The sequence below is a fragment of the Anguilla anguilla genome, chromosome 8 (assembly GCF_013347855.1).
Source record: "Anguilla anguilla isolate fAngAng1 chromosome 8, fAngAng1.pri, whole genome shotgun sequence".
NCBI lineage: Eukaryota > Metazoa > Chordata > Actinopteri > Anguilliformes > Anguillidae > Anguilla > Anguilla anguilla.
The window spans coordinates 51,374,846-51,489,845 of NC_049208.1; the positions used below are offsets into that span (position 1 = coordinate 51,374,846).

Genomic DNA, 115,000 nt, shown 5'->3' on the forward strand with positions numbered 1-115,000 from the left:
TGAGAAATGTAAGACTGAAAATTAAAAAGGAGAACACAAAGATCCAAGCAGCCTCTTCTGCTTCCTCTCGAGGAGTGCTCGACTAAGAAGAGGAACTGAAAAGCAGACATTTCTCCCCACCGTGGTGACAGAAGAGGGGGGGATGGATTTTTTTTTTTTTTTTTAAGGCTCAAGCTCAAATGTTCTGTTCTGCAGTGTTGCACAAAACCCATTTCAGGGCCACTGGTGAGGGTACGTCAGCTGGTGCAAACAAATTTGGGAGGAAGGTACTGTGTTATGATGTCATCTGCCAGACATGGAAAAAGATGAACTGGGTTAGTTCCACCCACTCAGAGTTTTAAGTGGACTGCAGTTTCCTGGAAAGAAACTAACGAAAGGAAAATAACTAAAAATAATTATTCTGGGCTGGTCTTTGAAAGCACCAAATGGAGCCTATGAATGAATCGAGCATAGCAATAGAACCCCTCTCCATATTTATGCTGTGTCAATAAATTATTTTGTCTTAACAATTAGGAGCCATGCTTGTCTGCTGCATAATTCAGTCCAGTAAGTCCATCCATCCATCCATCCATTATCTACACCCGCTTGACCTGGTCAGGGTCGTGGGGGGTGCTGGAGCCTATCCCAGCATGCAATGGGCGAGAGGCAGGAATACATCCTGGACAGACTGCCAATCTATTGCAGGGCACACACATCTTTCACTCACACGCATATACCCATGCGCAATTTAGAGTCTCCAATTAGCCTACGTGCTTGTCTTTGGACTGTGGGAAGAAACCGGAGTACCCAGAGGAAACCCGGGGAGACACGGGGAGAACATGCAAACTCCACAGGGAAATTTTTTAATTTAATGCAGAAAAGACAAGATGCCCAGCAGTTGGAACAATGCCGCTGTTGCACAAACTGCAGGTGACAGTAGACCCAGTCCCATTGTGTACAGCATGTAAGGGAGTTTCAAAGTTGCACTCATTGCATAGAGGTTTAGATAAAAAATAAAACACCAGTATGGCATTCCGATACTTTTCATAAGTATGCAGAAAGATAAGTAAATGGAAAGAAAATAAGATCAATAAAATGAGTAAGGGACGGCACGGTGGTGCAGTGGGTAGCACTGTCGCCTCACAGCAAGAAGGTCGTGGGTTTGAATCTCGGCTTGGGGCTTTTCTGTGTGGAGTTTGCATGTTCTCCCCGTGTCCACTTGGGTTTCCTTCGGGTACTCTGGTTTCCTCCATAGGCATGAATTTGTGCGAATGGTGTGTGTGCCCTGCAATAGATTGGCGGCCTGTCCTGGGTGTATTCTTGCCTCTCACCCAATGCACGCTGGGATAGGCTCCAGCGACCCTGCTCAGGATAAGCGGGTATAGATAACGGATGGATGGATGGAAGATTAATAAGAATGATAATAAATATGCAAGAGAACAGGCAGTGAGTTGCTGAAACAACCATGATAATAATCTCGTAATAACAATTAACTAAAATGTGACACGAAACACAAGGAAAAAAGGAAAACAGTCGGCCTCTAGTGGACAACAGAGGTATCTCGTGACAAAGGAGCGCCACAGTGCCCGGCGTCCTCCTGATTTCCTCTATTACTGCATATTTGATGCGCTGAATGATCAGATTTCAGATCTTAAGAAAATGTGCAATAATAGGCAAAGGGAGACTGAATAGACATAAAATACCTTTTTAAAATGGTTATTTCGTTTATTTTACGAAAATAAAGTTTTCGAACACGCATGTGTTGTGACTTTTGCTAAAAAATACCTCCATACTACAGTATCTATTTCAGGATTTTACACACGCAATTCAGTCTGCTACCAAATGATTAATGGAAAAGAAACAGCCACTTGGTCAAATGCATTTATAATAAGCACGCACCAGATTGATCAGTATAGGCTATTTCCATCCATCCATTCATCCACCCATCCAGTTTTGTGTTTGTTTTTAATGTATAAATATGTTATGGCCAAATTAATTGAACTTTTTATTTATTTCATGTAAGATGGCCTTATATTGTTCGAAATGCAATGGTCTGCGATAAATTTGCAATTCTGTAGAATAATAAGCATAACTTAATTCACAGGTCACAACATTGTCCTCATGTCATTTTGCAGACTTTCCAGCAGTAGGCTGGAAGTTTTGATGCAGCCTACTGTAATTTACAGTAGCCAAATTTAGTAAATTTTCAGCATAAACATAAGTCATGTACGTAATTGAAACGGATAATGGCGACTGACCTGTAACATTTCACAGTACTAGGCTAAATATTTCCCGAGTAAATGAGCAAAATCCAAAATCTGTTAGCCTACATTTATACTGAATCTCACCTATCTCCGCACTGCAAAAAGTATACCGTAAGGTTGTTTTTTATTTATTTAAAATATTTATTATAAATAAATTGCCCGTTGTGGTGTCCCTCTTGTCAGCATCTAGTTATTCGTTTATCAATTAGTGGAAATGAACAATTATTTAAATAAACAACTGTTTTGTTTTTTTTTAAAATAAATTGATGTGTAGAAATTTGTTTTTTTTCAAGGCATCTTTTGAGAGAGACCTACAAAGATGTGTGCAGACAAGAGACAGACGCCAGTAACAAGCGAAAGACAGGAACGATTTTATATTCAACGGTTTTTACTGGCAAATGGACGAAGAAAACCTCTATTAACGCAACGATTTCAATGATTTTAAAATTGTACTAAATCACTTATTGAGTCTTTCTGTTTAGTACTTTAAGGCAAGGGGCAAAACTAACACCACCTAACGGTACAAGTGACCATGAGGAGCTGTTGTTCCTTTGAACATCTGTTTGAAGTCAAAATGTGTTGTTAATTAAATGTTGTTAATTTGAAAATGCTGTCATTAGTGAGCAGGCGGCGTCTTAGCAATCACGTAAAAGACGAAATTTGGTACAGCCGACCGCGCCCTCCCCTACAATCGGACAGCAAAGAACCTTCTTTAATAGTAGAACATGGAGAGAGATTAGTCTCAATATTAATGGAAAAATGTATGTATCATAATCCATAACTAAGAGACAAGTCCCAAACGTGTTTTACTATCCACACAATCCACACAACTTCCACTTATTTGTATAGACGCATTCATATTTGTAAATGCATATATTTCCCCTTTCGCACAAATTCATCCTACTTCGTATATGAAAACCAAAAATATGTTTCCAATTTCCGCATGTATTTTTTGCAACAAAAAATTCTCAAATGTAAAATTGGCTTGTGAATTGCTGAATCAAGAGACGCGTGCATTCAGTGACGTAAGTTTCTGGTTCTTTTCTGTTTCTTTATTTATTTATTTCATTTTATTTTGAGACTTCTCCCACGCAATCTGATCCACACACAAATAGCTGTGAGATCATTTATTACGGTCAGAGGAGTCAAAAGTGGAATTTTTTGGACGACATGAGTCCCATGATAGCATAATGCAAATACAGCATTTTACAGGAGGAACATCATGCCAACAGCCAAACGTGGTGGTGGCAGCGTGATGGTGCGGGGAAGCTTTGCTGGAATGGCTGAAAAGAAACTAAATTAATGTTTGGAAGTGGCCTAGGCAAAATCCTAAGTTTAACCCAATAGGGGTGCTGCGGCAGGACTTGAAATGAGCAGTTCATGCTATAAAAAAAATAAAAATAAAAATAAAAAACTACCAATTTGTCTGAAGTAGCAGTTCTGCTGAGAAGAGTGAGCTAAAATTCCCCCACAGCAATGTGAATGACTGATATCAAATTATAGGAAGCGATTGGTTGCAGTTATTACTGCTAAAGGTAGTGCAACCAATTATTGAGTTTAAGGGACCAATTACTTTTTCATGTGTCTGATAACTTTTTGGTAAATAAATTAAATAATAATTTTACCAATGTTTTTTTATGTTTTCTTCCGGTTTCCCCTTTGTCTTGTATTACAATTGTTCAAAAGATCTGAAACCATGAAATACCACAAATATGCAATAACAGGGGAAATCAGGAAGGGGGCAAACTATTTTTTTTTTTATGGCACTAAGTGACAAAAGTCTTTTGTTGATTCTATGTTTGACATTTGCATTTACAGGCTGTTGCCTCTCTACATGAGGACTAAAGAAATGCCAATCCCAGTAAAGAAAACCATCACGAGGCTGAGAAATCTGGATAAATTGGCCAAAATATTTGGTCTGTCAAAATCAACTGTTTGGTATATTGTTAAGAGGCAAGAATATTGGTTACCTCAGTTATAGCAAACAACCTGGAAGACCTTGGAAGGCCACTGTAGTGGGTGGCCACAGCAGTCTTTCAGTTGTGAAGAAAAACCCTTTTTCAACCATCAAAATATCAAGAACACTCTGCATGATGTGGGCATAGATGTTTCAAAGACAGCCGTACAAAGAAGACTACTCCAGCATAACCTCAGAGGGCTCACCGCAAGATACAAACCACTAGTAAGCCTCACAAAAAATGATAACTTTATGTAAGATCGCAGTATATGTATTTGTTTGTCAACGGTACTGTTTAATTGTGGGTTTTTTTTTTACCCTTTTCTTTTCTCCCCTTGTTTTTTCTACCATGGCACCACCAAGGACATCAAATCAGTTCTGCAATTCCAACGAACCAGCGGTCATGGCGGGCACCCCTCCCTGGTGACACTGTGCCCACTAAAGCAATGATGTCAACCACGAGTCAGGGCTAGTGCCCGTGAGATCATCAAAACCACGAGTCAGTTCCTCAGCTGGATTCTCTGGTTCTCTGAGCTCCACTTTTCAAACTTCTATGGTCAGTATCGGTAGGGCAACCGCATAATGTGAGCGCACTGAATAAGCTCAACAGTTTCATTCCCTTTTATCTTGGCTCCATCCAGTGGTGACAGAATAATAACAATTTGTTTTCAGAATTATATTTACATTTACATGATGTTATATTTCAATATAGATCACATGGTTTTGTTTTCAGCAGTGGTTTGATGATTATACGGTTTTTTTCCCCCCTACTGGTCCAAGATTTCCCAGAATTCCTTTTGTGAAGCTGTGTCAGATGAACATAATGAGGCGCCTACGATAGGCTGCTTTTTGAAGCTGGACAATCCCACGCTCACGACTCACAACTCACCTTCCACAAGCCCCTCCTTGTCAGTACTCATTACATGTACTTCTGCTATCTTGCACCATTTTGTCAATGTGTTCTCTGTGTCTGTCTCATCACAGAGAGCCCACAGCTGTACAAAACCTGCTCTCCCTCCCCTCCCCCCACCTCCTCCACCGTGGAGGTCCTGCAGGTTTGAGTGCTCCTCACCTTGGAGCTCCCCTTGGAGCTTTCTCGCCGATGCGCTCCATTCACCCCACACGACAGACGCAATCAGAAAGCTGAGCAAGACGGTATTACATATTAGACACAGCCAGGTCCACCAAATGCAGCATAATGTGGAACGTGTGTGTTAACCCTGTAAGGGGAAAGGAGGACGGAAACATACAGAAGGGACAGTTCAATCAAAGAGCAAAATGAAGTCAGTCCAGGGTTTCTGGTAACGCTCTGAGAGTTTATTTTCCCGCGTCCGCCTTTGAGCCGCGAGCCATCGCGCTTCTGAGCGCGCGCATGCGGCTCGAACCCGGGCCCCGTTCTCCGCTCTTTATGGGAGAGCACAGGAGCGGCACGGAATCAGTCTGTACCCCCAATACTTCAATAAACACACTTCCAATGGCACTGTTTTCTCCAGTAAAAAAAAAATGCTGAAGTACCCCGATATATATATGTAACATGCAATAATAATAATAATAATAATAATAATAATAATAATAATAATATACAGATATGTGTACATGCAAATCAGCTGTTACTAGCAGAAAGTTAATATAGACAAACAGCGCTGGCTTATCCACTCAAGTTGCAGTAAGCAAGATCTATTTGATGAGGAACTTTATTGAAAAAGCTGGGGGGTCAGTGTGAAAAAAACAAAAAAAAAACAAAAAAACAATCCGCATACATCCGCTTTCCTTTCGCTGTGTGTGCAAATGCATTGACACTTGTGTGTGTGAAATCTGCCTCTTTCCTCCGGGTTTTTTTTTCTTTATTTCATTTTTATTGGAAGAGGTTTGAGAAAGGCAACCAGAATGAAGATCACATCTATCCTTTTTTCCCCCCTTTCTTTCTTTCTCCTTGCGCCATGGGGTTCTTCCCGAAGGACTAAATCGTCCCGCGTCTTTTTTCCTCTTCTTCGCTCTTCTTCGCTTAGCGAGGGCCCGCCACTCTTCTGCACTCGTGCATTCTGTAGGCGCACATGTAAAATATCCCTGCGAGACACAAAAAAAACACAAAAACACACACGCGCTCTTAGATTTCACACCGCAACACGGCATCGTGCAGTCACTCTGATAAAAATTAAAAGATTTATTGAGCATTATTTTGTTCAACGTTTAGTCTAATTCACAAGCCTTTTTCCCACGGCGTGCAGGGGTCTGGACGGTTCCGTGCTTGTTATCAAGCTTATTGAAGGTCCAGGTTAGGTTTATCAAGTTTACTGAAGTGTCCAGGTTAGATTTATCAAGCCTATTGAAGTGTCCATGTTGGGTTAAATAGAAAACTGATAGATCATATAAGCATTTGCAGTAATTGCACAATACAATAAATATAAAAAGCCCTTCTGCAATCTTCCCCGTGTACAGTAAGCATCCCAGGGTGCTTTTTTGAGGTGATTCAAACCAAAATCTGAATCAGAAGCAGAACACAGAAGAACTGGCACAAAAGAACAGCCAAGTCTTGATTTCTTCATTTGAAAGAACCGATTACAAGAGCCAGGCTGAACCTTTGACTTGGGCTTGGAACTGACTTGTAGAGATAATGTACAGGCATTTCCCCAAAAGTCTTTGAATCACCACAAGTCCTACAGTGGATAGACAAACAGACAGTGCGACTGGGAATGGACGGTTCAATCGAACAGGCGGTGTGTGTGCGCCCTTTGAAAACTCGCTGTGCACCTTGTCAAGGTCGTGACCTCTCACCTGCAAAGAAGGTCATGAGCAGGGCCACCCATCCCAGGATGTAGGACCAGGAGAAGCGCCAGTCGCCGAAACGCTTCCCCAGGAAATTGACCGTCACCCCAGTGTAGATGGCCATCGCCAGCAGAACGAAGAGAGCTGCAGCGGGAGGGGAGAGGAGAGGAGGAGCGAGAGGTGTGCTACACGTGTACCATGAGCCATACCTGTGTGTTACACGAGCCCTACCTGTGTGTTACACGAGCCATACCTGTGTGTTACATCAGCCATACCTGTGTGTTACACGAACCCTACCTGTGTGTTACATCAGCCATACCTGTGTGTTACACGAGCCATACCTGTGTGTTACATCAGCCGTACCTGTGTGTTACACGAGCCATACCTGTGTGTTACATCAGCCATACCTGTGTGTTACACGAACCCTACCTGTGTGTTACACGAGCCATACCTGTGTGTTACATCAGCCATACTTGTGTGTTACACAAGCCCTACCTGTGTGTTACACAAGCCCTACCTGTGTGTTACACGAGCCATACCTGTGTGTTACATCAGCCATACCTGTGTGTTACACGAGCCATACCTGTGTGTTACATCAGCCATACCTGTGTGTTACATCAGCCATACCTGTGTGTTACATCAGCCATACCTGTGTTACATGCAGGTAACATGACATCTGTGCATGAACATAGCTATGCATCCATAACGTGTGCATGTGGTACTTGACGGTACTAAGGTATCAGCAGTAGGTTAATGATACAGATCAGTAGCGCCCAAACAATTCCAAACAATTGCTGCACCTGCTGATCTCACTAATTAGTTGCCTGCTCTCTGGTCGAAGGTGTGTTAATTACAGAAATCAGCAGGTTGGAAGGAAAACCTGCATATTCTCTGTCCTTCACTGCACACGACTGGGCACCACTGGTATAGGTGCTGTATGCTTGTTGTACGATATGCGTGTACACCCATTGTATGTTGGAGACATGTCAGAATGAGCGTGTGTGTTGCATGTCGGGGGCGTGCGTGTCCGCTGTGTCTTACTGGAGATGAAAAACATGACCCCGGCAGCGAAGGAGCGGTTGAATCTCTCGAACGCAGAGAAGTGGGCGAAGGAGAGGATCCCGGCGATGATGCCGGCAAAGCAGGACATCGCTGAGAGGATCATGAACGCACGCGTCGCATTCCAATAGGCTGCGGAGAGAAACCGGGGAATGATGGGACCGCTTGTGGAAGGGAATCCATCACTCAAACAAAGCAGTCGGGAAAATTCAGTCTGTAAAAATGTCTGATTTTTTTTTTTTTTTTTTACCTTGACGTCCCATCTACGTTAGCGTGGCTGTGTTACTGTGATGTCACAGCACCGTGTAGTAAATGCTTCTGTGAGGTCACAGTAAGTGTCTGTGTTGTACACCGTTACTGTCGCCCCAGTGACGTCACTACGGTGTCACTGTGACGTCACAGTGGCATCCGCGATGTCGCGTGCAGGCCGCGCGTCACTCACCGATGCTGTCGGTCTGCATGTAGCACTTGCCGGACATGCAGTACCTCCACAGCCCCTGGTGGGCGAAGCTCCCGGAGAGGCGGTACTGCATCCAGTAGTCCGTGGCCGTGGAGACGACCAGCAGGATGTTCCCCACGATGGCGCAGAAGAGGCCCCCGCCCATGAAGCTGTACATCCTGAGCGACACCGCGGCGGCTGCACGACGCGGAACACTGCGGACACGCAGGCGACGCAGTCAGCAACCGGCAGACCTAACCCTAACCCTAACCCTAACCCTAACACTGCGGACACGCAGGCGACGCAGTCAGCAACCGGCAGACCTAACCCTAACCCTAACCCTAACCCTAACACTGCGGACACGCAGACGACGCAGTCAGCAACCGGCAGACCTTTTTTTTTTTTTGTGCCGTTGTGCCAGATTCTGCAGATTCACCGTTCTCCGCATTCAGCATCTCTACACGAGTTCACACGTCAGACTTTGTGAACAGCGGTAATGCACGTCCGATAAAGATCAGTGAATCGCTGTGCAACGCTGATCCCTAAAACAATCACGCAAGGTTGAGGTACTGTAGATGGCACATGTGATGAATGCAAAGCAGTCTAACGCAAATCACTGGGCATTAGCTCAGTGCCATCAGAACCACTATCTTCACATGCAATCGCCATCACTGGCATACTGTACAGTGTGCATCCATTTTCATAACATAGCATAGCATATGTGACAGTGTTACTGATTTCATAGACGTAGACAGCAACTCTCACTTTAAATAACCAAGGTTCAAGTTGTGCACCTGCTATCATAATGCAACATAGCATCAGCCTTTGGCTAGACTCTCATTCTCATACACAAATATACGAACACACAATACATCACTTCTGATCCCAAGATAGCGACCAAAGCTATGTGTAATTTTGCAACACAAATTATAATCTGTTTGTTGTACACTTGCAATGCTGCGATCAGTTATTCTGAAGTACTAAATAACTTCATCTGACACACATTTTTGCCACACATTGTTTCTTACCAGAAATAATGATATGCCATATTTAGGTCACATTTTTTTCAATTAATGAAAAAATACAATTTCTCTTATCCACAGGTCATACAATTGAGGTGATATCAGTGGACAATATTTGCGTGTGATTTATATTTATTTTTTTAAAAATATAGAAGAAATTTTTTCCACATATTTTTTTGTACAAAGATTCTTAAGAATTGTGACCAAAGTTACACTGTGTGGTAATCACCATTATAGCAGTCAATATTGTTTGTTTCCTTCCCTGATCCACAGTAAACATAAAACGATGACCACATTAAACCCTGAAGTACGATTTATGTGCTTGTCTTTATTATTACTATTGTGATATTTTTTGCACTTTCCATTTTTTTAAATTATTAACTATTTTCAGGCTTTAAGGCAGTCCTCAACACTGAATCTATTTTAATTTTATGCCAATTATAGCACAACTATAATTATATAATTAGAAGACTGATAGCCGTATTACAAGTCTGTCGTCTAATGGGAGACCAGAGATGACGGCGACTGTAGCTGACCCAAAGAGGCCTCTTACCTGAGTATTTGGGGGGGGAGAAAACACCCTCTTAAAGGTCTGCTTTTCGGGAGAGGAGGAGAGCAGGAGGACCCCTACGAGCCTGGACTGGGAGAGAGTCGGAGAGAACCCCCGGGCGCCGAATTCCAAAAAGTTATCCCCTCCGCTTTTCTGTCGATGGAGGCAAAAATGCACGAACACAATCGCCCCAGAACAAATGCACTTGACCGTAGCAGTGCGGTATGCACGTGACTGTGTTCCATTCAGCCTCACGGGGCGTGGGGGTGTGGGGGCGTGGGGGCGGGGGGGGGGGGGGAGGGCAGGTTAGGGTGGCGGTAGGCAGGGGGATAGGGCACGGGATAGGGGACTGACCACTGTTTTTTTGTTTTTTTTTTTGTTTGGCGTGTTCTGGAAGCAGGGATGTGCAGAGGTCTGCAGTACTGATGTGATGGTCAAAGCAACATGCTGAAGCCACACTTTCTTTCACGGGAGTCCAGCTGTCAGGAGCTCTACATACAGAGTCATGCACAGACATCACATTGCCCCCACCATCCCCCCCCAAACCCCCCCTGCCCCCCCACCAACCCAACCCCACCCATGACTCCTCTCTCTCTCCTCTGCTCTAGCACAAACGCACACACTCTGACACAAACGCACATTGTGTTTCTCTCACACATACACATGAGGCCAAAAACTCAAAAAGGTAATTAACCAATCTCAAGGCTCACTGGATCATCTCTCTGTAACACACATCCCACATTAATCTGTGTCAGACACACATATCATGTTATGTAAGAAACACAGGAACACTCACTGATGGCAGAACACAATCACACATAACAATAATAATAATAATACATTTTATTTTTTTCTATTCCTTTACCATTTGCATGGAAAATCATAATCCTGAAATCTGTATATATAACAGGTCAAAGTCTCCAATTCGGGGGCAAGTAGTATGAAACAAAAATAGTTAGAAGGTTTAAAAACTGTTAGTGCATTGACCTATGGAAATTTTCCTAAAACAGTTATAAGCAACAAAGAATGCCAGCCTACTGTACAATGCATTTTAATGAATTTTAGTTTAGAGTCAAATTGTTTGGTCATGTCAACTGACAGAATTCACTAACAACTTCACAGGTCCGCACAATAAAGGCCCAAATTTAGGAGATTTTGCGTTTTTTTCCTTCATCTTTTTCCTGCCTGATTACATCATTACAAATGCTCCAAGCTCACAAACAATGTCTCCCCATCGGACATTCAGCTACACTAGCCAATCAAAACCTCACATACACACATTGTGGCTACTTCGTTGGTAGCTCACTGGTAATGTCCTTGCTTTCGGACCGTTGCGGTAAAGGATCGAATCCCACATAAGGCTCAGCCAAAGCTTTAATTTCTTATGCTAACGAATAATGGTCGTTATTAATAATAATAACTTTTAAACTATTGCTTTGCAACTGTATAATTCTCCTGGACCAAATCTAGCCAGTCTTAATAACCAAATCTAGTCAAATATAGACTGTATTATGACATAGCCTACCATCTACACGCACGGTTAACTGGCTAGATTTGGTTGCAATGTGAAAGTTTTCTAGCCAGGCCATATAGAATAAAACTGGAGCTGAAATGTGCTTACTGGCCTGCCTTGTGTAAAAGCACAAGCAAATGACACCATTAAATAACATCTTCTTATTGCAAAGCCATTCACAGCCATTTAACTAATTAGGTGTTTATAACTTCATTCCCTTATGCAATACTGACATTCAAATTATATCAGGATGTTAAATGCATATGACATCAGATATACAGATTTTTTTTTTAACTTTAAAAAGCTGACCGCTGTGGCATTTCTATTGTTTCACTGCTTCTGCACATACATACATAGAATACTTTATTATACCCATGACTACATTCTTCTAGCAGCATACAGCATAATATTCAGATTTACAAACAGACATTTATACCAACAAACATTCAATCATTCACACGACAGAAGGGCGGGGGGTAAATAAATATATATAAGAATTTGCACTATTTAGGGTTATGAAATAAATATTGAATATTACAAACCTATCCAGAGATACATTTGCCCAATAATGTACTATAGGCTTGATGGTCAGATAAAGTTTCACCAAATAAGTACAATAGTATAATTTCTCCTACAATGTAAAATAATAAAATATTGTATTTCTGAACAGAATGTTATTGACAAAACTATTTTATTCATGCATTTTATTCAAGATGCGTTTTTCATACACCCAAAGCACTGGGTGCAGGAAATTGCTCAAACATTTTGTAGTCATTTAAAAAATAACAAATAAATGAATGGTGTAACACAGCTAAAATTATACAGGGAGATTATTCCCACTATAAACGATTGCCTTTTGACACTCTGATGTGACATAGCTACGCGACTTCAATGGCTGTTGTGTGAAAGAAGAATAAAACAAAGGCAACCAATGGGACTGTGAGAAAAAAATTTTAAATACCGAATAAACTGTATCAGGTAACTAATTTATTTCTGGTTGGTAGCCTATCTGATAAGGGGTAAGTGATTTGCTATTTCAAACACTGTATTGGGGTGTCTAGATTAACCTGGGTATAAATACGGCCCTGCAATAACCAGATTTAAAGCGCGATACGAGATATAGCTACATAACAACACCCGCCGCCCCACTGGATAACGTAAATAATCACGGCCTATCACTATCTGTGGCAACGGCAGCGGCCTCAAGAATGAAAGTATAATGGATATAAAACGAATATACCACAATGTTATCCGCCCAACCAACCCCCACCAAGTCTCAGCCACGTCATTGGTTTGACCGAAAACATGGGTCGGATTTTAACGTCAACAAACTGGAGCCAACTGTGACCTTTAATCCTGATTGCGCTGTCTTCGCCGCTATAATGATAAAACTGTAGTTAATCATTGGTGATAAATTGGAATTTTGCGCAAAGAAACTAGTAGAGTAGGTTTAATAACAACCATGGTGTGTCCATTTCTTTGTAAACCAAATTAATGGAATTACTTTGGTTTTTCAAAAGGGAAAAATATCATCTCTTTTTAAAGACGTACCGAGTGATGTTCTACGTAGTAATTAATCCAGCCTCGTTAGGTAGCCTACCCAAAGCAGCAAAGCTATCACTTACAAATGTATATTATCACAATCTCAAGCAATATGGCTGAAACATTTTCCTTTCACAAAAAAGCAAAATGCAAGTGAGAGTGCCTTCCAGATGACTACACCTTAGCTAATGAGAGAACAAAATACAAAAACAAGATTTGGAGAAACAACACGGGAGAACCCAGTTAGAATCCACTTCATATTTTATTACCAGCAACACCAGCCTCAAATTTACGGACTGAAACAGACAATTCAGCGCAATTGTACCATAGCAAGTAACGTTAATCTGGTTCGAGTAAAAACGGAAAGAATTATTAAAACTGCAATTAAAATGAAAGGAACCATTTAAAAACCCACAAATCTGAAAACATAGTCTTGGTCGCACCCCTGCTTAAACGATCGGGCTATCCACGTACGCATACGGCCTTTCCGCTTTAACGCAGGAAAAAACACAGCACAGCGACACGAAACTCGAACCCAGCAGCCGTCTCCATTTTAATTCCAAGCCCGTTTGTACCTCACGTGTTCTGGACTGTCTTTCTCACATGACCGGTGTGTTTGTCCCCGTGATCAACACTTCCATCTCCATCTGTCTGTGTCCCTGAATATCACGTTTTAATTTTTAACCCCCATGGATATGCTAGAACAGGGTTTGGACACCACTACGAGGTAAGAAGTCGTCTTTTCTAATCGCATGGCTTCCGCGGCCCACTGCCCTTTTCTAGCCTTGGTAGCTTACTAGCCCCGTTAAAATATAAATTAAGTTAGCTAGCTAGCTTGTCAGTTACCGAACTGATACAATGTTAACGTTATCAAGAAGTTTTTTAGCGGCTAGCAAGATAGCTGGGTAGCAAGATTCCTCTTGTAACCGTAGCATAAACTTTACGCATTTATCGACTGGCACTATTGCGGACATTGCATTGGCTAACTACCGTAAGGCTAGCAACATGTAAACATGATTAGACTAACATTAAATATGCTTGCAGTTTGATAGCTTACTGTAACGTTAGCGATGAAGTTCGCCACTTAGCTGCAAACTATCATATGCTGTAACCAACTTCTCTATTATGAATTAGACAGGTGACATAATTAGTTGGGGCTATGTGACTTGGCTAGTTAGTGCTAGTTGTGCCCGTAGCAATAGCTAGCTAATTCTCAGAATTTACAGGGATAGTGGAAGCTAGATTCTTTGTGAGTTATCTGGCTACATAGTTAATTAAGCACGCAGCAGTCAGCCAGTTAACAAGATTAATATTTTGTTGTACAATGTTCCGTTTTACTATACGATCACATATGGATAACGTTGTCATTTGGAGCTAGCTTATTAGCATATGTAGTAGATGGTTAGCTGTCAATTATTCAGTCGAGAACCGGTCAAACACACGCCTTTGTGTTCGCTCTGCGTGCCTGTAGAGCAGGGGGTGCACAGAATCCCTCCATGACTGGTGGGAGGTCTTTTTATATCGATATTCATATTTTAATAAAGTTGATATTGTTTTCTTTGTAGTTACTTTATGGTTCTCAGTTGGGTTCTCTCCGTGATCTTTGTTTGACAGTTTCTGCAACGATACAATCAGAATAGAAAGTTGTATTTTTAGAAAGAAAAAAACAATTGTATCTAGGCCTATCTTGTGATGTGTTAATGTCACTGACACTACATTTGTGTTTGTTTTATTTGTGTTTATTCATTTTTCTGTGAAGCTTCTGCCTTACGTGATAGATGTATTCAAGTAATAAGGGCAAGCACTTTTGAAGATATTATTTTTTCATCTGAAGTATCAAATGTTTATTTATTTATTTATTTACACACACACACACACACACACACACACACACATATGTGGAAAAATCAGGCTCCCAGGCTCTCGTTTTCGGGAGAGCCTTTTACAATCAAAATCAAATCGTTAAAAAGAGCCGATGGGTGTAAATTAAATTAAATGGAAGACTAATTATTATTTTTAACATTTAAAATTACAGACAAGAACATAAATGCCTTTCAGAAACAGTCGATAGGCAAGCTGCCAAGGAAATAAATCACTGTTCTCCAGTCAGTGTTGTGCATCTTGTTTTATGTCGACGTTTTAATTGTGTCTTCCCTCTTTGAAGGCGGGCAGTACACTACAGGGAGAGACTCTTAAATTTCTTCAGTGGAAGATAACTGCAGAAAGGGCCTGCTTTTCAGATTTCAAAACAAAGAATGATGCTTGACATTTTTAGGAAATAGAACGATTACGTTTTTGTCGTTATATTTTTATTTAGTGCTCACTCTAAATCTTCTGACTAGTAGGGCTGGAAAACAATGATAAAGACGTGCTTCGGGTTTAGGCGTAGGCCTACATAATTTGCAGCTAGCTGACGTCGCGTGCTCAGAACATATGTTGTCTTCCATCCCCTTATAATTGATGACGGAAACGTGCAATTGAATTAACATTTGCAAATGCGGCATTGACCGAACGATCTCTCCATTTCTCACAGTCACGAGAAACAGGAAACGGGGGAAGCTCTGCAGGAAGGTAGGTCTCGCAATGTCCCGGATATGCAATGTTCCAAATTAAGAGGGAAGGAATCGAATTTTGCACATATGTACATAAATGCAAATTAGAATAGAGAAAGCATTGATTGCAAGACCACTTTTTGTCACACCACAGTTACATTGTTTGATTTAGCTTTTACCTAAATACTCTCCAGGACCAGTGTTATATGAAAGTTATATAGCAGACCCCTGCTATATACCGTACCATAGCTCCGATTCGGCAGTGAGTTGTCATGCAGTGATGATTAGCCTTGTTGAGTACCCTCACCTGATTTTTTGTAAATTCTCAGAGGACGTTCACGGCAGGGAGAAGCACTCCACGATCGCCATAGCGAACATTCAGGAGACGGGCACCTTCACCGATCACAATGTCCAGTACCAGTTCCGCACAGAGAACAGTGGTGGACAGGTGAGCCCTGCCTGAGACGAGACGGCCCTGATTCGGTCACGCATTGAACGCATGGTGCTGACTGTGTAAACTGTGTACGGGCTATTGGTCGTACTTCCGACGCTGAATTCCTAATAGACCGTTTCTGAGCGGATGGAAATGGAAACTCAAACATTGTCTCTCCAGTGTGTCTGCATCGGCTGGGGCGGCAGTGTATTGTAATGGTCAGAGGCCTGTGGGGCAGTACTGTGGCTCAGAGGCCTGTGGGGCAGTACTGTGGCTCAGAGGCCTGTGGGGCGGTGCTCACTGTGGCTCAGAGGCCTGTGGGGCAGTGCACACTGTGGCTCAGAGGCCTGTGTGGCAGTACTGTGGCTCAGAGGCCTGTGGGGCAGTGCACACTGTGGCTCAGAGGCCTGTGTGGCAGTACTGTGGCTCAGAGGCCTGTGTGGCAGTACTGTGGCTCAGAGGCCTGTGGGGCAGTACTGTGGCTCAGAGGCCTGTGGGGCAGTACTGTGGCTCAGAGGCCTGTGGGGCGGTGCTCACTGTGGCTCAGAGGCCTGTGGGGCAGTGCACACTGTGGCTCAGAGGCCTGTGGGGCAGTACACACTGTGGCTCAGAGGCCTGTGGGGCAGTGCACACTGTGGCTCAGAGGCCTGTGGGGCGGTGCACACTGTGGCTCAGAGGCCTGTGGGGCAGTGCACACTGTGGCTCAGAGGCCTGTGGGGCGGTGCTCTCTGTGGCTCAGAGGCCTGTGGGGCAGTACTGTGGCTCAGAGGCCTGTGGGGCGGTGCACACTGTGGCTCAGAGGCCTGTGGGGCGGTGCATACTGTGGCTCAGAGGCCTGTGGGGCGGTGCACACTGTGGCTCAGAGGCCTGTGTGGCGGTGCTCACTGTGGCTCAGAGGCCTGTGGGGCGGTGCTCACTGTGGCTCAGAGGCCTGTGGGGCGGTACTGTGGCTCAGAGGCCTGTGGGGCAGTGCTCACTGTGGCTCAGAGGCCTGTGGGGCGGTACTGTGGCTCAGAGGCCTGTGGGGCAGTGCACACTGTGGCTCAGAGGCCTGTGGGGCGGTGCTCACTGTGGCTCAGAGGCCTGTGGGGCAGTGCACACTGTGGCCATGTTGTCACCCAGGGAAGGCTGCAGTTTGTCGGGCGTTCCCTGCCTCAGCAGTTCTTACCACAATCGCCGGTTCATCAGGAATGGTGGCAGTTTAGTGTACAGCTGGGCAACAGGGGAATAAAGAAAATGGGAATAAAAATTTGGGTTGGAATGAAGGTGAATCGCCCAGCACAGCCCTGAGGCATGTGTGCTAGCTGGTGCACAGACCTCCGAGGTCGTGGACATGCAGTCACGCCTTCATCCGGTGATTGATGAGGGGGTCAGAGGTCACTTATGTACAGACGCACCTTTATCATGTGATTAATGGGGGTCAGGGGTCAGGGGCAGGCCGGCTCACGTCCTCGTGAACAGAGGCCCTGTCTCCGCGGGCGGCCGCGCTCAGCGTGGCCCGGAGTAAACGACCGTCTGTCCTCCAGGTGACGTACCGCGTGGTCCAGCTGACGGACGACCAGATAGAGGCGGGAGGCGATGGGGGCGGGGCCGTCAGCGTGGTCTCTGCTGCCGCCTTCTCAGGGGCGCAAGCGGTCGCACAGGTACGCGTGTGTGTGAGTGTGTGTGTGTGCGTGTGTGTGAGTGTGTGTGTGTGTGCGTGTGTGTGTGTGCCTGTGTGTGTGTGCCTGTGAGTGTGTGTGTGTGCCTGTGTGTGTGTGCGTGTGCGTGTGTCTGTGTGTACGCGTGTGTGTATGTGTCTGTGTGTGAGTGTGTGAGTGTGTGTGTGTGTGTGTGTGTGTGCCTGTGTGTGTGTGCGTGTGAGTGTGTGCGTGTGTGTGTGCGTGCGTGTGTGTGTGTGTGTGCATGTACGTGTGTGTGTGCGTGCGCGTGCGCGTGCGTGTGCGTGTGCGCGTGTGTATGTGAGTGTGTGTGTGCCTGTGTGTGTGTGCGTGTGTGTGTGTGTGTGTCTCTGTGTGCGTGCGTGTGTGCGTGTGTGAGTGTGTGTGTGTGTGTGTGTGTGCGTGTGTGTGTGTGTCTGTGTGTACGCGTGTGTGTATGTGTCTGTGTGTGCGCGTGTGTGTGTTTGAGTGTGTGTGGGTACATGTGTGTGCATGTGTGTGTGTGTGTTTGTGTGCGTGTGTGTCTGCGTGTGTGTGTGCGTGTGTGTACAAGCTTTTATGTGTGAATACACATGTACAGTGCCATGAAAAAGTATTTGCCCCCTTCCTGATTTCCTCTATAATTTCATTTTCACAATGAATGGTTTCAGATCTTTATACACAATGTACTATTAGTCAAAGTGAAACTGAGTCTAAACAAAACACAATTTAAAAAATATTATTTCATTTATTTAGTGAAACATCAAAGATCCGTATCACCCATTTGAAACAAGATTTACCCCCCCTTGTTACTCAATCAACAAATTAAACAAATTCAAATGATAATTAGATTCAGCTGATTGAAGACGGCCAGGCTTGATTGCAGCCAGCCCTGTTGAATCTTAACCTCGCTCATACTGAATGAAAATTTGTGACTGTGAGTGTGCTGCTTTTCTGTGGCCCGTTGTCCGTAGGCCGTGATCCAGAACCCCTTCAGTAACGGCGGGAGCCCCGCCGGGGACTCTGTGTCGGGGGAGACGCGGTTCTACTTCCCCGCTACCGCCGTTAGCGATGGGACTGGCGCTGTGTCCGTACAGGCGACCGCTGATCCCAGCCTGACTCAGGCCGGAGGTGAGAGCACCCTGAGAACACACACACGCGCACGCACATGCACTCACACACTCACACACGCACGCACGCTCACACTCACACACTTATACACACACACACACACACACACACACTCACACACTTATACACACACACACACTCACACACTTATACACATACACTCACACACACAGTGCCACACACACACACACACACACACAGTGTATCACAGAGCGTGTTTCGATTAACACGTTCCTCAGGTTTGCAGAATAGCGAGCGAATGACGTCTCTGTCCCTCCCTCCCTGCCCTCAGGCCAGCTGTACGTGATGATGAACACCCCTGACGTGCTGCAGACCGTAGCGCCTCGGACCATCGCCCCCCGCACGCACCCGTACACCACGTGAGCGCCCCCTCTCCCCGCTGCCCGTCCCACCCCGCTCACCCTGACGGGACGTCCCGTACCGGGATAAGCGCGCGTGTGCATGTGTGCAACCCGCTCTCTTGTCTCCCTCTGCAGGAAGCTGGATGGGCCTCGGGTGCCAAGAGATGATAGGAGGAGGGCACAGCACAATGAAGGTGAACTACATTTCCCACGATCCCACGGATGGATCAGTGCCCTAGAACACTCTCGCGTATAGACACATTCAGGCTGTGACTAATTCAGAGATGAGGCCGATTCGCTAATGGATTGTGCTTCTTATGTGGCTCATAAGACCAGCACAGTCACCCAAAAAAGGCGCTTATAACTCGTTCAGATGCACAACGATTCTCTCCTGATGGTGGCACTGTGTGCTTTTTCTATTGGTATGTCCGCTGAGAAAGATGTTTCATTGGAAAAACCTACAATTTCTGCTTAAATTTGCTTCTCAGTTGAAAATCTTTAGGTTCGTTTGACTGAGGAAAAAATTTGCAGCGACTTCCTCCACCAGAGGGCATTGCTAAGCTGTACTTTCACATATGAACACAAAAATTCAGTTTGGGTGTAGCGCTTCCCGTAGACATTGTCAAATGTGTTGGCCTTTCTTATAGACAAAATTCCCCCCTTTGAACGAATTCCAGAATTTCACATTGTTGTAGGACAGAAAAGGTGAGGAGGGATTTATACCAGGTCAATGCTAAACGTTATGTGTCTCTACGTTATTATTTTCGTCCTCAGCGCATTAATAAATCTAAAGTACCTGGGTCAAACACTGGTGTACTCCTGAATTAAAACTTACACCTGGATATTCTCAAAAGCGAACGTTACTTGACTAAAAGTCACTTCTCATGAGTAAAATTCCTCAGTTTGTTATCGGAAATTTATAAGGATATTATGCCCTGGTAATTAAGGTGTTATATATACCTTATGGTAGCTTTTTTTAAACTAACAAGCATAATTAATATAAAAACCAAACATAGTATTACTAATGTGTGAATTATAATATATACAGCAAATTTTACAAAGCAAAATATTTCTAAATAACTTTTACTAAATGATTGCAGTATACATTATATCTGTGTACTTCCTGTACGTTATGCTGGTCCTCAACCCTGTTCCTGGAGCTCTACTGTCCTGTAGGTTTTCATTTCAACCCTGATTTGGCACACCTGACTCTACTAATTGGCAGCTCAAGGAGATCTCTAGCTGTTGAATGAGGTGTGCTTTTCTCGGGTTGGAGTGAAAACCTACAGGACAGTCGATCTCCTGGAACAGGGTTGGGAACCACCGCGCTGAACGGACACAGCGGGTGCGAGCGATAAATTTGGCTGTAAAGCTCTCGTGTATTATTGCAGTGGAGAGACGGAGGAGAGACAAGATCAACAACTGGATCGTCACCCTGTCCAAGATGATCCCCGACTGCACCATTGACAGCACCAAGACTGGCGCAGTAAGTTACCCGTGTGTGTGTGAGTGTGTTTGTCTGTGTCTGCATGCCTGTGTGTGTGTGTGTGTGTGGCATGTGCACATCTGTGTGTTCAGATGAACAGCTCAAACTGGGCTATAGAAGGGGACCTGCAGCCTTTGTGCTCTGTGGCCGGATGTGTGTGTGTGTGTGTGTGTGTGTGTGTTTGAGGCACTGTGTGTGTGCGTGTGGCACTGTGTGTGTGTGTGTGTGTGGCACTGTGTGTGGCACTGTGTGTGTGTATGTGGTATTGTGTGTGTGTGTGTGTGGTACTGTGTGTGTGGTATTGTGTGTGTGTGTGGTACTGTGTGTGTGTGTGTGTGTGTGTGTGTGTGTGTTTGCATATTTTTCACTCTCTCCCTATTCGCTCAGAGCAAAGGCGGGATTCTGTCCAAGGCCTGCGACTACATCCAGGAGCTCCGGCAGAACAACCAGCGGCTGCAGGACAGCTTCAAGGATGTGGAGAGAGTGCAGGTGGACAACGAGCTGCTTCGACAGCAGGTACGCGTACTGCTACGGGGAGCTAGCGCTGGCTGTGGGTAAAGTGCTCTCTGTGCTACAGGGAGGCTAACGCTAGCTGTGGGTAAAGGGCTCTCTGTGCTACAGGGAGGCTAACGCTAGCTGTGGGTAAAGGGCTCTCTGTGCTACAGGGAGGCTAACGCTAGCTGTGGGTAAAGGGCTCTCTGTGCTACAGGGAGGCTAACGCTAGCTGTGGGTAAAGGGCTCTCTGTGCTATAGGGAGGCTAACGCTAGCTGTGGGTAAAGGGCTCTCTGTGCTGCAGGGAGGCTAACGCTAGCTGTGGGTAAAGGGCTCTCTGTGCTACAAGGAGGCTAACGCTAGCTGTGAGTAAAGGGCTCTCTGTGCTATAGGGAGGCTAACACTAGCTGTGGGTAAAGGGCTCTCTGTGCTGCAGGGAGGCTAACGCTAGCTGTGGGTAAAGGGCTCTCTGTGCTACAAGGAGGCTAACGCTAGCTGTGGGTAAAGGGCTCTCTGTGCTATAGGGAGGCTAACGCTAGCTGTGGGTAAAGGGCTCTCTGTGCTGCAGGGAGGCTAACGCTAGCTGTGGGTAAAGGGCTCTCTTTGCTACAAGGAGGCTAACGCTAGCTGTGAGTAAAGGGCTCTCTGTGCTATAGGGAGGCTAACACTAGCTGTGGGTAAAGGGCTCTCTGTGCTGCAGGGAGGCTAACGCTAGCTGTGGGTAAAGGGCTCTCTGTGCTACAAGGAGGCTAACGCTAGCTGTGGGTAAAGGGCTCTACTCTCCCTGCTACAGATCGAGGAGCTGAAGGGTGAAAACGCCCTCCTGCGGGCTCAGCTGCAGCAGCACGGAATCGAAGTCGCGGGGGAGACGGTGTCCCAGTGAGACGGGAGGCGTGGTACGACGGGACGGGACAGGGGGAAGAGGAAGAGGACCACACCACCGAAGAAGAGTGGCCCTCTGTGATTCTTCTTCCCCTGCGCACGCTGGACTCCTGTTGTACCGGCGGACTGCACACTGTACTGCTTTCTCCTCCTTCCACTTCTACACAAACTCTCACAACGTTCTCACAACGTTCCTGCCCACAAGCAGCAGGATGGCTTCTTCCTCTCTTATGTGTGCCCATTATGAATCAAGGTCAATCTTCCATACGCATTATCACCATTTTGGTCTATTCTCAGCATATTTCCGGTTGTTTTTAGTTGTTAAATTTTTTTGTTTTAATTTTTAGAAACATTTTTTGTCCTTCATTGTAGCTTGTTGGCAGTTCTGATATGTCTGCGTTGTGCGATGCGAGTTGCGGAGGTGAGCTGAGGGAAACGCGAGGTTGCGGTTGGTTTTGCAGGGCTGTGCAGGATCAGACAGGATGGCCTGGCTTGGCTCGGCTCGGCCTGGCTTGGCTCGGCTCGGCCCGGCTCGGCCCGGCTCGGCTCGGCTCGGCCCGGCTCGGCTCGGCTCGGCTCGGCTCGGCTCTGTTTGGCCCCCCTCGTCACAGCACCCCGCTTTCTCACTCTGTTGGGTTGAGTTCTGTGACCGTTCTTCAGTTCATCAGTTGACAGTACAGCCCGCTGTATCAGATCACCGATTTTTGTAGACGATTGAATAATTGCCGTGCTTTTTAAAAAAAATTTTTTTTTTTTAATATGACCGCGTGCGTGTTATCCCCCTGACACCGTGCGGACGGTGTGCGGTGGCAGAGGTGAGGTGAGGATGTGAGAAGCTTCAGGATGACGGACAAAAGTTCTGCGACTTGTTCGTTCTTTTTTTTTTTTTTTTTTAAGGAGGCAGTGTGCGGGGATCGTTGCGACTGTAGCCTGTGGATGTGTGTATGGGAGTTTGCCAATGTCTGTGTCTAGTGAGTGAGTGTGTGTCTGTGTGTGTGTGTGTGTGTGTGCACAAGCACATATGCATGTGTGTCTGTTGCGTGAGTCTGAATCTATATTAGTTGATAGGAGTATATTTGAGAGTCATTGGTGCATGAATAATTTTTCAGTTAATAAATGTGCGTGTGTGTGTTCGCGTTCACATGTTCGCGCACGTGTGTCTGGTGTGGTTCTGTGGCGGGTATGTGTGTGTGTGTGTGTGTGTGTAGGTGTGTGTGTGTGTGTTAGCGTTCACGTGTCCGTGCACGCGCGTCTGGTGTGTTTCTGCCTCGGGGACGTGTGTGTGTATGTAGGTGTGTGTGTGTTCACGTGTCCGCGCACGCGTGTCTGGTGTGTTTCTGCCTCGGGGACGTGTGTGTGTATGTAGGTGTGTGTGTGTGTGTGTTCACGTGTCCGCGCACGCGTGTCTGGTGTGGTTCTGTGGTGGGCGTGTGTTTATCTGCTAGTTGATCATTATGCTAGTCCGTCGTTCCGCGCACCGCGCGTCGTGTTCGGAGAGGAGGAATCACAGCACTGAGCCTTTTTTCGGCCTAATTAAGATGCAAACGCTTTTGCCTGTACCTGCGAAAAAATGTACATAGAAGGGTATTTCATTTAGGGATTTGATGAACTGTTAAATGTACACATTATTTTGGTTTTAGCTTTTTTATTTTTTTATTTTTTCCCCCCCGTGAGTGACCTTCATGAGGTTATGAGGTTTCTGAATGATTCGTTGTTTGAGGCCAGAAGAGGCTCAACTGAGTGGCCAATAATTGACGTTCTTCTGCGTGCGTTTCCGATCTTTCACCTCCTGGCCCGAGAGACTTCACTGCGCTGTCTACAAACAGCCTGTCCTAAGTTCTGCAATATTGACTGCTTTATTGGGAAAGAAGTGATTTGTGTGACAGTTCCAGAAAAAAAAAGAAAGATTTGATAACCTAGCCGCTAAATTCTGGTCTTTTAATGTAAATCCATATTTTGGTGTACCACAGTCTGAATTTCTAGATTTAGAATTTTGGTAGATTTTCTAAATCTAATTAGCGTTAATTTGTTTTATTTACCAGTTAGTGTAGGCTGGAGGCCGAAACCATAAAAAAAGACAATTTTTTGTTTTAAAAAAAAAAAAAAACAAGAAAACAAAGATATTTATTTGTATCTTTTTTAATGTTGAATAAATACAGCCACCAGATAAGCAACAGCAATGGACCAATGGGAGGTCCCTTTCTGTGAACTAATCTCACCTGTAGCATGTTTATAGACTGGCAAAGATGGGACTTTTATAAATAACAAGGAAAAAAAAAATAAAGACTTGCTGAATGATTTGTCTGAATGTGGTCTGTCCTTTGTGTCTTGACCTGATTATTATTTGCCCTCCCCCTTTGTAAGAGCCGTAAGGGCTTCTGGCCACTTGCCTGTAGGGAGTTCCCTGTTTCACATCCACTTCCCTCTGTAGACATGCTCAGAGTAATGTCCCTCCCTCCCTCAGCATGTGTTTGTCTGCCTGTGAGTTTGGGGTGAGATCTAATCCCTCCTTCTACCTGTGAGTTTGGCATATCTGATTCCTCCTCCTCACTGTGAGTTTGGGGTGAGATCTGATCCCTCCTCCTCACTGTGAGTTTGGGGTGAGATCTGATGTCCCGTCTCCCTGTGAGTTTGGAGCAAGATCTGATCCCCCCTCACTGTAAGTTTGGGGTGAGATCGAATCCCTCCTCCTACCTGTGAGTTTGGCATGATATCTGATTCCTCCTCCTCACTGTGAGTTTGGAGTCAGATCTAATCCCTCCTACCTGTGAGTTTGGGGTGAGATCTAATCCCTCCTCCTACCTATGAGTTTGGCATGATATCTGATTCCTCCTCCTCACTGTGAGTTTGGAGTCAGATCTAATCCCTCCTACCTGTGAGTTTGGGGTGAGATCTAATCCCTCCTCCTACCTGTGAGTTTGCAGTAAGATCTAATTCTTCCTGTTTGGAGTAAGAGGTCTGGTGCATCAATGACCACTAGTGAGCTTTGGCCAACTTCTGTGCCAGTATTTTATTTAAAAAGCAATAAAGCCAATTTTCTACAGTTTCTGGATCAATGTATACAATCTATACACATTATACGTGCTATAATGGAAACATAACCATCATAAAAAGCTTCTTACCCATTTAGTCTCCTTCACTGAACTAGCAATTTCATTAAGACAATTGATTCACAACAGATCCTATTCCTGCAGTTTCATAATCCCCATTATTTTTTAGAGCTTATTTATTGTTATGCATGTCTGGTATATAAAAAGCTTATACCTGCTGGGCAGGTAGTGATTAATACGGTTTCCCCTTCCACCACAACACTGCCCTGTGATTGGCTGAGCTCGAACACCATGGTCATCCATCCTGTGCCAATTTCCTTGTGTACATATTGGGCAAGTAAATGACTGACAGCACCTCGTTTGCTTTTGACATCATGCGGTTGATTGGAACAGGCTGGAGGGTCACGATGCTAATGCTACGCTACAGAATGGCATGGAACTGTGTGTTGGGGCGGAGGTCGTCATCTTTGCCACTCAGGGATGCTTTTGGGAGCGATTCAACCTCCCTGGTGCTTCTGAGATTCATTACATCAACTTTAAGCATCAGCGGCATCGCTGAACATCACTAAGCGTCACTATGAATCACTGAAAGTCACCGAGCTTCACCAAACGTCACTATGAATCGCTGAACATCCCTATGAATCACCGAACGTCACTATGAATCACCGAACGTCACTATGAATCACCGAACGTCACTATGAATCGCTGAACGTCACTAACTGTTGGCGAGCGGAACCGAACGACGCTGATCATCGCTGAAATGCCGGACGTCGCCGGTGTCACTGCGGATCAGTGAACACCGCTGTTCTGCTGACCCGCCTGCTGCTCGGGGAACCCGGGTTTTCAGCACGGCTCACACCTCTCTGGAGCTGGAGAACGCAACGATTCGACTCGATGAACCGTTTCAGTAATCGAATTGTGGTTGAGCAACTGTATCCAATGAAACATTTTCAATACAATGTCAAAGTCTTGCTGGAAACGGTGTTTGAATTAACAACATTCCCTCTGTTGCAGTTGTTGGGAAATCATGAGGGCTGTCATTTGATTTTTAAAATTTTTGTTCTTTATGTTCATTTATGTTTTTTGATAGTTTATATTTATGTATAAAAGTTTCCTAAACATGGCATTTCCATATTTGGATTGAAGTAAAGTAAGTAAAGAGCATAAAATTATTTAATTTCATGTCATTATTAATAAAGCATTTGTAAAGATTATGTTAGCATAATATACTGTATGTTAAACATTGTGATTTGCACTGGACAAACAGGAAATATAGCTGGTCCGCAGCAATATGGTAATGCTTATAGAAAGCACACAATGCCCCCAAGGAGAAGATGTATCCAATAAATGTTTTTTGAAAAGCACAATTTGAAGCAAATAATCCCCCCCCAAAAAAAACCCATAAAAAATATATTAAATACACACACCTAAAGAGCTGTATCACAAATTCACCCACTGCTACCACATCTATAATCATCACAAAGTTGTATCTGCAGTGCTGCCAAAACATGGACCTGGTGCTAACAGAACTGTCCCATGGTTCCACTTTCTGACAACACAGCTGTGATGCGCTACGTGACATCAGACAGAAAGCACAGTGCGCACGTAGGGGGGTAGCGCTCACATTAGCATCTCCCACACATGGCTCATTCCCTCTCATTGGGGCTTGGGTCTTTGCATATGTCAGTACCGGAGGGCTCCAGCAGGGGGCAGCAGCAGGGAGGCCTGCCGCAGGGCGGGAGGCGGAGCCTCCCCAGCAGCCCGGTCAGGCAGCGGTTGAACAGGCTCCTAACGGCGGAGGAGGAGAAGTAGAAGATGAGGGGGTCCAGGCAGGCGTTGAAGGTGCTGAACTGCAGGGCGATGTGGCGCCAGGGCGGGCTGGCACCCGCCGCGAAGCCCGCCAGGTGCGAGGCGTTGTAGGGCCCGAAGCAGAGGGCGAAGACCAGCAGCGTGCCCAGCGCCAGGCCGATGGCCCGCAGGCGCCGCCGCCGGCCGATGCGGGGCCGCCGGGACAGGATGCGGATGAAGTTGACGTAGCAGAAGCAGGAGACCAGGAAGGGGACGCCGAACAGCAGGAGGCAGAGCTCCAGCCGGACGGGCAGGAGCACCCGCAGCTGCTCCGGCGAGAAGTCCCGGTAGCAGCCAGAGGGGGCGCTGTGGTCGCTGGCGTTGGCCGGCTTGTAGTACAGTATGATGTATACGAAGCTCAGGTTGAAGGAGGACAGGACCCAGAAGAAGACGCTCACCACCACGGCGCAGAGGGGCCGGCGGTTCAGCTTGTACTGGATGGGGAAGGCCACGCCCAGGTAGCGCTCCACGCTCACCGCCGTCAGGATGAAGGTGCTGTTGTAGATGGTGGAGTAGAAGACAAACACCGTCAGCGGGCACAGGAAGTGGGGCATGTTCCACATCATGTCGTCCGCCGCCTCCTTCATCTTGAAGGGGAGGAAGATGAGGAAGACGAGGTCGGAGATGGTGAGGTTGAGCAGCAGCACGTCGATGGGCGCGGGCTTCTGCCGGAGCTTCCGGCTGAAGGTGTAGAACGCCAGAGCGTTGGCCGGCAGGCCAATCAGGAAGGTGATGACGGAAACGGACAGGCCCAGCTGGGCGTGGCTTGACAGCATGGTGGCGGCTGTGGATCATGGGAACCCGAGTCTGAGAAAGGAGGTACAGAGCTCCGGAACCTCACAGCACAGAGCAGGTAAAATGACGATAAGCATGAGCGATACTATATAGCCTACCTGTGGCCCCCTGAAACCCAGCAGAAACAAAGTCTAAAAAATTTGAATATTTTTTGGCAAAATACATTAAAGGTCCAGGAAGTGAAATGGGAAAGGGTTGGGCAGCTCTGTCCCATATTATTGTTTAGGATACTCTTGCCCAGCCCCAATGTTTGTGCCGTAGGTCCGTACATGCAGCTCACTGCACTGGTTTAACGTGTGAGTCTCTCCTGCTTTATTTCGCAATGGTTCCCCCTGCATTAGCATTCAGCTGTTTACCAATCACTGTCTGGACCTGCCAATCACAGCTACTACCATTCCCCACACAAGTGTTGCACAGCTGGATCCAAAAGGTGCTGAAGTGTTGCGTTTTAATAGGATAAAACATTACCATTTCACACCATGTTTTGCCTGGTGTGATCATCCTCTCAGTGAATTTTGCTAAATTGTTAAATGTTAATTACCCCAAGAACTCTGAGTTTTAACGACAGAATCGTCATCAGTTATTCTTAAATGTTTTTATTCTGCAGTTATTCACATAAAATAATTCACATTGCTATTTACGTTGTTTGCAGTGGTCAGAAACATAACGTTCATCTTTCAGGAATGACTCACCTCAGCTCATTAGATGAATAAAGTTCCCCCTGACTGCTTTCCGCCTTTCTGACTGAATTCCAAACCGCACTATTCAACAGTAGCCACTCTCAACAGGCATCATCCAGTCACGTCACAAGGGAAAACACACAGCCAATCAAACCTCTGATTGCTCTGGTCATACCACCAATCACGCTGCTGACCACCACACTCAATATGCGGCCAATCACATTACAGACCCTGCTCGCTCGAGCTCTCAGCCAATTGCTAAGCTGAGCACTCTCATCGGGCAGCCAGTTATATCACAGCTTATACAACAATGCGGCGTAGATAAAGAAAATTAATAAGGCAGTTATCTGTCATCCCAGCTTTTCAAATAAAGGATTTCCTGTTAATCGTGTGCATTCAGGTGGATATATGAGGATATTGTGCCGGTCATGGATGGTTACATGCAGAGGACACACCACGTTGGCTGTTTCCGACCCATCTGTGGGCGGGGCACGAAGGAGATAATTAGGGAAATCCTCAACGACTGAAATTTCCTGTCTGCAGTTATCTAATGGTCACCTATAAAATGGTTGCGGGGGGGGGGGGGGGGGGTGGGCAGGATGATTTGTAGTGTTTATGAGCAAGTCCCATGACAAAGGGAGCTAGCTGCATTTCCGTTTAATTTACAGTTTAAATGAAATTAATTGCCAATAACAGCTGGTACTGGCCATTTGTTTCCCTTTTTTAAAACATATTTTTATTCATGCTTGTTTTTCTACAGTTAGTCTCAGTGAGATCATGATCTCTTGAGACCTACGAACAAATAAAACAAACATAAAAATTTTAAACAGGCAGTTACAATTCAGTCACATGTTAACATTCAGCAGTCAAACATCATACAAGAATATAACAACGGAAGCAAGTACACTCAGCATTAAGAAAATCCATGTATAATACTTTCAAATTTTTTAGGGGAACAAGAAATCATCACTTAAATTTTTTTTTTTGCAATTCATTCCACCTGTGAGGAGCACAGTACTGAAAACATGTTTTGCCTGGCTCGGTGTTTACATGGGGTGTGCATAAGGTTAAAAAGTCCTGACACCTGGTATCATAGTTACTGGACTGGAGACTGTGGGGAAGTGTCTTAAGTCAAGCCTTGTACTTAAACAAAATGCAGTGCAGTTCACTAAACGAGTACCACCCTGCTTTTTCATAAAAGACACAATGATGGGGAAGAAATGCATCACCTGTAATACACTGAATCAAAAGACTTTAAAGCGGAACAGGCAGCAGGTATATACAGAATGTCTCCATAATCAAATACTGACAAGAAAGTTCATTGTACAGTTGTTTTCCTATTCACAAAAGATAAACATGCTTTGTTTCTGTATAAGAATCCAATCTTAGCTTTTAGCTTCTGAGGCCAATGTTCCCTGCGAGTCTTAAAGGACAATCTACCATCCAGCCAAATTCCTAAATATTTGTAAGATTCTACAGTTTCAATTTAGGTACCCTGAATTGTATGAATGCAGATATTAGACGCATTCCCCAATTTATTTCTTGAAAATCAATACATTTTGTTTAATCAATGCAGACTGTAAGTTGGTAACGACCAGGTTAAGTGTGGAGCCAGTGGCACACAAGATTGTATCATTAGCATAAAAATGGACATTACAATGTGGTGTTGAGAATGCTATGCTATTTATAGAGAATGTGAATAAACGTGGACCAAGAATAGACCCTTGTGGAAAACGTTTACTAATTGCAAGAGATTCAAGCTTGATTTAATACGATCAGCAACAATAGTTTGACTTCTTCACAAGAGTTATGCATAAAACCAGTTGATGAAAAGGTTCATCCAATCCAATGGCGGATAACTTTTTCAATAATATATTATGGTCACTGGTGTCAAAAGCCTTTGATATGTCAATGATAAGTGCAGCACAGAGCTGTTTATTATCCAGAGGGTTGACAATATAATTTAAAACAAGATTTTCTGCCATTATCGTGCTATGACCTGGCCTAAAACCTGATTATTGTGGTTGTAAAATGCTTTCATCTCTAAAAAGGCCCAAAGCTGAGAGTTGGCTAAAGGTTCTAAGACTCTGGTCGAACGGGGACATTTTGAAATTTGACGATAACGGATTAGATCGCTGGTACCATCACCTTTATATAGAGGCTAGCCTGAGCTGCCTTCCATAAGTTTGAAATAAAATTCCAGTTAAAAATGAAAACAAATGGTACGGCAATTATATGGGCACTGAGACACAAAATCAAATATATTGTTATGAATTACAGTTCAGTGATCATTTCTAAAATTCAAACATTGAGAACTCCCGCCCACAGCTGCTCTGGAGAGAATACCCGGTAATAGCCAATAGGGGGCGCTGTGGATGCCGGTGTTGGCCGGGTTGTAGTAAGGCATGATGGGGAAGGCCACACCCAGGTAGCGCTTCACACTGACCACCGTGAAGACGGAAGTGCTGCTCTTCCAAAGTCATTTTGGTATCTTGCTATTTTCTGTCAGTACACAACAGTAGTACATTTTCTGAGTTCTTTCTTGCAGTAAACATTTTTGATCAGCCATTTCATGTTCTACAGAAAACGTCATGCGATCCATCCACACGTGTATTTCTAGTTTCCCTGTCTGTTGTTCAGCTCTTATCTAGCAGAGACGACATCATCGACGACATGGTGGACGACATCATCACAGAGGGCATCACAATGACATTCAGGCTTTAGATCCAGTACGACAAATTCACATCATATATGGGGACCAAAGATGAACGGCATTCAAGAGTCCTCCCTCCTCAGCCAGCTAAGAGAATATTTTTGGCAGAAATTGAAGTTCATCACAGGAAACACATATCTCCAGCTTCCTGTCCCAGATCAGATGTGTAGTTCTCATTCAGAAACAGTCAAAGTCAGTCTGCGTGCAGTAAGAGGTCAGTGTAAGCCGAGCGCATCCTGCGCGGTTCAGTGTCTGTTTGCGACAGTCTTCCCATGCCCCGCCCTCCCGCACAGCCTCCCAGCCAATCCCGGCAGGCGATTGGGGGGCGAGAGCAGCAGCATCACGGCGGGCTCCAGGAAGACGTTGCAGGCGCTGGTCAGCATGGCCTCCTTCCTCCAGCCGACTGTGCCGCCCGCCGCGAACCCAACCACGTGCGAAGCGTTGTAGGGCCCGTAGCAGACCACGAACACGGCCAGCGTGGCGCACGCCACCGCCGCCGCCCTCCGCTTGCGGCCCGCGGGCAGGCAGGAGCGGCGGACCAGCGCCACGCAGCGCAGCGTGCAGAAGGCGGTGGCCGCCAGCGGCAGCAGGAAGAGCAGCAGCGCCATCTCCAGGCGCAGCGGCAGCAGCACGCGGTGCTGCTCCGCGGTGAAGTCCTGGAAGCAGGTGGAGCCGTTGCCCAGCGGCGCCGGGTGGGTGAAGTAGGCCCCGCCCTCCGCCGCCAGGCCGGGCCCCAGGTGGAGCAGCACCAGGGCCCACAGGCCCGCGCTGACGCCGCAGGAGAGCCGCCCGCTGCGGTACAGCTTGTAGCTGATGGGGTAGGCGGCGCCCAGGTAGCGCCCCACCGCCGTCACCGCCAGGAACAGGCAGCTGCCGTAGAGCGAGGCCACCAGGAAGAAGCTGTAGGCCAGGCAGACGGGCAGGGGGAGGGCCCAGCCCCGTGCCGCCGTCTCCAGGGCCATGACGGGCAGCCAGGCCACCAGCGCCAGGTTGGCGACGCACAGGTTGAGGGCGTAGACCACGCAGGGCGTGGCCCCCCGCTTCCGGGCCTTGCGCAGGTACACGGCCAGCACCAGCAGGTTGGAGGGCAGGCCCAGCAGGAAGGTGAAGGAGTAGACGGCCAGGGAGATGATGTCCACCGCGGCCCTCCCCTGCTTGCTCTCCATGGCTCCGCCCCGCCGCGGGTGGGAGGGTCTCCTCAGGTCCGCCGGCGCTGCGGAGCGCCCGGCTCCGCCTCTAGCTCGGATACGGGTCCGGAGACGACGGCTTTGGCAAACATCGCACAAACGCGAGTAGAATATCGTCCAGGTTACCGCTGACGCTGACTCCTCCGGGAAAAGATCGCACGCCGCAAAGAACACTCAGTCTTACCTCCGGTGACTGTTTCCATCGACCATCTCTTCACCAGCCATTCATGTGACGGTCCATCACCCTCTCGCGGTGTGTGGATCTGGTCTGCGGCAGTTGCTTTGTTAATCCATCAGTCTCTCGTGGTGCGTGGATTTGGTCTGCGGCAGTTGGTTTGTTAGTCCATCGGTCTCTCGTGGTGCGTGAGGTTAGTCTGTAGCAGTCGGTATGTTAGTCCAGCGCTTGCTCTCACGGTCCGTGACTAGTCCATCTCTCTCATGGTGGATGTCGCGTTGGTCTTCCAGCAGTCAGGACAGCAGTCTCTCTCTGAGGTTGCGTGAGAGGGTGAGAGCTCCTTTACCCCTCACAACCAGCCAATGGGTTTCCAACGCCGTTCGATAAACGTGGCTTCAGAAGTCAAAAAGACCTCGCTTCCGCACTTGCTCTGAATTTCTCGCACGCTGTGTGGCACACGTTCCTTTAGCTGTCCTCAGCGTAAAAGGTCTCTCTCTGGCACACGCTCTGATAGAAGCTCCTTCAGCTGTGATCAATATAACGTCCTCTCTCTCTCTCTTCTCTCTCTGTCCCTCTCTCTCTCAGTCTCTCTCTCCTCTCTTCTCTCTCTCTCTCTCTCTCAGTCTCTCTCAGTCTCTCTCTTCTGTCTCCTCTCTCTCTCTGTCTCTCTCTCTCAGTCTGTCACTCTCTCTCTCTCTCAGTCTCTCTCTCTCACACACACACACACACATCAGGTGCTCCCTCAGTGCCCTGGAGATGGACTGAGAGCGAGGGGAGAGGGGTGCCGGTGGCCTGATGTTGAGGAATTGCTCAGGCAGAAGTAATCGAGCCGGGATGGCATTTAGGGCACACCTGGCAGTGAGGGATGAGGTGCAGGCGGTGCCTTAATGGCCGCCCGCGTGCGCGGCGCCTGGCAGCGGCATCTGCACCCGCTTAGTGAAATGATTCATGAGTAATTGTGCCTTTTCAGGAAACGATGCCCATTGAATCCTGGCCCGGCTTGTCTGGATGAAGGGGCCGGGTCAATAAAACCATAATGGCTCCTGGTGGAGGAGGCCTACTCAGAGGGAGATAAGGACAAACGAGACTTCCCCACCAACAAGCAGCGCCTTTAACTACTGTTGTTTTTTGCCTGTGCAATTTGTTTGCTTCAGAGTGCTGCCCCCATGCTTGGGTTTAGCCGTAAAAACAGAGGGTAGGGGAGTATGTTATTTATTCCAAACCTAAATCACTCTTCAGCAACCTGACATTGTCTTTTACCTAAATCTTAGTGCTGAGACCTCATTGTGGATAAACTGTTTTAGTCAATTATGTGGTCAACAGAAAAAGCACTTTAATTCAGTTTTCGATCAATGCTGTGTAACCTTGTGGACCTTAACAGCATGTGGATTGGCAGACATGATGATGGTGAGTAGAAGTGTAGCTATCCATGTGTTTTAAAGATCAGGGAATCTACCAGTCTGCTCAGCATTGATCAGCCTACTCAGCATTGATCCAAAAAAAAAAAAAACGCAGTTCCCCACTTAATGCAATAAATGTTTGTCAAACAACGTGATCTGATTATTTTAGTCTTATCTGTCATGCTGAAAGATTCAGAAAAAGAACACTGAATTTGGGAAAAGAGGAGAGCTGAGGCACAGGTATTTGTTTTATCCCATTCCTTTTTATCCCCCTAAGATCTCAACAAATAATGCTTTGAAATTGTAACATCACTGTCAATGCAAGCTCATGGACTGACGGCTGGACATTCTCCTTAAAAATCTTCTGGTACAGAGCAGAATTAATGCTTTCTTCAATAATGGCAAGTCATCCAGACCTCAAGGCAGCAAAGCTTCCCCACACCATCCTGCTACCACCGCCATGGTTCATTGGTATGATGTTCTTACCGTGAAATAGTGCTTGTACAGTACTTGCTTTACATCAGACATAATGGGACCCATGTGTTCCAAGAAGTTCCACTTATGACTCATCTGCCCATAGAACATTATTTCAACAGGCTTGGGGCTCATCCAGGTGCTTTTTTTTGCAGATGTGAGACGAGCATTAACGTTTCTCTTGGTTAGCAGTGGTTTCCGCCTCGCTCCTCTCCCATGAATCCCACTTTTGCCCAGTCTCTTTCTTATACTGGAGTTATGAACACCGACCTCACCTGAGGCTAGATACTCCTGCAGTTCTTTGGATGCCCTTCAGGGACCTTTTGCGACTTCCTGGATCAATTGTTGCTGCACTTTTGGAGAAATTTTGGAAGGACAGAAGATTCACCACTGTTCCAAGAGTTCTCTGTCTGGTTCTATTGGTTCTCACTGTGGTTCAGTGTAATCCCAGAGCCTTAGAAATGGCTTTGTGACCCTTTCCAGACTGATGTATGTCAACAACTCTTTTTTTTACACCCCTTCTGGAATTCCCTTTGATATAGTGGTATAGTGTGTTTGTAGAATCTTTGTGGTGACTACTTCTCTCTGATGGTAAGGTTCTATATGAGTGAGGTTAAGATTCAACAGGGCTGTGTTCAATCATCTGAATATAATGATCAATTTTTTTTTTAAGTTTGATAACTTTTTTCACTGAATAAATGAAATAGTTTTTAAAAAAATGTATTTTGTGTTTACTCAGTTTCCCTTTAATTAATATAGCACTGTACGGTTCTGACAATTTTGTTTACTGTAAGAAGAGACTTCAGTAAGGGCTAAATCCGCTAACATTAGCTTGCATATCCCTTCATGGTGGACCCAAACAGTAAGACTGTTACACTGAATATGACTAAGAATATTACATTGCTACGTGTTACAATAATGCTACAAGAAAGAATCTTCATATTTATGTACAGTGGTTTCTTTCTAAAAAGCTTTCCAAAATTATTTACTGCATTAGCCACAAGATAAACTTTTGTTACATGCCAAACCTCTTGAGCATCTGTGACATCGTTGTTCCTTCAGCTCGGCCTTTACAAGATTAAGCAGCCACTGATGGAGTCAACAGATGAGCAACACAAAACATGAGCAAATCCAAAAACATTTCTGAGAAAGGCTATTTTTTTTCTCCCGCAAGGATGCATTATAAAGACATTAAAGCCATCAGTTGGGCGGCTTAACGCTTTTATTATGGATAAAAAACCCTCCCCGGAGTGTTTACAGTTCCTTATCTCTTTCCACATTACACGACAAAGTGCATGTCCTCGTAAATCAGTCTATTGTGCAGAAAAATATTTTCCCTCTGCTTAATAGCCCACATTAAGCTGGCAGTGTGGCAAAAAAACAATGCAAATAATGGTAATTGAACAGTGAAAGAACCTGTATATATGATACACGCATGTTCACGCAGGTTCGACTGTCTGCAACCCTAACCCTAACCCTAACCCTAACACTGTGGCGGCTCTTGCTTCCTTATGCTAACTGTATGTTGCATGCGCCGCTTTGTCAAATAAAGGTGGAGTAATGAGCTGGGTCAGGTGTCAGGAAGCAAGTTCACGTGAGTCCCCTGTGAAGCTGGAGAGCTGGTCCACACCCAGCCTGTTTACACTGGTGGCCTGATGTGATGTCATGAACAAAACCGCTCCTCCCACTTCTGTCCACCAATCAGATCAACGCTGATCTGAAAGATCCTTCTCACAGAATACCCAGAGGAAAAAGAACTCAATTAGTCAATCTGATACACCGATACAAACGCCAGAGGAACAGAAGAGTATCAATCCATCTAAGTTACTGAGAAATTTAATTATGAGTGCACACCCATACACTCCCCATGACCGACCTTTGACCTCAATCTGATCTCCTCTGGAGCTACTGACTAGAGACAAAGAGAGCTGATTTCTAACTCTAGTCTTTCCAAGATTCATACCAAAGGGAAAGCACAGAAATGCATGCAATGTCACTGCTTTACTGGTCTTTCTGTTAATACAATAAGTGCACTGTGGCAATACACTTGCAAACACTCAAAATCATTAAATCCTAATAATACATATGCAATGTAATATAGACTATAAGACATTATATAACATATTACAATTGAATGTATATAACTGGATATACAGCAGCAATACAACACAGTGAGAAATGTCAGTTTTCCTACAGAAGAAACACGCATCCTAACTAAATCGAACCAAGTACAAGAGCACAATAACACATGCGGACTCAAAGAACACAAACCCTCAAAAAAACAGTGCAGCGATTTAACAGGATGGGAGGGGTGTGTAGAGACCAGGGTGCAGTGCGTTGGGCGCGGGGTTATAACTTCGGGCAGGGTTAAAGCAGGTCCAGGGCGTGCCTCCCGCTGGAGTTGGCGAGCGGGACGACGGCGCTGGGGGTCAGCTCGGTTTGGGCGGTGGCCACGAGGCGCTGGCGGGTCTCCAGGCTGCGCTGCTCCAGGGTGAGGGCGTCCTGCTTGCGGGACAGGTCCTCCCCCATGCAGGCCTGGTGCTGCTGCAGGGCCTGGAGTGAATGCCTGAGAGGGGGGCGGGGGGGGGGGGGGGGGAGGAGGTAGAACTAATTAGTGCAATCAGCTGGCTGAGCTAATGGATGGAAGAAACACACGCCAGGACTTTTAACTTTCTGACCTCTGAACTTTCCAGCTGTGAGAGGGACAGTGGAAAGGAAATATGGGGTAGGGGAGAAGGAATAAAAGGTAGTGTGGGATAGGGTTTAGGGGTCAATGGTAGTGTAGGATAGGGGTTAAGGGTCAAAGGCAGTGTGGGATAGGGGTTAGGTGTCAATGGTAGTGTGGGATAGGGTTTAGGGGTCAAAGGTAGAGTGGGATAGGGGTTAGGGGTCAAAGGTAGAGTGGGATAGGGGTACAGAGAGACGCTTCTGGAAGAGGAAGAGATACTCACTGTGCTTGGGCCAGTTTCTCCTTCAGGGCCCTAATGGTGGCCTCCAGCTGCTGCGCCTCCTCCACCAGGCCAAAATGCACCTGAGCAACACAGGCGCCCAATCACAGGCTAAGTCACGGACGACAGAGCCAATCAGAAACAACACGGACAGCCCAGCTGACGCACGCGGCTAATCAGAGACTCCTCCGCAGTCGCTCTGCACCAATCAGAGACGAGCCGCTCTGAGGAGCGCCAGTGGCATGTCATCGCGGCAGAATAATGAGACAATGTCTTAATGAAAGCAGCAAGGATCATATGTCGCGAGGGTAAACTAAGGGCTCTCCAATGGGAAACGGCCCTCAGAACAGACCCAAAACCCGTCGGTACCTCATCTCGGCACAGGTCCGCCCCCGGCCTCATGGTTCTGTTCTCCAGGCGGGTGTGGACCAGCTTCAGGGGAGCGGTTTTGGCCACAAGGTCATCCTCCAGCCCACGGATGTCCTGCTCCAGCTCTGTCATCTCATCTTTAGTCTGACAGACACGGGCAGACGAGCACAGAGTCAACTTTCTTCATATAGCACCTTTCAAGCAATACAGCATTAAGTGCTTTACACACAGATTAAAAAAAGAAATGTAATAAAAACATTAAAGAATAAAAATGGAAAAGGTTAAAAGAATCTGACAAAAAATCCTTTTAAATAAAATTCTAAAATTGGAGTGATATGGGATATCCATTTTGTCCTGATCAGCAGTCTTGCAGCTGAATTTTATAGAACTTGAACTTGGGCCAACATTTCAAGATTCAGACAAGTAAACAAGGCATTACAATTACATTAGAAAAGAACATGTCTTTCCCAGAAAGATTCCCAGTTATCAACGAATTCCATGTTATTTAACGTGCACTCTTTCTTCAGCCAGACATTTAGACAGCTGAATTTCTCACAGCCACGGTTTAAAACAGGAAGTGGGCCTGAGATCGCAAGCTCATAAGTGGATGTGATACTGTTATAAAATTAAATTAAATCTTTCTATAAAGCGTCCGATTCTCTCAGCCTGGTGTTCATTTGTGTGAATGATTACAGCTTTGCTGGAGTGTTTTCTAATGATTGCAAGAGCGTCATGTTTTATGTCACCTACTCTCGCAGCAGGAAAGCAGTGCTAATTAACATCCTTAAAACGGCGGTATAGAAGACGATGAGGCCATGGAGGCGAGCGACGATGAGGTAGGGGAGCGGAGAACTTCAGAACGATTTCTAGTTTTCGAAAACTGAAAAGGACTCAAGTACTCTCTCATGGTCAAAACCACACACCACACACGGTAATGCTACACCACTCATACTCATTCACACAGTTCAGCTCTCAGTGTCCAGTGTGCTTTCTGCTCTGGAAATGGAGTGAAGTATAAGGGTAGGGAGTGAAAGAAAGAGGGCGAGGTGTTGGAACGCCACAGTGAAAGCGAATAAAAAGGAGGATTTCTAAAGTGGAAGTGCAGAAGGAGGAGGAGGAGGAGGAGGAGGAGGAAGAGGCCCCAGCGCACTCACTTGCTTCAGCTGCCAGGCCATCTCGTCGCAGGCCCGCTCCAGCTGGTGGGCACGTTTTCGGAGGGCAAAGTCCGTGGCCATGTGCTGGGCCTGCAGCTCAATCAGGACCTGGGAGGGGTGGGGGTAGGGGAGGGGGGGTCTCGTCTTTAATCAGATTTAATCAACTTTTCAAAGCTGGCTCCGTCACGCCTGGGTCTGTGCCCTCCACCCCTGAACCCCTGTCCCCTCCAGTCAAACCTGACCCCGCCTCCCCAGACACACCCCGCCCCCAGTCAAGCCTGACCCCGCCTCCCCAGACACACCTGACCCCGCCTTCCCAGACACACATGACCCCGCCTTCCCAGCCAAGCCTGACCCCGCCTCCCCAGACACACCTGAGCCTTGGTCAGCTTCATGTCTCCCCTCAGCTGCTGTGAAGCCTGCATCTCCTCCTGGGCCCGGCTCACATTGGACCGGCTGAACAGCTCCCACTGCTGGGGACTAGTGAAACTGCAGCACACACACACACAGACAGGGTCATCCACACGGCGTTCTGTGTGCAGACTGTGACAGCACTGACGCTAATGCACCACAGCTGCGAGGGCATTTAAGTGCAGTGCAGCTCTTAATCTTGAAAATAGTTATCTTGCCTAAAATGATGATTTGCATTACTGCATCACTAAGCCAGAGAGGATGGTTCACCAGTACAGACCGGATGGTTCACCAGTACAGACCGGACGGTTCACCAGAACAGACCGGATGGTTCACCAGTAGAGACTGGATGGTTCACCAGAACAGACCGGATGGTTCACCAGTACAGACCGGATGGTTCACCACTACAGACCGGATGGCCCACCAGAATAGACCGGATGGTTCACCAGTACAGACTGGATGGTTCACCAGTAGAGACTGGATGGTTCACCAGAACAGACCGGATGGTTCACCAGTACAGACCGGATGGTTTCCTACCCCGGGAGCATGCGCATGGGATTGGGCTTCAGAGAGATATCTCGAGAGGTCTCGGTGAGCAGCAGACAGGTGCCATCCACGTCTAGGGCGTCCATCTTGTTTTGGATGTCACAGGTCAGCTGGTGCCTCGCCTCCTGCAGCAAACTCAAAGTACCCATCAGACACATCATTAAAAATCTGTGCATTGCACTCTGTCTGTCCAATTCACAGAGGCAATGCAAAAAATATTACAGACACAAAAAGATCAATGTTCTGGAGACATACCTTGCCTATATACAAGAGAATTCATTCTACATTGTGAAACTGAGGCCACAGGAATATGATTATCAACAACAGTATTAAAAACAACATCTCTCTATCTCCACCACTCCGCCTCCGTTTTCTCTTCTTTCTCTGTGAAACGCTCACCAGATCTGCTCGAAAGCTTTGCTGATTCGGTGCTGCAGCGTCCTCTGGATCCCGCCGATCACCTCCACCTCTTTTTTAAGCTCCGCCTCCACGGGGTCGTTGACCAGCTCGGTCCCGCGGCGACGCTCCCTCAGGGTGAGGCACTCGACCGCCACCTCGAGGGGGAGAGCCGTGGCGGCCAGCGTCCTCTCCAACTCCTCCTTAGTCTGAAAGAAGGGCGCGTGTGATTGGACGCCGACTCCCAATACACCCAACATCGCCAGACCCTATAGGACAGCGAGTCTACAGAGGGCAAAGGTTACGAGAGGAAGCTGCAGCGGACAGAACGGGCAGCATCACCAGCGTGAGGGCTTCCATCTCGGCGTCCACCTCCCGCGCACAGGCCGCCAAGTTCTCCTTCCAGCGCGATAGGTCCGTGATTCTGTCTCTCAGCCTGCGAGAGCTGTCGCTCTTGTCCCAGAAAGTCTGAGAAAGGTGCAGGAGTGAGTGAGGGAGAGAGAATGCTTTCACATCATATGTAATGACCTCACAAACTAAGCAGAAACAAGTCAAGTGCCAAGACACACAAAACGAAATGGCGAGATAGAATGTGGGACATCAATGCACGTAGAAAGAGAACATCGAATTACATTTCTTACCTGTTTATCACAATCATTTTAAAAGGGGGGTGAAAGAGAGGAAGAGAAGAAAGGAGTGAGGGAACAGAGACAAGGAGAGAGGGGGAGATTTTTGGTCTTCTGCCCAGAGTACCCCCTCCATTCACACCTTATTGGAGGTCTCATTGCGTAGAGTCCGGGCCTCCTGGCGGACCTCATGCGATACGTTCCGCTTGTCGCCTGCGGTGTCCGCTATTTGCCTGTTGCTGGTCTCCCAGTCGGGCACGCTGTAGCGGTGCCCCGGCTTGACGCTAAGGGTGGCCATCTTAACTGTGACTGACGGGCTATCGCCTGGGCCGAAACATGAAACCAGACCAATGAGATCGATTGGAATCCCGACACCTCCTGGAGCAGGCCGGCTATGACATCATCAGAAAAACACTCACGAGACATTAAGAGAAAGACAATCTTTCTGACTCAGACCTCACCCTCTTGGGGTGAAGTAGCAGCCTGTTGTGTGCCACCGTATGGAGCTGATGGCTGTGCTAGCACAGGTAGGACTGCAGATGGCTCACTACTACACTGTCTGAAACCCAAAGTTTAAGCAGGACGAACAGCTGAGCACCCCATGAATAGCTTTCATTGTGACTGTCATTTTAATCAGCACAATTGCCTCTGTCTCACTACTGCCATGGTCACAACAGAAATGCTTCCTCTGTAAAATAAATCAAGTCTTAAATATGAGACTTTTTACTACTGTGTTTCCAAAACTACATCGACCACTAACTGTCCTACTGGCTACCGTTTCTTTCCTTTCCACTGTTGAGAACACAGTAAAAAAGATAGCTAACATCAGCCCAGACTGTGCTCTAACATAACAACAAGCTGCACTTCAAGAACTTGGACTAAATAGGAACCAGCCGGAAACATCCAGGGTTTTGGTCAGAGTCCATCGAATCCCTTGCAATGAACAGCAGCAACAACATTCGTTGTAACTATACTTCGTGCAACAAATGCAGACGAAGTGCATTGCAAATGCAAGGTAGCTAATATCATTTTCTGGCTTTTAAACACTCCATTAACTTAACGTTAGCTAGTTCCAAATAACGTTGCATCTCACCAATTTGTTTCACGTTAGCTAAGTTAGCTAGAATGCCAAGCGAGTGTTTTAAATGCACAATATAACCAACTTGGTAAGTCGTTAGACGACTTGCTAAAGTTATATGTCCTAATAACTTCAGCTCCAAAAAATGAACTTTCGGTGTTATAGTAAAGTTATCAAATGCCTACCTTGTCGGAACTGACTCAGTACGTCTGCTCTTGTCTGATCAACTAACCAAGCGGTCCGTTGCCAGGTAACGCTATGGACACAGTCAAAAACACCATGGCAACATTAAACACATAGTTAGTTGGCTAGTGTATCGCACATACAGTCTATGGCATCGTATTTCTTCTTTGCTAAGGCCAGTTCCCCAATTAAATTTCGCTAAGCTAATGATTTGTGAAATGTGATTACACTCTAAATTCAGTTTAAAAGGCTTCCTTGTAGATGTTCAGACGCTATTTCACTAATTTGGAAAGTTGTGTGTATTTAACTTTTTCTTCAAAATGTACAGTTATGAAGTTAATTGTTGTCTCCACTTTGCGCAGAGGATCATGCAAAATGACTGCAGCTGTTAGACTTCACCTGTAGGCTGACTCCGAAGCTAATAAACATAGTCTACAATAGAGAACGTATAGGTAAAAACCATGTGTTATATTGCTATTATAAAATGCTTTCCAGATGATGCATACATTTTAAAATAGGCACAGTAAGCTTGTCCCATTTACACTAATGATAACTTTTGTTAACGTACAGAACGATGATAGTAATAATAAAAACACTTAATGAAAAAAACTTAAGCAAGAACAATAGGTAACCACCTCCTTCTCCTTTGCAGCCGAGAAAGGGCATCGTTTCAATTTACAAGCTTAAATATCTGTAATCGAGCACTGAACTGAACTGCCTGCAGGGGGCAGCCAAGGGCTCTTATGCAATACCAGAGGAAAGGGCTGTCTACTCTGGACCACCTTGCCCTTCCCTCACTTTTTAAAAAATTTTCTTTTAATGAAAGATTGGGAATTCAACTCAAAACCATTACATCATAAAGCAAGTGCCTCTCTCATTGCATTAGCCTTCACTCTCACAAATAAAAGTACCCTTGAGGCACCTTGTACCCTGGAGGAAGGTACTTAACCTGCACTTTACATGTAAATGATGTGTAACAAGTCCACTCTGGATAAGCACATCTGTTATGCCTGTAATGTAATGTAAAATCTCCCAAATGTACCCTGAAAGTGTACAATGAAATCATTTTTATGCACAAAAAAAGTTACAAATGAAAGATTAACCCCATGGCTAGGGGTACAAATTTATTCACCCATAGGATACCACCCCAGTGACAAGCATTGCACCTTTTTTAGGCACTTTTTCATGCCTTTTTTCTGAGTCTGTTTCAGGCTGTTGTTAGCGGGGTAGAGGTCTGTAGGATTTTTTTTATTTTAAATTTAACCCTTTTTCATGACCAGTGGATACTTCTAGCTGATGATATTAGTGAATCACATGGAAGCCATGTTTGAAAATATAACATTGTATATAGTCAAAAATAAATTTCAGATTTTGGCCATTCACTGAAGACAAAAATTCCTGGCAAATGTCATGGTACGGATATGTTTGAAAACTGATATGTAGGCCCTATACTTGGTAACGAGACCCCTATGCAGCCAGCCCCAAACAAGAGCTTGTCATTCAGGATAGTAATGATCTGATGCAGCCACTAATGATCAATGACCAAACTGTTGAGACAGTTGATGTTTTTAAGTAGCCTATCTGAGCACACATCTGGTCAATGTTCTCTCTTTAACGGCAAATACTGGCTTCATTTGAAATGTTCACAACATCTCCATCTTCCCTGTAAGCTCAATAATTTTGAAGTGACCCAAATCTTGGTGTATAAAAGTCTTACTGAAAGCATTCTTTAACATTATTGTGTGATTTAAGAATTTGAATATAGAGAAGAAGTGAAAGTATTAATGACTCTCATCCACTGCAAAGTGAATTTGAACTTTTGTCATCGGGGAGACGGGCAAATGATGAAATTTTGTCAAATGATACAATTAGGGGTTAACAGCATGCTCAGGCCACTATACATCCACGCCACCTTTTTAAAAATATTTTTAAGTAAGGTCAGTATGAGATTTGGAACAACTCTAGTTTTTTACTGATTTTATCTTGCAGTGTTGGAAGTTAACATATCTATTGTAAAGCATTATGCGATGACCCATCTGGAGCATCATAAGATGCAGCACGGACAGTTATTGCATGAAAAACCTAGACTTACTTTTTGTATTCTTCGAGTGGTTTGGTCATTCCGAATATCTACAAAGCCAGTTAGAAAGTTTTTTTTTTTTATGGGGGGCGGGGTTTGCGTTACGCATCTAATACCCGCTAAAAACTCCGTTGGCTGGGACACACGCGCTAGCCCGACACTGTCAAATTCCATTCATCAGGCTGATAAAACAACGTATCCTGAGTTTACACTAGTCACCGGAGTCATGAGAAGTTGCGTCCGAGGCCGATGGATTTCGTTTCTGTTAATGTTAATTTTTCTTATGGAGACCGCATTGACCCTCTTTGAGAAAAGTTCTCGCAACGCCACGAACAGTTCAGACACAGAGGAACCAGCCGGTGTCAACAATCATACCAAGAGATCCTTCCCAGTTCTCCGCTTCAACTATGAACATGTGCGAATACCGTTCGAGATCTCGCTCTGGATTCTGCTGGCATCTTTGATGAAACTGGGTAAATTGGCTATATTTAGTTTAATTTATTGAAACTTATTGTTATCATCGATTGATATACCCTTTCAGGAATGGTTCACTTCCCTCCCCTTCACACTGCCCAATAGACCTAGAACTGAACGTTGTCACGGTTACATCCTAATCAGTCTCGCCTTTCTTAACGCGCACACGCTCCTGTAGACACAATAAGATTTGAATGAAGGTGAAAAGTCCGAAATTCACCTCAGTGCTGTACTGTTAGACTGTTAGCTCGTTGTTGTTTCTTTCACCTCGGAACTTTATCCCTTTCACTGTTGCTATATGATTCCTATTAATTATAAAGGAAGATTAGCCGATCTTATAAAAATGTGTGTTTGGGAGGGACTGTACAATTTCAGCTTTTCAACAAAAAACATGGATTTTTTTTCAAAATTGTTGCCCTTCATGATTAATGAGACAGGCTTTTGTGAGTAAGAGTGGCAGTTGATGCATTCAGATATAGATGCTACAGGCCTGGGAGTGGGGGCCGACGTGACCGTTCTCTGTGTTTCTTATGTATGTCAGTGAGAGTTTGAGTAAACAACAGACCTGTCTGTGTCTTGTGAGTAGCATTGCGATGCTAGAGGAGGCCTAAGAAGGTAAAAAATTCTGAAAATATAAGTGCTATTTTTTCTTTTTAACTATTTAATCTCAAAATGATGGGTAAAATACGATAGATATTTGCCTGAACTGTATAAATGTACAATATGTATTAGCTTTCAGAACAATCTGAAAAAATGCAGGATCTGCCAAAACACGGTTTCTTGGCGGTGTTCCACAACAGCCAGTGGAGAACTCCATCTTGGCATTATCAGCTGGGGCAGCTGCAAAGTCCCGCCCCTGGTGCCGGAGCCCGGCCCTGCTGTGCTGGAGGATAAGAGACCTGTTGCAGGCATTCACACCAACGCCATTCCAGTGTCCCCTCCGTTTGCACTCAGAGCAGTGTCACTGGGGCTGAGGCAAAACCCCAGCCAATCATATGAGTGCTCTCACCCTGCTGGAAATAGAAAATGGTGGAAAAGTTTTGCAGTGAATACATTTTGGACACAAAGTACTTCACACACCCTTCACAGTAGGGGGTCACCAAACCCCGGTCCTGGATGATCACTGGTTTTCACCTTAAAATCTGACCAAAGAAACCAGGTGAGGTGAGTTGAACTGTGTAATCAGCTGCTTTAATTACTCAATTAAGTCCCAAGCATACGGACCAACCTCACACTGAGCTCTAGCTAACCTCAACCAGCACACCTTGATGCTCTCCAGGACCATGGCTGGGGACCCCTGCTATGGGCTATGGAGCTATATTTCAGATCCTGATGAACTCCCAGTCTTGTCAAATCTTGAAATTACAGCAAAATATATATGTCTGTCATAGTTCATCCCATGGTGCCCCCTACATTCTTCTGCGTGGAAGCATGCTGACACAGTTGGTTGGCTCTTCCTATTGTAGGCCCAGAGGTTGGCTGAGATGTGTGCTGCAGTGCTAAGACGTAGAGGATGGCCATGTTATGTCACCCGAGAGCTAAGGCCGTCTCTTGTGTCCCCCATCCCCTCCCCCCTCCCCCCTCCCCTCCAGGGTTCCACCTGCTCCCTGGGCTGTCCAGTGTGGTCCCAGAGTCCTGCCTGCTGATCGTGGTGGGGCTCCTGGTGGGGGGTCTCATCAAGGCCAGCGGGGAGGAACTGCCCGTGCTAGACTCCGAGCTCTTCTTCCTGTGCCTGCTGCCGCCAATCATCCTGGACGCCGGCTACTTCCTGCCCATCCGCCCGTTCGCCGAGAACATCGGCACCATCCTGACCTTCGCCGTGGCGGGGACCCTCTGGAACGTGCTGTTCCTGGGGGGCACGCTGTACGCGGTGGCCCAGCTGGAGGCCTCTCGCCTGGGGGGCGTGGACCTGCTGGCCTGCATGATCTTCAGCGCCATCGTCTCCGCCGTCGACCCCGTGGCCGTGCTGGCCGTCTTCGAGGAGATCAACATCAACGAGCTGCTGCACGTGCTGGTGTTCGGGGAGTCGCTGCTCAACGACGCCGTCACTGTGGTGAGGGGCGGGAATTGCTCCCCGGGGGGCAACATTGGCCATGTTCGGCATTTAGGACGTGGTGCATGGTAGCAGTCTATGGTCAGGGTGTGGTTTGTGGTTAGAGTTTGTGGTCAGGATCTGGAGCATAATTAATTTGCGGTTTGGATGCAGGATATTAGTTGCAGTTTATGGTTAAGATGTGTTAAGTGTTTACCGGTTATGTGCAGTGTTATGGTTGTCCAGGGTTTACAATCCGGATGCATCCGGATGCAATCAGGTATAGTTTCAATGATGTTATTTGTAATCAGGAGGAATGTGAGAGATTTTCTTCTGCAACTGTCTGTGGTTTGAGTGGAGCTGAGCTGATCCTTGAGAAAGCCACAGTGAACTGAACTAGTTAGCAGCGAAATTACTATATCGAAAACTGCTTCTTTTTGCAAGTACAAAAGCATGTGAACTGTGAATGTGAAAAGTATACCAAAAGTATACCATACCAAATGGCAGAGTTCAGCTTTTTTGACCATAATTTTCACCGTGTTGTTATCTTCAGTTTAGAGAAGGGCACATTATTGTTCTGAACGAGACATGGTAATGTTGTGCTACTTGGACCTGATCCGTGTACTCGATCCAAACCCGATGCATGCAGGTGCTGTACCACCTGTTTGAGGAGTATGTGGGTGTGACCTCATTCAGCGCGCTGGACGTGGTCCTGGCCGTGCTCTGCTTCCTCGTGGTTTCGCTGGGCGGGGTCCTCGTTGGAGCCACCTACGGCATCCTGGCGGCTCTGACCTCCCGCTTCACCACCAACCTCCGCGTCATTGAGCCGCTTCTCGTCTTCGTCTACAGCTACATGGCGTACCTGTCTGCCGAGGTCTTCCACCTGTCCGGCATCATGAGGTGAGAACCGGCATCTGCCTGCTGTATGCCCACTCACCCAACCAACACCATCATCACAAACTCCCCATGACCTCACCCTGAACTCACCCTAGCCTTATCACAACCTCCTGCCAGTCTCACCCAAAACTCTCCCTCTCTCAAGCCAGCCTCACCCTCACCTCAATATAACCACTCCCTGTTTAACATTGAACTCTGTAACCTCCACTTTGAACCATTGCCTCACCACAACTTTTTGCAGCTTCTCCATGGCCTCCCTGATAGCCCAACCCTGACCGTGATCCAATTTCACCTTAGCCGTAATAAAAGGCTAATCAGTCAAAAATTAGTAGTATTTGGCTGCATATTCCCAACCTCTAGGACTACCTGGATGAGTACAGTACTCACAGCTGTCTCTGCTGTTGACCAGGGGCTGTATAGCAGTCTAGCCTGACAGGCCACTGTCCTCATAACTCACTGTTCTCTTAAAAGGATATCGAGGCCAGCCCTGTCAATAAAGGCAGGAGAACATGCCAGCTGTCCAGGACTGTAGGGGATCATTCACATCGGCTGCCTAACGCCTGTCTCTGCACACAGCCTCATCGCCTGCGGCGTGGTCATGCGCCCATACGTGGAGGCCAACATGTCCCACAAGTCCTACACCACAATCAAGTACTTCCTGAAGATGTGGAGCAGCGTGAGCGAGACGCTCATCTTCATCTTCCTCGGAGTCTCCACCGTCGCTGGACCCCACGACTGGAACTGGACCTTCGTCACGGTCTCTGTCATCCTGAGCCTCGTCTCCCGTGTGCTGGGTGAGCTGTTCAATCATCCGTTAATCAGTAACTCCAGCAAAGTGCCAGAGGAACTCACACGCCAGAGGGTATTAACAACAAAATGTACCTACATAACAGGGAGAGATTATGGGAAATACACTCATGCACTCATCAGGGAATGCACTAAACACATAATACACTAAACACATTCACACTCAGTCCTCGGTAAACACACAAAGCATATTCCCTTCCCCAGAGTAGCCAGAGAGAAAGGATGGCGTGAAGCCATGGTGTGCGATAGTGCCAGTAGGTCAACTAAAGAGTCGTCTTTCTGTCAAGGATTTTTTTCAAACTGAATTTCACCTAATGAACTTAAGTTGTTTATTACTATTACTTTAACTGGTTGGTAGAGTGAATAGTGATTTCAAAATCCAAAGTCTGTGACAAAACATGGTCCACATGTTAATTTCAGGAGTGGTTGGTCTGACTTACATCATCAATAAGTTTCGCATCGTCAAGCTCACCCCAACGGATCAATTCATTTTGGCCTACGGTGGCCTGAGAGGGGCAATCGCCTTCTCACTGGGTTTCCTGCTGAAACCACAGCACTTTCCCATGAGGAATATGTTCCTCACCTCCATCATCACCATCGTCTTCTTCACCGTATTCGTGCAGGTGAGTGTGAGCCGCTATCAGGTTTACAAAGATTTCCCAAAAATAATACCCACGATTCCTCTGACACGTGAGACAGTTGTTCTCATGTGACCATCTGATGTGAGTGTTTTTCAATTGGTTGTGGTTTTAGGGCATGACAATCCAGCCGCTGGTGGAGCTACTGGCCGTGAAGAGGAAGCGAGAAGGAAAAGGGTCCATCAATGAAGAGATCCACACAATGGTACCACACATAGGCCATCGCACACTAGTTTACACTCTCTCGCACAGGCAAGATAATTGTGTATGCTCACTGTGGAAATCCACAGATCACCGTACACCTCACTCACACTCACTTGTGCACGGGCACACTAGCTGGCTTAGTTGAGGAGACGTATCTTGCATCAAAGCATCAACCTGGCCAGGATTGTAGTACATAAAGGTTATGAGTCTGACATGCGAAGCTAATGGTTTTTTTTCCCCACTCTTACATATGCTGAGGCCAAGAGGACATGGATGTTCCGGAACCATCTCCTGTCTGAAACATAGTCATTCTTTTTCCTCAGTTCATGGACCATCTCCTGGCTGGTATTGACAGCGTCTGTGGACATTATGGGCATCATCTTTGGAAAGACAAGTATGTGACTGGACCCCATAAAGAGAGCAGAACATGATTCAAATACACAGTTTTCATATACAAACATAGATATGAATGCATGTATTCATTCAGAAACTCAGTAGGTAACTGGAATGCAAAACAACCTGAAAAAGCTCTCTCTCTCCCTCTTACTCTCTCGCTCTTTGTCTCTTTCTCTCTCTCTCTCTCCACAGACTGAGCCGCTTTAACAGGCGCTACATACAGCCCTGTCTGGTAGCGGAGGAAGGCTCCAGGGAGCCGCAGCTCCTGGCCTTCTACAACAAGATGGAGATGAAGCAGGCTATCGAGCTGGTGCAGAGTGGGGGCGAGGCCAGGCCCCTTAGAACTGTGGACTCCTCCGCATCCATTCAGTGCGTATCCCACTCTCCATCTGTCCCGGGACATCCCAACACTCACTCTTTCCCTCCAACCTCTGTAGTGTGTACCCTATGCCCTATACCCAATACCTGTCATTTCAGTTCCTCTTTTGTTCCCTTGCACACCTGCACTAGAAACAGTCCTGCTGTAGAGTCCCTGTGGTGTACGTTTATTTGATTGGATGTAGCATGTTTCCTAGCAACATTGGAGTTGTATAAATGTCTCCAAGTGATGTCTGACTGTGAGTGGCTCTGACAGTGTGATACCATGGGTTGCTATGACACCGGTGTCAGTCACTGACACTGAATATATCTGATACTGTGACTTTGACAGTGATTGTATCAGATACTGTAATCCTGATGTGGTTCTGGCGGTGTGGTTGTAATCAGATGTTGAAATTCGGAATTCCTCTTATCTTTTCCTCTTCCCTCAAGGAGCATCCAGTCCCAGGAGCCAGCAAGGGACCGGAGACTGCCCAAGGTCTCCGTGGATCAGCAAGCCGAGATCTTGAAAATTCTGAGGAGGAAACTGCAGAAGGCCGAACAGAAGGTTGGGAAGTTGGAGGGGGCAGGGTGGGCCTGGTGGTAGTGTGAGGGGAGCAGGCTGTGTTGATGATGCTGTGGCAGGACCTGAAACGAGAGGTTCAGGCTCAGAAACCTTCCAATTTTGTCTGAACTAAAGTAGTTCTGCAAAGAAGAGTGGGCTTATATTGCTGATATCAAATTGTAGGCAAGCATTTCATTGCAGTTGCTAAAGGAGGTGCAACCAGTAACTAAATTTAAAGAGGAAATTACTATTTTGCAAGGGTGATACGGGTGTTTGTTAACTTTTTACATTAAATTAAATAATAATTTTAAAAATGTGTTTTCTGTTCACTCAAGGGGCATTGGTGGCCCAGTCGTAGAGCTTCTTCCTGCCACGCCGGTGGGCCGGGTTCGTATCTCAGCCAATGCCATGTGCAAGTCAGTGCATTCGTAGTGCCGGTCCCAAGCCCAGATAAATGGGAAGGGTCGCGTCAGGAAGGGCATCCGGCATAAAACATATGCCAAATTAAATATGCGGATCAGGATGATCTGCTGTGCCGACCCTGAACGGGAACAGTCGAAAGAAGAAGAAGAAAAAAAAAAAGTTTTCTGCTTACTCAGGTTCCCTTTGTCTAATATTACATTTTGTCTAAAGATTTGAAAACATTCAGTGTGACAAATGTTCAATTCAGAACTCGTCTACTGCAAGCCAAATCTACCTACGGGTACAAATAAAGTAACCTGAACCTGAACCTTAATTATAGAGGAAATCAGGAAGGGGCCAAATACTTTTTCACGGCACTGTCAGTGACTAAAATATTTCTGAATGCTGAATAATTCGATATTCGTCTTTCCGATGTTGCAGTTTTATTCCAATAGAAGGCCCACGCTGGTGGGCAACCCCTTCGAGGACGACTTCCAGGAGCAGCTCCGTGAGAGGCGGAGGGCAAAGCTGGGCAGGCGGGTGAGTGTGACCTAGTGAGTGCCAACTGTGCCCACCACCAGAACTGCCAACCACCAGAACTGCCAACTTCCAGAACTGCCTCCCGAGAAGCATCGCACTGGTTTCTCCACGGCATATGGACATAGCCGTAGTGCTGTGTGACACGTGTAGACCCGACCTGAGTACCCCAGAACACCATTACATCGCAGAAATAATAAATTATTGTCATTACAGGCATTTAGCAGACGGTCTTATCCAGAGCAACTTACACAACTTTTAACATAGCATTTACACTACGTCCATTTATACAGCTGGATATATACTGGAGCAATGCAGGTTAAGTACCTTGCTCAAGGGTACAACGGCAGGTTTCCTACCAGGGAATCTAACCTATGACCTTCAGGTTACAAGACCAACTCCTTACCCATTATACTACACTATGTCTGTAGATGAGTGCCTTCCTGTTGGAATTGCCGAGTCAGCAGGACTCTCCCTCCAGAACCAGAAGCAGACAACAGGAAGGTGAGCACAGCTGTGTGTCATTGGTGGTGCCTGCTTTTCACTAATAGTGGATTGCATTTATGTGGAATCTTTCACCTCGGATTCTGAAAGCTCTTTACAGTCATGGGAGGGAAACTCAGCTCAACCAAACGTGTAGCACCCACTTGTGTGATTTATGGCAGACATTTTATACCATAGTGATCACCTGAGATGGAGGGGTGTATATCAGTTCAACTGGGGGTATGCAAATGGTTAGGTTGAGTCAGGGAATATTAAACCCTCAGCTCTTACCAATAGGTGCCATTAGATCTTCAATGGTGACAGTGAGCGAGGATCTCAGTTACTTGCCTCATCCTGAAAATGGATTCAAATCCTGAATAGCACGTTATAACTTCCACAGCTTCTTTCTTCTCTCAGCCCCCCAGGCCAACAGGTCCAGACCCATGAGCTCGGCCGTCCGGGAAGACCTGGTGATTCCTTAGCCCCATGGTCTTCCTTCAGTCCGGTCTCCCCTAAGTCTCCCCCCCATCTAGGAGACGCAAAGGACAAAAGACCACATAAGTCTGCGGACAAACACAGTGTGTTGTGTCCGAAAAGTATATGACGTGGGAAGTCAGTCACCTGCTGGGCTTCAGGTAGCAGAACGGAGGAGCTGCCCAAGTACCTTCAAGACTCAGATGTTCCATAAAATCATGTCAAGAAAATGGCGAGCATCGTTCAGCTGAATGGCCTGTTCTTGTTGTTATGTTATGTTATGATGAAAAATGTAAAGAAAAAGTTCTTTCAAAATATCATGTTTTTATTTAAACATATTGAGTGTTAAACATTTTTTTTGTGTTAAGCATGTGCAGTTTTTTGTATGTTTTTAATCAAACCTACGTCTTATGTTAAATGTAATTTGGTGTTCTGTATGAATTTTTCCTTAAAGAAAATACCAGGCAGCTTATTTTGCCATTTCTGTCTCATTGTCTCACGATACAATGTTTTTTAAAAGAGTTTTTGTCACACAGTAGAAACAGTGGACTGAAAAAATGCATTCACTCTCAGCTTCCTGTTATATGCAAGGAACATGGAAAGAGGTCCCTGGCAACGCATCAACATTCACACTGAGAGCAGTGTTGTGCTGTGGTGAAGGAACCGGGCGTGTTCAGTCAGTTTGGCTCCCGGTTGTGGTCCTTGTTTTGTACAAGGGAAGAGGAGTGCTTTGTTCTACTGAGCAGTGACTTTAACCTGGTTTACTTCCGAATATTTTGCAGCTGTATCAACAAGTATCATGTAGAATGAATGAGGTCTGGGTAATGCAGTCTGTTGTGGCTGTCTACCCTCTTGCGGCTGAGCTTATGTGTCACATACTCCTGTCCAGTAGGTGGCGATATTTCGTTTTAAATAGCTAAGAAAACAACCGGAAGTTGACGGGCACGCGCACTATGTAAAAACGAACTGAGGCTGCGCAAGAGGTTCGCGCTACCTGAAGAGTTGCTGGATTCTTTCGGGGTACAGCTAGCGTCGTTCACGCTTGTTAGTTTTAAAGGGATTAAATATAACAGTAAATCATGGCCAGATACTTGCGGCCTCCAAACACTTCCCTGTTCATCAGGAATATCTCTGACGAGTCTAGGTAAGAAGCCGTGTTGCGCTATAAAATCGTATCATCCCTGCAAATACGTTGTTGGCCTGTAATTGAAACTGAAATCGGGCCTCTTGTTGCTAGCGAGCTAAACGTTTGCTGTAGCTAGCTACATCGCTGTGGCCCAGACCTTCAACATCTTATGGATAGTTAAACTAAGGTGGCAATTTTGAGATGGTTTGTGTATTTATGAGCAGGTAGGTGCCTAAATAGGGTAGAATGTCTTCTGTAGCATGCTAAATTGGCTGCATGTGGCTCGTTTCAGCTAGGTGTAAGCACGCCGTAACCCGCGAGCGTGCATGCGTGGCAGACGAGCTGAGACGACCTATTCTTGAAGACGATGTATATATATATATATAATAACGCTCGGTTTGTTGGCATTTGTAGTTTGTAGAAAGTTATGCCTTAATTTGTATTTCCAAAATATAGCCTAGTTAACTGGCTAACTAGCTAAATTAGTATAGCTACCTTGCAAGTTGTTTACTGGTTTCGTCTTACTTAGCCAGCTACCTAGCTAGCGTAACAACTGCCTTTAAATGTTTTGCGTTAAGATAGCTAAGGTTATCTGCTGCTAGTTATCCTGCCGTAGGCAATTGTACTGGGGGAGTGTCTCTAACGCGGAGTTCGGCTTTATTTGGTCATGGTTTTCGCTGTAGTGTCCGGGCTAAATTTAGCTTAAGTTGACTAGCTGCTTTAGAGCGGGACACAACTTAACGCTGTCTAATGGTAACTAAATGAGGCGCCATACGAAACGTTATTTCCTGACTGAAGCTGGTGACCGAGCTAAATTAGTCTAGTTGGATTTTTTGTCAATTTTAAATGTGTAAGTTAGTTAAGTCAACTGCTTAAACATGTTTGAAGCGCACAACGGTTTAATACGTTTCACACGTTGGTGAAAGTGAAGTTACAGTATTAGGGTTGTTTAACATCATGTAAACTAAGTATTTTGTATGATTTAAAAACGTCTTTGCAATTGAAGTCAAATTTATGTGGTCGTTCCTGATGCAGGTAAGTTACAGTGGACATTGAATGACTGTCCGCAAGACCTAACTAGTCTAAAGTTATGAACTGAATACTCCTGAGAAGGTACTTCTTGCATTTAATTTGTCCATTGTTAACACTGGCCATTTTCCAAAATAGAAATTTATGCGAAACCTGACTACTCATTAAGTCACATGATCAGATCTCAGTCGTCATATCCAGACCTGTTTTAGCAGAACATAGGTAGCTACTTAATGAAGAAATGTTCTGTTATTACACATGCAGTTTCTTTGGTTTAAATTGCTCTCTTGCGCTCTCTGTATTGGGCACGTGTGAGTTTGGAGGGTTTCTCTACTCAGTCCAGTGAAACTTGTATCATTTTACGATACTTCAGGCCGGAGGATTTGCGTCGTGAGTTTGGTCGTTATGGACCAATAGTAGATGTCTACATTCCAGTTGACTTCTATACTCGACGATCAAGAGGATTTGCATACATTCAATATCCTTTCTTCACAATGTCTTAATTCCTGTACTTTTGTTTGTGTAACTGACATTTTGTAATGCAAATATGAAATGCTCTGTTTTTCAGTGTGGGTTTGTGGTCACCCATGTTTGAATTTGCTTAATTTGATAGTGGTATTAGATTGGTAATTGGGTATGTGGGTGGTCCATAGTGCAAAACAAACATTTATACTATGGATAATTATTTAGTGGTTTAAAAAAAAGAAAGAAAAAAAAAGAATGTTATTAATAGACAAATTCTGTCTCCTAACCTAAATTTCTTCTGTTGTTGCCCCAGAGAATATAAAGGTGCACAATTGCGGAGCCCTTCAGAGTTATTCAGTGCCATATAGAGTAGATTCAAGATTATGTGACGACACAGACCCTAAAGGATGTCAGGCCGCAAGAAAGAGAGGGAAAGGGTGGAAATAAAGAAATGTAAAGCTTGAAGAAACAAAGAGGAAAAGAAAGGCGTCAAGTTGGGCATCGAGGCTTGGATATGTCTTCGAAAAAAGGGAGAGGATAAAGATTATGGGGGCCAGACGGTCGAGACAACCACGTTCCTCTGCAGAGCCCTTAAAGAGCTTTAAAGGTCAAGGTCAAGACCAAGGTCAAAGTCAAGCATTTTTAAAGGTAACCAATCTGAGTCCGTATCCTACCACAGGTGTCTGCAGTTGACATGCACTTCTTTTTTTTTTTTAAGAGTCCGTCTCGGTCCGTGCCTGTTGTGCCCCGAGGCGTGAGCTGTTAACTGATAACGCATCACAATCCTAAAATGTACAAAATTGTAATTGCGACGTGATTTAATAGCCATATTTAATCTCTTGAATGATTGCAATGTAGAAGTGAAAGCACTTCTTTTTTTTTTTTGCCGTATCGTAAATTTCCGACACCCCACGTTTGGCTGCTGCGGCCACGTCGCGTCTGTACTTGTAATTGGGTGGGCGGGTGGGCGGGACTGTGTCTGTGTTGCTGTGGCAACGCCGTTAAATCCTTGACCCGCCGGTCCACGTTCGAGGACGTGCGCGACGCGGAGGACGCCCTTCACAACCTGGACAGGAAGTGGGTGTGCGGACGACAGATCGAGATCCAGTTCGCCCAGGGGGACAGAAAGAGTAAGACTAAGTTTCCTCATCGTTCCTTTCCAAGTGTGGCATACGAGTAACTGGAGTCTGCTTTTTATTAGTTTAAGGATAATTTTCTTGCTAACTCGCCTGGCCTTTTGGTGTTCGATCTGGTTCGGGTCAATTTATTTTCAGTTCAAGAAGTGGATTGATATCCAGTTAATGTTTTGAGTAGGGGGGGGGGGGACTCAAATGAGAGATTTCCGTATCTGAGTTTTCTGAATTGGAACCGAATTGGCCCGAGCCGTGTTGGGCAGAGGCGATCCACGGCAGTGCGGTTGCGTTCCTTCCGGAACATTCTCTCTCTCTCTCTCCTCCCCCTCCAGCGCCCAATCAGATGAAGGTGAAGGAGAGGCACTCGCCACGGAGCTTCTCGCGGTACGACGACTGTGAGCGGGACGGGCGTCGCCGGCGGTCCCGCAGCCGGAGCTACGAGCGGCGCCGGTCCCGGAGCCCCTCCTACGAGCGCCGCCCGCGCCGCTCCGACAGCCCCCGAGAGTAAGGGCCACGCCCGCCGACAGCCCCCCCCCCCCCCCCCCCCCCCCCCCCCCCCCCCCCCCAAAACACACTGTCTACCGTTTAACTGTTTAAACTGACCAGTATCTCCAGAACCTACTGTTAGAGGACTTACTGTTAAAATATAGGTTGGACCCCTTTTTCTCTGCAATGGATTAAACACCTGATATGTCCTGTGAGCAAAGCTAACTTGGTGGTAAAACGATGAAATGTTGTCAGGGTTCTCACTCGACCTGGAAATTTACTTGACTAGTTTTCCATGTCATGGAAAACACCTGGAAAATGAGAACATTTACAAAATGTCCTGGAAATATTTGTGAGGTCCTGGAAAATTGTAGGGTAGGCTATAAGTCAAGCTATTAAACAGTATATTTCGAGCTTAGATAGCATATTTTTCTGTATTTTTATATAGTCCTGGAAAATGATTTCCTAAAAACGAGTGGGAACCCTGGTTGTGATATGAATGGCCGAGATTTCCTAGCTGTGGGAGACGGGGAGCACCGCAGGGTTGGGTTGGAGGTTTGGGTTGTAGGGTATCTGTATGACTGGCGTTGGGAGAAACGCGCGTTTCGGTTTGGTGACGGAGCCCTTTGGGTCCCGCAGGTCCCGGGGACGGCCGTACGCGCGGCAGGGGCACAGCCGGAGCCGGGAGAGTGACCGGTAAGGCCACGCCGTTCTTCTGGAACGTTCCTCTACACCCCCCTCCCCTTTTCCAAATATGGTCTGTGCAGCTGCAGGCACACTCTTAAACAGTGTTGGAGCTGTTGAGTGTTTGTGTAGGAGAACGGTGCGCCGTCCCTCTGTTTGATTCGGAATAGGCGGCAGCGTAGCGCAGTGGGTAAGGAACCTGGGCTTGTAACCGAAAGGTTCGATGCCCGGGTAAGGCACTGCCGTTGTACCCTTGCATTGCTTCAGTTATATATCCAGCTGTATAAATGGATACAGTGTAAATGTTGTGTAAGTCACTGGATAAGAGCGTCTGCTAAATGCCTGTGATGTAGTGAACAGTGATGTCACTGGTTAATGTCTCCCCCCCCGTTCTTTCCCGTAGGCACAGGCCGCCGCAGCGGGAGCACCACCAGCCGCACCCCCACAGCCGATCCAACTCCCCGTCGCCCCGCCCCAGGTCCCGGCCCGGGCCCAGAAAGGAGCCCCGGGGCGCGTCCCGCTCCCGCTCCAAGTCCCTGACCCCGCCCCCCGAGGACTTCCACCCGCCCCCCGACTCGCGAGAGTCGCACGGCTCCCACGCGCGCTCCCCCTCCCGCTCGCGCTCCCCGTCCCGGTCCCGCTCCCGCTCCCGGTCCCGGTCCTGGGCGGGGCGCAAGTCTGGGGGACATTAAACTCAGCCCCCCTCCGTTCCCCCCCCAGACGCTCGCTCCTCTCCTCTCCTCTGTGCTCAACACGCCTGTTTGGCAAAGGGGAACGCGTTGGTATGCAGTGTGTTCGGTCAGTTAACGCACACTCCTGGGTTGTTGGTTTAGGTAAAGGCAACAGCTGCTCTGGGTTTAAATTCAGGAACAGTTCTAGTTTGCCTTTTTTTTCTTGATTTTTTTATTTTTTCTTTCTTGTTATTTAAAGATGTGAGCGTGGCGGTTCTGACGCAAACGGATCGGTCCCCTTTGCAGACCCAACATGGCAGCTTTTTTTTTCACCCCCCCCCCTTCCTTTTGTAAAAATGTGTTCAGTGTTTTGCCATTGTGCTCAAGGTTTGCTATGTGGCAAATGCGACTCTGCGCAAGTGTTAATGCTCAACATTTCAGTTGCATAATTTTCTACAGAAGCCAGAGGATTTGTCAGTTGAAATAACATTACCCCCCCCCCCCTCCCTTTTCCTCCCCCAGGAATGGATTTCCAAATCACTTTAGGAATATCAGAATATAATCTCAAATATACTGGCATCTGTTCCTGGTGTGTGAATGTAAACCATTTGTAAACTTGCATCTCCTGTGGGGAAGAAGCCTACAGTGGTATTTTTGTTTCTAAAGGAAGTAAGGTTTTCACGTGAATTTTCAAACTCATGGTCTTCCGCTTGTTTGTGTTTTGTAAAATGTGGCAGTTTGAAGCAAATATTCTGGTGTGCTTTTAATTCAGTTCAAGTTGTTTCTGTGTGTATATATAATCTCATCGAAAGCAATATTTGGGATAATCACAGCATTGACAGTGGAAAGGGAAGTTGTGCAAAAACAAAAGTCTTTACTGATTCAAAGCTTCCCCTTGTAGGACTACTGTAGGTTTTAACATGTGGATGTAGTGTCGTTGTGGTATTGCTCATTTTGTTTATTGGATGACTCTGTTTTTACATTACACCCCCATATTCCATATTCCCTTGTATATGACCAGATGGAAGAGTTTGTATGGTTCATAAATGCACCCCCTCCCTCTAAAACCTTTCATTAAAGTGGGTATGGGTTAGTAAAAATGCTTTGTGGATGTATGATTGTCTGCCGAAACAAGTCTGCACACAGCTGGGTTTAACAAATACAGCTAAATAACACTGGAGGACTTTCGGCACCAAGGTTCAAATATAATGGTAAGCAGTCACCCTCAAAGTCAACAGTCATGTCAAAGGCAAGTTTAAAGATTCAAATTGCGAAAATGTAGGTAAGTTTGCTGCTCTAAGCCAGGAAAACTCCAATGTGTCTTTGACAATGAAGCTGCCGTAGCTATCACCGAGTCACCACAATTCACCAGACTACACGTGTAGATCCAGTTAGTCCTAAATCTCAGCATTTCGTTATGAACTCGTGTGCCATGAACCTCATGATCAACAGATTTTGCGTGTAGCACCATGTCCATGCTAAAAAAGGCACAGTTTAGTTATAGTTTGGCTTTGCAGCTTAAGAAGGAATCAGAACTTAAAACCGAAGGTGCATTTTATATATAAATATATATATATATTTACATAAAAAACTGAGTCACAATGTTGACTATACACGTGTAAAACATTCAAATCTTCCATCAAATGAACTGACAATGATCTGCGTTTTCAAATAGCAGTATAAACTATTCTGGTTCACTCCTGTACTTGAACACAGTAAAAACGCTTTGCAGTCTGGCTGGTGCATGTACAAATGTAAAATCAAGTTATGATTGAGCTAATTTAATTAAGAGCAGAAGATCCTGAAACAGATCAGCTCCTGTTTTGCACCCATGCATTTTAGTGTCCCAGCAGGGTTGGTCCATGGTCCCCAACCCTGTTCCTGGAGATTTACCGTATTACAGGTTTTCACTCCAACCCTAGCACATCTCATTCAACAGCTAGAGATTGCATTGTGCTGCTAATTAGTAGAATCAGGTGTGCCAAATTAGGGTTGAAACAAAAGCCTACAGGATGGAAGATCCGGTGGAACAGGTTTGGGAACCACTGGAATAGGTTGTGCGTTCAGAGGTCCACGTAGTTCAGAGGTCCTCAATCTCATCCAGAAAGGGCTGGTGTGGGTGCAGTCTTTTGTTCCAGCCAAGCAGTGACACGCCTGATTCTACTAATCAAGGTCCTTCGCAAAGACTACGCTAGTGGTTGATTAGTAGAATCAGGTGTGTAACTGCTCAGTTGGAACACAAGCCTGCACCCACACCGGCCCTTTTTGGATAAGATTGAGGACCCCTGACGTAGTTCCTCCCTGGGGCCAACGACCTTGTGCCCGCCTGCCAGTCCGTCCCTCTCCCAACGCCAGTCCGTCCCTCTCCTAACACCAGTCCATCCCTCTCCCAACGTCCGCTTGTTCAGCGCACCCCGTCCCCCGAGGCTGCAGACGGGCCTGCGGTTCACAGCCTGATAGCTCAGGTCAGTCCGAAGGCGGGGGCGGCAGCAGCAGCGCCCCCCGGTGGCACGTCCAGGAAGTGCTGGGCTCTCTCCTGCATGGCCCTCGCGTCCTCCGTCAGCCTCTGCAGCACGGGCAGGCTGGTGCACTGGTGCACCATGTCCCGGAGAACCTCCAGCTCCAGGAGCAGCTCCTCCCTCTGCCTCCCGAGGGCCCCCTCGTCGTCGGGACGACCCGCGCTCTGCAAGCGACAGGACCGCATTTTCCACAGTTTGCCGGAGAGCAGTTTCCACGCTGCCATGCCATGCGCTGCTGGCAGGCAACTGCCTGCATGTTTCTGTGCCAACCAACGTGTATGCATCCGTTATCTTATGTATGCCCATATAGGCTGTTTGCTTCTTGACAGTACGTTTTCAAATCGACTCACTGCATGAAACCAAATTGTATGCTGTATTTTCACAATTGCACTGATTATTACAAATCATGTAGGAGCGTTGTGTTCATTATTACTCCCACTGAAACATCCATCCATTGTCTATACCTGTTTGTCCTGGTCAGGGTCACTGGGGGGTGCTTGAGCCTATCCCAGCAAGCATTGGGCGAGAGGCAGGAATACACCCTGGACAGATCGCCAATCTATCACGGGGCGTACACACACCATTCACTCACACACTCATACCTATGGGCAATTTAGAGTGTCCAATTAGCCTACCTGCATGTCTTTGGACTTTGGACTGTGGGAGCAAACTCCACATAGAAATGCTGCAAGCCATACGACCTTCTTGCTGAGGCGACAGTGCTACCCTCTACACCACCGTGCCAACCCACTGAAGCACAGTGAACTTTAAATGGCGTCCTGTGCTCATGCACTCTTGCATGCCCTAGCTGAAAAAAGGACTGCTTACCTGCTGTCTTAGTACTAATACCTCCGCGTAGATATCGTCACATTCGTCTGGCTCACACTGAGGTTCCTTGATATCGTCGTCTTGGTCCAGCTCTGCAATGTCCTCGCTACCCGGATTTGTCATGCGCCGCCTTACTTTTGCCCTGTAGATGTGGTTCTTAATGTCTTGCAGTTTCGGGTAATATCCCCGGTCTTGCGAATTGGGGGCGGCCGTGTCCGACATCCTGGTGTTCACCAGGTGGCTCAGTTTACCCTGCATCTCCGTGGCCTTTGTCACGCCTTCCCCGACCAGCTGGTCGATCCACTGTATGATCTGCGGGTGTACGGTCTGCACCATGCCAGACAGAGCCATCGGAGGGTGTTTGGAATGGGCGTTGTCGAGCGGCAGGTCGATGTAGAACCTGTTCTCGACCTTCACTTCTCTCTCGTCGTGCAGGTCCTGCAGCAGCCTTTCCTTCAGCTGGATCTGCTGAATGCTGATGCACTTCTTGCTGATCACGGCGTACTCGGGGAACCGGCACACCTGCACGATGGAGATCCTCGCCTGACACCCCTTCTTCCTCGTGCCCCGTGTGTTCAGCCGCTTCCTTTTGGCCGCGGGTCCGCAGGCCGGTGTGTAGTCGTGCTCCATCTCTTCTAAGGTCTGCAGTCCGGGCATCGTGGCGCTGCCGTCCTTCTCTATCTTTTTTTCGTGTTCCCTTTTAGGCCCGAACTGACATTCCAGAATTTTCCTTCCACCGTGCATGAAGGGCACCCCGTCTTCGTTAAGGTTTGGGCAGCTGGACTTGGTGAACTTGATTGAACGAGTTGTAAACTTCCCCTTTTCCACTTTGCTGGGTTCAAAATTAAGAGGAGTTGACGTCCTGACACTGAACGTTGTGGCAGTGATGCGTCGGAAGATTTCTACTGCTTGGTGGACACTTGTCTCGTCTGTCACATAGCCGTGCATGTAGTTGCCATCACTGTAAAATCCTTCCAGCAAGGTTTCCAATTTAACAAGATTATCAGTGGACTCGTCCATTCTGGAGAAAAAAAATACAGTTATTCTTCGCTTTTGCCATCATTTGATATCACTGCACTTCTGACCATGATACATTTTCTATATATTACTAACTCAGAATATGTATTAATTACATAAGGCATTACGCAAAAATGAAGCCTTAATCTGTATCTTAAAAGAGTGCGTTTAACATCCTCCGTCAACCAATCGCAACTTCAGTGACCAATCTTTTGACTAACTTCGCAAAGTGGCAACTTGTTCCGCTGAAACCTGTAGACAGGAGTAAGCCAGCCAACTCCAAAGGGCCGTACGCCGCTACATCCGACTGACCGATTGACTAACCTCCAAAGAGGTGAATTGTTTCGGGAGTGTTGCGTCGTGTATGATGTGTATGCATTTTGTCATTTAGTTAGGAGCATGCTGGCCAGTTAAACATGACTTTGAGTACCTGACAAGCTAATTCGTAGTACCCCGTCATAACATAAAAGGAAACCTTAACATGGTGTAACATCAGCCTTAACAACCCCTTCGAATGTACCGTAATACACGTTACGGATGTTTAAAGTCTTACCGGCTCTTGTCTGCGATTAAAACCCGTTCGTTGTATATAGGGTAAATTAATTCAGTACTGATAAGACTTCTACCATTAGCACCTTGCCGGAGACTGGAAGCAGTGAAAGCATCGCGAAACAACGCGGAAGCTCTCGCTTCCTCCTTTTTTCTTCGGTTCATTTATTGAATGGGAGACAACCAACTATAGCTGTGTATCGTCCTCTAGCGGCTGTAATTGAACAGATAAATACTTCATAGGCCAGGCTCTGGGCCAGATTATCTCCGTAACGGTGTATTCAGAAACTCAAAGATTTCTGCGGTTTCTGTTGTAATTGGCAAATATTGTAAGAGGAAACTTGCAAGTTAAGTGCAATCTAAAGACCCAATAAATGGCAGAGGAAGCAAAAAAAAATTTTGTTGTAATTTATTTATCTTGAATCTTGAATTGAATTTTAAATCTTGCAGGTTAAATGTTACATCTAAGATGTAAAATCATAGGGATCCATAAAAACTTTGTAATATCACCAGGGATATCAGTAATACTGCAACACCATTATAATAACACCAGGGATGTCAGTAATACTGCAACACCATCATAATAACACCAGGGATATCAGGAAAACTCCCACACCATTATAATAACACCAGGGATATCAGTAATACTCCCACACCATTATAATAACACCAGGTATATCAGTAATACTGCAACACCATCATAATAACACCAGGGATATCAGTAACACTGCAGCACCCTGCCTATTCTTGTGGCAGAGAATACATCTCACATATGGGAGACGGTGTGGAAGACCCCAGTCAGCATTATACATGAGGGATATCAGTAATACTTCACATGTGATTAAAGTGCATTCTCAGCTTTCATTTAAGGGTATTTCACCATGTAGAAATTAGCACACTTTTTATATTTTTACATAAGACCACTTGCAATTACAGAGCTCATCAGTGCCCTCTTTCTTTTTACTGATGTTCCAAACAGTTGATTTTGGCCAATGTCACTGACTGTATTATTTTCTTATTGCTCAGCCTCATAATGGCTTCCTTGACTTTTATTGGCACAACTCTGGTCCTCGTGTTGACAAATGCCTGCAACAGACTCCAAAGGCAATCAAAAACCTACAATTAAGTCTAGATACTAAAAACTGTCTTATACCTGCACTAAGGAGCAATTGAAGACACCTGACTTATCAGAAACACCTGTGCAGCCATTTGTCCCAAATATTATGGTACCCTGAAATAGGAGTACTATGTAAAAAAAGTTCTGTACATAGTGAACCATTTCTAAATGATGGAACCAAAATGTACAAATATAGCCTTTAATAAAAGCCAAGAATCTGCACATTAACCACATGTGAATTCTGTAATTGCAAATCTAAAATGGTGGAGTACAGAGCCAAAGCAAGAAAAAAGTATGTCTTTGTCCTAAACGTTATGGCGCTCACTGTATAATACATTGAGCCGACATGTTATGTAAGAGGTTGGCTCGTCCCTTTTCAAAAGAATAAAATGGCGTGTCCGGGACTATGGGGCCCCAGCAATAGAACAGATGCAGAGACTGGGTTGGGCGCTCGGTCCAGGAGGACCAGTACAATTAGCAATTTGAACAAGGCTGGGACATCGATTTCCTCTAAGTGGAGCAACAAAAAAAAAAAAAACAGATCGCCGCTGCTGGGAAGAACTTTTAATTTAATTACTTTCGGAGGGACCCAACCAAGTGTGAAATGGGACGTGACCGATTGATTGGCCGGCAGAGGCAATTCATTGATCTAAAAGAACAGTGCGGTTGTGGAAAATTCAGGGGCTTCACGTGTGCAAACGTGTGCATGTGTGTGCATGTGTGTGTGTGCAAACATGTAAACACCACTTATTGCACTCAAAATCCCCAACCTCTAAACCAGGGGTGCACAACTCCGGTCCTGGAGGGCCGATCTGCGTGCTGGTTTTTGTTCCAACCGATTACCATTTCTTACAGCTCTATAAACTACGCTGCTTCACTCCTGTGCTTGAGCACAGTGAAATCTCTAGGATGCACTTGCAGACTGTGACTCTAGCTGTTGCCTATAACACATGTCAGACAAAGATATGATTGGGCCAATTCAATAAATGTTGGGAAACGTTGGCACAAAATCCTGAAATGGATTGGCCCTTGTTGTGCACCCCGCGTCTAAACTCAGTCTTTCAAATGCAGCACGAAACTGCTGAACGGTTTCAGCAAACCCCGGGTCACAGAGGCCGGAGGAGAGGCCTGTGCTGACTGGACAAGAAGTGATGGACATCGGCAGCTGACTTCTCCTGAGGAGGGGCTTCTGGGTAAGTTAACTGTGAGCCTCTTCCTCTCCAGGATGGGACTTCCCACATCAGCTGTGTAGGCTCTTGCTTTAGGTCCAAAACCACTTTGGGATGCAGAAAATACTATAGCATCCTACAGTACACCGAGCTGTAGGTGTGGGGGGTGTGGTTCAGCCTAAATTTTACTTTAGAATGGCTAAACAACGGAATAAGCAGATTGTGCCAGTGGCTCCCATCCTGTGTAACAGCTGAGATGGTGTTTGATGACTGTTTCTTACCTCAGAGAGTTCAGCAGGGCTGGCTGGCAGACTTCAGGCAGAACAATAAATGTCAGATACCGAACAGCGAGGCGTCGTTGCCTCCCCGCCACTGTAGCCATTTGTCAGAAAATCACCTAAATAGCGTCCCTCGCGTTATTTCTATGGACTCCTTTTTCATTCAAATGTGCCTATCAGCTTTGAGTTGGATTTATTTATACTGTCTCCGAAAAAAAAAAAAGGATTCATAATTACTGGTGTACCACTACTTATGTGAAATAACTGCAAGGTTGGTTAGGAATTTTGGTCGCTCGCCCCTCAGTCCAGCCCCCCCCCCCCCCCCATGCCTCTGGACAGAGATGGGAGGGCACCGCAGTTCGGCTGATCTAACGAAATCCCAGTACTGAACTACAGATGGGAAACAACGATTTTGAATATTTTGGCGGCCCGGTTTCGCCTACATAGCCCGCGGGGGTTTGTAGCACCCCGCTCTCGGTTCATACCGCTGCAAGTTAAGTGGCAACGATTTGCACATTGATTTCTGCTGGTTGTTTATAAGTTCTCACGCAACGTGACAGACCTCTTCATTTTGATGGAATCCTCAAATCACATTCCCCGGGAGTCATCCTTCCGTAAGGAGGTGTTATTTTTGGCCACTTTTCTTCGTAACAATTTTAGGATGACGTGCCTTGGATTAAATTACCTCAAGAGGTGTCCAGATACGAAATGTCTGTATATATACATTCTATTTCATAAATGAAAGGTACGTTTTTGCTGTCATGCAGCTGTTTCAATCTAAGCATGTGCTAAGTCTGTATTTTAAGAGTGGAAATGTGCACGAATGTGCTGTGAATCTGAAATAACTGTCAATTGAAAGTTTGTAAAAACAAAATATGCAAGAATTTTAATTCGAGGGAAGATGTTATTTTCACACTTTAATCGACGATTAAACTGACATCTCAGGACATGAAAGGCAGCATATATTTATTAGAAATAAAAATGTCTCTCAGTATTTGAAAAGGTAACTATTTAAATGTATAGTAGGTCTATCTGCGTATGGTTTATAAATCAATAGCCTACACGCGTTTTCGTATTTTCAGAGAAAGATGGTTTTTTTTAAATCTCTTTTGTGATCTGTAATTTACTATTTAAAGCATTTATATATTTAGCAGAATTAAAATCTGGAGTGAATTCTGCCACCATTCAGTTGAACGACTTGGAACTGGTTGTTCTGTTATACTGAAACAGTTGAGCTCATTGTTGATTTTGCTGTTAAGATTTGCAGCGTTTCCATTTGTACTTGCATTTAGCCAATGACATTATCCTCTTACTGTAACACATAGGCGCACAAACAATTCACATCTAATACAATATAGAAAACAGTTTGTGTTCATGCACAAGTAACTGTTTACAACTTTATTTATTAAAGTAACCATCCAGATATATTTTAAGACCTATTCTATACTGAATAATCATCTGTTTAATATGTTGTTTTTCACCAAAAAAAGTTCAATGAACTACTGAAAATGGCTTAGTAGTATTTCTACACCTTTACCCTCATTGAGAATGGCAGAATCTATAAATATGCAAATAGGCGATTCTTACTGTTGTGTTCCCAGGATAACAGTAGGCAAGGCATCTGGATTCAAACCTAATTTATTATTACAAGCTATCTGCTCTGCAAATTGAGTTAAATGCTTTGACTTATTTAAATGTATACTACTGTGGTATATGGACCCACGATCCCCAGTTTGGAGAGGACAATGAATTTGTAGTTAAACATCGTGGCCTTAAATTCTGTCTAGGAATATTACCTCAATTCCAGTACTCTGAAAGAGGTCTGAAATTAATGTTTTATAAGGGAATCTGCAGTCCCTGGTGAAGAAATTTTTCAGAAGTTTTATATCGTACTACCCTACTATCGTTTTTGTTCCGTCCTACTCTCAGTGTCCTCAATCCTTTCCTTTCGTCGTTGTTCCCTCCGTTTTCCCCAGCAGCCCCAGCGGTGTGACGATGGGGGACTGGAACTTCCTGGGCGGGATCTTGGAGGAGGTGCACATCCACTCCACCATGGTGGGCAAGATCTGGCTGACCATCCTCTTCGTCTTCCGCATGCTGGTGCTGGGCGTGGCGGCGGAGGACGTGTGGAACGACGAGCAGTCGCACTTCGTCTGCAACACGGAGCAGCCGGGCTGCCGCAACGTGTGCTACGACCGCGCCTTCCCCGTCTCGCTCATCCGCTACTGGGTGCTGCAGGTCATCTTCGTGTCCTCGCCCTCGCTGGTCTACATGGGCCACGCCCTGTACCAGCTGCGCGCCCTGGAGAAGGAGCGGCAGCGGCGGAAGGCACAGCTCCGGCGGGAGCTGGAGGCGGCGGAGGCGGAGCCCGCGGAGGCGCGGCGGCGGCTGGAGAGGGAGCTGCGGCAGCTGGAGCAGGGCCGGCTGAACAAGGCGCCGCTGCGCGGGTCGCTCCTGCGCACCTACGTGGCGCACATCCTGACCCGCTCCGCCGTGGAGGTGGGCTTCATGCTGGGCCAGTACCTGCTCTACGGCTTCCGCCTGGAGCCGCTCTACAAGTGCGAGCGCGAGCCCTGCCCCAACGCCGTCGACTGCTTCGTGTCCCGCCCCACGGAGAAGAGCGTCTTCATGGTGTTCATGCAGTGCATCGCCGCCGTCTCCCTCTTCCTCAACATCCTGGAGATCCTGCACCTGGGCTACAAGAGGCTGAAGAAGGGCCTGCTGGACTACTACCCGCACCTGCGGGACGACCTGGACGACTACTGCGTCAGCCGGTCCAAGAAGAACTCGGTGGTGCACCAGGTGTGCGCGGGCCGAAAGGCCACCATCCCCACCGCGCCCAGCGGCTACACCCTCCTGCTGGAGAGGCAGGGCAACGGACCCACCTACCCCGTCCTGGAGACCTCCTCCACCTTCGTCCCCATCCCGGGCGACCCCGCCGCCTGCAAGACGGGCCTGGACGTCGTCCTCCTCAAGGAGGCGTCGCCCGGCCCCGCCGAGCCCAACGGCGCCTCCAAAACCACCACCAGCAGCGAGACGCGGTCGCCGCCCACCGACAAGCAGGGCGACTCGGAGGAGCACCCCGGCAGCGAGCCGCGGGAGGAGCCCGGGGGCGTCCCCGGGCGCTCCGCCCTCCCGGCGGACTCCTCCTCCTCCTCCTGCCCCACGCTCCTCCTCGGCGCGGGCCGGAGGCCGCGGCGGGTCAGCGCCCCCTGGAACTGCTCCACGGTGGAGGAGAGCAACAGCTCCGACGGCGAGGGCTTCGGCGGCGCCGGCGCGCTGGCGACCCGCTGTGGCTTCGCCGCGGGGCGGGCCCGGGCCGCCTCAAAGCCCGACCTCAAGCGGCCGAGCCGGCCCCAGAGCCCGGACTCGATCGGGGGCCTCAGCTCCGAGTCTAGGCCCAGTCACGACGGCGACAGCAGCCCGCAGCCCTTCCCTCCAAACCGCCGAATGTCATTGGCAAGTAGCGGCAGCAGCAGGCGAGCCCCCAGCGACCTGCAGATCTGAGCGTTAGTGCCACACCTCATCTCATCATCCACAGCTCACGAGGGGTGGGGGGGGGGGGGGGGCTGGTCAGGGGTGCACAACCAGACTCGTTCTGTTTTCGGGGATGTGACGTCGACTACTGCTCTTATTTAATCGGCTGGTTTATTTGATCTGAAATTTTTCCGATGCGGTCAGGACGAACTGCGGCAGTAGACTGCAGAAATGCTCTTGGTGAAAGCCCTTGACTTTGGTACAATATTGGAGTGAACCTGGCACTGACGCGTTCAGCCATTTTGAAAATCAGGCTGGAAAAAAAGCAGCGTACCCACAGACCCTGCAGGAGTGGCGTTGTGCACCCCTGGCCTAAGAGTAGGGATAGTAGGGGGGGTCACAATATCCATCGGTGTCTTTATGGACAAATTTGGGTGCGTCCTAATACTCAGAAAAGGTATCCTCCTTTCCTCTACTACCACCTTGTCTCCTCCATGCCCCAGAAACCGATCTCGGTGTCCCTTCCTCCCTCCTCTGTCCCAATAATTGGCAGAGACGGGCAAAGCGGCCTCAAAACTGGTCTCCTCCCCTCCCTTCCTCCACGTACGTCCCGGTTGGAGACGCTTGGTAGAGGGGGGCGTGGAGTAAAGGAGGTTGAGGAGGGAAAAGTAATGGGACGCACCCTTGGATTTGGGCACGTCCCTGAAATGTGACATCATGGTTCTGACATCGTCACGGTGGGGAAATTTACGGCAACGAGCACGACATGTCAGTCTCACTCCGACAACCCTCAAATAGTTTGGCTCCATGAATTTGAAAATGCTTTCGCCTGCTGCTCGTAATGACACACTAAGTAATGCAGCGATTGCTGCGGACCGTCTGTTAAAACAAAAAGGGTGGTGGAAGAAATAAGATTCTGTCCAACTGCTAAATACAAACGAAAAATGAAAATGTGGTCCTAAAAAATGGTCCTACCATTGATTTTTATTTATTTATTTTGCTGTAGATCTGGTCTGCTTTATTATCCTTTTAGGACCTTTAAGAAAGAACACTTCAATCCATGGGATACAGTGTTGCATTTTCAGTGCATTGAAGAATTTGGGATCAACTGATTACATTAACAAAACAATAAGTTATAGCAATTCAGGTTTTTTCCCCATGTATACACACTTCTCAGTACAATACACTGAGGTTTAGAATTTATAAATTTAGTAGAGGCATTAACCTAAACAGTAGAGAAAAAAAACAGAACACACAAAAGCTAAGCCCCCACACACTTTATATACACTCTTATACAAGCTCTTTAACCAGACCTTGGTCAAATACGTATTTGTTTTGGATTCAAATACTTTTCTGTGCTCTATTGGTCTTGCCTGGCGTAATTGAGCCTGCCAATATGACCAGAAGGCGGGGTTTGCGCTTTTTGAGAGTATTTCATTGGTTCAAATACACCAGACAAGATCAGTAAAAAGTGTAGAAAGTATTTGAATCCAAAACAAATACGCATTTGACCCAGGTCTGGCTTTAACCTAACTTTTTTCCCCCCCCTCTCTCTCCAAGGCATAGTGCCAGACCGCAACATAAATACATTCAACTTGTTCTGTTCTCTTTCAGGTCACTGTGCTGCAGATGTCTTCCATCCTGAAAAAGCACTGAAGTAGCAGAACTGAAAACTGAGTTTTATTATATGCTGTAAACGAGAGGGGCGGGGGGTTTTATACACTGAATACTACGGTACTGTGCATTGTACACAGTATAAATTTGTGGGGCTGAGAGGGGGGGGGGCATGAAGTACATTTGAGGAAACAAGTACTCATCTGCTATTAAATACTCATTTTCTTTATAATCATTTTTTTTTTTTTTTTTAAACATGAAGCCAGCATATAACTAAAGTTAAATAACATTCTCCCCATCTGTACATTTCACTCGTCTATGCAGTTCCTCTTGGAGAATCAGATAGCAAACTCAGTGATTGACAGGGATCTGATTAAATCGCATTCATCGATCGAACATTACATAATCGGTCACATGGGCAAACACGAGACGCACCGAAAAGCCAGCTGTACGCTGCATCAGGAGCGGTATGCAGCAGGAGATTGATTTGCATCGATAGCGAACTCATACTGATGTGCAAGTAGGCCCATGTACCTCCATACTGAGAACACATTTGCAGTGGGGTATGCCACTAAGTCGATATAACCTAAATTAACATACGAGATGTTGACAACAGCAGTAGGCATGCCTTGTTGCAAACAGTCAGAAAGCAGGTGACCACAATTTTTATGTGCTTCTAAACGGAGAAATCACCAATCCAAAAGGAACTGCACTGCTAAAGATCTTTAGCAAATGATTTGAGGGTTTGACAACAATTTTGTGCAAATGTGTTTAATTCAGATGAACATTACTTGAAAAAAGTACTTGTACACTCCAAAGGACATTCCAGACAGAACCCAAAATCCTCAAATGAACACTTAACACAAATAAAAAAAAGTGTATCCTCTATTTCCAGTGGTGTCCCATGTTAACAGTGAGCGTTCTCGGAGCTAATCGCCACTACAGAGTCGCTCCTTCTTGTGCTGGTTCATACTGCAAAAGCTAAAGAGAAGGACAGAGGGAAGAACAGGTTAACGGTGTTCATCAGAACAATATGCGCGAGCCATCAAGCCTTCTAAAACAGAAGCACACCCTATTTTTCAGTCCTCTGTTCTCCTCCAGGAGACGCTCGTATTGCTGCTGGACCTCCATCATCTCCGAGCGAAGCTTCTCCGCCTCTGCTGGCGCGGGGCCGGACAACCCGAGGTGCCGCTTCAAGAAACTAGCACTCGTGTTAAGGATAGGGTTCACCCGAAAACTCATTTTCACTTGTTTTTGCTAATAAAAAGAAAACTTGCCAAAATGTGTGTGAGAGTCCTACATGAGGTTTCTATTCAATTCTGAGAGGTTAGTGGAAAAAAACTGTTTAATGAAAGGTCACAAGCAGCCGCATCCTGTGGCTGACAAAAAGTCTGTTTAATTCTGTGGCCCTGTCTAATCGATAACTCAATGAATTGATTGCAAAAATCAAGGGCGACCTGTCACTCAGTTTTTACGAGTTTATCAAAGGATACTCCGAAGCGTTGATGGGTTTATCATTTTCTTCGTACAGCGCTACCAACACTGCAAGTAACGGATAAGTGAAAACACTGCTTTTTTCAAGGTCATAGCAAATTGTAGCACGACAACGAACATCATTGCCTATGTTGCATTATTATGGAATTTTCCAAAGGATCCTACCACTGGTCAGGCTGTCAAGGACACCAGCCTTTTCCAGGTACCTTCGGAACTGTTCCCGTCTGGATTCAGAAGCCTGCAAGAAACGGCCATTTCCTTAAGATAAAATTGTTCAGTGGACACGAGCCGCAGAGAGAATGCATTTCATATTTATAGACTGATATATTAGGCTACGCCTATTGAATAGAATGTCGATTAGGCTATGCCTTCAATTTTACACGTTAGCCTTATAACCTGGAGAACAACTACAACGAAATGCAAGGCACACAAATACAAATAACGTAAGACGCATGCTTGCATAGCCTAACAAACTTCAATTAGTAGAACAAATAAATTTCAAACTCAGGAAACTGAGTTTGTCCGCAAGTGTGGGCATTGCGAACAGACGGGAATTATAGCGAGTAAATGCGAAATAGTTCCTCAAAATATTTATAAACAAAGTACTGCACTTACTCTATAATGTGCCATGTCGATAAATCAGGCAGTTTCAGCACCGGTGCTAACTATCGACATAATCAGCTGAAGATAAGTCTACAAGTGAGCACGCGCCGCTTTTTAACGACTCGTCGCTCGGCTGTGCAAAATTAACAAGCGGTAACTACGGGAAATGGACAAATGGAAATAAAATGTGTTAACTGATTTGATGGTTCCCCTCACAATAGCATATATTTCGACTGTAAATCAGGCAGGCATGCAATAAAGGCGCGAAGCTACATTATTAACATTGTTATAAGAACTACCCGCTTGCCAAATTAGTGGAATCACCTGCTGTTTGTGGTAAAAGCCACTAGCTGTGAAAACTACTCGGACCAGTCGCGCTTTACGATGAAGGGAGAACTTCAGTTCATTATCATTTGCCTCAGAAACACGCCCCACTACACGGCTAGGTGGTTCAGTCATGTGACTGCAAACATATGACACGGGATGAACGACCCCATGATATGGTTTTCCGGATTGACGTGGTCACAAGCCAATCAACTTATCAAACTTTCAGAAAAGTGACCAATCGGAGAAGAGGAGGTGGAAGTAAGCACAAAATTGCTTGGCAAGAAACAGGAACACTAAATATTTCAAGAAGATAGGGAGTTTTTTCATTGTTTATTATCGCTCTCGCTTTCATTTTTATTATGGCTATTGGCCATTTCTAATGCTTGTTATGGTAGTAGTTAATAGGGTTATGGTTTCTGGTTTGGGGGGAATTCAGGAGTACAACTAATCGAAAGTGGGATCGAGGTCCGAGGATCGGGGAAACAAGCTTTGCGTCGGGTCAAAATGTCGAATGAGTCCGATAGTTTCAGGGTGGACTCATTCCCTAAAGACTTTGGGTATGGAGTGGAGGAGACTGATATCGAGGAGGGTTCGACATCTTCCGACAGCAAACCAAGGATACTGTTGATGGGATTACGACGAAGCGGCAAATCGTCAATACAGAAGGTAGCCTGGATAGAAACACGAGTTAACTAGAATAACCTTACACGTCATTATAATAGCGTGTGCCCTGGTATCTTGTTTTAGGCACCTGCTTTGTCCCATGAGGGTTAGTTAACTGTATGCCAGCATGTGCTGACATTTGTCATCGGGCTAGTCCGGTTAGCTGTTGGATACTTCTGTGTTCAGAATCTCTGCATGCTTCACTGAACTTCGGCGAAATTATTCTTCAGCCTGCGAGGCTGTCTGTGGAGTCAACAGGCCAGTGATTATAGACCTTTATTAATAATAAATATATCTCATTTAAACACAAAAGTACCCGTGATGTTCAGTAAAAAATATAGCCCTAGTTATTCTGTGTTCTTCGGAGAAGGGGTTGCCAGATTTCACTAAACGTTTTTGTCGTGCTGTCGATGAGATCCCGTAGATTGCGTGAATATGCACACTGCGTACGTAAGCTGCCTGCATAAGCCTGTACGAATATATTTCCTCATTTGGCAGGCTCGTTTTGTTCAAAGTTATTTAACACCATTATTAGGCAAACGACCTGAGGTATAAATAACATCAAGGCTAACTACAAGCACCAAAGGACAGCAACACTGTACATATTGAATGCCATTTAAGCTGATAAGTCTCGGCCACAACAAGAGTGAAAAGAAACGAGATATTACACGCACAAATACCGTACTTACAATAGAACAGAATGAGCTTTAACGAAATGGGTGCTTGCCAGAGGAGAAAGTGCTCCAACTGTGGCTGTAATTCAAAACTTGTTTCAGGGCTTTAAGGGGGTCTAGGTGGAGGGAAATGCCTGCATCGGCAGAACTTCAGCACCTGCCTGAAGAGAGATAGGGAGCTCACAGCTATGACTGCGGCTAGCTTCTCTCCCACCCTCCACCCCTGTCAGATTGAGGGCTGAACTGACTCTTTCTGGCAGGTGGTGTTCCACAAGATGTCCCCCAATGAGACGCTCTTCTTGGAGAGCACCAACAAGATCTACAAGGACGATGTCTCCAGCACCTCCTTCGTCAACTTCCAGATCTGGGACTTTCCTGGTCAGGTGGACTTCTTTGACCCTGCCTTCGACTATGAGATGATCTTCAGAGGGACCGGTGCTTTGATCTTTGTTATCGATGCCCAGGTGAGCTCATCTGTTGGGTTGGGACGACATAGTATTGTAACAGTATGCCTTTATTCATCCCACTGGGGGAGCCATTGCATTCTGGGTTGAGAGTACAATTTGCAGCATAAATTTGTGTGTGTTTGTGCGTGTGTGGTCGTGTATGTGTGTGTGTGTGTGTGTGTGTGTGTGTGTGTGTGCACAGGACGATTACGTGGAGGCGCTGGGAAGACTCCACCTCACAGTGTCCAGAGCCTACCGGGTCAATCCTGAGATTAACTTTGAGGTCTTCATCCACAAAGTGGACGGCTTGTCTGACGACCACAAGATCGAGACCCAGAGAGACATCCACCAGAGGGCCAACGATGACCTAGCGGATGCCAGCCTGGACAAGCTGCACCTCAGGTCAGTTTCGTAGGTTGAATCCAGCGCCCTTACCTTACCCTGTATCTTGCCTACATATATTTACACACAAAACCTACTCTTCAGCAGGATAAATGTCCTGTCTAACCTTGTGTGTTTCAGCCTGTACCTGACGAGCATCTACGACCATTCGATATTTGAGGCTTTCAGTAAAGTCGTCCAGAAGCTCCTCCCTCAGCTCCCAACTCTGGAAAACCTCCTGAACATCTTCATATCTGTGAGTCCCGCCCGTCAATCAGGTGACCCGTGTCCTGGCAGTTCCCGCCCACTGGAGTGAGCGTGCACTGTCTGCCCCCTAGTGGTGGAATCTGTGTCAGGAAGCACAGATTTCAGCCCCCCCCCCCCCCCCCCCACCCACCCAATGTCACTGTTTGTCTGCTCCTGTGCCGGAAGTCCTTGGGGCTATGGGGATTTGCACAGTTAACGGGGTGAAGTGTTTTGATTTGGCCACTCTTTGTGATATCATATCCCCCCCCCCCTCTGCAATTGGCCTTATATGTCCGCCATCTTGGAAGTGATTCCAACTGAAAAGAACCTCCCCACTTTTAGACAGTCATAAAACTGCACATGGAAACCTTGACAGGACTTCCCATTGGCAGCCTCATATTATGACAGTTAAATTGTATTACAATTAAAATTGTTTCTAGAACTGATAGGTAGCTTTTCTGATGTATTAGCAATTGGGGACTTCATGTAGCATTTAGATTTCCCTGGATCTGTTCGCTCTTACTTGAAGTGAAGTGGCTCAAAGGCTTTTTCTGCCAAACTAGGTGGTATTTTACAGCCTGATCTTTTTGTTTCGCGCTGTTGTTACTTTAGGACGCTTAATATAACTGCTCTCTGTGTGGAATGTATCACAGGTGTGCACATAGTGAGTAGGTCAGGTCAAGCAGGACGTTTTGATTTAATAAATGAACTGCATCAGCCAACCTGGCCACAGGTGCAGTGTAATACCCGCCTCTGTCTCTGTCTCTGTCCCCGGCAGAATTCGGGGATAGAGAAGGCCTTCCTGTTCGACGTGGTGAGCAAGATCTACATCGCCACCGACAGCCTGCCGGTGGACATGCAGTCCTACGAGCTGTGCTGTGACATGATCGACGTGGTCATCGACGTGTCCTGCATCTACGGGTGAGCAGCGGGGCGCTTTGCGCGCACTTCCTGTGATGTACTTCCTGCGACGTATGCTGGACACGCCCTCAGCTCCCAGGTCCTTCCCGGTTCCTTCCCTGTTCCTTCCTGGTTCCTTCCCCTGTTCCTTCCCGGGTCCTTCCTTGGCCCTTCCCCGTTCCTTCCCCTGTTCCTTCCCGGGTCCTTCCCTGTTCCTTCCCGGGCCCTTCCCCGGTCCTTCCCGGGCCCTTCCCCGTTCCTGCACGAGGAAGCCCAATTTGCTTTGTGTTCAGCAGCGCATTTTTCGGATGAGTTACGAAAACACTTAATTGAAATTAAGAAATTAAATTTTGTAAATGATTGTTGAAGCATCTCCGGTCCAGTGACACAGTGAGATGTGAAGAATGGTCATTGTGCTGTTGCTGTTATTGCTGGGTATTTTTTGTCCCTTACCAGGTTTAAAACATTGCACCTTTTGTGTGTGTGTGTGTTACACAACCAGCAAAGTTCCCCAACATGCTCCAGTTTTACTGCGGTTAAGAACACTGAGGGCAATTCCTCTATATTCATGAAGAGCCCATTCTTGGCTGCGGTGGGTATTTCTGTGTTGTGATTGGTCGTCCCCGTGTGGTCATGTGTTCCAGCTTGAGGGAAGATGGCAGCGGCAGTGCCTACGATAAGGAATCGCTGGCCATCATCAAACTCAACAACACCACGGTGCTCTACCTGAAGGAGGTGACCAAGTTCCTGGCCCTGGTGTGCATCCTCCGAGAGGAGAGCTTCGAGCGGAAAGGTGAGCGAGCGAGCAAGCACGGGATTGGCCGGGCCGGAGGGGGTGCTCAGTTCTGATTGGCTGATGGGGATTATGTTAAGAGTCTGAAAGGGTAAACGGACAGCTCACGCTGTTTCTCCGCTGTTTTTGGCCGCAGGTCTTATAGACTACAACTTCCACTGCTTTCGTAAGGCCATACAGGAGGTGTTTGAGGTGGGGATGTCCGCCCAGAGGACGGGCCTGCCGCAGCTCGGGACCCCCAGCCCCAAGGCCATCGCCCAGAACGGGGCCCCGAGGAGCGCCATGTAGCCGCGGAAACCGGAGATCGAGCGAGCGAGCGAGAGAGAGAGAGAGAGAGAGAGAGAGAAGGGGGCTGTACCCTAGGTCCCTTTTGCATGCGACGAAAAAAGAAGCCATAGGCACTGTCTGTGAGCGGGACGGGGGGACCTGGGGGAAGCAGCCTGCCCTGTCCCGGAACCTGTGTGGGACACAGACGGGAAAACCTGGAGCAAAAAAAAAAAAAAAAAATCATTTTACAAATCACTAAATACAAGTAAAAGGGACCCGTCAGCCAGTAGGGGGAGCTACAGCACTGTAAAGAACAGCCCCCACTGTCCCCCTCCACCTCCGCCTCCACCGCCCTCTCCCCCCCTTCCCAAATCTCCTCAGGATCCACCCTGTTTGTTTGCATATTGCCGGGGGTGGGATCCCTGCACACTGATTTTAAACCCATTCTTGAGTTGGTTAGCCAGAAAAGTTGTGAAATGCTTTGCATTAATATAAAACCACTCCCTATATCTCACTGGGACGGGGGGGGGGGGGGGGAGGCGTACCTTCAACTTGGGGTGGGGGTGGGGGTGGGGGTGGGGGGGGTCGGTTTGCTTAGTCCTGGCAGGACTGTGGGTTTTTTTTTGTAGATTTATCCTTTTTTTCCACTCCTACCGCCCTCACATTGGGGATATTGAAAGATGTACACAACAGACCACCCCCCCCCCCCATCTGTACATACAGTCTACCGTCGTTTACCGCTCTCTGACACACCTAGGCACGTGTACCCCAAAGCGCGCTGGTAGGCGGGACAGACCCCCGAGGAAGCACAGCTTTGGGAGTAACTGGGTCCAAAGCCGGTCGATTTTCTGCATGGTTGAGTGTGCATGTGGGTTGAAATGAGTAACGGGGCGTCCTGATGAGGATTCGCTGCAGCATATCTCTTCGAGGGGGCTTGGGTGATAAGGTGACGCTCGGTCTAAGGGCATCCCGGTGAACTGTTTACAAAAGTGTGGCACTGTGACTCGACTGAGCGAGGACGACCCCGTTCACGGGTCTTAATACCTGTGTGTGTGTGTGTGCGTGCGTGCGTGCGTGCGTGCGTGCGTGCGTGCGTGCGTGCGTGCGTGCGTGCGTGCGTGCGTGCGTGCGTGCGTGCGTGCGTGCGTGCGTGCGTGCGTGCGTGCGTGCGTGCGTGCGTGCGTGCGTGCGTGCGTGCGTGCGTGCGTGCGTGCGTGCTTGTGTCCAGGAGGGAGAGTCAGTGTGAGGTTGTGTGTGTGTGTGCTTGTGTCTGTGTACGGGAGGGAGAGTCAGTGTGAGGTTGTGTGTGTGTGTGTGTGTGTGTGTGTCTGTCTGTGTACGGGAGGCAAAGTCAGTGTGAGGTTGTGTGTGCGTGTGTCTGTGTGCAGGAGGGAGAGTCAGTGTGAGGTTGTGTGTGTGTGTGTCTGTGTACGAGAGGGAGAGTCAGTGTGAGGTGTGTGTGTGTGTGTGTGTGTGTACGGGAGGCAAAGTCAGTGTGAGGTTGTGTGTGTGTGTGTGCTTGTGTGTGTCCTGAGGAACCTTTTCCTGAATTTTGTGGATAGTCTTGTTTCCTTCTTACCTGTCCATTCAGGGTCTTCTCACCTGTGCTGTTTTTTTTTGGACGATGATTAACATTAACATTATTCTTCCGACTAAACCAATCTAATAACCTTTTTCGTCTGAGGTAGAGAGAAGCTGTCATGGCCTGCTAGCGCACAGCTAACGGGCTCAGGGCTGAAGGCGGGGTCGCTGTCCACGCGGTCTTCAGCCCGTCCACAAAACCTCAACAATTCTGCCTTACCGGTATCCCGCAGGTCACACGGCGTAAGTCAGCGAAAGGGAAGATATCAGTTTCAGCGGAGATAACCAAACACTGCCTCTTTCACTTATTTTGTTGGAAAACTGTGCTGAGTTATTAAAAGTTATTTTTGCATTTAAGTGTTCATTTCGTTTGCCGTTTGTCATTTTCTGTCCATTTCGCACGATACACACGTCAGCGGCGCAGAATCGGGTGACGGGACATTTTCACCCGTGCTGCTCCTGAGTGAAGGGTTGTTATTTATTTGGTGGAAACTCATCCAGACAGGAAGGGTATGACTGTGATCATGGTAACCCCTCCCCCCCCCCTTCTTTCTCCACCCTGATTCCACTTCCCCTCTTCCACATTTTCCCCGTCTACCTTATAATGTCTACTGGTTTACTTCGCAAGCTAGCCTAAATGTACCTTAAAATGTCCCTGTCCCAAAAAGATCCTCTCTCTACCTTCCCTTTTTCCTGTTCATTCGAGGGAAAACAGATTGATCACCTATCACCGGGGCGGTATGGTCCGACCAGTGCTCTCACGAATCGCTAGCAGGATGTTGGTGATTTTTGAATCTGGGCCTTTTCTTCATTTGCACTCATTGTATGTCGCTGCGGATAAGCTAATTGCCCACACTGTAATACAGCATTATTTTTAGAACCGTGCTCTCTTGTGACCCAGACACTGCGTGTGCACATGATACGATGGGGGGTTTCTGCGCTAGCTTGCGAAGTAAACCAGTAGCATTGTAGCCTGTCATGTGTTTGCTGTAGTTAGTTTTCCATTCAGATGGCTGTACAACCAGCAAGTTACATTACATTACAGGCATTTAGCAGACGCTCTTATCCAGAGCGACTTACACAACTTTTTTTTTTTTTTTTTTTTTATATAGCATTTTTACATTGTATCCATTTATACAGCTGGATATATACTGAAGCAATGCAGGTTAAGTACCTTGCTCAAGGGTACAACGGCAGTGTCCTTACCCGGGAATCGAACCTGCGACCTTTCGGTTACAAGCCCAGCTCCTTACCCACTGTGCTACACTCCGTCCCCAAGTTAGTTATGCAACTGCATCAATGGCGGGGAGCATAAAACGAACTTCTGTAACCTACAGTGTGCAACTGGCTATGGGACTGTTTTAACTTGCTAGCAAACTGCATTGTCTTGGTTTGCTTGCAGGCAGGATCATTTTGAATTACATTGGTTTAGAGGATATGCGTATCCAGGGCAACTTAACCATAACATAAGCGCATTCACCTGAATAATGTGACTAAGTGTCCGTTCTGGATAACAGCATTCCCAGACCAGCGAGTGTACATGTTTATAGGTATAGCGCTTGTACAAAATTACATATAATTACAAATAACATATTGATGTTATAAATAAAATGGACGACCTTGTGCTGCAAATGGCAATGGTCTGGCAACACATTAAGACTCCTAAAGGTATTTAGACACCAAAAGACTTCTATGCAAAAATGAGTTGGCACTGCACATTGTGAAATACACTGGTTCTCTTGGTAGCGAATCAAACATTTAGGAAAGTAGTCATCATAAAAGATAATTATAGACTAAACTAACCCGAACAATTACCTGTGTACATTCAGGCAATTAGAGATAAAACCTACCTGAACAATTACATATGTTAAACCACTACAATACCAACACATAAAGTGAAGGTAGCGTTATCGGTTTTGGAAGATTTACACAGTATTGGTCTCTAGGGAGGGAACTGGTTGACTGGTCTTGAATCTGCCACGTCATTCTGAGTTCTGCAAAACACAGTAACGACTGAAGATGCTGCTTACGGTCTTCTGCAGAGTTAAGTGTAAAATGAGTTTTGTTACAGAATATATTGACGGTTATGTGTTGCATTGGAACACAGAGAACTGTTGTCTTCTTGGAGACATAAGAAAGGACGTGTTGTTACAGAGACACAGGGAAGAATCGGTTGGCATGGAGACTGAAAAGGTTATGCATTGTGACAGAGACACAGGGAAGAACTGTTGCCATTTTAGAGACATAAGGAAGGGTGCGAGTTGTCATAGAGACACTGGAAAGATTCTGTGTTGGCTTAGAAATGCAGGGAGACAGCGCGACAACCAGTAATTAATTTTCAAACATATGAAGCTTTTATTTTCTAAAAATGTTATTCTGTGCTGCGGCTGTGGCCAATCAGGGAGTCCCAGGGAAACGCCGGGCGCTGAAGCAACCCAGCTATTTAAATAATTAAAAGCGAAATGATAAAGTCGTGCCACATGAATTATATATGCAGGCCGCAGTGGTTCGCAGCAGGGACCACACCATCCCAGCTGTGCAGTGTTAACAAATGCAGCGATTCCCCTATGCTGGCACTGCGGAATACAGGGCACAGAATGGCCTTATGGGAAACAGAACAGAAGCATTATGGGAGAGAAACAGCAACGTTCCCCAGGTTTCCCTAAATCAGTGCAAGAGGATGAGGACATAAAAGAGTCTTTGTTTGACAAAAATGCACAGGAACCAATCCCCCCCATCACCCCCCCCCCACCCCCCATCCCCCATCCCCCCACTCCGCACAAGCACATATGCGTTCTGTTCTTTTTACAGCGGCTGCATTACAGCACTGCCTCTGTTGCGGGGCTGGATAAAGAGCACATTGTGTCCTCCCTAAGAATAATAAACAAAACGCGTCCACCGACCCCTCTCTTTCCCACACCCGGTTTCGGGTTCTCGTGCCTTCCTCTGAGCGTCCCCTGTTCCTGTGCCCGGCTCTTCGTGCTCCTCTGCGTACCGCAGCTGGTTCGGCTGTGCAGAGTCGTGGACCTGACCTGCAGTGGCACACCTAGAGCTGGTCTGACCTGGAGCAGCACAGCTAGAGCTGGTCTGACCTGGAGCAGCACACCTAGAGCAGGTCTGACCTGGAGCAGCACACCTAGAGCAGGTCTGACCTGGAGCAGCACACCTAGAGCTGGTCTGACCTGGAGCAGCACACCTAGAGCTGGTCTGACCTGGAGCAGCACACCTAGAGCAGGTCTGACCTGGAGCAGCACAGCTAGAGCAGGTCTGACCTGGAGCAGCACACCTAGAGCAGATCTGACCTGGAGCAGCACAACTAGAGCAGGTCTGACCTGGAGCAGCACACCTAGAGCAGGTCTGACCTGGAGCAGCACAACTAGAGCAGGTCTGACCTGGAGCAGCACACCTAGAGCAGATCTGACCTGGAGCAGCACAACTAGAGCAGGTCTGACCTGGAGCAGCACACCTAGAGAAGGTCTGACCTGGAGCAGCACACCTAGAGCAGATCTGACCTGGAGCAGCACAACTAGAGCAGGTCTGACCTGGAGCAGCACAGCTAGAGCTGGTCTGACCTGGAGCAGCACACCTAGAGCTGGTCTGACCTGGAGCAGCACACCTAGAGCAGGTCTGACCTGGAGATGCTCAGCTGGGTGAAGAGTCTTGGCTTTGCAGCTTTGAAACTTGAAATATCTAAATTATGAAACTGCATCAGCAATAAAGCAGCAGCACTGGACACAGGTGTCGAAGATGAAGAAGGGAATGAGAAATTAAATGAAAGAGGCAATGCTTTTTGAGAATGGGAGCATTTGCTCTCTCCCGTGTACACAAATGTATAAGACATAGGGGCGACACAGCTCAGGATGTAAGAACGGTTGTCTGGCAGTCGGAGGGTTGCCAGTTCGATCAACCGCTCTGGGCATGTCGAAGTGTCCCTGAGCAAGACACCTAACCCCTAATTGCTCCCAATGAGCTGACTGGTACCTTGCATGGCAGCCTTTCACCGTCCGTGTGTGAATGTCTGTGTGAATGGATGAATGAGAGGCATCAATTGTAAAGCGCTTTGGATAAAAGCGCCATATAAAAATGCAGTCCAAGACACAGTTTCACCTGCAAGGGCCAAATGAGAAATCATCTGGGGGTTCCTGTGCATTTCCTTCAGACTTTTAGGTAATTTTCATTCCACTCCATAACGCACAGACCAAAGTGATGTTCTTATGATCATTCTATAACAATTTGGTATGACCATAAAACATGCAGAAGGCAATGAAGCCAATGTCCAACTTACTGCAACTTTGCAGAGCAGTGATATTGCACCGTGTTTTCAGCACAAAATCACTGGATAATTTTTGTCACGTAACTTTCCCAGGTATTGCAGAGTGCTGTCAGTGTAGATGTGATCCTCGTTCCACGCCTTACCTGACTCAAAGTCATCTTCAGCTCGGAAAGATGAATGGAATGTTGAAACTTGGTGCTGGAACTTATCATTTACGCGTCGAGAGAGGGGGCGAGAGAACAGGGCGGGATCTAATAACTTCAGCCTTTACTTGGTTGTGTCACACACGGGGTCGAGTATTACTATTCGTCATTGTGGCTTAGAGAAAGGGGCAGGCGCGTTCGCGTCTGCATACAGGCTGCATAATATCTTGACTAACGATTTGTGTTTGAGACGCGCACAGCTGAGACGGTGAACGAGAGAAAGGGTGCGTATCTGGATTGGCGACGGAGTAGAAGGTTGAGCTGCCAGACGTTCCTCTTGGTGAGAACGTATTCAGTGTTTCTGATTGTGTTTTTGGGGTGATAACGATTTAGAATCTAGCAGCTCTTCGGTGAATTGACGACTCTTGAACACTCCGAAAACTGTTGAAAGAGAGCTTTTAGACTGCGGAAGCGCTGTGTTGTCCATAACCGACGCTTCAAGAGGTACAGATTTGCTAGGAAAGGTAATATGAATTTTCTTAGTTCCTCGGAGGTGTTTAAAATTATACTACGCGCATATCCGTGCATGATGGTCAGGGAACTTAGTTTGTAACTTCGAGGTTATAGGCTAGATGCCCTGCAGTGCTGGGGGTACTTAGGTTGGACTTTAGAGCTAGCCATCGAACTCGACTTGTCTGTGTAAATGATTTCTGTGTAGAATAATACAAGTCTGCTGGAATGTATGTTTTCTTTTTTCTTTTTTTTTAACATAATGGACGGACCTGTCGAGACCATGTAATGTCATTTCAAAAGCTGTGTTTTCCACACGGTGTCATTTCTCACACTGTTTTGAATGTTTTTTTTTTTTGTAAAGTTTGATAAAAATGTAAAATTAAGATTGTAAAAATTTATGATTGTAAAATTTTAGAACGTGTTGAATTTGCGTACAGGAAATGTTTATGATTCTAGTTGCAATACACTTTTCATCAGAAGTCAATTATTTTTCAGGTCAGAAACCCTAAATGTTATCAATTAATCCAGGGACCACAATAAAAAGTAAAAACGGGCTATATAAAAAGAAGTTTTATATTTATAAATATTTTCCCCAGTGTGTATATAGTCACCCCCCCCCCCCCCCCCACTGTCCTCTGTCTCTATTTATAAAACACATTGTAATCACCCTCGCAAACAGAGCGATTCTGAGCAGGCCTTTCAGCAGGACACACGGAGAGCGGAGAGGTCCCCCACACCGTTCTGATCGCGCGAACCTTTTCTAACCACCATTTAATGAGCGGTAGTCATGCGCTTTTTCTCTGGATAGTACAATTCTAGACGCAAGGAATGTGCAGACTCCTTCTTCCCTGCATCTCTCTTTCCCCCTCCCTCCCTCTCTCTCTCTCTCTCTCTTACTTTTTCTTGTAATTGTGCTTGTTCCTCGTAGTAGACTTGTTGAAAGCCTTATGGATGATGTCACGGGTCATTATCATTCTTCACCGAACCACAGAAAATCTGCCTCTGTCTGCCTGACTTACAGCTCTGTTCACGTAAAAGTTGTTTTCACTTAAACACGGCAAAGTCTTGACCCTGTGTATGGCACAAGCAGGAGAAAGGGATATTTGTTGCTCCATTTTTATGTAAGGTGAGGGAGACTACAGCTGCTGGTTTTCCCTGTGTTACTGAGCAAGGTTCTTTGGCATTGCATTAGTTTAGTTTAATTTACAGGCATTTAGCAGACGCTCTTATCCAGAGCGACTTACATTGTATCCAATTATACAGCTGGATATATACTGGAGCAATGCAGGTTAAGTACCTTGCTCAAGGGTACAACGGCAGTGTCCTACCGGGGAATCGAACCTGTGACCTTTAGGTTGCAAGACCAACTCCTTAGCATTATACTACACTTCCGCCTAGCATTAATTCATTACTTCATTCATGTGCAGTGTGGGTTGGTGGGCGGGCTCAACCAGGTCGTGGGGTCCTGTGGTATCAGGAAGACTTGTTATCTGACAGCACGTCAGTGCCGGTCACTGTGAGGAGCGCACCTTCTCCGAATGGGCTGCCTGTCTGTTTTCAATGCTGCATTGTGGGCAATGGGATCACATTTCCTGTCTTCGCCCCCGGTGTGGTTCATTGTACTCCTCAGTTTCTGTTTGTGAGGGTTCTGTCTCGCTCTGTCTCTCTGTCTGTCTCTCTCTCTCTTCTGTCTATCTCTCTCTCTGTCACTATGTCTCACTCTGTCTGTCTCTCTCTCTGCCCCTCACTATGTTCAAGATACCAATACCTCTTTATACTGATGAAGAAGGTTTCCATCTGCAAATCCTGTGGCACTCAATAGATAACAGTGTATAAAGCTTTAAATACAAATGGCATCCAAATTATACTGATTTGTGTGTTCTTGTCTGTATGTGTGTGTGTCTCATTGCAGTCTTCCTCCCAGTAGTTCACTCTCTGGGCACAGGAAGGAAATGGGGAAGACGAGGTTCATATTTTCAGACGAAATTCAATTCAATTTTATTTGTATGGCACTTTTTCCAGAGAACTGTCGCAAAGACACTTTACAGAGCAGCAGGGCAAGAGACGGAGCAAACGGAGCAAACGTGTGTGAAACGTGCGGCAAGCTTTGTGTCTGGGAGCCACGAGATGGCTGACTGTCGGACGATCCTTTCTAGTTCTTCTCCCTCGGTAAAAGCGCAGTCCCTGTTTTAATCCCTCCGACTGCTTTGCGTGACAGGAATGTAAACATACCTGAGTCTTTGCCTGCCACTAGAATGTCCTCACTTTGTGTGTGGGCAGGTGTCTCCCCGCGGTCGGACCGGCTTCCCAGGTAGCAGCCTGATCACTTTTCTGTGAACATCGATCTCATCTGATAAGGTGAATCCGAATTATTTGAATAGTTACCGTGGGAACACGTGTGGGGGGTGTAACGACCACGGCCGTCATGTGCTTGTAGAGGGACTACCCTCAGGGGAGTTTAAGGGTGGATTGTGTACGATTTTTGCTGAGCTTACGACTTAAGACCTGATAGGGTGCACCAAGCTCACTGTACGCTAAGACTGAAAGTAGCCAATAATAATAACATAGTCTTTTGAACCTGCTGGTGATTTCTTCAGCCTGCTTTTGGTCGAACATGGGTCAGATTCTGTCCTTCGCCAGTCGTGCGGAGCTGTATCCAGTAGGTTTTGGGTTTGAGTCCCGCGCAGAAAGAGCGTGACAGAGAGCCCCTTCGAGCCGGCTTCTGTGACCGTGAGCGCTGAAGGGGTTCGTTGTCTAGACGGCTGTAATTACACGGCTGCCTGCCGCGGGCTCATGTGACCGGGAACTCTGACGCTCGCGGTGACGTCATCGCCCCCGCCGGGTTCAGGCTCGGACCGCTCGCCTCCCCCTCGCCGTCCCGTCCCGTCCGAATCCTCGCGGGCGCCTGCGCCGGGTCGGGTTACCGCGGTTCTCCGCGGCTGTTTTCGCGAGCGGCGTTTTCTTGCCTCTTTGGAAAAAAACATCTGGCGCGGCCGACCGCAGTAGAGGCCGTCGCCGGGCTGCTATTAATAGGCCCTCCTGTGGGCTAAAAAAGGGACACAATAGCTGGCAGGATCTGGAGAGGACGGTGGTTTGGGAGGCAAGCCATTGTCCTCTGTGCGGTTGCTGTGAGCACGATATTCGGGTTCTTTGACGCGCTGGCTGTCGGGAGGAAGCGGGGTTGACTTCTCACGTTCGCGATAAACCTGCCGAACGGCTCGGACCAGGCCTCCGCCGCCGCACGGGAACCTGACACGGCACAGGAAATGACTCTCCGCTTGAAGCCTTTTCTTTCTCTACGACGTCAGTGACCCTCGGGCGGTGTTTGACCCTTGACCCCCAGTTGTTCCACCTTTAGCGCCAGAGCAAACACTGTTGTCCAGCTTACCTACATCTCCGCTCGAGGCAGATGTTGGTGAGAGAAGGGGCATGGTAAGAAAAGGAGAGATAGATAAAGAGAGAGAAACAGATCACTGTAATGCCTCTCTTTTCTGCTTCAGAGTGCACAGAGTTAATCCCACACTTATGTTTGCTCTGACACTTTATTAGTGGCTCTTCTTAATAGGGAGTTTACTAAACCCTATTTCTATTTTACTCTATTGTGTTCTTATTCTGTGTCTTATTCTGTATCTATGAGAAGCACTTTGAATTGCCTTTGTGTATGAAAGGTGCTGTACAAATAAACTTGCCTTGCCTTGCCTTAACTTGAGATAAAACAGCACTTTTCCACAAAAAACAGCTGCATAAATAATCTCTGTGAGATTATGCAATAAAACAGCGAGCAGCAGTGAGCGGTATTGTGGAATGTTTTGTCCAGGGTTTTCACTTTTTTTCTTCACAAACACCGGTGAGTTTGGAATTCCCGAGAGCAAAGCACTTGTTCCTGTGGCAACAATATGGAAGGCGAAGATAAGGACAAATGTTGATTGAATCCAGGCTGTGTTGTATTTTTACATTTATTCTGGTAACTGTATCCACGGTGATCATAGATAGTGTCAGACCTGGGTCAAATACTTTTCTACACTTTACTGATATTGTCTGGTGTATTGGAACCAATGAATTACTCTCAAAAAAGTGCAAACCCTGCCTTCAGGCCATATTGGCAGGCTCGATTACGCCAGGCAAGATCAACAGAGCACAGAAAAGGATGTGAATCCAGAACAGATACGTATTTGACCCAGGTCTGGATGAGTGTATATATATATATGTCCATGACTTGTTCTCCTCCAGAGTCACAAGCACGTGTGAGACCTGTGTGGAGCTGCGCACGGGCTCCTGGGGTGGACCTGAGGACCCGAGGAGAGTTCGTGAGAGCGGCTGTGTTGTGTGTGTCGCAGGACCGGGTCGGTATGAGCGAGCGGTTTGACTGCGCGGGGTGCAAGGAGTCCCTGTACGGGCGCAAGTTCATCCAGGCAGAGGACGGCGCCCCCCACTGCATCCCCTGCTACAACAAGGCGTTCACCCACGCCTGCGCAGAGTGCAAGGAGCTCATCCAGCACAACGCCCGGGTGAGTCGAGAGAGAGGGAGAGGAAGAAAGAGAGAGAGAGAAAACTACGTTTGAGAATGTGTGTGTGTGTACGTGTGTGTGTGTACGTGTGTGTGTGTGTGTGTATATGTGAATGTGCGTGTGTGTGTGTGTATGTAAGTGTGTGTGTGTGTGTATATGTATATGTGTGTCTGTGTGTGCGTAAGTGTGTAGGTGTGTGTGTGTGTCTATGTGTGTGTGTGTGTGTGTGTGTGTGTATGTGAATGTGCGTGTGCATGTGTGTGTATGTAAGTGTGTGTCTGTGTGTGCATAAGTATGTGTGTGTGTAGGTGTGTGTGTGTGTGTGAACATCTCTGGTTTCTCATACCAGAGCTCTAACCACAGGAAGTCTGTTAAACTTATGAAATGCCCATTGGGACTCGGCTGATATTGTTTGTGTGGATCCGTCCTTCTCTCTCTCGCTGGTCGCCGTGCCGACGGTAATTTCCTTCAGACGTCTGAGGCGAGCGAAGCTGGGCTGCCCTTCGTGGAATGCAGGCAGGCCACGCCCCCTGCCCTGGCGTCCCTCTGTCACACTTGTGACTGGTGTGTCAGTGAGCTTCCCCCACAGGCACGGCCTGTAAATAAGTCTCGCTTGCCCCCCCTCTCCCCCCCCCAGGAAATGAACACAACACTGTCTGAAGCACTAACCCCCCCCCAAAAAAACACTCAAACTCATTAAACCCCATTTCGCTGTTTAACGTGGAAGTCCTTGAACCCAGATGTGTGTCCTTCTGGACTCTGAACTCGTCTGTAACAAGAGGCAACTGCTTCCACCGGCCAGACAATGTCTGCTTTTATTACGGTGGAGCAGGGTGTGTGTCACATGACTCAGGAAAGACGCCTAACCGTGAAGCCTTCAGGTAAAAGTGATGAACTTTTTTCTGGCCGTTCGTGAACAAGCATTTCCGGCGTAGTGACGTAACCATGGACACAGGCTCAGTCACTACAAAACCAAACATCTCATCCACTTACTGATCGTGGTGAACTCACAGAAGCACTGCCAATAGTCCTCTTTGTTCAAAGAATATCGGTAAGAATATTGTTGGTTTAAATTTAATTAAAGCATATATGCCAATAGGCCTGACTAGATTGTCAACTGCTGCATTCGTTACGTTCGTTTTCTCTTCGAACAACGCAAGGTTTTTAGGGTAATAGGGGTTTCTGGTGCTGTTTGTCAGCACAGAACACCCTCCATTACTATATTATCCCTGGCCACGCCCCCTTAATGAATATTCTTATGATGCATCAAAATGGAATGTTTTGAATGCTTCCAGGGAGACAGAACATAGGGTCAAAGGGTCAATTGCAGTGTACTTAGCTGAACTTTAAACCTCTAGACCACAGGACTGCATTTAAACTGGAACAGCTCACCCTTATTCCACAGCTTTGGACAGCAGCTCCAGTTAATATGTAGTCCTGTGCTCTGGAGGTTTAAACTCACTCTCTCTGAGAGAGCTTAATCAGTATAATGTGGCATCCAGGTAACACACTGCTATTGACCCAAAATGTTGATAATCTGGGGATGTTTTGTAATCTGATGAGCGACTCTCCTGGCCCCGCCCCCCTGCAGGAGCTGTGCTATGACGACCGGCACTACCACGAGCAGTGCCTGCGCTGCTCCCGCTGCGGCCGCTCGCTGGCGGACGAGCGCTTCACCCGCCACGGGACGGCGCTGCTGTGCAACGCCTGCTTCTGCAGCGAGTTCTCCTCCACCTGCGTGGCCTGCAGCAAGACCATCCAGCCAGGTAACCCCCCCCCCCCCCCCCACCGTGCACACGCCAGGACACACCCTTCTGTGGGTCAGTGGGGAGGAACTGATCTGGGGTCAGTAAGTATGAGGAACAGGGCAGAACTGACCTGGGGTCAGTAGGTATGAGGAACAGGGCAGAACTGACCTGGGGTCAGTAGGTATGAGGAACAGGGCAGAACTGATCTGGGATCTGTGTAGTTGAGCAATCGGCCCCAGAGGATCAGAATTAAAGATGAAGCCAGTTGTTTTCTCATTAGGGTACTGTTACTGTGCCCAGGGGGGGAGTATAACTGGCATATAAGCCTCCTGCTCATCTCTGTTCTACACATTATGCACAACACAGTGACTGATGTGAACTTGAGTCTGCTGGTTATGTTTATGCTGATAATCACACGTTATGAGCATGCCCGCAGGTCTTTCTAGTTCCTGTGTGTACACGGTGTCCCCACTGCCGATGGTGCCTGCAGGGTCATGTTGACACCCTGCTTCTCCACCCACCCCCCCCCCCCTCTTTCTCTAACTCCGCCTCTGGCCCCGCCCCTTTCTTTAACCCCTGCCTCTGGCCCCGCCCCTTTCCTCCAGGCTCCAGGAAGCTGGAGTACCAGGGCAGGACCTGGCACGAGGCCTGCTTCGTCTGCCTCGGCTGCCAGCAGCCGATCGGCGGCAAGGCCTTTGTGCCGGACGAGGACGGGCACTACTGCGGCCCCTGCTACGAGAACAAGTTCGCCCCGCGCTGCACCCGCTGCAAACAGGTGACCTGCAAGGCCCGCCCCCTTACTGGCGTCCGCGGGTGCTTACAGTCAGCTGTAGTCCTCCATGGAACCGAACCGGCTAACAGACAAATACAGTTTTTTCCTTCATACCAGACCTGGGTCAAATGTGTATTTGTTTTGGATTCAAATACTTTTCTACGCTTTACTGATCTTGTCTGGTGCATTGGAACTAATTGAAATACTCTCAAAAAGTGCAAACCTCGCCTACTGGTCAAATTAGCAGGCTCAATTACACCAGGCAAGATCAACAGAGCACAGAAAAGTATTTGAATCCAAAACAAATATGTATTTGACCCAGGTTTGCATACACACACTTTTGTGACCGATGAATTTGCCAGACTACATTTGTGAAAAAAAGGTAAACATTTGTATGTGGTGTCCGTTAAAGTTTAGGAAAAATGTGGATCACGGGTCTCACAAGCCCATCCATTATTTAATTATCACTTAGTACAAAATAATATCAATCTGGAGAAATAAGTCAATACTTTAAACACAATCCAAAGCGTCCATGTCAGAAAACACTATTTAAAACAGCCAGTGTTATTAATGATTTTTTTTAACATATACTTTATTGGTTCTTTATAATGTAAGTTTTTATTATTTTGATAGTTTTATAGCAGTGGTTCCAAAACCTCTCCTCAGGCACTTTGAGCCAGATCCAGGTATTTGATGTCTTCGCCTCAAACACACCTGATGCCTAATGAAGCCCTTAATTAGTTGTTATCAGGTGTGCTTGAAACGGAACACCTCAAAAACCTGGATCTGGATTGGGGTACCCAAGAAGAGGTTTGGGAACCACTGCTTTATACAACTCATTTTAATAAGTGTAGAGGAAAAAACAAAACAAAATGCTGTGTCTTCTGACTTCAAGTTCCCCCGTCCCTCCCTCCCTCCCTCCCTCTCTCCCTCTCAGGTGTTGGTGACAGGGGGTGTGACCTATCGCGATGAGGCGTGGCACAGGCACTGTTTCGTGTGCGCGGGCTGCGGGGTCGAGCTGGCCGGGAAGCAGTTCACCACCGAGGAGGACAGTCCCTACTGCGTTCAGTGCTTCACCAACACCTATGCCCGCAAGTGCGAGGGCTGCAGCGAGCCAGTCACAGGTCAGCATCTGGGTCACCTGCTCAGGGATTCTACAGTGACGTCACAGTCGGCCTGTTCCAGGCCCTGACGTGATTCTGGCTGCAGTGAGCCAATCACAGGTCAGCATCGCGGTCACCTGCTCGGGATTCAACTGTGATGTCACAGTTGGCCTGTTCCAGGCCCTGGTGTGACTCTGGCTCCAGTATCAATGCTTCTGTGTGCAACCTGCCAGGGAGAAAAACGGGAGTGTAGATTTGACCTGAAATAGCCAATGAAGTGGCCTCTGGTTTACCGAATTCAGTTTCCGATATATCTATAATGGTTCGTATGGTGCCAGTTTTCATTCCATTCCATTTTCTTCCATTCTCTCCTCTGTCTCCCTCTCCTCTCCCCTCTTCTCCTCTCCCTCTTGTCTCCCCTCCTCTCCTCTCCCACTGCAGGTTTTGGGGAGGGGAAGTTCGTCTCCTTCGAGGAGCGCCACTGGCACCAGACCTGTTTCGCCTGTTCCCGCTGCTCAGCGTCCCTGTTGGGCGTCGGCTTCTTCCCGGAGGACGACCTGATTCTGTGCCGTGATTGCAGCACCCTGTCTTAGACCACGCCCACCCCCTGCCTCAAACCGGCCAATCGGGCATCGGCAGTCTCGTTCACCCTGTCTCCCTTCATTTAAACTGCCCTCATCTCCTTGGCTGTGTTGTGTGTGTAACTTCACCCAGACTTGTCGTTTACGTTTCTGATCACGGTTTCTGTCCTAACGCTATGTGTGCGGGCAGTGCACAGATCTGAGCTGACGTCAGAGCTCTCCACATTGGCGCGGGACTAAATTATGTCAAAAAAGAAATAAACAGCCTGTTTCAAATGTTTCCTTGAATGATGTTTTTGAAAGATACAAATAAATGTATAGAGAAAAGACATCGGTTTTTGTCACGTGCCTTCTGTGCGCATTCCGCATGTAAGCAGTCAAGCAGGCAGGACGGAGTGTAGCACAGTGGGTAAGGAACTGGGCTTGTAACCGAAAGGTCGCAGGTTCGATTCCCGGGTAAGGACACTGCCGTTGTACCCTTGAGTAAGGTACTTAACCGGAACTTAACCGCTTCAGTATATATCCAGCTGTATAAATGGATACAATGTAAAATGCTATGTAAAAGTTGTGTAAGTCGCTCTGGATAAGAGCGTCTGCTAAATGCCTGTAATGTAATGTAATGCAAGGAAGGGGGAAATGGGGCTTAATAGGTAAATAACAGCTCTCACTGCACTGGAATGGCGGTGGGGGTGGCGAAAGAGAGGGATGAAGAGGTAGAGCGACAGAAAAATGGGGGGAGGGGAAGGACACGGTGGGATTCCCCAGATGACCAGTACTGGCCTGCTCAGTAGCATTGCACAGGAGGAATGTCGCAGAGAGATGTTGACACATCTCATCGGAGAGCAAACACAGATTCACACACACGCGCGCGCACACACAGATGTCCGGCACGCAGACATTAATGGCCGGTGAGTTTCGCACGCTCGTTCATTTTCTCTCTGTCGCTAAAAAGTCAAACAAAATGCCGTGAACAGCTTCTGCGCAGGACTCATTCAGGCAACGGCGATAGAGGGTTTTATTAAGCTGGTCGTCCGTGTGCAATCGCTCAGCAAAATGATCCCTTTGTGAAATATGTACATGTCACATTGTTAACGAGGGGAAAAGAAGGCTGTTTGGAGAAAACCTCAGTGTCACGTGCTTTAGACAACGGAAAACGAAAGATGGGGAAAACGCAGTGGGCGGTATGAAAGAAGGAGAAGAGGGAGCCTCTTTATCAGGAACGTTCCGAGTCGGAACGTGGCCGTAAAATGGTATGGCGAAGAGCAGCGTACGGCCGCGGAATGCGTCCCAAGGCTTCGCTCAAAATTCCGGAGGAGGCGCCTGTCAGAATTTTGACGCGGCCTGAGTTTTGGCTGGGATGGTGATTTCCCCCCGGGCAACAGTTCAACCCAGTAACACGCATCAGCGACAGTGTGAACTGTGCAGTCCCACGCTGATTCTCCCATTCCCAGGTGCAGCACTGTCAGCCCACGCGGATGCAGCTGACAGCTCCACGTGCAGTGCTCGTTGCTTCGAAGGGACATTTCAATTAGCATCGCACTGTCAATAACACAGCCCCGCGAGGAAAAATATTGACCTGTTGTCCCATGACAGAATACACCAGAAAGCCAGTGAGAAGGCGCAGGGAGCGCTATACTCAGAACAGCACAAAGAGAACGCAGCAGTCCTCTGAGGTCAAAGTTCACATCCCCCCTGAGACGTTTCTTCCTTTTTCCAACCCCCAAGCGAAGATGCTGACTTTCCGCTTTTAGAGTGAAGGCCTTGTTTTAGCGGATAGTCATATGAGGCATTTTTTTTTGTTTCCAATCCCACATTTCCTAGCGTTGAGTCGTCACCCGTCCGACAGACGTGGGTAACTGGAATGGGGCATTTCAGCGTAATGTGACCGGCTGAGTCAGCAAATACCTCCTGCCGACAAGAAAGAAAAAAGGAAAAAAGAAAACACGTACTGCCGCCAAGAACTCGTAAAACGATTCCGTTCTTACGCAATCCGTAACGAATGTTTTCGTTTTGATGCATGTCTGAATACACAGTGACACATGATGACATGCTGGCTGGATGCCAGTACGTGTCCTCTGACAAATCAGGTTTGGCATTTCGGCTACAGGAGCCTTCCCCTAGCAGTCTGGAAACTGGAATGTTCTGGAATATTCCCGAAAGAAGCTTGGTTTAAGATGAATAATACTGAAAACTGCATCGTCTGTTTTAAGACTTGTGGAGGGCCAGTTAAATTCAATTTTTAATTATGGGCTTTGTCCGGGTTTTGCTTTGCATATGGTTACGTTCTTGATGATGATTTAGGAGATAAGGAGGCAGGCATTTTAACAATGATACAGGAGTCTGTTCATTTAAAGAGAGAACCTCGTGACTCACTGAACAGGGTGCATTGCTGGTCTGAATTGGCCTGAACGCTGAGAAACGCTCAACTCGCGTGCCCTTCGAGGATTATCGTCACGTGGCGCCATCTAGCGATTGGCTTTAGTATTGCACTCGATATTGTTTCAAATGTTGAAAACTGCACAGAGTCATGTGCAGGACACGAACGATCCTACAGGGGGTGCTGTGTGACTTGAGCGCCAGCGACGCGCTTGCAGTGACGGCATGATTGCAGGCCTCCGGTGCCGTCTCCCGCCTGCCATGGTAACGTGTAAATACAGGGAATAATGGAAGAAGGAGATTCTAAAGTGTTGAGGTGAGAAACTTTTCATTTTGTCTCTGTTTTTCAGTGTTGTTGTGCAGCTGTTCATTAATGCGAACAGATCCTTTGTGATCCAATGGAATATTGACAAGATAGCAGCCAAGTTGCTAAATGATTTTTACTAAGTTGTTGTGTTTGGTGTGAAAACGTAGGTTCAGAAATTGCTTTTCGCAGAGCAACAAAGGCCAGAGTAATGGTAGCAATGGAAATACGAATGAGCAAAATATCTCACCAACAAATTTTTAAAACATTTTTTGCTCTAGATTTAGTGACAGTTGACAGTTTATTGGCTACAAGAGCCTGTGTAACTAGAGCTGAGGTTTCATGTATTTTCTTGCAATTAATTGTAAGCATTAAAAATATTTCTCCTTCACTCACACGATAGTGTTGAGCCATATTCAGACCGCGCAGAAAGCCGTCATGTTGCATCCGGCAAACTCTACATGAAAAAGAGTGAGTTTTTCAGCTGTGCCTCAAACAGAAATTCAGTGATTTGAGAGAGGTGCTGTTTTTCTATATTTTCAATTAAAATATTTTTTGATGAATTTAGTTTCCGTAGACTTTGGCATCTGCTGTATTCTTATTCAGGCTCCGGACTTCCCGTGAATACCGCTTCCATCCCTACAAAGCACCAGACCAAAGCCAATCGGAGAGCTGGGAGAAAAGGGTTCTCTGTACAGGCCAGGAGATTCAATGCTGAAAACAGTCAGGTAAAAAAAAAAAGAAAACATTGTCAATGAATCTTTTGTCGGTCACTTTCATTTGATTGCTCCCTTCAATTAAAGCACCACCTACCAGTCATGGAGAAAGAATTACCCTTATTGACCACTCATGTACTTAGTGACAATACTTGGAAGTGTTTGTGAAATGCACAAATTAATATAAAGCTCTGTCTACGCAGTCATTTGTATGGGGTGGCTCTGAAAAAAAAGACAAAACAGAGTTGCTAATGTGAAGAAGGGCTGATTCTTACCGATAAATGAAGCATGTTTTAAATTCTGTGTGTGAGAGTATCTTTGACGGAAAAAAATGCATCTTTGTTCCAGAATGGAAACCCCGGACCCGGTGCTTATATGTCTCACTGCTCTGCTGATGTCATCAGCCCCTCCTACTCAAAGAGAGGCACAGGTGGACTGGCTTCTCAGGTGAGGAGCCCAGACTAGGCCTGTTACCGCAGCCTGTCGCTAGGCCGAGCGCTCGATGTGGACCCGTGTATTACAGCCACTGCAGGTCGCGTCCTGACTCGTCTACTGTCTGCCTGCGTGAACGGTCCTCTACGGCAGTGACTGCGCAGCTGAGCTTATGGGCTGCAGAGTGACTGCGCAGCTGAGCTTATGGGCTGCAGAGTGACTGCGCAGCTCACGTTTTGGGATGCAGAGTGACTGCGCAGCTCGGCTTATGGTCCGCAGATGACTGCGCAGCCGAGCTTATGGGCTGCAGACGGGCCTACATAATATAACCTGGCATTCCAAAACGAGGAGAAAGATGGATGAAAATTGTTTTTTTAAAATAAGTACCTCCTCCCCACAGGCTGCTCGACTCCCGCCCCCGCGCCAGCGGCACACCCCCGCGCCCAACACCTACAACCTGCGGTCCTCCCTCATCCTGAACAACAGCTTCAGCCAGATCGGGACCAGCGCCTTCCAGCCGCCCATCGCCGTGACAACGGAGAGCTTCCGGAACGTAACCCCCGCCCCCAACCAGTATCAGGTGCTGACGGGTTCACGGTGAACAGCAGTGAACAGCAGCAGTCAACCTGCCCTCACTCAGACCAGTGCAGCCAGCTTAATGATGATTGTGTATCATTTGGCTAAATACTGCATAGGGTTGCATTGATTTGTTTGGTCTGGCATATTATGAATATTAAGAATATTTATGTACAGTTGGAAATTGTGTAAAATGGCAAAACATTAATGCTTGGGGTCAACAAATGCTGAACCGTCAGCCATGTTTTAAGTTTGGCTGTAGTCTTTGTAGTTTGTGTTGAATTCTTGCTTAGATAATGTCTTTTTCTTTTCAGACATGGAATTGTTAAATTTTCCTTGTGATATATAGTGGGTGTAATTCAGTGTGACACACATGCTACTTCCTGTTGCTACTGGGACACTTCCTGTCGCCATCATAACGCTTCCTGTTGATTTTTGGACGCTTCCTGTTGGTTTTGTAGGTGTCCTTCAGGGGGGTCGAGAGACACACTGCGGTTTCCGCAAAGTCTGTGTTTCTGTCCAGAACAGGACGAAGTAACCCATACTCTAACGTTTCAGATTGGCCGTCCCCATGTAAGAGCGCCTCACATGCTACTATGCTACGCTAAGTGCAGCTAACTTTTCAGATTGGCCATCCCCATATAAGAGCGCCGCACACGCTACTATGCTACGCTAAGTAGAGCTAACGTTTCAGATTGGCCATCCCCATATAAGAGCGCCTCACACACTACTATGCTATGCTAAGTACAGCTAACGTTTCAGATTGGCCATCCCCATGTAAGAATGCCACACAAGCTACTATGCTACGCTATCTACAGCTAACGTTTCAGATTGGCCATCCCCATAGAAGAACGCCGCACATGCTACTATGCTATCCTAAGTACAGCAGGTGGAGCGCTGTGAGATTATGTATATAGACCCTTTCACTGGTCATTTATTATCATTCATAGCATTACATTACAGGCATTTAGCAGACACTCTAATTCATACCGACTTTAAGTTTTTTCTACATAACACTAATTTCCACAGCTGGATATTTACTAAAGCAATTCAGTTGAAGTACCTTACTTAAGGGTACAACAGCAGTGTCCTACCTGGGCAGGACCAGGAACCTTTGAGTTACCAGCCTGGTTCCCTACCCATGACACTACACCGCCACTGTATGAAAACCCTTATCTGCGATGTTCCTCCGGATGCCATGTTTCTGCTCATCTGTTGCCGTGGTGACCGTGTCCTTGACGACAGGCGAGTACAGCGTGACCGACACCCTCACCAGGCCCGATCCCAGGGTGCCGTTCTCCTGCTTCAAGTCCAGCTCCGCCCGGATCCCCTGCCGGGAGACCAGCCGGGTGCCAGGCCCTGGGACCTACAGCCCCCACGAGCCCCCCAAAATTCTCAGGGGGGCTACCCTACCGTGAGCTGCTCTCGCATATAGTGTGGACCAATGAGGACCCTGCTTACACCAACACTAAAGCCCTAAACGTCTTATCCAATTGAGGATTTAAATCACAGGGGAGACATTGTGGTTGTGTCCAAATCAGAGCACTTGCTTACTATTGAGTATACAAGTTGTACAAGAGTTGGATGTAACTTGTGTACTCAATAGTAGGCAAGTACGCTGATTTGGATTTGTGAGAAGGGTTTGTTTGTTTATGGTGTTAAGGTTGTGTCTGACTTCCTTGTGTACTGTTTCCTGTGTTCTCTCTCCGTGTCCAGGAGGGGGCACTACTTGTGTCTGTCCGCTCCTGCTGTCCCGCCCCCGAAGGCCCCGCCCCTCCCTGGCCCCGGCCAATACGACATCGGCAGATGCGATGCCCCTCCCAAGCAGCTCGCGCCCGGGGCTGTGTTCATGTCCGGGACGGGCAGATGGGTCAGCGCTGCCACAGGAGGGAGTTACCCAGGCCCAGGTGGAACGGCCCCTGGATTTTGGGAGCTGAGCTCTGATTAACGGACCTTTGGCCCAGAGAGTCTGACACCAGAGCTAAATCACGACTCTTCTGCCTGCAGGTTACTATGACCCGGCCAGGCCAGAGAAGCAGTCCTTCCTCTACAATCAGTTCAAGAAGTGGGTGCCGGCATGAGGTCCTGAAGAGCAGAAGTGCGGCCCACCGTGTGTGTGTGTGTGTGCGTGAGAGAGAGAGAGAGAGAGAGAGAGAGAGAGAGAGAGGGGGGGGGAGAGAGAGAGAGAGAGAGAGAGAGAGAAAACACACAAAGGAAAAGCATTCACGCCTGATTAATTTAACTACAGTTTATGTAGGAAATTATATGCCTGCCAAATATGACTTTAGCAGACCTGTCATCCTTTTTCTTATAGATGTTTAGTAATAAAGATGTGCTTGCTGTATCCTACATCGTAATGTTATAAATCATTACTTGAGGAACGTTACCAACTGCACAACAGCTGCCGGAGTGATCAGGGGTGTGGGGGGGTGTGGCTAGTGCCCGGATCTGAGAAATTTGGCACGGAGTTCCATCAGGACCCGCTGGCTCAACTGTCACAGTTCAGAAACGTCAAATGTGTGACTTCAGTACAGAATGACCGGCTTTCGGACCGTTTGAGCTGAATCAGGAGTGCGTGATTTGATTTATTCGCGACACTGGACACCTTTGTAATACGATGGAGGATTTCCTCTGTGAAAATCCAGGCGTTCCCTGTTCTGAGCTCGAAGTCCCGCACCCACGCCCTAACGGCTGCAGATTCGTTCAGACCGACTCCCCCCTCACTCCCCCTCCCGGATTTTGTTTTCCAAAATTTGTGTTAAAAAAAAAAAAAACTCGCCTGTTCGACTACTGTCGTTTCTATTTTGAGCGGGCGACCGCCACTAACCGAAAAGAATGAGGTTCTGAGGTGTGGCGCCGCCATCTTGGCTCAAGCTGGCCCTCTGTGAACAGATGACCGCATCACTTTAGTATTCTATAAGTCAGCAGGAGCCATGTGTGCCTGCTAATGTGTGCCTTAACCACAATGCTAAGAAAAGCAGTCACCACTGTTACTGTATGCTGCTGTCACTGCACCAAGGAGAGCCATGCAGTGATACTGGAAAATATTGGTGGTCTGTGGCTTTTTATTTTCATTACTTCTGTTAATGCAGCTGGCTGCAACGTATGGAGAATCATACCATTCCTGTGCCTTACTGCCCCCCTCTGGGTGTCTTGTGTATTGCACCCTTAACAACAGCACTGTATTACAGCGCTAATATTATTAATATTATAATAATATTATTACTCAAGTCCGGCCCTCAATTCCAAATCTGGCCCAGGTTTTCTTTTCTGCCCGGTAATTGACTGAACAGTTGGTGCTTCTGATTGGCCAGACTGTCTTCACACCTGACTCCCAGGTAAAGGGAGGGTGGAAAACCAGAATTCCTCAGCCCTCTAGGACTGTGATTGGAATTAAATTTTTATTCAAGTTTTTAAAAAATTTGTATTAAGTGCAGCCCTGCTTTGTTGTTTTCCATATTGTTTTAACCTTCTTGTAAATTTGTGGGGTTTTTTTTTTGTTTGTTTGTTTGTTTGCTGTTAATATTGTTTTTGTGTTCAGTTATAATTTTGTTTATTGCTCATTTGGTCAATGCCAGATTTTTATCTCTGTGACTTTAAAAAATCTCGGGACACTGTTTGGTGGTCATGCCTCCACAAAAGGTCCCTTTATTTGCCTGTTTTTCACCTTTGAAAAATAAAGGAAGGATCTGTGTGTGCAGAAGCCCCTGGGGCCCTGTTACTGGTCAACCTTATGATTCATCTCTAAAGTAAAAAATGACAACAAACTGAAGAACCTCTTAAGTTTTCCTGTAGACAAGAAAGTTCATGTTTCACAAAACTTAAGGAAGCCCTGTGAATAAAACTGAAAAACAAGGTGCACTTTATTCCAGAAGGCAGGCGGGTGTATGAATGTGCCTGTACGTGCTGGTGCACACGCGTGCGTGTGTGTGTGTGTGTTTGTTCACGCTCGTGTCCGTGGATGTGAGTGTGTGCATGAAGGGCTCACCTGGTCATATCTCTGTGCTCTCTGCATGTGCAAGAGGAACTCAGAATATCGAATCCTTCTGCGAAAATGAAACATTTATTTTCTCACAGGACGAAATGTGCCAGCATTTGTCTTCTGTTTCCCCTCTCTTTTATGTGATATTGATCATGTGAAGAACTGCAAGGTCAAACTGAGGTGGTATGCAATGGACACGTGGTACTATGACAATTTAAATGAAGTTTAGCAACTACTTTCATAGAGACTGTACTCTAGCTGTATGCTAAAACATAGAAGGGACAATTTAATAATATTGCAGTTAATGTAATTATACACAGGTGAGTTTACACTCACAGACACACACACAGTACACACACACGCACAGCTCTTGATTGCAATTATATACAGATATTCTGGCTCAATTCTTAACTTAACTTTCAGACCGCCTTTCAATGGTGGTCTTTTTTTAAGTGTCACACACCAATTAGTAAATGCTCTGTTCGTTTTTTTCAGCGGAACTTCCTGTTCTGCAATACTCCCGGGGCAAGGAAGCAGGAACAGTAAGTGTATATTTCGTCCAGGTGCGTAGAACTGCCGAAATCCGTCCTGCTAGAGTTGGATAAGTATCTGCGTTCATTTGCTAATTACATACCGCGTTAGATTTTAAACTTTTCCCTGTGTGGTAACTGTTCTTTGTTTTTAGGTTGTGTTAGGCTTCTAGCTACCACTTTGATTCTTAGAATTGATAGATTGCGATTATTGCACTATTACAAACTGTGAACCTGTGTAATCAGCGCGTTATTCGACTCAGGTTTTCAGTTGCTAATTAGGTACACTCGGAGGGACGCTTGCGTCGCTCCCTCCTAGTTTATGAGCCAGCTCCCCATTCCAGTCTGTGCTCTCCCCCTCAGAAGGCGCTTCCAGCGACGTGGCCCCCCTCGACAACGGAACCCCTCTAACCTCTGCTACCCCCCGCTGACCCCCTGTGAGAACTTCACGGTCACAGGGGGTCTATGGAACTGCCAGTCTGCTACGCGCAAGGCAGACTTCATCTCCGCCTATGCCTCCCTCCTATCCCTGCAGTTCCTTGCCCTCACAGAGACCTGGATCACACCAGACAACTCTGCCACTCCTGCTGCCCTCTCATCCTCCTACTCCTTCTCCCACACCCCCCAGCGATCTGGCCGTGGTGGTGGTGGAAACGCGGCTTTAGATACTATCTAGCGTTTAGGTAAACTAAGCATTAAGTACAGTTTAGTGGTAGGAATAGACGAGCGGTGTTGGGCTGAATGGCCTGTTCTCGTCTTACGTCATGTTATGAAACAGCCAAGTGAAGTTACACAACACCTTTCAGGGGTTTTTTTTTTTTTTTTTGAACTTTAGAAAACGTTCTCTGGAAAAACACCATTGTTAACCGATTCTCGCTGAGCGACTTAATAATAATGGCGACGTGCAAAATGTTATGCGAGCCCTTTCGATCCGTTTTCGGTGCCCTAGTTTCCCGTCCGTTCACATTTTCAGCCTACTCTCTCTCTATCGCCGGATTACCAGGGCTGATTGACAGGCGACAGATTGCAGGAAGTGCACAGGGAGCACCAGCTGGGCCTGAGTGCAAAGAAAGGAACTCCGAAACAAAGGCGCAGGAGAGACCGCACCCAGCCCCCACCCCCCCCATCCCCCCCCCCCCCATCCCCACCCACCCACCGACCGAGCCACACCTGGCCGTACCAGGAACACAAAGTGAGCATTTGACTACTAAGGGATCATGTGACTGAACACCCTGGAGACTACCATCTAAAGAAGCGCCAGTTGGGATGGTGATCAGGTATCAACAGGCACCTCATGTGGCCCACTCTCTCCTCCCGTTGAAGCAGACTGACAGCCCCTCCCCCTCCCACACACACCCCATGCGCCCCACCTTCAGCTACCAGGCTGGACAGACACGGGCCCCACCCAACTCCACCCCAAATCTCCTGAGCTCGAGTCAAATTTCACAACATGTGGTTGTCTCAGGGTCTGCCTAAAGTCAAACACAATGGCCTCCTAGAACCAGGAAGTCTTAGGACTCCTACCAGCCCTTTTTGGGTTTAAAACAGAGGATGCTGGGACGGGCAAAAGGATTCTGCTCTCGTTGGGGGTGATGTCGTTGCTCCGTGCCGCCTTGCCAGGGTCACGCCCGCATTACCCGCCAGCCTGGAGTCTCGTGGAGGACGTGTTTGGGGCGTCTGCAGTGTGCGATTGTGGCCTGGGCCTCCACACGCTACCACAGCAGACTCACAGTCTCAGAGCCTGGATGGAGAACCGCCATTTTGTCTAAGAAGGACAAATAATACTCAATTCATGTTGTAGATGAGGCACTACGCTTTGCTTTTAAATTCATGGCAACACACACACACAAATAGTTCCTACTGAATCCATGGAGGTACCAACCAATAATGTTCTCTCAAAGAAAATACCTAGAATTGCGTATTTGTTTAGCAACCAATTCTGCAGTTACCATCTCAAATCTCCCAATTTTCGCACACAGTTCACATACGAAGGAAGCACAGACTCCGCACTCTAAAAATAAATATTTTATTTGACATCATCGATCAAAATAAATACATGTTCTTTCGACAGAAACGATAAGGTCGAAAAAGTGTGGAGGTGGGGTTCTGGGCCAGAGGGTGAAATCGCACATTCAAACTATTTCCAGGATATAAAAACAAAATAATAATGGCTCCAATAGTGCTCATGGCAGATCGGGTTCATTTGAAGCTGGGGGGGGTGAAACCAAGAGGACATAACAGATGAAGAGGGAGTGCTCTTAGACCCCCTGGTCCTCAGGGCAGTCAGTAAGATTAAATAGCACAAATTCCCTCTTTGTTGAAACATGGCATTAAAGAAGAAAGAGCCATTTTCTCAATATGCCAAATGTAGCGTATTTCGTAGTACTCATTACTGCAACATTCACACATTCTTTTATGCGCTGTTAAATGTGTTTCATGTATATTCATGCGGACACTCCCAGTTCAGTAAATTAACACATTCAGAATTTGTATGAAAACAGAAACAGATTAATATGCACATTACAGGGTACAATGCCGTAGGACAACGTTCTATGGATTTCATTTTTGCCAAAATTCATAAAATGTCGGCAGTTTGTCGAAGCCATTTGGACACAGGCTGGAATGAAGACCAAAAACAAAACCAGTTTGCGCAGCACCGAAAAAGCTTATACAGACCACATGCAGAACTGTTTTCACAAAACAGTTTGAAACATTGTGGTACATTTTGGGCCAAGTAGAACAAAGTGCTGACTTCACCAGACTGGGTCTGCACTTAAGTCCGTGACAACTTCTACAGCGAGCTGCACTCACAGAATACCGAGTTCTGGTACTTCGAAAAAAAGACGTTGTGCCCAAATGCAAACAAAAGAATCACAGGAGCCATTCCAGACTCCAATCAGCCTTCTGGACTCTGAACCCAACCCGAATGCCAAGAGGAGGTAGGTAGGCAAGTCACTCAACAAGGTTTGACCTACATGCACCCAACTACCCTACCAGCAACCCACTGTGTAGTTTGGGTGCTTAAAATTTAGAAGCAGGATTTCTAAATCTTTTGAAGCTCTGTTTATGAATGTTTTTTCAGGACACTCCCCCTTTATCAAATGTGTCTGCTCCTGTGTCCCCCCCACCCTGCACCCTACACACCACATTCACCACACACACACACACACTTGCGATGACTGTCACAGGAGATCAGTTATTCCCGTTCTTCAGAAGGATTTTCCTGTGTTCCAGCTTGATTGCAGGGCTGATGATTAAGATGGATAAGGTAAAAGGCCCAGGAGAGTTCAGGTAAACGATCCAGGGGGGAAACAATGCCAGAAACTAAAAATAAATAAATGAAAATAAACTCTAAACATCCACCAGTCTCTCCCACCAACTGCATTATTCTGAAAAAAAAACTGACAATTTCATGAGACAAAATCTAATAAAAACAACTTTATGCATGACTAATTCAGTGTCCATTATTAACTCACTGTCCCAGGGATGGTCCAGCTCCCCAAAAATAGCAGCGTATATATGTTTCACCACTAGGGGGTGAAAATGCACTTTTGCAAGGATCCAACCAATGAACTTGCTGTTCTAGTTGAGTCCCTTCTAAAAACCAAACCGTAGATTTCTTACATGGGATTGATGAATCTATACCAGTTTTTAAGAGCAAACACAAACCCAACCAGACTCACCAACACACTCAAAATACATACAGCCCCCCCTCCACAACACACACACACACACACCCCTTTTCAGCCACTACCAAAACCAGTAGCAATTCCAGGTGGCGGAGGCTCCAAATGGTCGCCATTTTGTTTTCCGAGCACACAAGCTCACGGTAGGAATAAATAGAGTTGGAAAGTTTGAGAGGAGAGACAGCATGGCGATGTCTGTTCGTAATCCGGCGGGGTGAAGCCACGTTCAGTCCGGCATTCCCGGTCCACACATTCGACCGTTTGACCGAGGTTGGCGTGTGCGGAACGCAAACGTTCAAGCGGGACGCAAAGGCCGTCGCCGGTCGCTGCGCTCCGAACGCGGACGTCGCTCGCAGTGTCCCCCCCCCACCCCACCCCACCCCCGTCTCGAACCCTCAGCAGCTCACCGCGCCCGGCTGCTGTTTCCCCGCAAAGTCCGGGACGAAGTCGAACTCGTTGTGTCCCAGGAAGAGCTCCGGCAGCTCCTGCACGCGGTCCAGGCCCAGCTCCTTCACCAGGGAGGTCAGCACCTCCTCGTCCACCAGGTCCGTGTCCGTGACGCTCAGGCCCAGCGCCGGCCCGGCCACGAGCTGCGCGCCGACCCGCTGCGCCGAGCCCAACCTGTAGGGGGCGCCGCTGCCCACGTGACCGCCGCCCAGGGGCAGGAGCGGGTGCCCGTGGTACTGGGTGTTCAGTTTCTGGAGGTGCATGCTGGCCATGAGAGGCTGGGAGGAGAGGCCCTCGGGTAGGTACTGCTGCTGCTGGTGCTGGTGCTGCTGCTGGTGCTGGTGCTGGTGCTGGTGCGGGAGGTTCTGCTGATGCTGGTGTGGGAGGTTCTGTGGCTGCACGCGGGCGTGGTTCTGGGCCTGCTGGAGTGGATACGCGTGGTTCTGCTGCTGCTGCTGCTGCGGGTTCTGGCTCCCGTACATCACGTTGCCCGGCAACTGGTGAGGGTGCCCAGTCCGCCTGCCCAAAGCCGGGACGGGGGCGGGGCACTGCCTCATCATCGGCCCGTCCGCGTGGCTCTGGGGTGCCGGGCCGTAGCGCGGCGCCTGGCCACCGGGGGGGCCGCGGAGCCCGGCCTGGGGGGGGGGCGCGCCCATCCTCAGCCTGTGCAGGCCCCCGCCGACGGGGCCGTGACCCACGGGCAACATCAGCTGGTCGGCCATTTCCTTCCGCGGTTTTTTTCTGCAGGAGAAAACGTCGAAGTCGATTAACTTCACGGGAAAAGATGCTACGGGCAGCACAGACACCGCCTACCTTCACCTCTTCTAATCGCGGGAAAAGGACGAGCGTTCAAGGGGAGTTTCCCCACAGCATGCGAAAAATACACAACGGATAAAGAAAAGGCGCCGCGCAAGTTTAACTGATGAACGTTTTTTTTTTCAGTTATTGGCAAAGAAAGGCGAGTCGGCCATGTCTCTCCGTCTGCGTCCTGGACTAGACAGGCCCGGGCGTGGGAACACGAGCAGGTAAAAACAGCTGTGAACAACAGCTTTACGGGAAAAGCCCACCCCTGGGGTGGATTCAGTCGGTAAAGCACCACAAAGAGCGCAACAGGAGGTGCCCAGCAGAGAGTGTAACAGGAGGTGCCTTGCTGAAAATTCCATCTTACACCAGCCTATGCTGGTCAAGCAGGTTTAAGCTGTGTTTTTGACACTTTTGGCAGGTCGACCAGCTGTTCACCAGCTGACCAGCCCATATAGTCAGCTCGTCCGCCAGTTTGACCACCAGCTTAACTAGCTTTGACCAGCTTTGTCCTGCTAGATACCAGCTTTGACCACCCACAGACCACCTATGACCAGTACCAAAAACAGTTTAAACCATCTTAAAACCGGTTTAGAATCCCAGCTGGTCTTAGCTGGAATTTTCAGCAGGGTGGTGTGTGGTTTTAGTATTCTGAAGCTTGTTTGACAAAACCTGGATTCTTTAACGCAGACCAATCTCTTTCCTGAACTGGCACTTCACAAACAAACGCACCCAGGGAATTAACAGCAACAATATGATGATACTTAAGTAAACAAAATAATTTATTTTACGCGCACAGGTTGTATACCAACACCGGTTATTTATCTTGTAATTCACTTGTGGCAGTTACCTTGGCTTAATGCGAATTCTATCCTGTATCCAAAAACCAACACTACATTTATAGCTTACTCTCCACACACTATTACAACACAGTTAAGCTCGTATCCTGTCGTGTTTAATTAAACACTTCAAATGTTAGTGCGCGGCAACACGCTGGGCTTAATCCCTTTCAACGCCGCACTTTTCTGCACAAGTCAGTAAGTTTTGTGGCATTTCACCACCTCCATCAATCGCAGACAAAGACAACCGGGGCTCCCAGTGTTCGTGCTATTCACGCTGCCGTCTCGATTTCAGTTCATTGTGCTTCCGTCAATAAAGGGCTCAGTACTGCGCTCTTTAAAATGCGTCATTATGGGCATCTAGTCAAATACGCGGGACAAGAAATAAATAAATAAAAATCTATATAATAAATGCAATCGATGCACAGATCCTGTTATAGGCTAGTTCAATCTGAAAGGCAAACCCGTGAGTATAAATAAACGTAGCCTAATCCATGTGTGCTGGTGGCTGACTTCACTAGGAAAAGAAAGATACTTTCTAATCTAGGGATGTACATATAAAGCCGATTTCACCGACATGGATTCAAATAGCTTCACCAAACTATTTTACATTTTATCGGGGGCCCACGCCAGAAAAGAATACATTCCAATTGCTGGCGTAAAAATCCACGCGCATAGATATGAAGTCCCACAAATATATCCTCAGTAAAAAAATACATACCAGTAGCTTTGTGGTCTTGTTTCAAAGTTAATAGTCAGTTTTGTATCACTCTTGTTTCTTCATGCGATGATCACGGGATTGCAGAAATATTCCAGGGAGCTAGCCTCATGCCCTTCCACTTCGTTTCCTGAAACAGATCTTATTTTCTGGGTCAATTGAGGGATTATATACATGTGCAAAAGGCAGAGGGGGAGAGGTGGAGCTTTTACTCTCTCCGGATCCTTTGTTTTGATTGGTCCTACTACTTTAATCACTGCTCAAAGAAAACAATACAACTATGGGTTTTGGAGAACGTCAGTAGCCAATTACTCACACGTTATTTCTTCTATCTTTTTTTAGTCATTTGGGAAAAAAGTCGACTCTGTCTTTCTTAGACTTCAGGTAATGCACGGATCCAAATAATGCACTACAGAAATACAAGCCATAACAAGCAACACGTCATTTCAGCACCCAAATTTGAACGTTTGGAATTAGTTTGTACAAAAGGTTTAACTCTGATCCGTTCGTGATTAATCTGTATAACTATCCAGAATAGTGTTCAGACACTATTTAACTCTACATTCACATTAAACTGAATAAGTAATACTACAGTATTTACAAGAGATCTGTTTTCCAACAGGGAGACTATAAGGGAGATGGGGACAGAGTTCTGGGGTTCGTTTCCTGTCTTTTTCGCCCTTATACAGTGACGCATGTGCACGTGAAGTATCTGAGCATTTTCGCGTGTTGCAGACACCAAATGGAAACCGATTTTCTCTGGAATGATTGAGAGGTCACTGTTGACATTTAACCAGCGGCAGGCACAGGCTCCCCGCCAGACCCGTTGTAGAGAACAATGGAAAATCGACGTCTTTTGTCGCTTCTGTTTACCCACGACTCCTTTGTAGTAAAGAATGTCGCCTGTTCCACATGACCTAATCTCGCAAGTACACAGGTCCACCCTGCTTTCCTCTAGGGATATACAGACCATATTCTCACTTATGGAAATTAGATAAGTTTATGGGAACATATGGTCTCTATGTGTGCAAATAATAAAAATAATGATAATAATAATAATAATAATAATAATAATAATAATAAATTGGAAATGGAGGCAAGTTAAATAAAAGCACAACTGTTCTACAGTCTGAAAGCTGTTTAAGCAAATTAACTGGCTCTTGCTGCAAAGGCTATATGCTTTCCGCACGAGACCCTCCGTGTTACCTGCAGCAAGCGGAAGGTCACCCCGCACCCTCTCCACTGGAGCAGAACGGACGGAGCCTTTGCGCTTTTCTGCCGTTAAGATAAAATAAAGACAGACATAGTTACTGCTCCCGTGACGCGCACATAACATAACCCACTTTGTGGTCTGGACCGGCTGAGGATTGTGGCGTTTGGGAGGAGAAAAGAAGGAGAGAAACCACCGCTGCCGACGCCGTGCCTGACCAGTTCAGAGCTCTCCCGGGTGCCACGTCTATGAAAAATGACAATTTGGTTGAAGCCTGACAGGCTCTATTAAATGTTAGCGGGAGGCTTTCAAATGGCACTGTGTTGACAAGCTCACACGGTTTAATTGCAGCTGCTTGTATATTATACAATGCATAGCCAGTAGTTAAACAAACCCACCCTTCCTTTCTCTTACAATTTGCTCGGTCGTTATCAGAAGCTTGTAAGCAATGTCTTCTCGTTTTACGAGCCTTTTTTTGCTTATTGGCCTGGCGCTTCACTGCTGTGTACTTACTGCACCGGTGCCTCAGTAACGGACAAACTCCGAGACGTCAGATGAAAGGAATCCTGGGATAGCAGAGCACTGTGAACTGTCTACTTGTATGTGCACTTGGCCAAAGAGAGACGTGGAAAGCAATAATAAAAACGTTCCTCGTTTCTGGATTGCTACCCTCTCAAAATGAACGATCTGCTCATTTCCAGAACCATTTTTAAGGAGAACTGTGAGCCGGTGAGCAGAAATGTCATTTGGGACCGAGTACAAGACTCCCACCATAGCCAGACTTCTGCCAAAACAAAGAGTTTTTTTACATGATAAATCTTCCTTTCAGAACTATTTTTGTGTTCAGCTATGTGTTGATGTGTATAGCCTTGCACTATGTTATCTTATCTAATTGTTTTTCTGACTGAAATACTGTGCTCACGCATTCTTTAAAAACACTGCTATGTGTCATTAATTGATTATATAAATAATATATGCACTGTATATTTTGTTTTAGTTAAAAAAAAAAACTAAAACAAAAACAAAAAAACATTTGAACTCCAGCCTATCCTATCAGCACAGAGGCATGTGTAAGAGTTTTTTGTTTTTTAAACTGCCTGTTCTTAGTTTGCCTTGTGTGTCCCAGTTTGACATTCATTGCCTTGCCGATGAGTGTGCGAATGTCAAGGAATTGTTTTGTGAAAATGCACAAAGGTCTCATTAGAATAAGAATGCAAAAAACAGAGGATGGGTGTTGGGTGGAAGGCAAGGCTGCATACAGAGATTTTTTCCATCTCTTCAGGAAGAGGACTGTGTGAGAGTACAAGCAGTGAGGAGAGAGAATGGAGAGAAGAAAGACAATGGAGAGAGAGAGAGAGAGAATGAGAGACAGAGAGAGAGAGAGAGAGACAGACAAAGAGAGAGAGAAATGGCTTGATATTCTCTGACTCCCAGAGAAAATGCTTTCAAATGTTGTACCAGACAAGTGCACACAGTAGACTCTTATGATTCCATTAGCTGCTGGGGTTATTGTGAGACTCATGCATAGCTCAGGTGGGTTTGAAAACAAATCCAGCCACAAATGAAGTCTGTAAAGCCACAGACTGGGGAAAGCAGTCTTCATTCTTCACTGCAGTCTGGTTTCAGTTGCAGCTATGCCTGGTAGCATGAAACAAATATGTTTTAATCCGAAGTGGAACCAAATGAACATAATGCCTCATTTCACACCTAGATGAGGTGGCAGAACGAAATGGTTTGGCAGAGGGAGGGGGAGGAGTAGGGTGGGGGAGGGGCACAGGGAATTGTAGTTTATTGGAACTGCAAACATTCCAACTCAAGACTCCCTGGCAGCACAAGCTCCTGGAAACCCCTGTCCAGTGGGCAGTGTCTTTGGGTAATGGGTGTCATCAATCAGGTTATCTGTTTGAGTTGAAGAGACCGTCCCGTTAGTGTTTTACACCACCAGGCACTCACAAGCTTTTACTGTGTGTCTGGACGTTTGGTGGGTGTCTGGTGCCATAGATGTGTAACACAGACATGTACATCAATGTCAACCTGATACATGCTATTATGTTCAAATATATAATACACACAGATGCATGCAGAATCTGCACTCATGCCTCCTACTCTAAGAGCACACATGCCCCCTACTCTAAGGGCACTTATGCCCCCTACTCAAAGGGCATTCATGCCCCCTACTCTAAGTGCACATATGCACCCTACTCTAAGGGCATTCATGCCCCCTACTTAAAGGGCACACATGCCCCCTACTCTAAGGGCATTCATGCCCCCTACTTAAAGGGCACACATGCCCCCTACTCTAAGGGCATTCATGCCCCCTACTTAAAGGGCACACATGCCCCCTACTCTAAGTGCACACATGCCCCTAATCAAAGGGCACACATGCCCCCTACTCTAAGGGCCCACATGCCCCCTACTCTAAGTGCACACATGCCCCCTACTCTATGGGCACACATGCCCCCTACTCTAAGTGCACACATGCCCCCTACTCTAAGTGCACACATGCCCCCTACTCTAAGGGCACTCATGCCCCCTACTCTAAGTGCACACATGCCCCCTACTCTAAGTGCACACATACCCCCTACTCTAAGGGCCCACATGCCCCCTACTGTAAGGACCCACATGCCCCCTACTCTAAGGGCACATATGCCCCCTACTCTAAGGGCACACATGCCCCCTACTCTAAGGTACTGGCTGGCACCACTCAATACAGGGCCCCATTACGTCCCATAATGCTGCTGGAGCCGTTCACGCAGGAGTTGGGCATGAACGTTTTGGCCCTTGACACCTGAACCAGGCTGCGCAAAATAATGAAGACATTTCAGGGCCCTGAATGGGATCTCGCCGGAGCTTAGCCCACAAAAGGACTGGGATGGAGAGCGTGACAAAGAGACGGTGGGTAGAGCTGAGAAACTGGACCGCTCAGCAGTCAGCTCGCCGCATGAAGCAAGCCTCTCTGTGTGTAAACGCCTTCCTCTTGACTGCTGTGTGCGCCATGCGGTTTTATTCTCGCTTAAATCGTCGTCCGTGTGCACCGCGTGCAGCTCTACGGGGGTGTCCTTCAAAACAATTCAGCTCTCTTAAGGACGACAAGGCCTATCTTATCCACGGAAAGCACACTGTATGGAGAAAACGCTCTGTAGAGAAGGACGCTCGACAGACAGCGCGCACACGCCGCAGAGAACGCAGTCCAAAGGTGAAGGGAATTCCACAGAAAGCAAACCAATGACAAGAGCTGTCTCACCACAGAGTCTCAAACATCGTACGTGGTTGTCGAGGACAACCACGTCCACCAGATGCAGCCCTCGTCAAACAAAGGGGTGATTATTGTGTGAAACTGAGAACGTGCAGCAAACGGTTCTCGCTAATTGGGTGACGTGTCGAGCTCAGAGAGCTAAAGAGAGGGACGCTAACGCCGTTAAGCTGTTGTCCAGGGTCGTTTCGAAAGCAAGCGTAACGCAGGACACACATGTCGCGGGGACGCGAGAGGGCCAATTCACTCAACACACATTTTCTTATTTACGCATCATGTGTTTTTTTGGAAACAAAGCCCCCCTTTGAGGGGAAAAAAAAAAAAGGACCAGGGGCACATGCTACTCCCGTGACCCCCGCCGGACACGTCACGGGGGGCTAATGCCCGTCCGCCCGTCCCGCGGAAAACAGGAAGTGATGCGCGGCGGTGGAGACGACTTCCTGTGTGGGAGAACGGCTGAGGACGCTCGCAAAAGTGCTGGCGGTGCCTCTGCCCACCACTGACCCCCCCCCCCCCACCCCCCCAGCTTCCTGTTTTCAAAACCGCTCTCTCTTCCCACGGAGAGGAGTCACTCCCCCCCCCGACCCCCCTCCCAGGAAGTGGAGAACGAAAGAGAGAAAAATACAGATGCTTTTCCTTACGATTCATTTGAACACGGAATCAATACGGAGGGTTGGGGGTGGAGGTGAATGGCGGTGGGGGGGGGGGGGGGGGTGTTTGTGGGATGTCAGTGAGAGAGATGGAGAGAGAAGAGATAGTGGGGGGGGGGGGCATATATAGAATTTAACATTAAAAAAGCCTGCATGGGGAGACAGGGATAGGATACACTTTATATGTGAAATTTCGGCACGTAGTTTTGAAGCAGTTAACCAGTTTGGCCGAAGCTAATATGAGAAGCCGTGTGGACGGTGAGCAGTGAGCAGTGACGTCGTCCCTGAACAGTGACGGCGTCCGTGAGGGGCGAGGGGGACTGCGCATGCTCAGAAAAATGACGTGAGCGGGTCGTCCTCGGGACGGTTTCCCGTGTCCAGATGGGCAGGTTGTACAGTGAGCGGAAACGGAGGACGGTTGGCGGGAACCGACGGGGACGCGCTGTGCTTTTGGACTGGCAGGAATGGGTCCGCGCGCATCGCGCATCCTGTGCCCGTGGATGGGCACACCGGCGGGTACACGCAGGACGGGATGTGCTGGTCCGGCGGGGGGGGGCAGAGGGGGCGGGGGGGAGGGGGGGGGGCAGGAGGGGGGGCCAGTGAGGCTTTCCTAACCCAAAAGGGCTGTAAGCAGCCCTCTTCTGTTACACACATGCCTACGTTACATCACAGGCATTCAGCAGACGCTCTTATCCAGAGCGACTTACACAGCTTTTTTTTACACAGCATTTTACATTGCATCGATTTATACGGCTGGATATATAGCGAAGCATTGCAGGTTAGGTGCCTTGCTCAAGGGTTCAACGGCAGTGTCCTACCTGGGAATCAAGCCTGTGACCTTCCGGTTACAAGACCAGCTCCTTACCCATTATACTACACTGCCGCCCTAGAACACACGGTGTGAATATTTTAAATGGAAAATGTGTACGACGTGCATACGACTAGAATTATAGTAGTTGTCTATGGTGCCGTTATTGGGAAGCACAATTGTACTGCGCGCTTGGGTAGATGGGGGATGGAGGCGGTGAGGGGGGGCAGGTGGTGCCTAATACAGCGGGCCGCTGTCTTCCTTCCCAGCTCCACGAGGAGGAGGAGGAGGAGGAGGAGGAAGAGAGCGGCTTTGATGGCGAGCTGGTTTGAAGTTTTACAGCCGCTGTTTGTGTCCTCGTCCGTAAACTGCAGACGCGGGACCTGCGCCAGCCCTGTGAAAAAGTGCAGTGGGCGTGAAACCTTACACTGCTTTTTTTGACCCATTTGTACAGCTGTGGATTTATTTGCCTGAAATTTTGGAAGAGGTGGGGGGGTGGGGGCTGTGTGTATTTATATATATATATATATAAATATAAAAACACACACACTTGTATGCGTTTTAAATTATCTCGTGATCTGCCCAGGAGAACCTCTTTGAGCGCTGACAGTATTATCTCTTGCTGCAGAAAACCTTCTGTTGCAAGAGGACAGTTAATGAATGAGAAAGAGAAAGAGAGTGAAAGAGAGCGAGGGTTCTTGGCTCTCTCTCTCTCTGTCTGGCCCCTCCCGGGTCCTCCCAGTGGTAATTTCCATATCAATATTTGAGTGACACTGAATAATTTATAGGTCTCTGGTGGCACAATGGGGCACAAGGCGGGCTGGCGCCTCGACGTGTCGCTCTGTGTGTGAATCCCTGACATCATAAGTGAGTTTACAATCGTTTCCCTCCCTTTTTTTTATTTCAAAGGTGTTTTTCCACAGCAGTGTTTGCCTCCTGATTGGTCTTTTTGAAAGGAAAATTGTTCCACGCCGTCGAGCGACTGATTGCTTCGTCGGCTTTTAGCGGTGCATGGTTCCGATTTAGACGGCGCCGTTTTAAAAAT

The 115,000-nt window shown here is 47.0% G+C and overlaps 14 protein-coding genes across 27 annotated transcripts; 7 read left to right on the forward strand and 7 right to left on the reverse strand.

Moving 5' to 3' along the window:
• Positions 1 to 5,825: 5,825 nt before the first annotated feature.
• On the reverse strand, positions 5,826 to 13,259 carry lim2.4 (lens intrinsic membrane protein 2.4). 2 transcript variants are annotated; one of them, XM_035430589.1, is made up of 6 exons: positions 13,101 to 13,259; positions 10,040 to 10,189; positions 8,468 to 8,679; positions 8,008 to 8,157; positions 6,976 to 7,110; positions 6,206 to 6,267 (listed from the first exon to the last, which is right to left on the reverse strand). In XM_035430589.1, exons 3-6 carry the CDS (start codon positions 8,640 to 8,642, stop codon positions 6,206 to 6,208), a joined length of 522 nt encoding a protein of 173 aa, XP_035286480.1. In that variant the 5' UTR covers positions 8,643 to 8,679; positions 10,040 to 10,189; positions 13,101 to 13,259. The 2 variants fall into 2 exon arrangements, with proteins under 2 accessions (XP_035286479.1, XP_035286480.1); XM_035430588.1 differs by lacking the exons at positions 10,040 to 10,189; positions 13,101 to 13,259 and having other exon boundaries at positions 5,826 to 6,267; positions 8,468 to 8,642.
• A 138-nt stretch (positions 13,260 to 13,397) lies between these two features.
• On the forward strand, positions 13,398 to 24,370 carry usf2 (upstream transcription factor 2, c-fos interacting). 4 transcript variants are annotated; one of them, XR_004766637.1, is made up of 11 exons: positions 13,398 to 13,818; positions 15,625 to 15,662; positions 15,973 to 16,091; positions 17,603 to 17,719; positions 18,691 to 18,847; positions 19,140 to 19,227; positions 19,345 to 19,403; positions 20,601 to 20,695; positions 21,083 to 21,211; positions 21,982 to 23,368; positions 23,437 to 24,370. XR_004766637.1 is itself a non-coding variant. In XM_035430587.1 (10 exons), the coding sequence occupies exons 1-10, from the start codon at positions 13,781 to 13,783 to the stop codon at positions 22,069 to 22,071; spliced, it is 930 nt and encodes a 309-aa protein (XP_035286478.1). In that variant the 5' UTR covers positions 13,398 to 13,780; the 3' UTR covers positions 22,072 to 24,370. The 4 variants fall into 4 exon arrangements, 1 of the variants encoding a protein (XP_035286478.1); XR_004766636.1 differs by having other exon boundaries at positions 21,982 to 23,364; XR_004766635.1 differs by having other exon boundaries at positions 21,982 to 23,290; positions 23,363 to 24,370.
• Positions 24,371 to 26,766: 2,396 nt separating this feature from the next.
• Positions 26,767 to 27,744, reverse strand: LOC118234234 (free fatty acid receptor 2-like). Its single transcript, XM_035430643.1, has one exon. It carries the CDS (start codon positions 27,742 to 27,744, stop codon positions 26,767 to 26,769), a length of 978 nt encoding a protein of 325 aa, XP_035286534.1.
• Positions 27,745 to 31,401: 3,657 nt separating this feature from the next.
• LOC118234235 (free fatty acid receptor 1) lies at positions 31,402 to 32,322 on the reverse strand. The gene has a single exon (XM_035430644.1). The coding sequence runs from the start codon at positions 32,320 to 32,322 to the stop codon at positions 31,402 to 31,404; it is 921 nt and encodes a 306-aa protein (XP_035286535.1).
• A 3,274-nt stretch (positions 32,323 to 35,596) lies between these two features.
• On the reverse strand, positions 35,597 to 42,176 carry tekt2 (tektin 2 (testicular)). 2 transcript variants are annotated; one of them, XM_035429272.1, is made up of 10 exons: positions 42,106 to 42,176; positions 40,985 to 41,166; positions 40,559 to 40,684; positions 40,220 to 40,425; positions 39,812 to 39,955; positions 39,238 to 39,352; positions 38,864 to 38,971; positions 37,710 to 37,853; positions 37,344 to 37,423; positions 35,597 to 36,958 (listed from the first exon to the last, which is right to left on the reverse strand). In XM_035429272.1, the coding sequence occupies exons 2-10, from the start codon at positions 41,138 to 41,140 to the stop codon at positions 36,760 to 36,762; spliced, it is 1,278 nt and encodes a 425-aa protein (XP_035285163.1). In that variant the 5' UTR covers positions 41,141 to 41,166; positions 42,106 to 42,176; the 3' UTR covers positions 35,597 to 36,759. The 2 variants fall into 2 exon arrangements, with proteins under 2 accessions (XP_035285163.1, XP_035285165.1); XM_035429274.1 differs by having other exon boundaries at positions 40,985 to 41,171; positions 42,106 to 42,155.
• A 2,121-nt stretch (positions 42,177 to 44,297) lies between these two features.
• LOC118233475 (Na(+)/H(+) exchanger beta-like) lies at positions 44,298 to 52,916 on the forward strand. 4 transcript variants are annotated; one of them, XR_004766532.1, is made up of 12 exons: positions 44,298 to 44,656; positions 46,250 to 46,710; positions 47,339 to 47,589; positions 48,163 to 48,380; positions 48,814 to 49,016; positions 49,147 to 49,236; positions 49,559 to 49,629; positions 49,824 to 50,000; positions 50,442 to 50,556; positions 50,889 to 50,940; positions 51,397 to 51,495; positions 51,924 to 51,996. XR_004766532.1 is itself a non-coding variant. In XM_035429270.1 (12 exons), exons 1-12 carry the CDS (start codon positions 44,410 to 44,412, stop codon positions 52,420 to 52,422), a joined length of 2,052 nt encoding a protein of 683 aa, XP_035285161.1. In that variant the 5' UTR covers positions 44,298 to 44,409; the 3' UTR covers positions 52,423 to 52,646. The 4 variants fall into 4 exon arrangements, 3 of the variants coding, with proteins under 3 accessions (XP_035285161.1, XP_035285162.1, XP_035285160.1); XM_035429270.1 differs by lacking the exon at positions 50,889 to 50,940 and adding an exon at positions 52,376 to 52,646; XM_035429269.1 differs by lacking the exon at positions 50,889 to 50,940 and adding an exon at positions 52,393 to 52,916 and having other exon boundaries at positions 44,299 to 44,656.
• Positions 52,917 to 53,022: 106 nt separating this feature from the next.
• LOC118233478 (serine/arginine-rich splicing factor 10-like) lies at positions 53,023 to 59,145 on the forward strand. The gene is made up of 6 exons (XM_035429275.1): positions 53,023 to 53,593; positions 54,978 to 55,082; positions 56,096 to 56,199; positions 56,535 to 56,706; positions 57,328 to 57,384; positions 57,776 to 59,145. Exons 1-6 carry the CDS (start codon positions 53,529 to 53,531, stop codon positions 58,062 to 58,064), a joined length of 792 nt encoding a protein of 263 aa, XP_035285166.1. The 5' UTR covers positions 53,023 to 53,528; the 3' UTR covers positions 58,065 to 59,145.
• Positions 59,146 to 60,298: 1,153 nt separating this feature from the next.
• Positions 60,299 to 63,118, reverse strand: LOC118233075 (calcium-responsive transcription factor-like). 2 transcript variants are annotated; one of them, XM_035428419.1, is made up of 3 exons: positions 62,961 to 63,118; positions 61,391 to 62,411; positions 60,299 to 60,726 (listed from the first exon to the last, which is right to left on the reverse strand). In XM_035428419.1, exons 2-3 carry the CDS (start codon positions 62,408 to 62,410, stop codon positions 60,505 to 60,507), a joined length of 1,242 nt encoding a protein of 413 aa, XP_035284310.1. In that variant the 5' UTR covers position 62,411; positions 62,961 to 63,118; the 3' UTR covers positions 60,299 to 60,504. The 2 variants fall into 2 exon arrangements, with proteins under 2 accessions (XP_035284310.1, XP_035284309.1); XM_035428418.1 differs by having other exon boundaries at positions 60,299 to 60,822.
• A 2,047-nt stretch (positions 63,119 to 65,165) lies between these two features.
• Positions 65,166 to 70,766, forward strand: LOC118234652 (gap junction alpha-9 protein-like). Its single transcript, XM_035431343.1, has 3 exons — positions 65,166 to 65,266; positions 67,497 to 69,029; positions 70,612 to 70,766. The coding sequence occupies exon 2, from the start codon at positions 67,516 to 67,518 to the stop codon at positions 69,025 to 69,027; it is 1,512 nt and encodes a 503-aa protein (XP_035287234.1). The 5' UTR covers positions 65,166 to 65,266; positions 67,497 to 67,515; the 3' UTR covers positions 69,028 to 69,029; positions 70,612 to 70,766.
• A 600-nt stretch (positions 70,767 to 71,366) lies between these two features.
• LOC118234654 (c-Myc-binding protein-like) lies at positions 71,367 to 73,182 on the reverse strand. 3 transcript variants are annotated; one of them, XM_035431345.1, is made up of 5 exons: positions 73,033 to 73,182; positions 72,271 to 72,343; positions 72,105 to 72,153; positions 71,683 to 71,818; positions 71,367 to 71,592 (listed from the first exon to the last, which is right to left on the reverse strand). In XM_035431345.1, exons 1-5 carry the CDS (start codon positions 73,165 to 73,167, stop codon positions 71,551 to 71,553), a joined length of 435 nt encoding a protein of 144 aa, XP_035287236.1. In that variant the 5' UTR covers positions 73,168 to 73,182; the 3' UTR covers positions 71,367 to 71,550. The 3 variants fall into 3 exon arrangements, with proteins under 3 accessions (XP_035287236.1, XP_035287237.1, XP_035287238.1); XM_035431346.1 differs by lacking the exon at positions 73,033 to 73,182 and adding an exon at positions 72,721 to 73,015; XM_035431347.1 differs by lacking the exon at positions 73,033 to 73,182 and adding an exon at positions 72,721 to 73,008 and having other exon boundaries at positions 71,683 to 71,812.
• A 115-nt stretch (positions 73,183 to 73,297) lies between these two features.
• LOC118234653 (ras-related GTP-binding protein C-like) lies at positions 73,298 to 77,657 on the forward strand. The gene is made up of 7 exons (XM_035431344.1): positions 73,298 to 73,701; positions 74,633 to 74,836; positions 75,021 to 75,220; positions 75,341 to 75,455; positions 76,224 to 76,366; positions 76,990 to 77,138; positions 77,275 to 77,657. Exons 1-7 carry the CDS (start codon positions 73,540 to 73,542, stop codon positions 77,424 to 77,426), a joined length of 1,125 nt encoding a protein of 374 aa, XP_035287235.1. The 5' UTR covers positions 73,298 to 73,539; the 3' UTR covers positions 77,427 to 77,657.
• A 5,879-nt stretch (positions 77,658 to 83,536) lies between these two features.
• Positions 83,537 to 92,881, forward strand: LOC118232792 (four and a half LIM domains protein 3-like). 3 transcript variants are annotated; one of them, XM_035427908.1, is made up of 6 exons: positions 83,537 to 83,686; positions 88,253 to 88,423; positions 90,015 to 90,189; positions 90,777 to 90,946; positions 91,881 to 92,067; positions 92,488 to 92,881. In XM_035427908.1, exons 2-6 carry the CDS (start codon positions 88,265 to 88,267, stop codon positions 92,637 to 92,639), a joined length of 843 nt encoding a protein of 280 aa, XP_035283799.1. In that variant the 5' UTR covers positions 83,537 to 83,686; positions 88,253 to 88,264; the 3' UTR covers positions 92,640 to 92,881. The 3 variants fall into 3 exon arrangements, with proteins under 3 accessions (XP_035283799.1, XP_035283798.1, XP_035283800.1); XM_035427907.1 differs by having other exon boundaries at positions 83,554 to 83,742; XM_035427909.1 differs by lacking the exon at positions 83,537 to 83,686 and adding an exon at positions 83,766 to 83,926.
• Positions 92,882 to 95,290: 2,409 nt separating this feature from the next.
• On the forward strand, positions 95,291 to 99,166 carry stpg1 (sperm-tail PG-rich repeat containing 1). The gene is made up of 8 exons (XM_035430645.1): positions 95,291 to 95,319; positions 95,828 to 96,035; positions 96,372 to 96,470; positions 96,856 to 97,035; positions 97,493 to 97,604; positions 98,277 to 98,445; positions 98,748 to 98,938; positions 99,039 to 99,166. Exons 1-8 carry the CDS (start codon positions 95,291 to 95,293, stop codon positions 99,110 to 99,112), a joined length of 1,062 nt encoding a protein of 353 aa, XP_035286536.1. The 3' UTR covers positions 99,113 to 99,166.
• A 4,384-nt stretch (positions 99,167 to 103,550) lies between these two features.
• LOC118232937 (cbp/p300-interacting transactivator 3-like) lies at positions 103,551 to 109,052 on the reverse strand. Its single transcript, XM_035428189.1, has 2 exons — positions 108,038 to 109,052; positions 103,551 to 106,417 (listed from the first exon to the last, which is right to left on the reverse strand). Exon 2 carries the CDS (start codon positions 106,396 to 106,398, stop codon positions 105,625 to 105,627), a length of 774 nt encoding a protein of 257 aa, XP_035284080.1. The 5' UTR covers positions 106,399 to 106,417; positions 108,038 to 109,052; the 3' UTR covers positions 103,551 to 105,624.
• Between the last annotated feature and the right edge of the window lie 5,948 nt (positions 109,053 to 115,000).

Coding starts and splice junctions, on each gene's coding strand:
- lim2.4 (XM_035430588.1), bottom strand. CDS start 8,642: ATGTACAGCTTCATGGGCGGGGGCCTCTTCTGCGCCATCGTGGGGAAC. Junction 7,111..8,007: donor GGTCATGTTTTTCATCTCCA/GTAAGACACAGC, acceptor CTCCCGCTGCAG/CTCTCTTCGTTCTGCTGGCG. Junction 6,268..6,975: donor GCTCATGACCTTCTTTGCAG/GTGAGAGGTCAC, acceptor TGTGTCTCGCAG/GGATATTTTACATGTGCGCC.
- usf2 (XM_035430587.1), top strand. CDS start 13,781: ATGGATATGCTAGAACAGGGTTTGGACACCACTACGAG. Junction 13,819..15,624: donor GGTTTGGACACCACTACGAG/GTAAGAAGTCGT, acceptor CATTTCTCACAG/TCACGAGAAACAGGAAACGG. Junction 21,212..21,981: donor ACGAGCTGCTTCGACAGCAG/GTACGCGTACTG, acceptor TCCCTGCTACAG/ATCGAGGAGCTGAAGGGTGA.
- LOC118234234 (XM_035430643.1), bottom strand. CDS start 27,744: ATGCTGTCAAGCCACGCCCAGCTGGGCCTGTCCGTTTCCGTCATCACC.
- LOC118234235 (XM_035430644.1), bottom strand. CDS start 32,322: ATGGAGAGCAAGCAGGGGAGGGCCGCGGTGGACATCATCTCCCTGGCC.
- tekt2 (XM_035429272.1), bottom strand. CDS start 41,140: ATGGCCACCCTTAGCGTCAAGCCGGGGCACCGCTACAGCGTGCCCGAC. Junction 40,426..40,558: donor AGATGGAAGCCCTCACGCTG/GTGATGCTGCCC, acceptor CCCTTCTTTCAG/ACTAAGGAGGAGTTGGAGAG. Junction 37,424..37,709: donor CGGACCTGTGCCGAGATGAG/GTACCGACGGGT, acceptor TGTGTTGCTCAG/GTGCATTTTGGCCTGGTGGA.
- LOC118233475 (XM_035429269.1), top strand. CDS start 44,410: ATGAGAAGTTGCGTCCGAGGCCGATGGATTTCGTTTCTGTTAATGTTA. Junction 44,657..46,249: donor GGCATCTTTGATGAAACTGG/GTAAATTGGCTA, acceptor CCTCCCCTCCAG/GGTTCCACCTGCTCCCTGGG. Junction 49,237..49,558: donor ATGAAGAGATCCACACAATG/GTACCACACATA, acceptor CTTTTTCCTCAG/TTCATGGACCATCTCCTGGC.
- LOC118233478 (XM_035429275.1), top strand. CDS start 53,529: ATGGCCAGATACTTGCGGCCTCCAAACACTTCCCTGTTCATCAGGAAT. Junction 56,200..56,534: donor CGCCCAGGGGGACAGAAAGA/GTAAGACTAAGT, acceptor CTCCCCCTCCAG/CGCCCAATCAGATGAAGGTG. Junction 57,385..57,775: donor CGGAGCCGGGAGAGTGACCG/GTAAGGCCACGC, acceptor TCTTTCCCGTAG/GCACAGGCCGCCGCAGCGGG.
- LOC118233075 (XM_035428418.1), bottom strand. CDS start 62,410: ATGGACGAGTCCACTGATAATCTTGTTAAATTGGAAACCTTGCTGGAA. Junction 60,823..61,390: donor TATTAGTACTAAGACAGCAG/GTAAGCAGTCCT, acceptor TGGTTGGCACAG/AAACATGCAGGCAGTTGCCT.
- LOC118234652 (XM_035431343.1), top strand. CDS start 67,516: ATGGGGGACTGGAACTTCCTGGGCGGGATCTTGGAGGAGGTGCACATC.
- LOC118234654 (XM_035431345.1), bottom strand. CDS start 73,167: ATGACTGAACCACCTAGCCGTGTAGTGGGGCGTGTTTCTGAGGCAAAT. Junction 72,344..73,032: donor GCTTTTACCACAAACAGCAG/GTGATTCCACTA, acceptor CGTTTCTTGCAG/GCTTCTGAATCCAGACGGGA. Junction 71,593..71,682: donor ACAGAGGACTGAAAAATAGG/GTGTGCTTCTGT, acceptor CCTTCTCTTTAG/CTTTTGCAGTATGAACCAGC.
- LOC118234653 (XM_035431344.1), top strand. CDS start 73,540: ATGTCGAATGAGTCCGATAGTTTCAGGGTGGACTCATTCCCTAAAGAC. Junction 73,702..74,632: donor GCAAATCGTCAATACAGAAG/GTAGCCTGGATA, acceptor TCTTTCTGGCAG/GTGGTGTTCCACAAGATGTC. Junction 76,367..76,989: donor GACGTGTCCTGCATCTACGG/GTGAGCAGCGGG, acceptor CATGTGTTCCAG/CTTGAGGGAAGATGGCAGCG.
- LOC118232792 (XM_035427908.1), top strand. CDS start 88,265: ATGAGCGAGCGGTTTGACTGCGCGGGGTGCAAGGAGTCCCTGTACGGG. Junction 90,190..90,776: donor CAGCAAGACCATCCAGCCAG/GTAACCCCCCCC, acceptor CCTTTCCTCCAG/GCTCCAGGAAGCTGGAGTAC. Junction 92,068..92,487: donor CTGCAGCGAGCCAGTCACAG/GTCAGCATCTGG, acceptor CTCCCACTGCAG/GTTTTGGGGAGGGGAAGTTC.
- stpg1 (XM_035430645.1), top strand. CDS start 95,291: ATGGAAGAAGGAGATTCTAAAGTGTTGAG. Junction 96,036..96,371: donor TCAATGCTGAAAACAGTCAG/GTAAAAAAAAAA, acceptor TCTTTGTTCCAG/AATGGAAACCCCGGACCCGG. Junction 97,036..97,492: donor CCGCCCCCAACCAGTATCAG/GTGCTGACGGGT, acceptor TTGGTTTTGTAG/GTGTCCTTCAGGGGGGTCGA.
- LOC118232937 (XM_035428189.1), bottom strand. CDS start 106,398: ATGGCCGACCAGCTGATGTTGCCCGTGGGTCACGGCCCCGTCGGCGGG.